At 42.5% G+C, this 144,179-nt stretch overlaps 2 protein-coding genes, 1 long non-coding RNA gene and 1 pseudogene across 3 annotated transcripts in view; 1 reads left to right on the top strand and 3 right to left on the bottom strand.

Moving 5' to 3' along the window:
• Positions 1–36,202: 36,202 nt before the first annotated feature.
• LOC115274920 lies at positions 36,203–99,425 on the bottom strand (annotated as a pseudogene).
• On the bottom strand, positions 50,484–57,208 carry TRIL (TLR4 interactor with leucine rich repeats). The gene has a single exon (XM_029925808.1). It carries the CDS (start codon positions 56,569–56,571, stop codon positions 54,133–54,135), a length of 2,439 nt encoding a protein of 812 aa, XP_029781668.1. The 5' UTR covers positions 56,572–57,208; the 3' UTR covers positions 50,484–54,132.
• On the top strand, positions 59,434–60,553 carry LOC115280743. The gene is made up of 3 exons (XR_003903909.1): positions 59,434–59,495; positions 59,951–60,103; positions 60,402–60,553. It is a non-coding gene; the product is annotated as an uncharacterized LOC115280743 (long non-coding RNA).
• Positions 99,426–105,709: 6,284 nt separating the features above from the next.
• Positions 105,710–144,179, bottom strand: part of CPVL (carboxypeptidase vitellogenic like) — a 109,484-nt gene continuing 71,014 nt past the window's right edge. The window contains exons 12-13 of the mRNA XM_029925789.1: positions 137,180–137,362; positions 105,710–105,838 (exon numbers count right to left, since the gene is read on the bottom strand). Of these exons, the coding sequence (XP_029781649.1) occupies positions 105,734–105,838; positions 137,180–137,362 (288 nt within the window). The 3' untranslated portion in view covers positions 105,710–105,733. The remainder of the gene's footprint in view (positions 105,839–137,179; positions 137,363–144,179) is intronic.

Genomic DNA, 144,179 nt, shown 5'->3' with positions numbered 1-144,179 from the left:
TTTTGAGGAGGCAATGGCACTTCAGCTGGGTTCTTAAAAATGAGAGGACTTCAAAAATTTGAAAAGAATGTAAGTTAAAATATAAAGGTGGATGTCTAGATCAGAGGTTCATGGAATAAGAAGAGAGGTTGTAGAAGAAAATATAATGTGAGATCAGATCGCGAATGCCACACTTTCAAATTAGCACTTTTGGGGAGGTTTCTGAGGAGAATTGCATACTCTGAGCTATATATTAGAATGACCACCTCTGACGGCAGCATGTGTTGTAGATTAGAAGGGGGATAGATGAGTGAAATAAGCACCTGGGAATCTAGATAGGTGACTTGCAACAGTCCAGGAGAGGAATGATAAGGTCTGGTCTGGGCATTATCATTGAGAATGGAAAGTGAAAAACAGAGAAAAGTCAGTGACGAGGTAAAACCAATTGATCTTTAAGGCATTTTTCTAAGATAAGGAGCAAAGCAAGGATGACCACTGTCTCTTCTACTCAACATTATACTAGAATTATTAGCCAATGCAATCAGACAAGAGAAATCAATTAGAGGTATAAGAATGGGTAAAGAAGTAAAATGAAATATAATGATCAATCTCTATTTGGAGATAATATGATAGTATACTAGTAAATCCCCCAGAGAAGCCGTGGTGAAACAAACTCAAACAATGAAACAATTCAGGAAGGTAGCAGTATATAAAATTAATATTAAAAATCAATAGTTTTACTATACACAAACAATGGAAAGTTAGAAGATATAAGTGGTAGAAAAGACTTCATTTACAGTATCATCAAAACACTACATAAAAATAAATTTAATAGTAAATCTGTAAAACCTAACCATGGAAGTAATAAACTCCTGAAAGACTAAAAAGTAGTTTTGAACAAAGGGAAAGACATCTTCTGTTCTTGCACAAGACAACTCAACATTAAAAGATGCGAGCTTCCCCCTAAGATAATTTACACATGTAATGTAGCCCCAGTAAAAATAGCAACAAGGTCTTTTATGGAGTTGATACCAAAGTTTATATGGAAAAACAAACATGCAGGCATAGCCAGGAAACACTGAAAAAGAATATTTATGAGGGGGACCAGCACACACTAAAAATACAATGAAGCCTCTATAATTAAAACAGTGTGGTACTGACACAGGGCCAATAGAATAGAGTAAAAAAATCCAGAAATGGGTTCAAATACATAAAAAAATGTAGTCTATGACAAGGATGGCATTTGAGACTACTGGAGTCAAGATGAATTTTTAAAATAAATTATGTTGGAAAATGGAATAGTTATTTGCAAAAAGAAAATTAAGTCCAATATCTCACACTACACATAAGAACAAACTTCAAATAATCTGGGGGTATAAAATAATAAGAAAATAAAGCCATAAAGTACTAGAAATGTATATGGGTGAATTCTTCTGTAGTCTCAATATAGGAAAGTCTTCCTAACCATGACTCAAAATCCAGAGCCAGTCTGAGAAGGCATGGAAAATAAATTTAATTAATAAAAACTAAAAGGTTTTGTACGACAAACACACACACAAAATACTATTTTTAAAAAGCCAAAAAACAACTGATGAACAGGTAGATAATATTTGCAACATATACCTTAGACAAAGGGCTAATATCCCTGATATATGAAGAATGCATAAAATTGTAAATAAAGGTATTGATATTTCACAGTACAATACAGATTGAATTCATTAATTCTCTTCATGCTCTTAAGGTGGTGGCCATATCATATATGATATTTCCATTAGGAGGAGAAGAGACATAAATACTAGAAGATCAGCCTAAGCCACACAGAAGACTAAAGTACTTTCTATCAGCAGCCCCCAACCTCCCCAGCTGAAACCTCTGAGTGTGCACATCCTTCTTACTGGCCATGTGCTCACACCCCACATCTTTGTTGGATCTTCCTTAGAGCAGGAACAGCCTCTCTCTTTAATGACTGCTGGCCACTCCCACCATGCCCCAGAAATCACAGTTCAAGTTTTGTCCCCTGTAGACAGCTCCACAATCATGACCTGCTTATCCACCATGACATAGTCTTTAAAGTGTTAGTTGCAAATTGACTTGTTTATCTGGTGAGAATTTTCATGTTGTTGACACTCATAGCTCTTCTTCCCACCCATACTCCTCTCTGTGGCAGTTTCTCTCTTTTTTTAATGTTTATTTATTTTTGAGAGACAGAGAGAGAGTGCCTGAGCAGGTGAAAAGCAGAAAGAGAGGGAGACACAGAATCTGAAGCAGGCTCCAGGCTCTGAGCTGTCAGCACAGAGCCCAGTGCAGGGCTTGAACCCACAGACCATGAGATCATGACCTGAGCTGAAGTTGGATGCTCAACTGACTGAGCCACTGAGGTGCCTCCCCTGCAGCAGTTTCTATGGGAAAGAAACTGGAATTAAAAAACTATAAATCTTAGCTGAGTACGTGGTGGCCTTAAAAGCCACACTCAATACAACAGCCAATCATTTATTTTTGCTCTTATTTAAACTCTGACATGTCTAATAATGGCTGAGTGTTATATTGGGATCTACGTTTTCTGAGGGCAATGGCACACATTCAGGTTGTTGGGCATAAAGATTATTGTTTTGCCAGGCTAAGGGCTTCCAGTTCACCAGGTTAATTTCCTGCTCAGCACCAGCACAGAGGTGCTGGACGAGGGGGCTTAATCCCCAGCCAATTCTGAGGCTTTAGCTCCAGGACAAGTTACTGCCCCAAACTCTTCATTGACAGCTTCTGGGATCCCAAGACCAAGGGAGGTAAAGGGCACCCAGAAAGGCAGCAGTTTCAGGACACCTGAGTGGCTCAGTCAGTTAAGCATCCAACTCTTGATTTCAGCTCAGGTCATGATCTCACTGTCGTGGGATCGAGTCTGCACTGAGCAGAGCCTACTTAGGACTCTCTCTCTCTCTCCCTTACCCTCTGCCCCTCCCTGCTCATGTGCGCTCTCTCTCTCTCTCTCTCTCTCTCTTTCTCAAAATAAGTAAAAATAAACTTCAAGAAAAAGACTGAAGTTCCCTTTCTCTCATCAGAGCCTAGCCTTGCCAGCACTACCTCTCTGCTACCATCTTCCACAGTGATACCTCTTTAGAGCAAACAGGAAAACACTTTCTCTAGCTCCTCCTTTGAATCTTACACTTTGACGTCACTCTGCCAGTTGATCAGAGCATCAGTTCACATTCCTCATGTAAGAAAACAGGGAAGAGAGACATTGAATTAGGGCTGCTCTGGATTCTGTTGGAGGCTGGAGTTGGGTGTTGAATAGTTACAAACTCTGTTTTGCTCAACTCCAAACTCCAAATTTCCTTTTCTGTATGAGCATGTGCCATTTTATTAAGTTATCCAATAATTTGGCAAGTAATTAAGTTATTTAAGTAATTTAGCAATTCATTCCCATTGTAAAGTATTCAAGATAATAGAAATATATATATGGAGAAAAACATAAAGTTCATCCTTTATCTGCTATGCTTCCCTTCACCCTAGCCACATTTTCACTTTCTTCCCCAGCAATGGCAGCCATTCCCAACACTTTAGTGTATTCCCTTTAAATTCTCTCTCAAAATAAACATTGATACATGCACTCATATCAATTTCTCTTTCTTCTTTTTATATTTGTAGAATTACACTATACACATACACTGTGACTCTCTTTTCATTTAAGATTTTGAAAATCTTTCATAAGTCTGCTTCATTTTTACGAGTGGTTATATACTACTCCACAGACTGAATGTACCATAACCACCTTCCTATTTTGCATTGAAGTGTTCTCAACTGTGATAGCTGAATTGTGTCCCCTCAAAAGTCATATGTTGAAGTCCTAGCCCCCAGTACCTCAGAATATGACTGTATTTGGAGATAGGGCCTTTAAAGAGGTCATTAGGTTAAATAAGGTCTTTGGGGAGAGTCCTAAACCAGTATGATTGGTGTCCATAAAAGAAGAGATTAGGATACAGACACACAGAAAAAAGACCGTATAAATGATACAGAGAGAAGATGGCCACCTGCAAGAAGAGAGGCCAGAAAACAACCCTACCAACACTTGGATCTTGGACCACAGCTTCAGGAACTGTGAAGAAACAAATCACCTAGTCTGTGGTACTTCATCAAAGCAGTGCCAACAAATTAGGTAAATAATATACCAGTGTCTTGGAGCTACATAGACCACTCTTGTGAGAAGCCTTGTACATACATACGTACTATATGTGTGTACATATGTGAGTATTTCTTTTGGCTAGATTACTAGAAGAGAAATCTCCGGTTAAAGCATGTGATGAATTTTTAATTTTGACAGATATTGTCATATTGTATCATTTTCTTCTATATTTGCCAATCTTTGACATATAAATCCTTTCATTTTTCACCAGTGATGAATAAAATTTGGTATTCCATTGTTTTACTTGATTACTAATGAGGCTCAGATTTCTTAAGTTTATTGACCACTTGTGGCACACCTGGTGTGAATTAACTATTTGTTTCCTGTGTCCTTGTTGGGATAGTTTCTTGATCATTTGCTGTTGACTCTTATTGACTAGTAGGCATGGTTTATAAATTTTTCTTATTGATCCTTTAACTGTTATATATTACAGAGCTATTTCTTCCAAGCTTGTTGCATAGTTTTTATTTCATTTATGATATATTTATACTGTCACACAAAAATTTTTGTTTTGTTCTGTTTTAATTAGGTATCTTAATTTTGTATCTTGTTTGCTAAGGCATTCCCTGCCTCAAATTACGGGTGAAAAGTATCTCCTATCTTTTCATCAGGTAGTTCTTTGGATTCGTTTTCATTTTAAGCTATCTGAAATCTAAGCTCCTGGTGTTGAGTGGGAGTCTAGCTGCATTGTTCTCTAGGGGCAAGTCATCTGGCCCAACACATTTATTAAATAGACACACTTTCATTATTCATTTGAAAGACTAGGGGCTCCTGGATAGCTCAGTTGGTTAAGCGTCCAACATTGGCTCAGGTCATGATCTCACAGTTCATGGGTTGGAACCCCATGTCTGATTCTGTGCTGACAGCTCAGAGCCTGGAGTCTGCTTCAGATTCTGTGTCTCCCTCTCTCTCTGCGCCCCCTACTTATGCTCTGTCTCTCAAAAATAAATAAACATTAAAAAATTAAAAAACAAAAAAAGAGACTATCATAAGCACATGAATACTTTCTATTCTCCTCCACTGATCAAGGCCTAAATAAATACCTTTCAATTTATTTGCTGTATCTTTAAGGTATGTTGATGGATAATAGGAAAATGATTTCCCCTGTTTTGTAATTTTTAAAAAATTGCTTATCAATTTTTAAAAGTTTCTGTTATAAAATTTTAGACTATTTCTACTAAGCCTTATAAAAACACCTTGACAGGAACTTCTCTGTAATTGCACTGGATTTTTAGATTAATTTGGGGACAGAATTGTCATTTTTACAATTAGTTATTCCTACTCAGGAATATGGTATATTTTTGTTTGCTTTAAGACTTTTTAATGTCTTTCAGTAAAATTTTATCATTTTTCAGTCTTGCATATTTTCAGATGCATTTATATTTCAGATGTTTATTTTATGTTGCAAGTGGGCATTTTGAATGAGATCTCTTTTTTCCCCAGTACAATAGTCTATAAAAGCACAATTGATTTTTATATGTTGATCATTTTCTGGCTCCTTTATTGAGTTAATTTGATTCCATTACACTTTTAGGTAGATATTTGTATCAGTTTGCCAGTTTGCCGTAGTAACAAACACCACCGATTGGGTAGTTTAACCCCTGGAGATTTATTTTCACAGTTTTGGAGGCTAGAAGTCCAAGATCAAGTGTTTGTCAGGCTTAGAATTTTTTTTTAACATGTATTTATTTTTGAGAGACAGAGAGAGACAGAGTGTGAGTGGGGGAAGAGCAGAGAGGGAGGGAGACACAGAATCTGGAGCAGGCTCCAGGCTCTGAGCTGTCAGTGCAGAGCCCAACATGGGGCTCTAACTCACGAACCATGAGATCATGACCTGAGCTGAAGTAGGACAGTTAACTTACTGAGACACCCAGGCGCCCGAGGCTTGGATTTTTCGAGGCCTGTCTCCCTGGCTTACAGATGGCCGCTTCTCATTTCTGTCCCCCAGTGGTCACACTTCTGACAGCACACGTATCTGGTGTCTCTGTGTGTCCAAGCTTTCTGTTCTTATAAGGATACCAGTCATATTGGATTAGACCCCACCCTAAAACCCTCATTTTAATGTACTCATCTCTTTAAAAACCTTATCTCCAAATATGACTACATTCTGAGGGTTAAAATTACAACATATACATTTTGGAAGATACAATTCAGCCCATAATAACAATATGCAACATTGTTACTATTTGTTAACATATTTGCAAATAGTGACAGTTTTCTTTCTTTCTCTTATTCTATTTCTACTTCTAATTTCTTCTTGTCTTATGACATTGGCAAACTCTAATACAGTGTTGAATTATACAGTGATTTTTTTCCCTTTTCTTTTTACTGTTTTTAATACTTTTAATATTTCATGATTCAGTATTATGTTTGCTCTTGTTTTCTGGTAGGTAATCCTTGTTAGGTCGAGGAACTTTTTTTCTCTTGTAAGTTACTAACTAAAGGTTTGGTATGTTTTTGTTTATTTGGTTGGTTGTTGTTTCATCCATTGTTTTTATTTTGTTTTCCAGAGCTGGTATTTGGTTCTAGTTGAGTTTGACTTTTCCCCCACTACCTCACTCTGATTTCAATTAAGCTTAAAAGAAATTGCCAACACCATTGGGGGGTATGTGGAAAACAGATTTAGGGTGCCATTAAGGTTCCTTTTCAATCCAAATTCTCTTTTCAGTGTTAGCCCCAACAAATAATTCTATACAAGAAATGGAATTTTTTCCAAAGTTGTATTGTATAAATGCAGTGTTTTGTACAACCTGGAAGGTAGAAAATAGTACTGTAAATAGCGAACATCAGACCTCAAATATTCTTGAAATAATTAAGTAGAAAACATTTCTTTATACTCTCCTTACCTCAATTTTCACCATACCTCTTATTCACCTTTTATCTGTTGGCTTCTCTAAAAGGCATATAGGAAATCTTGCATTTAATATACGATTACCTTTTCACATAGAAGTGGAAAAGTCTAGAGAGAACCTTATGCTCTTTAGTCCTCCAGCAGTGACCACTGAATACCTGGAGATAAAGCTAAAAGTTCCCACTCACTGGAGACCTCTCTGGTCGCGTGCGGTTCAGAGCACCAGGGAGCTCCCTATGAGTTAGACACAAATCTACTAATGCAAGTTGGTTATATTTCCCCCCCAGATTCTGTTTAATTTGTTGGCAATGCTTGGGTAAGGCCAGATAGCACTTAATTGCAAACAATTCTGCAGCTTCTTAGCAATGCAGAACTACTTAAAATGAGAGAAAAGCAGAGATACTATATGATGAATAATATTAGGACCCAGAGGGCATTTGGAAGATGGAAAAAAGGAGGGGATTCATTTTGAACCATTTTCAATTTCCATACCAGTCATTACCCACATTAGTGGATTTATTATGTTCTTTTTCTTCCCCTAATAAGAGCCTTGTAAAATTCAGCATATCATCAGGCAACCTAATAATTACTGTATTTAGGGGCAAATGTTAGATCCTAGACAGAGACCATTTATTATGTTCCATTCCCTAAAGTTTGACTGAATGGTCATTTTTCTGCTTCCTCATTAATAATTATAATAAGTAAACTGCAAGAAAGAGGAGGAAAGAACTCAGCAAATCAAAACTTAGCAAACTGGAAAGGTCAGAGCAATAAAGCATCCTGCCATTACTCACAGGCTGTGTGAGATATTAGAGTTATGATTCTTAATTTTCACGACCAAAATTCTAAAGGGAACAAAAATGGCACCAAATGAATCCATTCAATTAAATGTGGAAGCCCAGATGGAAAAAGAACAAAATAAATAATTCCTTGAATCTGCCTTTTATCAGCTTAAGTAAAAAATTGTAGGCTTCCCTGGAGCCTCAGAATCACAAAATAAAAGCTTAAAGTGCCGGGTAATTTAAGTGTTTGTTAACCTTTTGTCCTTCAAGTCTCGTAGAACAACCAGAAAAACATTACACAATGAAGCTGCCCTGACTGCGTACTGCATGGGGAATGGCATCAATCTTCAGTTATTCCTGATTTGGGATTTGAGATACAGAAAGGACCCCACGCCGAAGACACATTTAGAAAGTTCTTTTGTTTCTTTGGATCACCCTCAAAGATTTTTTTCTTGCTAATTTTCCAAAAGCACATTATTCGTTGACCAAGCTTGCTTCATCACAAAAAGATGTTATGGATACATCAACTGTAACGCAATACCATCGCATGTGAAGGAGTCCCTTGTGAGCTACCGGATGACTTGGGGGTTACCCATTGTTCGGCTGTGCATTTGAACATACCTTCTCCCCAAGCATGAATGTCTCCTCTGGAAGAGTTTGCATTTTATTTATTTCTTTATTGCCTTTCTGTTTTCTTCTCCAAACATGGAACCAATAGCTCTGTTCCCATTATGATCTTCTTTCCCCCCTCTGAAAATCTGGGCACTTCACGTGGATGTTTAAAGACACCTTCTTAAAGTATTCCCTGCGGCGAAAGCAGCCAGAACTCGCTCTCTGTTTTTGAAAAGCTAGAGCAGTTGGAAACTTTTGAACAACCACTTAGTGCCAATGCCGCCCTTGATCTTCTCTCTACAGTACATGGGGTTTATGTTTTGTGAGCCAGATTCAATCCCAGTGGACCTCTGCTGGAGAACACAGGAAGAAATCTCCCCCCATGTCTGCAGGGAGCATTTTCCGGCCAGAATGCATAAACCATTGAGAATATCTCCCACGGAGTCACTGAGAGGAAGATAATCCATTCCCCTCCAGGCATTTGGCTGTTGTAGGAAGGCCTGGGGAGCCCCACCTCTGGTGATAATCATGGGAGTTACATTTGAGAACTTCTCCAAAGCCAGATCCTGGAATACAGCTTTCTCCTCACAGGTTTTGCATTTCTCAGAAAGCAGCCCAAGGAGAATGGAGAACCAGAATATAAATCATGACCTTTAAGAAAACATATAAATCAAAAGAATGGATAAATACATTCTATTTGCATGCCTCTCTGAAGACTTGCATTAGTGAGATCAAGACAAACCCTGTGCCCCAGTTTCATGAAGCCTTCTCGAATGGGCCAGATAAAACCAGCCTTTCCAAGTGACCCTCAACTTTAACACTTCAAAGTGAAGCTCAGAATTACTTTGATTATTACCACAGTATTTGACCGCAATCCAGACCAGGACCAGATAAAGTTAATGCTTTCATAGAAATGAAATGCCGTCTGTGGATGCTGAGTGCCAGCACATCATTAAGGGAAAGATAGGCGCAAGGCCTTCTTAAGAGCTGACATTAAAAATTGAAATCCATTCTGTAAAAGACGGGCCTTGTGTATTTTTTAAAGCCCAAAGCCATAGCAGCCGAAGGGTAATAAAAATCATATATAGGAACATTATGGCGGTTAGATTGTTCCCTTGATTCAGGATTTGGTATATATCTATATAAATGTGGAATATATATATGTAAAAACTCCACCCATGCTAGCAGAACATTTTTACTTTCAGAGTGAGGAAAAACAACAATCTGACAGAAAAATGAGCAAGTAATCTGAAAGCATGCTTTTCACTGAAAATGGAATATAAATGAAATACAAATATTTGAGAAGATATTTGACCATAATCATAATTAAAGAAAATCAATATAGAAAATAAAGAATGTTTTCACCTGTGAGATAAGCGACAATGTTACTGAAGTAGGAAAACGCAACGTTCATTATCTGTGGATGGAAGTATGAGTTGGCTATATCTGGAAATATTTGGAGTATAACTATACTCAATTAGCTTGGCAATATTTATGAGAATTTTACAATGTATATTTCCTTTGCTCCCACAATTCTACTTCTAGGGGTTTAAGAACAGATATAATTGCACTCACACTCAAAGACAAGAATGTTCCCAGCAGCAAGTTTCAACTGTTAGTAGGACTGGCTACATTAAATATGGCACATCCATCAGTGGAATACTTGGGGGCATTGCTGGAGATAATGATGCAGATCCACAAATAAGGACTGACTTGGAAAGAACTTCAAAGTACAGTGTTAAATTGTTTTTCTTTTCAAATGTGATAACATCCTCCCCTTTGTGTAAAAAGAAAGAAAGAGAAGAACATATGTGCAAATGTTTATTTGTGTGCATATCATAGAAAAATTCTGGGAAGATATATAAGAAATCATTAATAATGGTGGCCCCAGGAAATGAGATGATAATGTGTGCTTGATTGTATGACTTTTTGTAAAGTTTGAAATATTTATCTTATCATGTCATACTATACACACACACACACACACACACACACAGGGAAAAGTGCAGAGATGGTCAGGTAGGTGTAAAGGTAGAATTATGATCATTATCAAGGTTCTCTTGTTTGAGTGGCTAGAAAACAATAAAAGACCCCTGATGGACAACTCAGACATGGAGGGGGTCCCTAAGAGGCCCCCATAGGACAAACTCAATCATACATACACTATACTTCTGGCAAGTCTTTCATAGGAGAAATTGTCTTAAACCTCACTTTTTTTCTTTTATACTATAGTCACTATGCTATACACCACATCCCCAGAACTTGTTTATGTTATAACTGGAAGCTTGTACTTTGACCATTTTGCTCCCTACCCATCCCCCATTCTGGCAGACACCAATCTATTCTCTGTCTATGAAAACACGTTTTTTAAGATTCCACAGATAAATAAGAGCATACAGTATTTGTCTTTCATTGTCTGACCTCACTTTTAGTTGATGCCCTGGGCATACACAAGTGATTTCCATGTTTAGGATTCTGTTTAAAATAGTGAGTATATAGATTCAAACAAAGTAAATGTTTTTACCAGGTTTTGTTTCTCAGTGAAAGTATTCAACAGATTTTTTTAAACCAAAGAATGGCTAGCTTTGCAGACCATATTTCCATGAGCTTCAATAAATATTTCAAATACTTGCTGCCTTTAAATAGTCAACTTAATCAAGTTCTAAAAATGTCTACTACGTGTTTAATTTGGAAGTATTGGCATGAGTGTTAAATGAGAAAGGAGGCCTGACAACTAATAGACAGTGATGCCTCAAACTTTCATTGTCAAACAAGCATTTAACGAAACACTAGACTATCATTTTTCATTGCAACCTGTTGTCAATACTGTATCAAGAAATAACCCAACCTGCATTTGGAAATATTAAAAATGATACAAAAGCTGAAGAACAACAGAACTATCACAAAACTGTGAAGGAGGCAAGGTGGATTTCATATTTGTTATTAAATTAACAGAAAAAGGAATGAGAAGTGACAACAAGGAGAGGAGAGACAATACGTGACCATTAAGAAACTTTTCTGGCTTCCAGGGGCATCTGGGTGGCTCATTAGGTTCACCGGCCAACTTGGGCTCAGGTCATGAACTCACAGTTTGTGGGTTCCAGCTCTTCATGGGGCTCTCTGCTGTCAGCACAGAGCCCACTTAGGATCCTCTCTGCTCCTTCTCTGCTCATGCTCTTTCTCTCTCTCAAAAAATAAATAAACATTTAAGAGAAGGGACACCTGGGTGGCTCAGTCGGCTAAGCAGCCAACTCGACTTCAGCTCACATCATGATATCAGGGTTCCTGAGTTTGAGCCCCACATCTGGCACTGCATTGACCTTATGAGGCCTGCTTATGATTCTGTCTGTCTGTCTCTCTTTCTCTCTCTCTCTCTCTTTCTCTGTCCCTCCACTGTTCATGCTAGTGCTCTCTCTCTTTCCCTCTCAAAATAAATAAATAAAATTTTAAAAAATTAAAAGAAAAAGAAGCCCCTTAGGCTTCTAACTACTCTTAATTTCATGAAAAACCTCTCAGAGAAGCCAAGTCAGATGCCGGACGGGAGGATTATCTGACTGCAGGTCTGCAGCCTGAAGGTCAGTGTTGATTCCATCTCTCTCCCCTTCCTCATCATTCAAGTTTGAGCTTCCATAACTGGATGAGGAGTTTTCTAGCATTTGCATATAAGGAGAGGGCTATCCCACCAGGTTTACCAGGGCTGTCTCTGATTTACTCTGTAAGTTTTAATGTCATACCATCCCCATTCACTCCCCAAAGAGCTCTCGTTTGGTTGATAAATTATATGTTCATCCTAATATAAGTGGATTGAAATGGAAAGTGAGGAGATAGGGCCTCTTGGATTATGACTGTCACTCTGAAAACATTTTAAAGTCACTTCCTTTAAATAATAAGTCATTGGTGGGATATTAAAAAAATAATTGACAAAAATCAACTGGATTTCTCTGCAATATGACTCTATAAGGCTCAGAAGAGAGGAATGAATTCTTCTTTGTTATTTACCTGAAGTATGGTGCCTGCAGCATGGAAAGCACATTTTAAGTCTTACCATTTACTCTGAGTAGGAGGTGAATGTCTAAGATAATCCCCACCTCCTGGTATGTATACTGCTATATGATCCCCTCCCCTTGAGCGCTCTCCTAAAATTCCCTCTCCTTGGCTGGACCAAGGACTGGCTTCTAACCAACAGAATATGAAAAAGGTGATGGCGGTCACTTTGTGATTAGGTTACAGAAGACAATGACTTCCATTTTGCCAGCAGACTTCCTGTCTTCCTGGTTTTAATTAAATAAAGTGCATCTCCAAGAGGCCCCAAGCAACGAGGGACTAGGGGAAGCCTCCAGCCAACAACTAATGAGAAACCAAAGTCCAAAGTCCAACAATTTTAAGATCTGAATTCTGCCAACAGCTACTTACATGAGCCTGGCAAGGGGGACTCTTCCTCAGGTGAACCTTCAAATGAGACTGCAGCCCTGGCTCACATCTTGGTTGCAGCCTTTGTGAGGAGACCTTGAAGCAGAGGACCCAGCTAAGCTGTGCTTGATTCCTGATGCACAGAAACTGTGAGCTATTAGGTTGTTTAGGTGGCTAAATTTGGGGGGTCACTTGGGACCTACCTAGATAACTATTAGATGTGGTGTGATGCTGGGTGAACCAGTGATCTCTACTCCTTAGTTCTATGCCTGGTACACAGTAGGGCTGAATAGACACTTGTGGCCTGAACAAACAGGGCCCTGAGGTTGGGCTGGATAATCCCTAAGATTCTTCCCAATGCAAACAATCCACCAGGTTTTGCTGAGAAAGTGATGAGTCTCATCAACAGATTTTAAATACTGGTTGTGCTACTTTCCCTTTGATGCGACATATTTTGGGTTATTTTTAAATTGCTTTGAAATTGAATTTGCTTCTAAAAGAACCTCAAAACAGAAGCCTCTTGTTTGCAAACTCTCCTCACCAACTTTTCTTGTTTTAAAAATATTCTGACCCGTGGGTGTCTGTGCAAACTGGCTAAGGATCACTGCACACCCGAGGCTGGCTTTGATGTCAATGGTTATGCGCCCTGCAGCTTTCAAGTAGATACGTGTGGATTTTATGACCACACTCTCACCCGGCACCGGAGTGACACCTGCCTCTCATTTAAGATGCAAGGCGACGACCAGCGGGCCAGAGTGTTGGACACGTTTCATTTTGCCTCCTCCGAATTCACTGGTGGAACTTTTTAAAAAATCTTACAGGTCATTACCAACAATGTCTGGTACTAAAATACCGCCGGCCAGTGCTAACCCTGCTTTCCTGAGGATTAAAGTTTGCTTCATTGTGGATGAAAGTGGTGTTTTACGTGCTGGAAACAATATCTTTGATGCTAAGCCCGTTCCCATGGTGGACTGTAAAAAGCTTTTTGGAGGCAACAACGTAGAACCTTTACCCAACACTCTTTGGACATGTAAAACAATTATTTCATTTCATAGACAGTCATTTAAACACTGAAAGAAAGGAGCTGCTGTCCCAGGGTGCCACCTTGTGCACAGACCCGTGACCACGTTCCACGTGCACAGCTCCTGTCAGAGAGAGCAACCCCGATTCTGAGCCATCCCAAAGGGCCCGGGTTCAGCAGTGCGGAGATAAAATATTCAGACTTGGAGCTTATTTTCCTTTGTTTATATCTCGGATATTTATGCGATGAGCCACTGACCCATCAGATTATTTTTATAGCGGCGGTCTACAACAGGAACTGATTTTGGTGTCAATAAGCAAACAAAAACACTACATAGAAATATCTCCCTTCTTGGGTAGAAGAGTAGGAAAAACTGTGAAGTTTATGAAAGAGGATATAAGTCATAACTTCATGTTTTCTAGTGATGTCTCATTATCTTTTTTCTCTCTTTTCAGAGGGTTTGAAGGAATTCCTTTAACCCCACTATAGGATCTTTTTTGTCATCAAAGTGTGGATTCGTATGTCAGCCACGCACTGCTGCCACAGAAGCCTTGTGAGGGGGCCACTTCAAAGCTCCTATAAACAAGTGTACTGGTGGGGACCCATTAACGCTACCATCCTATCCAACGAAAAGAGGCAGAGTGGGTATATTTTGGTTATGGACAGGCCCTTCACTGCCACAGGGCCAGAGGCTTCTGGGCGAAATTCAACTAAAAGAAGCTGTTAGGAAGAAGATGTTATTATTGCCAAGAACTATGATTTCTGCAAGCTGGTTTGGTTTGGTGATCATTATTACTGTAATTTAAAAAATTAGGAATGACCGTTTGTGGCATATCACAGAAGTGTGGGGTTTCAAACTATAAGAAACCAGAGAGTCTAATTCAGGCACCTCATTGTCTAGAGTAGGGAAGGCAAGATCATCAGCAGTTGAATGACTCAGGCAAGAGCATATATCTAGCAGAAGAAGCAAGACGCGGTCTCGTAAAAGAAGCCACTCCAGGGGAGAGTGAATGGCACTGACCATGAGTCAGGATTACTGAAGACCCAAGGCTGACAGATTGCTGCAATGTGAAACCTCTAAGTTGATAGTAGTGACTGTTCAAAACTGTATTTGTAAGAAGCTAGAAAGATGTAGTCTATATGATGCTGACTGACGGGAGAGGTTCCGGTGTCACTAGCTATTAGCAGTGGAGGAAATCTCAGTGTTCTACTACATCTATCCCATTTCACAGACAAGGTCAGTATCACAGTACGAAAAACTAAAACCAAGAGTCAAGTTATTGCCATTACCGGGGAAGACTTTCCATGAACCTACAGAGATTGTGGAGCTAGACTGAAAATAAAAGACCATTAAAGCCCAGAGTTGGTCAGGAACACAGAACCTAGCTGCCAAACCAAAAAAAAAAAAAAAAAAATGGTAGAAATGGGCTCTATGCCTTCCGTACTGACTGATCCCCGGCTCAGAGACTAAGAGATGGGCCCAAAACACTAAAAAATGAAAATTACAATACCAAAAATAAAATTTACAGTGAAATGGCCAAGAGTAAAAACGATGGTGCAGGACAACAAATCACTGAGGTGGAGAAATCTCTTAAAAGATCAGGAGCACGAGAAAAGGGGTGCCTGGGTGGCTCAGTCGCTTGAGCATCTGATTTCGGTTCAGGTCAAGATCTCATGGTTTGTGAGTTCAAAGCCCCACATTAGGCTCTGTGCTGACAGCTCAAAGCCTGGAGTCTGCTTCAGATTCTGTGTTTCTCTCTCTCTCTCTCTATCTGCCCCTCCCCCACTACCACTCTGTGTGTGCGTCTCTCTCTCAAAAATAAACATTAAAAAAATTAAAAGATCAGGAGAAAGGACAAAATGAGGAAACTAAGGAGAGATACAGTTATGGAGACAAACACAAGATTTGATCCATAAAGGACAGGGATTCCAACCTATAAAGTGCAGGAAACCGAAGGAAATTTGCAACAGAGCTGAGACCAAAGATGACCAAAAAGAAGCTAATACTGTACACTTACTGATTTTAATAGGTAAACTTATTTTGTTTGTAGGTGTTTTTAAAATACAATGAGGGGCGCTTGGGTGGCTTAGTCAGTTAAGCATCCAACTTCAGCTCAGGGCTCAGGTCATGATCTCATAGTCCATGAGTTCAAGCCCCACATTGGGCTCTGTGCTGACAGCTCAAAGCCTGGAGTCTGCTTCAGATTCTGTGTCTCCTTCTCTCTCTGCCACCTCCCCCCACCCACTTGCACTTTGTCTCTCTCAAAAATAAATGAACATTAAAAATTTTAAAATAAAATAAGATGAAATGTGAAATAATCGAAACAGAAAAGTAGGCCAAAGGTATCAACTGTAACAATAAAGATAAATGGTTTCATAGAACCCTTTTTGCAAAAGACATTATTTTCAAGGTGGGTTTAGGTAAGAAACTAAATCCAGTGATAAGCTGTTAATAAAACACAAACAAGTTAAAGACAAATTATAGGCGACTAAGAGAGTGTGGTCATAGCATGAGATAAACCAGGAGACCAGGGAACAGAATGGAGAATTCCAGAAACACCTTTCTGCAACACTTGATTCATGACAGACGTTATGCCGCAGAGCAGTGGGGAAGCACAGACTTTTCAGCAAATGGTGCCGAGCTGACTGCATAACCATATGGGGCTTGGGGGTGAGGAAGGGACCTCACCCATTACCTCACACCGTACAAGAAAGCAATTCAGATAAATGAAAATAGCAAGTACCAAAGATAAAACAATAAAGCACTATGGAAAAGAACTTAGGAGAATATCTTCGTGACCTTGGGGGTACGCAGATTTCCAAAACATGTTACAAAAAGCACTACCCATAAAGGGGAAGAAAAGAAGTGTATAGCACTGCAATTAAGAGCTTCTGTTCATTAGAAGATGCCATTGTGAGAGTGAAAAGGCAGATCACAAGGCAGGAGAAGAGACCTGCAATGGGCATCATCACAAAAGACTTATATGGAGAATATATAAAGACTTTCTACAAACTAAAAAGAAAAAAGACAGACAGCCCAATGGAAAAATGGGCCAAAGCCTCAAACAGACCCTTAATTTAGAGGATAGTCAACTGCAAATAAGCATATATAAAGGTGTTTCATATCACCAGACATCAGGGAAATTCAAGTGGAAACCATACTGAGGTACCACTGCACATGCACTGAAGTGACCAGAAGTGAAGACTGATGATGTCAAGTGTTCCGGGGCACCTTCAGCTCTAATCCACTGCTCCTGGAGTGAGCTTGGTATGGCCACTGTAGGAATCGATGTGGCAGGGTCTACTAAATCGAACGTTGGCATACCCCGTTACCCAGGGCGACAATCTGGTTTTATATCAAACTCTAACATCTATATATGTGTCCACCCAAGACAAGTCTAAGCATACACAATCGCTCCAAACTGGAAACAGCCCAGATTTACATTACCACAAAAGAGATACATGTTGATATAGTCATAGGATGGATTTTAGTCAGCAAAGAGAATGAATGTGCTATTTCTGCATGCAGGCACTTGAAGGAACATCACGAGTACAATGATGGATGAAAGAAGTCAAACACAAAACAGCTCGAGCTGTGTGATCTCACTTACAGAAGGCACAAAAAACACAGGCAAAATGAGTGTTTGGTGTTGGAAGTCAGGTTAATGTGGGTCCTGGTGGTCTTTGTGGGTAGAACAGGCAATTCTTGATCTCAGGGTTGTGAGTTTGAGCCCCACATTGGGTGTAGAGATTACTTTAAAAAAAATCTTGGGGGCACCAGGGTGCCTCAGTCAATTGAACATCCAATTCTTGATTTGGGTTCAGGTTATGATCTCATGGTCATGGGATTGAGCCCCATGTCTGGCTCAGTGCTTGATGTGGGGTCAACTTGGGATTCTCTCTCTCTCTCTCTCTCTCTCTCTCAATCAATCATTCAATAAAATCTTTTTAAAAAAAAGAAGCCAGGTTAATGTTTATCTTAGAGGTGGGGTGGTATCAGGGAGGGGTTTGCAGAAACTCCTGGGATGCTGGTGGTGTTCCATTTACTGACTCAGGATCTGGCTACACTGGAGTGTTCACTGTGGAAAACTCATTGAGTTACACATTCTCATTTTTGTATATAGGTTATACTTCCATATAGTTTTATTTTAAAAGCAAATTATAGGCATTTTCAAGCAAATATAAACTAAAAGCAAATAAGACTAAAATGCCATTTTTATACTGACATCAGGGGCTCCTGGGTGGCTCAACTGGTTAAGCGTCCAGCTTCGGCTCAGGTCATGATCTCACAGTTCATGGGTTTAAGCCCCGTGTCGGGCCTGGAGCCTATTTCGGGTTCTGTGTCTCCCTCTCTCTCCAACCCTCCTCTGCTCATGCTCTGTCTCTCTCTGTCTCTCAAAAATAAAATGAAAAACATTTAAAAAATTTATACTGACAGATCAATCCACTTGAGTTTATCCACCTCAAGGAATCAGTTGCAAACCACATTGATGCTTCAAATCAAGTAGCATTGAAATACATTAAGCAAAATATTTGAAAGATAAAACATTTGCCAAAAACATTGTTAGGGGATACATTGAGTCTCTATCATGCACATACCCGTTTATAAGCAAGTACATAAGAATGGATGAGGTAGGGACAGAGTCTACAACTTGAACTTCCTCTCACTTAGGTGAACTGCACCACTGCCGCCTCCTTGGTCAGAAAACCTGTAACCTACTCTGGCTCTGCTCCTCATGAGGACCAAACAGCACCTTAGTAGCAGGTCTCACACGTGGGCCTTCTCTAGAGAAGGCATGCCAGTTTGTCCTCACTGGATAGTACATTTAGGAGCGGGGGCGACCTGGCGAGACAGGAAAGCTGCACCGGACGGGCCAAGGTCGGATGAGAATGATTCTGGGCTCCCGGCAGCACCAGTGCCTCCCCAAGACCATCGGTGATCTTGCTCTGTGTGTGCCCAAGTTGTAAAGTTTGTTGCTCTTAGACCTTGATCATCTGCTCGTGACCAAAAATAACTAAGGGAACACTGGTCCACCCATTACCTAGTGTATGTAACTTGATGGACTCACCACCACCTTCCTGTCTTCCATAAAGGAAGACTGCAGAGGCGAAGAATGTCAGTGCCTACACTTCTGTGGGCATTTGGCCTAATTGCCTGGTGCTGTCTGGGAAAGGAAATCTGGAGGGTTCCACCTACACCAACTTACACCTTTGTTTATTTTCCTTTCAAGTCTGCTTCTTAGGCCAAGGCGTTAGGGAGATGAATAGTCCATTTATTGCCCTGGGTTGCGGCATCGCAGTCTGTCATCGTACTATGTGTTTTTTATGTGTGAACTTGGATGCTAAATGAACACTTCACGCGGGAGAGGGGGAGGGGATGACAAACAGCCAGTGGGACAGAGAAGACTCGTTACAAGGTTTCAAGACTGATTTAGAAGATGCTGGGGTCATAGTAGACCCTACCCTGATTATCAGCGGGCGATGGCTGTAAGAAAAACAAGCAATTCTAGAATAAAATACTTGGAAGATAGCACCGGGATGTATTAAATAAAGCTGATATAATTTAATTGGTTAGGGTTCACTTGGGATCTCCACAGCCAGAGGAGGGTTTGTAAATCCAGTAAAGGGTCAGAGGAGATGGTAACCCATGTGGCCGAGGGAAGTGGGACCATGGTTACGGAGAATGAAGAACGACCCCCACCTACCCAGCTGCCATTCTAAGAGAACAAAAAGTAAGTTCAAATGCCCGAAGGGGGACTGGGCACACATATATTCTTAATCACTTGTGCATGACTACGGAGTCTTCGAGAACCATTCCATGGAGCACAGTCTGACCGTGAAGAAATGGAGAAAGCACAGAGGTCCCCCAAGGACAGGGTGGGGTTGAGGGTAAGATTCAGCAGACGGTGCATGGAAACCCCTAAAAATGGGCAGTGAAACCCTCTGAGGGGTTGAAGTCTACCAGTCAGTCTTGCCTGGAGCCCGGGATAAAGGAATATTCTAGCACATGTATCCCATCGTCCTCTGTAATGGATGAGCAACACCGTATATTTCTAGAAGCCAGTGGAGCAGGGACTTTTCTTGTCTTATTAGCCCAGAAGCTGTTGTTTCTCCGTAACTACTGATCATTTGTGTCTTGTGGGCCTGTGGCTCCTGGAGCTTTTCATGTTCCTTCTTCGTTCCGATTGTTGGCAAACTCCAAACTGAACTTAGGATTCACCCTCACCAAAAGCTCTGCTGATCTTCATTTTCATTCTTTGCTTTACCTTGTTCCAAATATGGTTTTTTTATGTCCTTACCCTCTTCCCCTTTCTCCTAATCCCTCACGCCTATTTTTATTTTGTTATTTTGTATTCTATATAGATTTCAAAAAAAAACCACCTTAAATATTTTGGCAAATTAAATAGTTGCATCACAATGACTTTTAATGTGGTCTATAAAACATTACTTGCCTTTTGTGTCAGTTTTGTAAAGAAGAACATTTTTTAACAAGACAGACAAATACAGGAATAGCGAAATTGTGACTTAAAAGTGTTCCAGATTTCCTGTCCTAACTGCTGGTTCATACTCCGCAGCAGGTAATGAAAATATTTTAGATCTATGGTTAAGTAAACTTCATTTCATCTCAAAGAGCAAGAAAAATACTAGGGAATTCAGACAAATTCCACCAAAGCTAATACATACGGTTCTAAACATTTTAAGTTTCTAAATAGTAAAATTACTTATAACATCTCCCTAGCCCTGTTTCAGGGCATGTTATATTTCAGAGGGGCATAAGTTTGTGGTTTTTTAAATTTATTTATTTCATTCAAGAGTGCCTTATGATGAAAGAAATACAAGTTTGAGTTAATGAATGAATGATAAAGTAACAAGCAAGTTTTCATTCTCTTGTCCTCATCCTAATCCCGAGGTCACAATTATTAACGATTTGATGTGTGTCTTTTGCAATTTCCCATGTGCACACACACACCCACACATGCATATAAATGTGTTGTATTGTGCAAAAATCAACCTTCAGTCTTAAATGAATCCGATGAATACACCACAGTTTGTTTACCCTCTTGATGATTTACTTAGCGTTTTCAGAGCTTGCTCCTTCTTGATTTAACAGCTAAAATAGGAAGACAGACAGTGGCCATGTCAGCCCATTGTTAGCACCATCCTCTGGTAGGCTGTAACTCCATGTTCCATATTGAATCCTAACACGTCAGAGGATCTGAATGCACTTACTATCTATTTCATCGACAGTAGGGATTTAATGAGAATAAAGATGGTTGCACTTCACTGGTCACACACCGGTGGCTTCAGTTTCCTTGGACAGGACTCTGCAGTCACCAACAGGTATCTTGGTGTGTTCATTACTAGGTCTAATTTCAGGGTTAAATTTGTAAATTCCCTTAGTGGCCACCAGGGGGCACCAACCATCCAGAGCTTTAACTATACTGAATACCAAGAACTACAGTCAAATGCTTAGCTTCTAACTTGAAGATCGGTTTCTGCTTACTTACACGGGCTAGGATTCTTTTTTTCTTTTTAAATTGCATTAAATTTTTCTAAATGGCCATGATTGAACTTTCTCATAATTACTAAATTTAACCATGCCTTGCTAAGTACTTAGTGAGTTATTGTTATTGTCATTCATATGTCACTGAAAAAATTAGCCAATGCTCACTGTGATATTCTTCCTGACAATTATATCCTTACTCGGGTTTTTCCATTTACCATCAGTCCAATCCAGGGCTATCACATTATTTCCAAAAGTGCTTCAGCCTTAAGTTGCTTAATTCAAGTATAAGTGAATGCGTCTTAATTATAAGTACATTACAATTTTTTATTCTTAATTTTTGTTAAATATGTATTATTACCATATAGATGCCCCTAATAAAAAGTATTTTGTGAAATATACACATTATACATACTTTTAAATTAGAGAATTGAGGGAGATATCCTGGAAAAGGTATATTTCCATAGTTATCACCACCATAAAGGCAGAATTGTGTCTGGTATTAGGCTTGATATCACTCACAAACATTCAGGTATGTTCGTGCCAAGAACGAGTGGATAACTTTCTCTACCGAGTAGTTCACAAATACAGCTGGCGGAAGCTGCATTGAATTTCCTTAAATTTCCATGAGTTCTATGCATCTTACAGGTAAATACATAAAAAGTATTTTTATCTAAATAGGAAATAGACGGGGCGCCTGGGTGGCTCAGTCAGTTAAGCGTCTGGCTTCGGCTCAGGTCATGATCTCACGGTTCCTGGGTTCGAGCCCCGCGTCGGGCTCTGTGCTGACAGCTAGCTCAGCGCCTGGAGCCTGCTTCAATTCTGTGTCTCCCTCTCTCTCTGACCCTCCCCTGCTCACGCTGTCTCTCTCTGTCTCTCAAAAAACAAATAAATAACATTTTAAAAATTAAAAAAATATATACATATAGGAAATAGACTTTTTGATATTTATTTCCTAGGCCGTGTTTATAAATAAAAATTCAAAGACAAATGAATAGTGAAGGGCATTACATCCTTGGGCCACACGGTGGCGGTATTTCATTGATTTGAGAAATGCTTTAGCAACCTGTTCCAGACGCTGAAAACAAAACTGTGTTATGAATTGCCTTCCCTGTATAACTCCAATTTGAGAGACCCCAGTAGAGTTTAGCATTTAGAATTTGCTTCCATAACCTATCTATACAATCAAGCAGCACCAAAATGCAAATACAAGAAGTAGGAGGAAGCCATTGCTGAAATGTTGGTTGTGAAATTATACATGTAATATTAATGCTATTGACTTTCATAGTAACATTTTATAGCGCTCCCTGAATGTATGTGGCATTTTCACTTTCATTATTGCATTTGTCCTCCACATGATCCGGTGAAACAGGTAAGGGAGCTTTTACGCTCCCTCAGGAAGCTAAGACGTTAAGAAATGAAGTGGCTGTTCTTAGCACCCCAAAACTGCAAAACCTTCTGCAGCAATGAGGAGTTTGGGGGGCCCTAACACCTAAATGATGCTTATGAGAGAGTGTAAACCCCACAGGAACTTCACCTAAGCCATTTCCACACTCTGGAAGGCTCCCCACCCCACCCAGGAGGACACGGCTGTACCCTAAGGCTTCCATTCATTCCCCATTGGCCAGCGCAGACCGGCACCAAAGCGCCGATCAATAAGAGACCGCAGGTTCCACAGCCACAAGAATCCCCAAGGAGACCGTCTTCCACCCCAGAAGTAGAAATGATTTATTATCTGTACCCTCCCTGCAGCCACGGAGCTAAAACTCTCATCCTGTATCTAGTCTCTCATGATGGCGGACGGCAGCAAACAAAATACCGTCCCCTCATTTCTTATTCATAGAGAAGGCAACGTATAATATGATTACATGCGTGATGGATTGGATCTGACAGACAGTATAAAAGACAAGCCGGAGAACATTAACTAGGGAATGGATTTTCCGCTGATAGTCCATGTCCCCTGTAGTCAAAAGTGAAGGGAGGTGGGGGTGGGGCAAATTCAGAGAGACACAAATAACTTTCAAGATCAAACTCTAAAATAAATTCCTCCATCAGGCGAAGGCCACTGTGTTTCCTCTATGCCAGGCACTGGGCCCTGTGCACTATGAACTTCATCTTCTTTGATTACCCTTGTTTTACAGACATGAAAAAAGAGGTTCCAAAGGGGCGCCTGAGTGTCTCAGTCAGTTGAGCGTCTGACTTTGGCTCAGGTCATGATCTCACGGTTGGTGGGTTCGAGCCCCACGATGGGCTCTGCGCTGACAGCATGGAGCCTGCTGCCCCCTCTGTCTCCCTGCTTGCTCTCTGTCTCTCTCTCAAAATAAATAAACTAAAACAAATGAGTACATAAACAAAAGAAGCGACCTTCTAAACACTCATCTCTTCTCTCAGGAGAGTTCTCCCACACTTAGAGCGGCTTCAATAGGATAGAATAATAAGCCAAAAGGGTAACATTGCCACAGGCACCGAATGACTAGAGACAGGATCTAGAATTTACTCCTATAATTTTTTTTTGACATTTGGTTAACATGAATCATCTGATTATATTAACCGCCAATGATCAATCAGATATTTTGCCTCATCCAGCTCCTACGTTGCAGGGATTAAAAATTCCCAAACAGGGGCACCTGGGTGGCTCAGTGGGTTAAGCCTCCGACCTCAGCTCAGGTCAGATCTCACATTCATGGGTTCGAGCCCCACGTCAGGCTCTGTGCTGACAGCTAGCTCAGAGCCTGGAGCCTGCTTCCAGTTCTGTGTCTCCTTCTCTCTCTGCCCCTCCCCCTCTCATGCTCTGTCTCTCTCTGTATCAAAAATAAATAAAACATTAAAAAATTTTTTAAAAATTCCCAAACAGTTCAACTGCTGGTCATGGAAGTTTGCAGCAGCACCTGTCTTCCTTGCTCACAGTGGCCCCTCCAGTCACCCCAGGGGCCCTGTCTATAGAGCTGTAAGTGCGGATGAGATCCTTGGACCCGAGGACAGGTCACCCTCCTGCCACGCCGACCTCGCTGGCCCAGACTACCTGACCTCACCATTTGTATCGGTCCTATCGACCAACTCATTCTTGCTCACCTTGTCAAGTTTACGTCTACCTCCACAGAGATCATCTTTCCTCTTGGGTAGTATCTATCACCAGAGTATTGGGGCGCAGGCTCCTGTTACCTTAGGGTCCTGGGGGTCAAACTAAATAAAGTGACAAGAAGTAAAGGTGAAGTAAACTTCAGAAATATAAACAAATACATCGGAGGTTTCTTTCTTGTCCTTTTCTCTTCATAAAACATCTGTGCACGTTTTATTGTTTTACGACAGGGGCTGTTACTGAAACCATCCACCCTGAGAGGCAAGAAAAGGACCATTTATTTACAGGGAGGGCAGGGTAAAGGGAGTAGTGGGGTCTCTTCATCTGGAGAATGTTCTTATAAAGCAGAGATAACAAGTGCAAGTTTATTCTGTTAAGCCTATAAATCTTAAGGACACCCCGTCGATGCCCATCCACAAGGCTTCTGCAAGTTTCCTGTTCATAGTATCTGACTTTCCAGGCTTTTGGCTATTTTTTGTGTGTTGGTGATGTGGCCCCAAATCAGAACGATTTCAATAGTTCTAGTCTAAAATTAAATTTTTTGGTTATTTGTTTGGTTATTTGACCTAGTTGCAAAACAAAATAAAACAAAACAAAAAACCATTCTAGCTCCCAGGGCCTTAAATAAAATTTTACTTTCTGGAGATAGAAAACACCCTTTGTATAAAAGTAAATATCAGTCATGAATTCACCATCCAAGCTTGGGTGGGTTGATGTGTGTGGGGGCTATATTTTGGGACTGGTAAATATATGATTGAAGCCCATGTACAGATATTTATTTTATTGTCCTTTATTTTTATTTTTTAAATCATTTTTAAAGTTTATTTATTTTTAAGAGAGACAGCATGAGTAGGGGAGGGGGAGAGCGAGAGAATCCGAAGCAGACTCCACACTGTCAGCGCAGAGCCCAATGCAGGGCTCCAACTCAGGAAACCTTGAGATCAGGAAATCTCCCCATCAGAAAACCATGAGATCATCATCAGAGCCAAAACCCAAGGTCTGGTGCTTAACCAACTGAGCCACCCAGGTGCCCCAAAGATGTCCTTCTTTTCTGAATCTCCATTCTCTTGGTTGTCACCTTAAAAAAAAAAAAAAAAAAAAAAAAAAGCTTTACAGGAGGGGTGCCTGACTCTTGATTTCAGCTCAGGTCATGATCCCAAGGGGGTGAAGTCCAGCCCTGTGCTGGGCTCTGCGCTGAGCGTGGAGCCTGCTTAAGATTCTCTCTGTCTCCCTCTGCTCCTCCCTCCTGCTTGTTGTGCTCCTTCTCTCTAAAAAAAATAAATAAATAAAAATAAAATATTTTTCTTAAAAAGCTTTATAGGATTCCTAATAGCACAATGTCACCTATTGACCGAAAACCATTCGAGTAGTCTCTAGTTCTCTGAAATTCAGCTGGGCTTACCAAAGCTCTTGAGAGAAATACATGCACTGACAGGGCTGTGCCTGTCGCCTCTGGTTAACTAAGTGGGGTCCGGAGCTGGGTAAGGAGAACAGACCGGCACCTGCGAAGCAGCACACTTTCCATTGGGGGGGGGAGGGGGGGAGGACCTTCCTGGGAAGTTTTTGAGGTCAACTCGGAAACAGCAACAACGAATCATCCATATTTTTTCAGCTCAATCATTTCTATTTTTCATGCGGCAGCTCTCTTCTGGGCATTCATAAAGCGCTTCTTGTCGGATGTTTCTAGTGACAGGATGCTCTTTCGAACAGCTTTGAATTCTCTCCTCAAAGAAGCGGTCTAGTCTGCTGGCAGGAAGGGCCCAGGGGTCACTGGGTGCTGGAATGTGCCGGAGTGGGGATGCAGGAAGATGGCGGGGCTCGGGGAGGAGAGTGGCGCCGCTCTCGGTGGCGGCGGTGGGTGGCCTGGCGATGCCAGAGGGTCACAGTTCGGCTAAGCCACAAGCTGCAGTTGTTCTACGAACCCCACCCACCTCCCCTGCAAGTCCCCCGCTAGACTTCAGTCTTGAAAAGCCAGTTTATCAGCTCCTTTCTTCCGTGTGCTACAAAACCAAGTGCCCGCTAGAGGGCAGTATGGTGCAAGACATGAACTTGATCGCACGTTAGGAGACGGAATAATAAACAGTATTGTAAAGTGTGCCGAGTATGCTTTCCAAGCTCTCTTCACCATGGCCAAACACTCCCCGAAATATCAAAAATTAACTGAGTGAGGGGCGCGTGGGTGGCTCAGTGGGCTAAGCCACGGACTCTTGATTTGGCTCTAGTCACGATCCCAGGATCTTGGCATCCAGTCCCTTCCCCCGCCTCGCCCCCCAATCTACGGCTAGCTCTGCCAGGATAGCAAGGAGCCTGCTTCTCTCTTCTCTCTCTCTGCTGTGCTCCCCCCTCCCAAAATAAATAAATAAGCATTTAAAAATTAACTGGATGATAAAGTACTGTGTGTGCAAATCTACTCTTTTTTTTTTTTTGGTCCTGAGACTTGGAAGAAATTTTAGGGAAGCTGGAGGAACAATTCAGGTTAAGGAACCCTGGTCCAGAGTGACTGCAAGGTTGTAGATGATGCCCACAAAACAAGGGTATAATCTAGTCCTGCAGCACTTAAAACCAGACACTCTGCATGCATCCCTGTGCACAGGATGTCTGTGCCCTAAGCAGACCAGTCAGGCAGACTGGACTATGTTAAGGCAGCTACACCCCTCTTTCTTAGCCTATCAGCACAGCGTCCTGTTAAACGCAAGCCATTGACCCTAAGATGTTTGAACTCAGGACGCCCTCCACATCCCCAGCAAAGGTGCCACCAGCTGCCCCCTCACCACGCTCAGACCCGTGGGTCCTCTACTGACGGATGTGGATTCCCTGGTCCTGCTCTCGCTGGTGTCCAGGCAGTGGACTGAGACACCAACTCTGCCTTGTGGCACGTTGGTCTTTTTGGGAAACCTCACTTCCACCGCGTACCAGCTGTGTGACCTTAAACCAGTTACTTGGCTGGGGGATGGTAACGGCCCCGCCTCCTGAGGCCGCTGGGAGGAGCAAATGAGTAAATGTACCTGACGCCTGGTAGGTCCGCAACCATATCAGGCAGTTCCCCCTCTTTCACACCGTGTGATTCATGCTGTTTCTTGCCTAAAAGGACTTCACTCAAGTGCATGTGCAACGTCTGTTATTTTCTCAAGCTTTTTAATTTCAAAAAAAAATCCTTGTTTTGTAGGGGTCGTTATCACATTCCTCATCTTACTATTAGCACTTTCAACTACCTTGCCTAAAGCCACCACAAGGTAGTGACTGCAAGATCTAGACCCAGACTGTTTGTCTCTTTCTAGATATCTGATACTGAAGAGCTTATTCATACTCCCCGTGCCTCAGTTTTCCCATCTCTAACATGGGCATGAAAGCGGTGCTCATTTTACAAAGATTACATTAATAAATACTGCTAACGCCCCTGGCACAGAGTAAGTACTAAGTAAGATATAAATAAATGGAAACAGCAGTGATTCGGTTAATACTATTTTCCCCACACCTAAAAATAGAACCCAACAGTACTAGAATAACAAATGAGGGATAGCTAAGGCTAAACATAGAGCCCAAGAACTCCAAGGTCATCTGTCCCCTGTGGGCAGGCTTGATGGGAGAGCTCCCTTCCATTCAGAGTTCAGGAACTGCACATTTCGCCCAATTCTCTGAGTTTCCCAAGAAGAAAACTTGCTCACAAGGCACTCGGTGCTACATGCTATGAAGGACCAGGACCCTGGTGTGACCCCAGGCTGCCGCCTTTCCCCTCCATTGAGTGCATTCCATGGATAACTGCTGTGTTGATCTGACGTTGTTACGAACCTTCTCGCAACTTGCAGTCCGGCTGCCCCACATCCTGAACCTGCATTATGCTTCTTACCACGCGGCCCCCTGAGGGGGTCTTAACGCCTTGAGAGGCCCTAAATTCAAAGTACCTAGAAAACATTAGCTGAGTTTTTGCCTTCTCCCCGTGCCTTTTACCCTAAATGAAACACCATTAACATTACCAAAAGAGAAATTAAAAGGAAGCAGAATCAAATAGTGAACACAAATTTTTGTGAATTTTTGTGTAATAGTGAATTACAGAATTTTTATTGAAAAATCAGCTGTCTTTCAAGGGTTACTGCAAAAACACCTCATAGTTCCCAGATGCATTTTGTACCCTGTGTTGCAACTATTGGCTTATTTCTCTGTCTCTCCATTCTCTGAAATCTTCAGGGTGGGGATGGTCATGATCATCTTTGTGCTCTGGGCCCCAGGCACACCACAGATCTCATAAATATTTATTGCTGCCTTGGAGAGTGGTGTTGACTCTGTCACACGAGGGCAAGGTGTCCCGAGCGTGGCATGCGGACGCCTGCTGTCCGTCAGAAGTTTTTAGGTGGCAAGAGAGATGATTTTTAGATAGCGCAGGGCAAGGTATTGAGCAAATCGATGACTCATAGAATGAGAAAGTTATTCTTGTTTCAATTATCCTTCACTCGCTCTGATGCCTTCAGAGACAGGGGTGTCCATGTGGTGTGAATATGTCTTCAACACCTGTATCTCTCTCGATCTGTCTCCACCCTCCGCCCCCAACATCTCTTACACAAGGAAATAAATCTAAGAATCAAAATGTTTAGCAGATAAAAATACCTACCTAGAATTTAACACATTGTCCTCTTGCATCTATTTATGACCATCTCTTACAGCAAGTGATAACACCAGCCTTCCATTTCTGTCCCACTGGCGGGGCCAGAGAACTCAGCAAATACCTTACCCGCCCACTCCACTTCCACGCCCCTGTGCGGTAGGCGGGGCCCCGGGACTGCTCGTCACCAGCAAAACGCAAGTAGAGACAACTGACTTCCCTTCTGGGCTCAAACACTCCTAAGCCAGCGTGCGGCCCTCCCACCTCTCCTGCCTCAGTGACCCTGGATGCCACAGTCAGGGAGGAAAAACGTTCCCTGCACCCTCCTAGGTTCAATGGCTGGGTCTACAAAGTAAACTGACAATCAGCAGATTAACAGAAGTAAAGGTATACAGGAGCGCCTGGGTGGCTCAGTGGTTAAGCGGTGGACTTGGGCTCAGGCCATGATCTCATACTTTGTGAGTGTGAGCCCCATGTCAGGCTCTGTGCTGACAGCTCAGAGCCTGGAGCCTGCTCAGATTTTGTGTTTCCCTCTCTCTCTGTCCCTTCTCCGCTTTCCCTCTGTCTCTGTTTCTCTCGCTCTCAAAAAAAAAAATAAAGATTAAAAGAAAAAAATTTAAAAAAAGAAGTCAAGGTATACAAGTGTATTAATTTTAAATATTATGTGCATGGGGCATCAGGAAGAAGAACATGAATACCCCGCCTCAGTAAGAGGTCATGTACCATCTTACTGGGAAAGTGGGGGAAGGGTAACTCGGGGAGAGTAAATGAATTTTAGGAAAGATGAATGGGCCCTTAGAAATACAGATGGGAGACCTGATCGTTTGTGACCCAGCTTGTCTGGGTGTGGTATTCCCATCCAGTCTTGTCTCCTGGGATTAGAATCAACCTTCCCTGGCTCTTGGGAAGGAGGGTTAGTCCTTTTGGAACCTCGGTCATTAGGCAAAGAGAATTCAGAGTAAGCCTTCTCTCTCCCTGCATTTGCTGTTTTTTCAAATGCCTTCAACTCAAAATAATCAATATACTGAAGCGACACACTGTGGGGTAGCGGGACCTGAATTTCACCACCACACCTTGAGGGGTGCGGTTACAAAATGGAGGGGGCGTGGATGTCAGGCCACCGGCTGCGACTCGCCTCCAAGGAAAAGCTGCTCTGAACAGTCGTCGGACTCGCACTGGATTTCACATAAATAAAAAATAAACCTTTGCTGGGTTAAGCTGTTGAGATATCAGGGCTTATTATTTCAACACAGCCCATCCTCTCCTGACAAATACAAGGATTAAACATTTTTTTTAATCGTAAAAGGAAGGCATTCAACGATAATATTGATGAAGTAATGGTTGAGGATGTAACAAAAATTGCAAAAGTGGTACATATTAGTGTTGTGTAGTCTTAAAGCTGATCCTCCAGAAGAGGAGAAAGCCAAGGCTCGGGGTTCTCACTAGATTCCCCTGCCAGACCGGGACCAGCTGCGGTCAAGTGTAGCCTGGAGCTATGAAACAAAACCAAGGGAAGCTGAACTATCAGGCATCCCACCTGAGCCTCCGTGTCCTTGACTGGATTCACCACGTTTAACAAGTGGAAGGAGTGGGCACCTGGGTGGCTCATTCAGTTGAGCAACTGACTGACTTCGGCTCAGGTCGTGATCTCCCAGTTTCATGGGTTTGAGCCCCACGTTAGGCTCTGTGCTAACAGATCAGAGCCTGGAGCCTGCTTCAGATTCTGTGTCTCCTTCTCCTGCTGCCCCTCCCCTGCTCATGATATGTCTCTCTCCATCTCACAGTAAATAAAAATGTCTTAAAAATTAAAAAAAACAAGTGGAAGTCGCATAATTAGAATGATGGGCTGAGAGATAAGACTTAACACTATCTACTTTTTCAAGGGGAGCCTGATGTGCTCTTTCTTCCTTTTCTTTTATGAGACTTGGCCTCCCTAAGCCTTATTCCTAGTATGAATTACAGGCATGATTCAGTACCATGTACTTCAAGGCCACGTTTTCCCTTCCAGTCCTCATGCTCTGATGTGAAGTCCAAATTATCCATTCATTCGCATTATAACAGAGATAGAAATGAATGCACACCTACTTTCATCTTGGGGAGGATTCAATATATTGATCCAATACTGTACCTCAAATATGATACTGTTTCAAAGTGGGAAATAAGTCCCATGGGGTCGATTGCTTCCAAATAAAGTCTCTTCCCCAAAGAAAGGTCTGGGTGGGATTGATCGTAAGACTTAGATATGTCTGGGACCCAGTGACAAAGTAGGGAAACCACAAAACTAGTCTTCCTCCAACACGAATTTAGCTGTTTGTCTTTGAGCAAGCTGTGTTCCCCCTCTGTGCCCATGTTGTCCACGTCCACAAGGGGAAGTATTAACGGTTCCCTCCACCAGGTAACTAATAACAGTCATGAAAGCAGATGACAGATGTGGCACGTCTGTACAAATTGCATCAGTATCAATAAATATATTGTGAATTCTCACTACATAATAGGCACGATACGAAGCCCTCCACACGCTTTAAGAAATTTAGCTTTCGGAGCAGGCAAATGCAGCAACCATTGTGTTATTATTGCCTTGCACAGATGAGAAGACCAAGACCTAGGTGGAAAGAGTGAGGAACTTCCTAGAAGTTACTAAATCCTTCCATTCCTGAGTGGTAGGATCAGGACTCAAAGTCAGCTTTGTGTGGATGCAGAGCCTCAGCCATCACAGTTCCTTGGCCCCAGAAAGGACAAGGTGCCAAGGAATGCGCAGTGTAGATTGTTATTGGCTCCCCGGTGGGATTCGTTGGGTCATCACACAATCCCAGGGTTTTAATCTAAGTCCAGGCACAGAGGGTTAATCTGAATAATCGGACTAGGGTGGGAGCGGACAGCGATGGCGAGCACTGCCAGGCAGTGGACAGGCTGCTTAGCAACGAGAGAAAACAAGCTGTGCTCTAGAAGGAAGGGAAATGAGCTCCAGGGGTGGGTGGGAGGAAGGAGCGAAGGAGGGGGAGGAACTGGGTCCAGCCAAATCTGGGAGGGCGTGAGCGGGGACAGGCACCATGGGCGTTGGTCCTTGGAAGGGGCGAGAGAAAGAATCTTCTGAGGGGGACCTGCCCGTGGTCAAGTGCTTTCTTGTGATGCAAAAAAGGCTCAGCCAGGTGGTTCACATCCTGGGGTCTCTAGCTCTCCCTCCTCAGCCCTGTGGATACAGTAAGCGATATCGGGAGTTTTGAAAGTTTAAACTTAAATATTAATTCACTTAACTCATCCAAATACCTTCTCTTTATTGTTACCTGGTCACTATGCTTAAATGTCAGGGCCAAGAAAATCAAAAGGAAGACAGAAAATGAAAATATCTGGTCATCTAAGTTCAACCCTCATCATGGTAGTAGGTGGTGAGCAAAGAGGCCCACTTTCAAAGGGCCTGGACGGTGTAAGTATGGCCAGTGGATGGACCACAGAGAGAATGCAGCTCTTCAAAACCAGCATTTACTGAGACCCTAAGAGGAGAAAATTCCAGATTCTTAAGAAAGTTCCAATGAAGCTCTACTCATGCTGGAAAGGAAGTATTTAGAACTAAAACTTGTGGGGAGGTAACAGGAATATCCATAGCCTTGTTCAGTGGGGTTTATTTCTGTTCTGCTATACAATTAGAGAGAACAGAACTCGACCCCCACCCCCCAAACGCCTCCATGAAAATGTTATTGCATTTCTAAGGAATTATTATTGTTAACTTGTTAGGGGTGGTTATATTTTTTTTAAAAAGAGGCATTTTAAAGACGGATAAAATGATATGCTGTCTCTGGAATATGCTTGAAAATAACTCAACAAAGAATAATAAAGAAAAAGGAAATGTTGCAAATCATTGATAACTGTTAATCTGAGTGATGATATATGAGGCTTATGTTATTCCCACGAACGTACTGGTCCTGTTATTTTGTGTGTGTTTGAAATTTTTTATGAAAAAGAAAATGTATTCATGGAACAGACACCAAAAATCTTGCAAACATGCCCAGGATGTATTTGTTCAGTTTAAGTAACTTTAAAACATCTGTAAATTCCAACCATATCGTCATGCCCCAAATCTCTCTGTGCTTTAACACTTTGTGAAAATTAATCAGTCAGATGTCATTGTGATTTAATGGAAGGAATTAGGACAATGATAAATTAAGGAAAGGTTTGTTTGGGGAAGACAGAATACGGGCTCAGTACCAGGAAGCTGACGCTTGCAGACGTGTGAAACTACACGTGAATTTTGGGGAAGTTGGTGCAAAGGTCTTCACAAAGGCATTCTCTGATGGAAATAACAAATAAAGTACCATGTATGGAAGACCAGCAGATCTGGGCACTAGCCTGGTCCTTGGCACTAACCAGCTGTGTGTCTTTGGATATGTCGTTTGTATATACATTTATCAAACATCTAAAGTACTGGGGGGGGGGCGGGAGAAAGACACAAATGGCACTGTCTGCTTAGCGTTTCTGAGGGGAGAGTGTGGACGTGAGTGTGCACCTCAGGAAGGCATTACAAAGGTGTAGAGGCTCCTGGAAGATGCAGAGAGAGAGTAGAACTCAGCACAGTAGAAAGAGGGATGCTTATTTCAAGAGGGAGGGAACACACATGCATATTTGGGGAGGTGTGTTTCAGATCTCACAGATCTGATGTGGCTGGAGCACAGGGCTGGGGGTAAGGATGTGGCTGGCATGGAAAGAAGTAGGTTTGACAGTTGCATTTGACAATTCATTCAACAAATAATCACCCAGCCCCTCCCACATACTGAGCAACGTGTAAGGGACCAGGATACAGCTGCAAACAAGAGAAAGTCCCCACCTTGGCAGAAATCACACTGGTGCAGGGGAAGGCAGAAACAATAAAGAGGACAAATGAAGACGGAGTATGAGGACAAGAGGTGTAGAGAAGAGGCTGGGAGAGCCGAGTGAGAGGCTGGCTGGGGAGGGGAGGGGAGAGGAGCTCCCTCTCCTGATTTCCACAGAGGGAACATCTCTGGGAGGAGGATGCTTGGGTGGGCCTTCTACTAACTATGCTCGATGTTTGATCACAAGTCTTCCACTGAGGGACACAGGAAAAGAAGGACAAGCCCAGGCCCAGGGCCGCCAGAGGTCACCTTGACACATGAAGGGGTGCTCCTCATGCTTGTGGGTGGAGTCTATTTCCATGTGTCCCAGCAGCATGGCTTCACTCCATGGGAAAGGACAGACCTCACATCACCAGCTGGAGATCTTTCTTATTTTATTTTATTTAAAAAATTTTTTTCGGGACACCTGGGTGGCTCAGTCGGTTAAGCGTCTGGCTTCGGCTCAGGTCATGATCTCGCGCGGTTCGTGGGTTGGAGCCCTGCATCGGGCCCTGTGCTGACAGCTCAGAGCCTGGAGCCTGCTTCAGATTCTGTGCCTCCCTCTCTCTCTGCCCCTCCCCTGCTCATACTGTCCCTCTGTCTCTCAAAAATAAATAAAAAACAATAAAAATTTTTTTTTTAATTTTTTCAACGTTGATTCATTTTTGAGAGACAGAGCGTGAGCAAGCGAGGGGCAGAGGGCAAGCCAACACAGGATTTGAAGCAGGCTCCAGGCTCAGAGTTATCAGCACAGAGCCCAACGCAGGCTTCTAGCCCATGAATCCCAAGATCATAACCTGAGCCGAAGTCCAACGCTTAACCACCTACCCACTGAGCCATCCAGGCACCCCCTCTTCTTATTTTAAAAGAAACACCTTATCCTAAAAGTCACATTGCAAAAAAAAATTTCGGAGTGGGAGAGAGAGCCATCGTGTCCTTTAATTAGCCAAAGAGCCATGCTCTGTTTCCTGGTGCAGGTTGGCCAGACAGCATTTGTAGCTGTTCTGCTCCATTAGCCTAATTTGTTTTCAGATATAAATTAAGGCTGCTGTCCCAAACCCACTGTGCTGCCTCTTCACAGAAACACCCATTCTGTGTTTGATGAGTTAGCAGGTTTTGGAGATGCAGAGGATATTGCTTTGATTTAATACTCAAGTTAAAAAGGAAAAACTGCCCAGTGGAGCACAAAAATAATTAAGCAGTGCAATATAGAAGTGGTACATGCAAAAGCCACATGCCTGGGGGCAGGTCAAGTGTTTAACTGCTTTTTGATGTGGCATTTGCCATTACACTTTCTGCATCAAAAAGCACAAGGCCACTGGGAACGCCAACCAAATCCCACTGCTCCGGGCCATATCTAGGGGTGCTAAGATATCAGGAATCATCCTGAGGTGCCATAGCCCTCTGGGCTGGTTAATGCGGGAGAATAAACCCCCTCCATTGCTGTCATTGCCAAGGAAGGCGGAAGTCCCTTCTCCTGCCACATCTTTCTACTCATCTGTCTGGGTTCCGTTTTCTGATGGTGGGGACTGTGGAGTTAAGACAACGCCTCTTGACTAGAGATCAGCGGGACAGGCTACCTCATTTCTGAGACCCAGTACAAAGTGAAAATATGGAGCCCCTGATCCAAAAAGTAGGGGGGAAATGCAGTTATGGAACTAAAGTATAACATTTTTTCCATCTTCCCCAGTCTCTACCTCAACTAGTTATGATATTTCTTTTATTTGCTGTTTAATGCCTTGCTGAGTAAAGAAAACAAAATGTTTAATTATTGGTATGAATTTTGCAAGGCCAATTCTAAAGGCAAATAGAAGTGTATTTAACTTGGGGCAACTGGGTGGCTCAGTCGGCTAAGCCTCTGACTCTGGATTTCAGTTCAGGTCATGATCCCACGGTTCGTGGGTTTGAGCCCCATGTCAGCCTCTGTGCTGACAGCGCAGTCTGCTTGGGATTCTCTGTCTCCCTCTCTCTCTTTCCTCCTCCTGCCTCTCTCTCTCTCTCAGTCTCTCAAAAATAAATACATAAATACATAAATAAATAAACATTAGGGAAGAAGAAAAAGAACTCAGTGAAATGTAAAAAAACAAAAGAAAGAAAGAAAGAAGTATATTTGACTCATCTATGAAATCACCAAAATGACATAATTTGCATTTCGTATCCTGTACGTGCATATGTATTTTGTTCTTACCAGAGCAGTGTAAATCCTGTGGGAAATAAACGCCACTTGTTTCTTTTTTATTTTTATTGGTTTAAGAAAAAGCTCCAAATCAATGTGGCTTTTAAAATATCACAAATAAGTCTGAAAAATCATCTGGCTCTTGTTACTTCGGTAGCTGGACAACTTAGATCTTATTCATCTGTCTGCTGAACTGTTCCTTCTTCAGAAACATACATACCATCCCGAATTTTCCTTGTTTTTAACTGTTGTGGCTTGCTGAATCAAGGCAGCTGAGGTTGATACAATTTCAATGTCATTTCCTTCACGAATTAACTCATCTTTCTGGGCTTGAGGTACTTGAACAAGCAACACCTGGCCTCAACCAGGGCCTGTGGATGTATTTTTTTAGTGTGTATTTTTGAGAGAGAGAGAGAGAGCACACATGCAAGTATGAGCGGGGGAGGGGCAGAGAGAGAGCCGGGACAGAGGATCCCAAGCAGCTTTGTGCTGACAGCAGAGAGCCCCATGCGAGGCTCAAACTGACAAATCCTGAGATCATGACCTAAGCCAAAGTCTGATGTTTAATGAACTGAGCCACCGAGGCGCCCCTATTTTTTACCCAAGAAATTTTGGATTTCAACAAGAGAACGGTTCTCCTGAATAATGCCATTGATAGGGAAATGGGCACACACAGACCTCGGCCGGTAAAGGAAGCCCAGTGTTAGGTCCTTGACCGTGTCCTGTAGGCGACCACAGATAGTGTGAACAGTAGTCACTTCTTTTCCATTTCCCACCATTTATCCGCTCAGAACCTCTGCTTTTTCTTTCCAAGGAGACTGAGTTCTACACGGATGTGATTGAAGTCCCCCCACAGGGTTCCTCGGGGGCCCCCCCAGTAATAGTGGGTCCCTTCAGAGTGCTGCCGACATTTTCTGGAATGTTAACAGTCTGATTACTGAGAATGGTCTTCCTTCTCCCAAAAGATACAGCAAAAAGCCAAAAGCTAAACTCAACTTGCTTCTTGATTATATACCTTCTAGCAACTTTGTGTGCCTTCAGCTTACAGAGGAATAGGGAAAGAAAAAGGGCTCTGGGCTGGCCTGTCCTCCGCTGTCATTCCATGTCCAGGACAAGTGACTCCTAACACCATCAATAGTAATTTGTCAGCCTTAGTTTCTTCATGTTGACAAATGGACCATGGTTGTGTAAGATCTTCACACTGAGGGGGAAATTGGTGGGAGAAAGTATATGGCTCTCTCTGTATTATCTTTCCAACGTCTATGCATAACTAAAGTTATAGCAAAATAAAAAGCTTCTTAGAAAGAGAAGACATTTTGCATACACCTTGCCAATAATTACTAGGTTGAAAAGAAATTAAGGCATTCTAGCAGTATTCACCTAACCAACCAGGTAACAATGACCAGGGAGAAGTCCTGAACCCATTTCTAGGAGATTCTGGCTTATTAGACATGCAGCAGGATTGGACTCAGGACTGGAGTTTTGTTTTGTTTTTAATTGTTTTTTAATGTTCATTTTTGAAGGAGAGAGAGACAGAGTATGACTGGGGGAGGGGCAGAGAGAGAGGGAGACACAGAATCTGAAGCAGGCTCCAGACTCTGAGGTGTCAGCACAGAGCCGGTCGTGGGGCTCAAACCCATGAACCACGAGATCGTGACCTGAGCCAAAGTCTGCCGCTCAATTGATTGAGCCACCCACGCACACCTTTTCTAAAAAAACATTTTTTTGAATGTTTATGTTTTGAAAGAAAGAGGCAGAAGGTGAGTGCAGGAGAGGCAGAGAGAGAGGGAGTGAAGTTTTAACAAACACTTACGCTGAGGAGTCTTACCAGACAAGTTTGGGAAACATTGCGTTTGAGTACAATGGAATTAGGGTCGTTTTAAGAGTAAGGTAACTTCAAGAGCGCATTCCAGCTATGTGACCTTTTTTTATTTACCAGATTTTTCACTTACAGCTTTTCCACTTACCAGTTCTGTGGCCTTTGAGGCCCTCACTTAAACTTCTTAGACGATTCACGGTGATGTGGTCATACTATAGAACCGCGGTGACATTTAAGTGAGGCACCTACAAGACTCCCACTCAGAGCTTGGCATGCCTAGGTTTGTGTTATATTGGCCCAAACACCTTATATTCTGATTTATTTTTTTCTCCAAAGATGAACATAAGAGGTTAATAGACTGCAACTGTAGTTCTTAACCTAGTTACCAAGACCCAAGACCTTTTGCAGAATATTACTAACACCAAGGGAATAGGAAATAGGATCCCTGTTTAAGTCCCCCTTGATTTAGAGATTGTGCTTGCTCATTCATTTTCCAGTAGATAATGGAGAGATGTTTGCCCTTCATTGTGCCAAATGAGGAGAGTCAGACTGGACATTTCCACAGGCTTCTGCCTGAGGGAAGGTCGCTTGATTGCCCACACAGAGGCCCCAGACGCAGCTGGCATGAGAGCAAAACCTGTCTGTGTGTCCCCCCGCCCTCCTTCCAACCCAGCCACCCCAGTGCAGGCCCCAGAACAGCTGGGACATTGGATCAAGTCCCTCCTTTGGCAGAGGACAGGAAGCAGTGTGGGGGAAGTATGAACACTGCTTAGGGTTGTATTTCACGGGAAATAAAGGGACAGTAAAAGCCTTTGGCTGCTTTTTTGTCTCTCGATGTCCTGAAACTTCCGTCTCTTTGTGATGGAAAGAATCACCCTTAATTTTGACAAGTCCTAAGATAGTGTGCCACAGATTGCTAGTTTCCTTGTCTCGGATGAAATCATATATTAACATTTTATAATCTGTGGGCATTTTGGAAAAAAATTTCAAGGCCCTGAGAAGGTGGCAGGCATTGACCAAGAGGCTCATTACATTAAGAGGTAATGAAGGGTTGAGGCTTAAGAGGCAGCATTGGGTTCAAGGTCTTACAGAGAGAACACAGTCAGGAGTTGCGGGGAGGCCCCGGGGGAAATGGAAGGTCATCTTTTATCAAAGGACTGCAGGGCTCTGGTTTGCTCCTTTCAACATCTCTGATCCATGGCAAAGGTTACTCCATCCCCTCCCTTTCCTGCTGTCTGTACACACGACTGAAAATGGCGACCCCCAAACCCACACCTCTAACTTTTCCAGCCTCCAACACAACCAAACAACTGGCTGACCCTCCAGGTCCTAGAGCGAGATTCTATTGTGTCCAGCTTGCGTCATGAGTCAGCCAGCCTCATGGAGTCATGTAAAGTAAGCACGACCCCCATTTACAGTCCTTCAGTGGTGGTAGGAAGGGAGGAGTAATTTTCCAGGAAAGGGGCTTGGGCTCAGAGCTACCCCAAAAAAGTACTTATACAGGTGGAAAATGACCTGCTGCTAAGTCAGAGTATTTGTTAGCACCTTGGTTATCTTCTTCAGATCTCCTCTGCTCATCATTTCATGAACTCTGCATTACACATTTGAATGTTGGAATTCGGATGAGTAAGGAAACAAAGTGAGGGAAGACAGCAATTTTCACTTTCACGTTCTCTGCAGACTAGAGTCTACAGATCCATTCAGACTGCCGTAAATGCTTTCTCCATCCATGTGCTTGAAATCTACATGGAGAAGAAACACGCAAGTCCTATTTGTGGCACGGAGGAGGGCAAAGGCACCTCTTTCCCCCAAGAGTGGCCTTCTAGCGCACAGCTCACAGATGGAAGGCGCAAACAGGGGAGGCTATAAACTGTGCACAAAGGAAGAAAGGCAGGGTGGAAAGGTTAGAAATGAAAAAGGATCTGATAGCAGGAAAGCTGGTTCAAATTAATGAGACAATGCGAGCCTTGACATACTTGATGGATGTGAGTGGTTAAGTGCTAGCTGGACCTTCTGAGATTACACCCTCCATTCAAACCTCAGCCCTGGATGGCAACCTGAAACCCAAGGCCATGGGCGGCTGCGAGCATCTGTGGGCCCTGCATGGATTAGTGCCGTGGCCTTGGGGGACCCTAGCAGGCAGCTACTTCCTCCCCACACACCAGTTACCCTGAAGCCAGGTGTGCTCTGGGGGTGACAACAATACCAAGTAATTAAGAGAGGATGTCCTTGGCTGTGTCTAAGGCATATTCTTTTATGACAAGAACAAAGGGTTACTTGATGAACTAATCTTTGGTGGGGAAAACTGCAGCATCTATTATTAAATGAATGCTTGGGATTTTTGTTTGTTTGTTTTTCAATAGCCCCATTATAATTTCAGTTCAGATACTCCAAAGCTCATGTTCCCTAATTTATTATCACTTGCTGCGGTCCTCTGGGATGCAGTAATTGAATTTTACTGGCGTCATTACCATATCCACAAGCAAGCGAGTGTTCTGAGCTAAATCCGTCAAAGCCTGTTCTCGGGCCCACAGGAGATGTGCCCAGAGCGGAAGTCCATCTCAGTCTAAAGAGGCAGGCGTGTGTCCCTAGCCAGGGAGTCTGGCTACTGCTTGGTGCAAACCAGGCTTCATGCAGTCAGTTCCGAGGGAGCAGTAGAAGCACAGGGGTACTTGGAGAAGAGAAAACAAAAATGGGAGGCTCCAAAGAGATTGCCCCCCAAGTAACCCGACTGTAATCCCACTGCAGTCAAAAATAGACAAGCTTCTGAGAGCTGGGATCTGCATACTTGGTTGAGAACCAGGAAATTCCACAAGGAGATGTTAACATTCCATCTTTAAAAAAAACAAACAAACAAAAAACCCCCAGATGGACAGCCTACATCCTCTTCTTCTTCCATTCAAAACAGGAAAATATAATCGTAATTTTAGACGCACGTTAGGGCTACACGGATGCAGAGAGATTCTCTGAATCCAGTCTTCCCATTTTACACCAGAGGCTCAAAGGGGTAAAATGAATTCTTACCTCCCTGTGACATTTAACATCTTTAAAAACATTCACATTCTTCAAAGATTTACCCTCACATACTTAGGGAAGCAGCAAGACAGAACGTGATGAATACAGAGCGCAAACAAAAGGGCTCATGCATGACTCCTTTGAGCCCCCACGCAACTCGCTGAACCCTGAAGCCTTGATTTCAGCATCTGGAAAATGGGAATAATCGTATGGGCTTCTGCGAGGACCAAGATAGTGGATACCAGTATCCAACAAAGCACTTGGCACCCAGGCTTAACCAACTTTCATCCTACCTTGGCATCTGTCAAGAAAATAGATAACCTACTTTGACCTATTCCATGCAATTAGGCAGCTAAGTGCATGAAAAGGTGCGATGCTTCCACAGAAGTCGCTCCTTCTCAAATAGTTCCCACTGCATTTGAGGACACAGGAAAGGAGAAAGGCCCCTCCGGTAAGCCCACCCGTATTTCTGAAGCCATTAGGCCAAGGACTTTGGGTCATTTTTTTCTGGGCAGCTGAAATCCCCATACCACCAGGAGTTTGCAGAAGTTTGGGGGACTTCGGTCCTCTTTGACCCATAGATCAGATGTCAACTCAGATACTGCCAGTGTCCTCAAAAAGATGACTGTCCCGATACATGATGGAGCAATCCTACCACCATGCCCGACAGGCTTCACTTTCCCACGTCTCGATTCCTTGTTAGAAAAAAATGAGCTGTTCCACCATTTCTTCTCTTGACTTCCTGTTTCCCTGAATTGATAAGAAGATTCCCCACCTGAATCAGCTGGCTTCTGAATTCTGTTATGGGCTGAGCTGTGTTGTCCTCCCATTGCACAAACTCAGATGTCGAAGTCCTAAATCCCAGTACCTCAGAATGTGGCAGTATTTGGAAATAGGGTCATTGCAGATGTAATTACTGTTACATGGGTTCATCCCAGAGTAAAGTGGGTCCATACACCAGGATAACTGATATCCTTATAAAAGGGGGAAATCTCAGGGCGCCTGGGTGGCTCAGTCGGCTAAGCATCCGACTTCGACTCAGGTCACGATCTCACAGTTAATGGGTTTGAGCCCTGTGACAGGCTCTGTGCTGACAGCCTAGAGCCTGTTTCAGATTCTGTGTCTCCCTCTCTCTCTGCCTCTCCCTTGTTTGCACTCTGTCTCTCCCTGTCTCAAAAATAAACATTAAAAAAAATTTGTTTTAAGGTAGAAATCTGGACACACACAGGGAGTGCACTGCAGAAAGATGAAGGCAGAGTTGGGGCCTATGAGTCTATAAACCAACGAATGCCAAAGATTGCCAGAAACCACCAGAAGCTGGGAGAGAGGCATGGAACTGGTTCTCCCTCACAGCCCTCAGAAGGAACCCACCCTGCTGACACCTTGACCTTGGACTTCTAGCCTCCAGAACTGAGACCATACATTTCTGTTTGAGCCAATTCCCAATACTGTCACAGCAGCCCAAGCAAACTAAGTGGCAACTACTTCTTTCTGGGAATAAAGCCTCTCTCAGCTTCTTAACCTTGTCCCAGGACTGCTATGGACAGAGCCCTTGGCCCCTCCTTCTTGCACCTCCCCCTCCAACAGTTTCCATGGCTCTCTGCTTCACTACCATCTAAGCAGGCAAGATGCTCTCTGTGAACTCAGGTCCCAAAGTTTGCCTCGAAACTCCAGTCCAGAAAGCAGTTAGCACCATGCTGGTGTCGGGGGTGGGGCAGAAGCTAGGAGGAGCGTCATCCAAGGTCACATCCTTCACCTCTGGCCTCCCCTAATCAGATAGCAATCATAGCCTGAGAGATGATAAGACAGATTGTCTTTGTTTTTCAGCCTTATTCAGCTCCCTTATAAGGAAAAACTATGCCCCTTGAAGTCTTGCAGATCAGAGTGGCTGTTACAAATCTGAGCTTGCAGATGTCATCTTCCCTGTTCAGTATAAATAGAAAGAAGTTAAAAGTGGAGAGAAAATGTAAGAAATGAAACATTCTTGCTCCCTCTCTCTCTCTCTCTCTCTGTCTCTCACACACACACACATACACACATACCACCTATAAACACAAATTCTTTTCCACTGGATTGTGCCTCCTTTTATGGATGTATATTCACAAGAATAGATGTATTGGTTTCTGTCCCCTGGGGTAATGATGATAAATATGCCAAGGTCAGTAGCTTCATCAGCCATTGAGACTGCTCACTCTGGCAACGGCAGATAATCATTTACCTGGTAGGACGCGGTGCCTATGCTTCAATTCACGCCTCACAGTGTCGCTGAAATGTTTCTTATCTCCCCAAAACACTTGTCTTATTGCGTCTTTCTGGTACAGGAAGAAAGTCATAAATTATTGCTGTGCCTTGGATTAAAAAACAAAATCTTGGTCATGGTTCCGTGGGAGAAGAAGTTACTAAAGAATGGAGACTTGGTGGAAAATAAAGTTACCAGCGGGCACACAGCCATATTCTGTTCCATGTCCTAGAAAGTAAAAACTCAGGTTTTGGTAGACCCAAAAGATCTGTGATGACAAATTCTTCCTATCATAACTTTCTTCCTAATAGTACTAATGCTTAATTTAAAAAAAATCTGGGGCGCCTGGGCGGCTCAGTTGGTTGGGTGACCAACATCATTCATGTCATGATCTCACAGATCATGAGTTCCAGCCCTGCACTGGGCTCTGTGCTGACAGCTCAGAGCCTGGCCCCTGCTTCAGATTCTGTGTCTCCCTCTCCCTCTGCCCCTCCCCTGCTCACACTCTGTCTCTCTCTCTGTCTCAAAAATAAATAAACATTAAAAAAATTATTTTAAAATATACAGGGTGCCTGGGTGGCTCCGTCAGTTAAGTGTCCAACTTTGGCTCAGGTCATAATCTCATGATTCTTGGGTTTGAGCCCTGTGTCTGTCTCTGTGCTGACAGTTCAGAGCCTGGAGCCTGCTTTGGATTCTGTGTCTCCCTCCCTCTCTCTCTCTGTCCTTCCCTCCTGTCTCTCTCTCCCTAACTCTCTCTCTCTCAAAATAAACAAACATTTAAAAAAGTTAAAAAAAATCTACTAGCATTTATTGAGAACCCACTAAGTGATATGCCCTATGTTAGATGATAGGACTACCTTCATAAATGATACATAATTCTAGATTTATTCTCAGCAACATGAAATCTACAAAGAGTACTTGAGGGGAAAAATATGTTCAATTTCCCAAATGTTCACTTTTTGGGAAGTGTATTCCATTTTTAAAAAAATTTTTTTTCTTCCAACATTTATTTATTTTTGAGAGACAGAGTGTGAGCAGGGGAGTGGCAGAGAGAGAGAGGGAGACACAGAATCTGAAGCAGGCTCCAGGCTCTGAGCTGTCAGCACAGAGCCTGACTCAGGGCTCGAACTCACCAACCATGAGATCATGACCTAAGCCGAAGTCAGCTGATGACCTAACTGAGCCACCCACTTGCCCTGAGAAGTGTATTCCTATAATAAAGATAGAAAATTTAGAGTCATATCATACCTCCATCTCACATCAGTTTCCCACTGTTGTTCTAGGAATGGATATTTGAGTAGAATTATATTAAATGAACCGCCCCAATACACAAGGTCATATTGCCTACGTGAACGGTGTCCAGCACACGGGTCTCAGCGGGAAGAGGTTGGACAGCTCCCGTGCAGAACTCCCCAGTAAGCAGGTAGTCTGGGACCCAACCGGCAGCTAGCAGGGCCCTGTGGAAACACAAGGAGAAATACAAGAGGAGATGCTTGCCCTAAGGGAGTGGAAAGGACTGACCCAGGAGTGCACACAGTGACCCAAGATAGAGTGAAGCATTTGTGTCTCTAAGAGGCCCTGCCGGTCACTCATTAAATATTTAAAGATGAATGGAGGTGGCCCTCGATGTATTACACAGATAGAGAAAAATAGGCCAAAAATAAAGGCCAAACTACTTAGAGATGATTTTTAATGTGTTGCACTGGGGGGAAAAAAAGAAATATTCACAAGAATAGTCCCCTGATGTTTCACCAGTTGTCATGTATACACACGAGGCCATGGGGGTCAGGATGAACGTCAAGGGCTCCGGAGCTTATCCAGACTCTAACATCTCTCTGTTCAGGAACCTTGGTCAGAGAACATAACTTCTCTGTGCCTTAGTTTCCCTGGCTCTAATGGGGGGAAAGTAACAGGACCTAGCTCAGAGGATTATTATGAGGACTAAATTAAGTCGTGTGAGGAATGCTTTTGAAATAGTGTCCGACACAAAAAACACGCTTGTAAGAATCTGTTAAATTAAATAAATTAAATGCCCTGTGTCCTCAAATGCTCAGTACTTGTGTCTTACATACTCATTTCATGCCATGCCACGTGAAGTCTTTACATAAATGAAATAGTATATGCATATAAAAAAAGATTAAAGTCTCAGATACAGCATCTCCCTTCTAGAAGTTGTTCTATGCTGCCAGTTAATAATGCCTTTGAGATAGAGAATATGAAAATCGAGTATTTTTATTTTCTCTGTGGCAAGGAGCTGTTTTTTTGTCTGTAAAATTTTGAGATCTGGTGATCTCTCTGGGTTTGCACAATCCTTGCCAGGAATGAGGCATCATTCTACAAAACACAAATCATACTGTGCTCCTTGTGAGCATTCCTTGTGCTCCTCTTGTACCAATGTGGTTTCAGATTGAGCATTGTCTCCAGTTCAACATGTACAATACTAGAAGGTCATTGTCTTTTATAAGACAGGGGTCCTTCCTAAGCAAATGCAGTGTAGAGAAAGTTGTCTAATTGGGAATTCATGATACCACGGTTGGCAATGTTCTCAAGTTGACCCCAAGAGCCCCAAACACAGGGCTTTAAAAAGTATACCATTTCTGGGGAGCCTGGGTGGCTCTGTGGGTTAGGCGTCTTACTTTGGCTCAGGTCATCATCTTGTGGTTTGTGAGTTTGAGCCCTGTATTGGACTCTGCTAACAGCTCAGAGCTTGGAGCCTGCTTCGGATTCTGCCTCTCCCGTGTGTGTGTGTGTGTGTGTGTGTGTGTGTGTGCACTCTCTCCCTCTCTCTAAAAATAAGTGAACATTAAAAAAAAAAGTACACACAGTTCTGTACTCTCCTTCACTTGAACTCTTTCAGATGTCACCTAAATATATTCCAATTCACAGAGCTGTTCATTACAAAAGGAGTCTCTCATTAATTTTATTCAGATAGGGGTCCCTGTGTTTTATGCCATGTTGGAGAGAAAAGAGTTAAGTAAAAAGAAACATATCACTGAGTGCTCGTTTGTACATACATTAGCATAAACTATTATATAAATTTAACTTAAGAACATCTGTCTATGTGTGCAAATCTCCAAAAACAGTCTGTTGAATCAAGAGAATTTCTTATTTTCTATGCATAATAAATGCTTCTGAAAATAAGTAATTTAAAAAATTAAGATTAAACATACTGTTTGAGACATAAATATATGACTTGCAAGCTTTTTAAGACAAAAGGGCACACAAAAGAAACAACCTATTGTTAAAGATAAAGTAATCAATAAACTATACTCAGAGATGACAAAGATGTTGTAACTATTAGAAAGGGACTGTAATTCAATTAAGATGAAATATATTAAAAGATCTGGTGGAAAGCCACACATCATGCATGAACAGATGTAGAATATCAAAAGAGAGTTATACATGTTTTTAAAAAGAAACAAAAGAAATGTTAGGGAAATAAACATATATCAGAGATGAAGAATTCCTTAAAGGGCTAACTAGCAGATGAAACCAGTTGGGAAAGTACCAGTAAATATAAAGATAGGTCAATACAAGTCTTCCAAACTGAATTACAAAGATTTTTAAAGTGTTAAAGAAAAAGAACTACAGAATATCCAAGAGCTGTGTAGGACAATATCAAAAGGTCTGATATATATATATATATGTATAATTAGATTTTCATTATATCTCAATAACCCGAAAAAGAAGAAGAAGAAAATCAAACCAAAGGAAATGGAAAGAGAGAGAGAGAAAGAGAGAGAGCACATAATAACATGACAACAAAATGTAATGCATGACCCTACATTGAACAAGGGGGACAATAGCTTTGGGGACAGTTGATTTATTTTATTTTTAAAATTTTTAATGTTGATTTATTTTTTAGAGAGAAAGAGAGAGTAGGAGAAGGACAGAGAGAGAGAAGGAGACACAGAATCTGAAGCAGGCTCCAGCTCAGAGCCCAACGTGGGGCTCAAGCTAACCAACCACAAGATCATGACCTGAGCCAAAGTTGGACACTTGACTGACTGAGCCAACCAGGGGCACCATGAGACAGTTGATGTATTTTAAATATGGATTGTGGATTGTAAAACAGCATTTGGTTAGTGCTAAAGTTTTTTTCATGATAATTACACTATGATTATTTAAGAGAATGCCTTATTCTTTGGAAGTATGACTGAAATATTTAGGGGTAAAGGAGTATGATAGCTTCAGTGTACTCTCAAATAGATGAGAGAGACAATAATAAAGGGATGGGGCAAAATATTAACAATCAGTAAAGCTGGTTACAGGGAATGCAAAATTTTTTTTGAAATAGTCTTGCAACCTTTTTTGAGTATAGAGTTATAAGTTATTTTAAAAAATTTTAGTTATCTCACTTTGGGGTTCTTTTTTTCCTATCATGACAAATGTACTCTTTAATCTCCATCCCCTATTTCAGCCATCCCTTCCTACCCCTCTGGTAATCATGAGTTTGTTCTCTATAGTGTCTTAGTTTATCTGTCTCTCTCTCCTTTTCTTTCCCCTTTGCTCACTTGTTTCATTTCTTAAATTTCACATGTGAATCAAATCATATGGTATTTGTCTTTCTCTGACTTATTTCATTATAGGCTCTAGTTTCATCCATGTTGTTGCAAATGGCAAGATTTCATTCATTTTTATGGCTGAGTAATATTCCATTGAATGGATAAACCGCATCTTCTATTCATCTGTTGATGGACACTTTGGGGGGATTCCATGATTTAGCTATTGTAAATAATGCTGCAATAGACATGAGTGCGCACGAATCACTTTGAATTAGTGTTTTTGTATTTTGGGGGTGAATATCCAGTAGTGTGATTACTGGATTGTAGGGTAGTTCTATTTTTAACTTTTTGAGGAATCTGCATACCATTTTTCACACCACTTTGTGCACCACTTTGCACTCCTGCAAACAATGTAAGAGGCTTTCTTTTTCTCCACATGCTCACCGACAGTAGTTTCTTGTGTTTTTCATTTTAGCCATTCTGACAGTTGGGAGGTGATATCTCCTTGTAATTTTTATTTGCATACCACTCTGATGATGAGTGATGATGAGTGATGTTGAGTGAGGTTGAGCATCTTTTCAAGTCTGTTGGCCTTCTATAAAATTGTAAGTTTTGTTTAAAGAACCAAATAAGAGAGAAGATAATAATGAGCGACACAACATGATATAAGAATACCTAAATAGAATTGAGCACAAGTCAAAAACAAAAAAGCTATGTTTGTGTGTGTTGGGCAATCAAAGTAAAAATAGGAAAATTATATGACTCAACAAGATGTGTGAAGGCAGTAAGAGTATATAAATAAGAATATCCGGGAAGCAAACTATATTCTCAGAGCAAGCCATGTTCTTCTTTGGCACAGGAAAGAATGCCATTGAGTCTAAAAGTGTCAAAGAGTCTTTCACAGTAAAAGGGAAGAGAGGCTGACATCTTCTGAAGTGAGCCCAGAGCAGTTGGGGGTCAGGGGTTATACTTAGCCCAAAGATATAGTTTACAGACACACTTAGCCATTTCTTCTTTGTGGAGTCTTTCCTGAGAAACCAGGAGCAATAAGTTGGCAGAGCTAAGACAGCTGCATAGGTATATTTTTAATATATGGTAAGTTCTCCCAAAGAAGAAATAGAAACTGTACCTATGTAGTATGGTAGCAAAAACCATTTTGAATAGCTAGAAATTATCAAACTGAAATTGTTAAAAACAAAAAAGCTTCAGCACATCTTCGCCTTTAACATACACAGGCAAAGCTACCATCACAAATGGAATGTTAGGTGTGGTCATCAACTCAGAGGACCAAAGGTTGCCCTAGGAATAGAATGGGTCAGTGATGGCACTGAGAAAAGGGGTGGGGTCCCAGGAGGCGGAGCTGGGCAGATAGAGAGCACAGTCGATCTTCATTAGTTGCAGATTGTATATTTGTGGGAGCTCTTACTCACCAACATTTATTTGTGAGCCCAGAATCAATACTCTACAGTATGCTTGTGGCCATTCGGGGACACAGGCAGAGCCATGGAAAATGTGACTTATTCATGCATGCCCCTTGCTGAGACTGAATGACGCAATGTTTCACCTGCTTGTTTCAGCTCTCCCACCGTAAACAAGTGTGCTTTTCATAGTCTGTTTAGTGCCACATTTCTCACACTCTCTTACTTTTTGTGTGTGTGTGTGATTTTGCTGTTTAAAAAGGCCCCCCAAACATCGCCCCAAAGTGCTGTCTCGAGTTCCTCAGTGAAGGTCTGCAGTGGCGGCTTAGAAAGCATGTGTGTGAGGTAAACTTCGTTCAGGCATGACTTACAACAGGGCTGTTGGCTCAGAATTCAATGTCCATGAATCAACAATATATATTAAATAAGGTGTCTTTATTTGTTTTGTTTTTTTAAGTTTATTTATTTAAGAGAACACGTGAGAGCAGGAGCAGGGTAGGGGCAGAGAAAAGAGGGAGACAGAATCCCACCCAGGTTCTTCCATGCTGTCAGCACAGAGCCTAATGCGGGGCTGGAGCCCACAAACGGGGGGATCATGACCTAAGGCGAAACCAAGAGTTGGATGCCTAACCGACAGAGCCACCCAGGCGCCCCAGATAAGGTGTCTTTACACAGAGATGAGCATAAAGTAAGGTTCTGTATTGATAAGATGATGAAAATGTGACCAAATGCTTACAGGAACCTAAACCTGAATTTCCCCTCAGAGCAAGGGTTCAGTATTTGTTCCTTCCGGGTTTGCTGTGACCTTAGACAGCACAGCTGTGTGAATAAGAATTGACTGTTAGAAGGAAACACGTCCTCCTAACATAGGTAGTTGGTTTTGAGGACCGAGTAGGGGGAAGGAGCTGGCATTATGAAACTTTGGTCAGTTTGAAAAAAATGTTATGGATTTGGAGTCATGAGATGCTGTTGTTGGAAACGCTGGTGCGTGACAGTGTATTTCCATCTAGTGCCTGATGCCATTCTGCAGCCAAATTATAAAGCCATGTTTCTGTGCCAGTAAGGAATCACACCACCTGTAGCTTAAAAATCTCTCGAATAGATGTAATGAGCTATTTAGCTATTCTGCCCCAAGACAAAGCAACCAGGTGACAGGAAGCTGTATTTCTCCCAAACAGTTTCAATAACTAATGTAAGTATAATCTCCAAACATCTCAGTCTCCCACGTAAAATGAATAGTATTTGCCCCATAAGGATGAAGTGACCTGAAATCCCTAGGGGGGATAAAAAAGCATTTGTTCATGCAAGGTATTCTTTTATGTAAACTAAGTAAAAGGACACTTGGGCATGCTATCAGTTAATGGGAAGCAACACCATTTACACATCCTTATTTCCAGGCTAAAAGATGAATGGACTTATGCCAAGAGTTTAATAAATGTACAAAGTTTGCTCAAATACTAGTATATTCACTTTTTTAATAATGAGAAAGAAAAATAATAAAATAATTACAAGGATTTCAAGAGCTTCCAAATTCAATTCCATATTCAATTTCAGAGGAGCCTCTGTGAACCAGAACAAAGGGAGGGCTCACTGAATTTCATTACCTGAATTTTCTGATAAGTTAGGGCTTAAGCAGAAATGCCTTGTTCAGCAGAGACATTTCTAAAATGTATCTTCCAACACTTTGTTGCCCTGTGCACAAAACAATGCTACTAATAATACATCTAATATATTTGAACATCTGCCAATGGACCGGGACTGTCAAATGCTTTTTTACTGATTTATTCCTCAAAATGGCACTGTCCAGGCAGGACTCTGGATCTGCATTTTACCGGATGCAGAGACGGAGACACAAAGAGATTACAGTACTAGAACAGATGCAGTCCTAGATGACGGACAAGCTTTCCATGCTTCCTAGAATCATACTGAACTTTAAAGATCCTGTAATTCTCTGAGATGGCGAAGGTATCACAGCGAATTGAAATCTGTTTTAATCCTGGGTCACAGCCTCGATTTTTGACAAATTTCTGGCATTAGACTGCTTCATTGTCACTTATTTCTAAGTTTCAGAAGAAGATTGGGGAGTGGCCAAGTACCAATATCAAGTAATACCAGGGTCTATTTTAATGGTTTCTTAATATAGGGCTATCTGCCCATATTGTACTTCTGGTGAAAACCAGGCCTTTGCAGATTGGCAAAGGGGCTCTGATCACATGCCATTATTACCAGGCAGTGGACAGCCCAACGATCTGTCTTCTGAAAGTAATAATCTTACTACAGGTGGAGCAGAGGGTCCAACCACATTCCAGACTGCTTCAATGCGCCACTCCTACCTGACACAAAGTTTAGTCTTTTTTCTTAGGAATCTTATCTTTTCATAAACTTTGTAATGGCAAAAATGCCCTCCAGTTCAAGATAGCTCCTCCTTATTGACCAAGGGAGTCAAAGGGCTTCACTTTTAATTCAGATTCATTCCTTTAAACGGTTGATGCCTGCTGAGACCCAATCATCTTGCTATCACTGGGATATTAACAGCGTTTTTATGTCACAGCTCACCATCGCTTTTAGCGTCCCCGTATTGTTTCTCTGGGCACAAGGTCACATATCTATTTCTGAAAATTAAAGTTCGTACTCTACCATAGAAATGGCAATTAATAACCACTGAATGAGGATAGATGGAATTTAAGCTCACATTTCATTGTCATTGATGACAACTGCTGGTAGAAAACCACAGCAGATCATTATGAAAGTGTATAAAATATTTGGAAACTCCAACAATAAAACATCTCCGTTAGTAAGTGGGTTTATTGACATAATTGAACATAATAACGTATAACATTTATTCATTTCCCACTGAAAGACTTTCCAGTTGAACGGTTTTTACATAGATTTTACTGTTTTTCCGTGACGTGTTTTCAGTGGTCTTCTGCAAGTTGAAAGGGTAGGTGGTGGGACAATCCGGAGGTCTTTTCCAGACTTTCAGTGGGGCTCAATATTTCACTGCTGTGCAAAAGGAACAGCTAAAAGATGCCATCTCTGTACAAATAAACAAAACTAGAGGCACCAGGGGGTGCAAGATAGCCCAAAGGTTGCAAAATAGAGTGAACAATGACTCCTCTCCCGTGTCCTAATAGGCTCCGGATCTGACACGAGGCTCGGCAGCAGACTAAGAATGACAGCCTATTTCCGGTGGTGGGTTAAGTTCTGGTCCCACAGATAAAACTGTCAGAGAAGCAGCTGTACTTTAAGTGGTCTGGACATTTACTCATCTGAACATAAACACAAATCAGTTCATTTAGATGCCTGGGTCCCTGCTCAGCTGCTGGGCCAAGGGCAGGCTTGGCTCAACGGACCAAACATAAAAGGAGAGCGCTGGGGAAGGACCCCCGGACTAGGATAGATTCCCTGAGTCATCAAGACCATCAGGGGCGTAAGGCCCTAAACAGAAGATTCGCTGTTAGCCTGAGCACCATTGCAGTCGCCTCCACCCAAGGCACCCCACTGCCACGGAGAGTATAACCCAGATCTTCTCTGGGACCGCTTTTTTAGACCACACACAAAACTGTTAATGTAAACCAAAGCACTACACTTAGCGATAAACATGTACTTCATAAATATCAGGGAACCGAAGTGTCCCAAATAGTTGAAAACAATGGAGCTAATAAAGGAGCCTAATCCTAAGTTTAAAACAAACAAACAAAAAAACATTTTAAAAGAAATACTGCAATTAGTAACTAAAAGATAGGATTTAATAAAGTGGTAACACACTGGGTAGTGGAGGGATTAACTTGCAAAATATATAATTACTTCACAGTGAGGTTTAAGTACTCCTAACAACCTTCTGGTTTTAGTAGAAACAGACAACCGTTGATGTACGCTTTTTCACATTTTCTCCCAATAGTTTCTTCCCCTCTATTTTATACAGAGCACATTAGTGTGATTGAGTGTTGCACTATCAATTGACTAACACCTTTTGCTTCCCTGCTATTAGGAAATTACCTTTATCGCTTAACTATGCAACCCAGCAGAAGCAGGGCACAGTCAACTGCATGTCACTGATAAAAACATCAGAAGTACCGAATCATATTTATTCCAATCTGGACACACTGTCAGAGATGCGGTTAAGTGAACTAGAAGGTTGCTGCTCCCTGCCGGGTCACGGGTTATGCACGCATTAGTTACATTCTTTTTATCAAGTCTGGCACTGAAATTTCCTTTTCCATATATAGGTTTAGAAAAATAAAAGGAAAAAGCCTAGGAGCAACCCTGACAGAGAAGTCTTGTGCACAGCCTTCTCCTGAGAAAGTAGGTCATCTTAGTTAATCCCAAGGTCAGCAAATGTTCTTGCGGTGTTAATGTTAAAAAGAAAATGAGTTGAACCACTCAGCTCAACTAAAATAGTCCTTGAGTTTATTGTAAGTTTGTTAAATGGCAGAGATCTTCACATTGCTGAAAAAAAATAGTGTCTCTAATTATTTAAACATTAAATTATCCTGAATGTTCTATTAACCAACATAAAAGAGTTCCTTGGTGAGTGTGTTAAACTTTACCACCTGTTTACAACATCTACCTTCTTGGCAGAGACCATCAGACCAGTGCAGTCAAGTTGCCAAGCCTCCTGTGTAATACTAAATAACTTCCTTTTTTCCTTAAATAGAACAAAACTCTTCTGTTTCACATTGAACAAACTAAAAGCATGCACCCAAATCTCTTTCTGGCCGTACTGGGGGGCAAAAGCACCCTTTTCCACCCCAAAGGGGGACAGGCTCTTGCACTGCAGTGCTACAAACGCCATTTCCACAGCTGTGCCAAGGTCTCCACGTAGAAGAAGGCTTCCCACCTCTGAGCTCCACCATCCATTTGTCCCCTACTCTTGGCCTTGACCACCAAGGACCACCCATTCACTTCATGAGTGGGTACTGGGAATTGGGGATGAGGAGGGGTTGCCGAATCGCGTTCCCTTTGGCTTGTCTGGCAAATGCACAAAGGGGAGAAAGGAGAGGCTCTGATAAAATGAGATCTCCCCCTGAGGCGGGTTGAGGGGTTCCACTGAAAGTGGCTCCTCAAGGCCAAAGAGAAGGTTTCCACACCCCTGGAGGCTCTGGATCTAGTCAGCAAATCGCTGCAAGAGATGATCTTCCCGCCTCAAGCTGCCACCGGTGCCGCCGCCCCCGCTGTCCATGAAGCGGTCGCAGGGGAACTCGATGAGGTCCGCCTCGCTGAGAGCACACACGGTGGTGCGCGGACGGTGGGACTGGAATCCAGAGAAGTCGGCAGACACGCCGGTGCCCATGGAGCGCAGGGGACGTCGGGTGGAATACATGTGTCTAACATGCACAGGGGCCCCACCCTTCCGCCTGGCCCGCAGCTTCCTCCGCAGCCAGCGTGACGCCCAGGCAGCCAAGGCCAGGAGCACCAGCAGTGCGTTGACGGCCAGCAAGACCAAGGTCAGCAGCTGGTAATCTACGCTGCTCCGGCTCCCAGGCTCTGGCAAGGTGACCAGCCCAGCGCAATGGTCACGGGGGGCCACCGGGCAGACCCGGCCCCCGAGGACGCCCTCGACGCACACCAGGTAGGGGGTGTCCCCGCGCAGCTCCCGCAAGGTGGCCGAGTCGCTGCGCTCGGGCAGGTAGACGAAGCGGTGGAACTTAGGCTGCTGGCCGAAGCGGTCGAAGAGCAGGCGAAAGCGCGCGCCGCCCAGTGGCGGGGGGCTGCGGTGCTGGCGCACGGCCCAGCGCACCGAGGCGCTATCGGCGCCCACCGCCTCCACCGTCAGGTTGCACAGGATGAACTTGTTGAAGTCGCACGGGTCAGACACCAGCGGCGGCAGGCCAACCCCGCCGTCGGAGTGGGCGGCGCTCTCCTGCTGCTGCGCTGCCAGGCGCTGCTTTGCCGCGCGCTGCCAGGGGTCGCCAGCGGACGACGGCGCAGAGACGGGCGCGGTCGTCGGGGTGGGCTCCGCACGGGCAGCATCTGCAGGAGTCGGAGGTCCCCGTTCGGGCTTCTGAAGCAGGTCCAGAGGGTGTGGCGCCGGGCCCGCGGCAGCAGCGGCGGAGGGGTCCGGCTCCTGGAGGCCCGGGCCCCGTCGGCTCAGCCGCAGGGCGCTGCGGTTGCCTGAAAGCTCCCTGGCTGCCCCGTCCCAGACCACCCCGGGCAGAAATCGCCCGCGCTGCTGTGGCTGCGGCTGCGGCGGCAGCTCCTCCGCGAGGCCACCTGCAGGGGGCGCCACCTCCTCCCTGGTGGCTGTAGATAAGGGTCTCCGCAGGTCTTCGGCGGTCGGGGAAACTGAGGACGAGGGCTCCGCACAAGAGCCGTTCTGCAGCTGCTGGTCATCCAGGTAATCCAGGTACTTGCCCCGCAAGGCCGGGGGGTGGCGACACTGCACAAAGACTGTGAGAAGACGGCCTTGTGAGTGCCAGTCGCCCATCCAGCGCTTCAGGCCCCGCAGACGGCAGTCGCAGGTCCAGCCATTGCCGTCTAGATCCAGCCGGTAGAGGGCCGGGCTGGCAGCGAAGATGTCTCCGGAGAGGGCGCTGAGCGCGTTGTCGCGCAGGCTGAGCTCGCGCAGACGGCCCAGGTGGCCAAAGATAGTGGGGTGCAGAGCTGAGAGCGCGTTCCCGCTAAGGTCCAGCGCCTCCAGGCTGTGCAGAGGCTCCAGCAGCGCCACGGGCAGTTGGCTCAGCCGATTCCCCTCCAGGCGCAGCTCGCGTAGGGCCTCCAACCCCCAAAAGGCCTCCGGCGCGAGGTGTGTGAGCTGGTTCCCCCTGAGCGAGAGTAGGCCGAGACGAGGCAGGTGCTGGAAGACGCGCGGCCCGAGGTGCTGGAGGCTGTTGGCCGAGAGGATGAGGGTGGAGAGGGAGCGCAGCGGTGCGAAGGTGGCTGCGTGGCGTAGGGAGGGCTGCAGCTCGTTCGCAGAGAGGTTGAGGAAGCGCAGTTTGCCCAACTGGGCAAAGGCGTTCTTGCCCAGAAAGCGGATCCGGTTGGACTCCAGATGTAGGTAAAGCAAGTTGCCCAAGGGGGCGAAGACCGCGTCCGGTAGCGCCCCCAGGGCGTTCCCGTCCAGCCTCAGCTTGACCAGACTCTCCAGGCCCTCGAAGGAGCCGCGGCTTAGGCGGCCAATCTCGTTCCCGTTGGCGTAGAGGATGCGCAGCTTGCGCAGCGGGGCCAGCGTGCCCGGGACGAGCGCCTGCAGGAGGTTGTTCCCCAGGTAGAGCTCCTCCAGCCGCGAGAGCTTCTCAAAGGTCTTTGGGTGAAGAGAGCGGATCTGGTTGAACTGCAGGTCGAGCCGTCTGAGCTGCCCCAGGCGGTGGAAGTCGAAGGCCGTGATGTTGGTTATGAAGTTGCCGCCGAGGCTGTAGGTGAGCACGTCCTGGGGGCTCGGCAGCGAGCTGGTCTTGGGCACGGCGCGGAGACCCCTATTGGTGCACAGGAGGTGCTGGGGGTGCTGGCAGTCGCACCGCTCTGGGCACACGGGCTGGGCCCGCGGCGGGAGCGCGAGGCAGCCGCACACCACGAGTAGGAAGCGCACGGCGCGGGCAGCCTCCATCGCCGCCCGTCCTGCGTGCTGCGGCCGGATCGTCCTCTTGGCCCGCCTGCTCTGTGTCTCCTCTGCATTCCCCTTGGCCTGGCCAGAGTCGCTAAATGGCCTCTTTCGGACTTCGCAGCGCGGTCCGGCCCCTCCTCCGCCCTTTGTCCGGCGGCTGGCCGGGGTCTCTGAAGGCGGGTTCGCCCAGCCAAGTCAGGCGGCGCAGAGCGCTCCGGGAACTCCGGGTGCTACTTGTTGCATTTCTGCACAAAACTGTTTCTCCCGGTGTGCGTCGGGGGAAGGGAGTCAGACCTGAGCTTTTTGTTTGCAGCGGAGTCCGGAGAGCTGGATTCCCTGGCACGGATTCTCCCCGCCGAGCGGATTCCCCAGCTGCAGGCGGGAGCCCTTCCAAGAGCTCCTCGGGGCGCGGCTTGGCCGCTGCGCCCCGGCTGCTCGGCCCCCGCCGCCCGCGCCTCCGGGCTCTGGGTCCCGGACCAGGAGCGCTGCCTCGGTGGAACAGCCGGGGGAGGAGCCGGGGGTGTGCAAACTGCGTCCGGAAGGGACCCAAGTCGGCGAGTGGCGGGCAAACCGGGCGGAAATTCGTTCTTCCCACACTCTGCCCCCCGGGGATGCAGGCGGAGAAAGGAGACGGCGGAGGGAGGACAGACACCGACAGGGGGAGGAGGAACCGCTAAGTGGCTCCGGGTTTGGTCAGCCCAAGCCGGGGACGCCGAGTGAGAAAAGTAGGGATTAAAAACAGCTGTACGGGTCGGCCCTCTACGCAGAGCTGGGGGCGGGGGTGGATTACCGGGCCAGCAAACGGAATTTGCAGACAGAGACCTTTTTATTTTAGATGAGTACACCAGGCATTTCGGAGCACTAGGAGCGCGGATGCTCTTACTCGTTTCTAAGTCACTTGCTCTTCCAGGTGCCACCCTGCGGAGAAGTTCAGGCAGCACGGAGTTCGAAAACATTCTGTAAGAAGTTTAGGGCAGCACCCCGTTGACTACAAAAAGCTGTCGGTGAACTAGAAGAGGCCAGGCCAGTCCCTTCTGACTGTTGGCGTGTTTGGATGTTTGACGTGGCTGTCCAGGTAGCCCAGGAGAGGCATCGCCTCCTTTAGGGATCTGAACTGAGTATTCGCTTGGCCCTGCTGTAGGTAAGAGCCTGGAGACTCTCAGAACTGGTTCTACCGCCATGGATGTGTTTCTGTCAGATTTTGGTGATTTCGTCCCATTAATCCTCCTCCAGTCTTACAGGCCTTGGGGTAGGCTCTGCACATGTGCATATATATAAAATAACCTTCACAGACCCTCTGATAACTGCTGCCTGCGGCGTGGCGGTGGGAGGCGGTGGGGGGCAATCCCTTGATGCCAGGGCTTGCAGTGATCTTCAGAATCTTTAGACCTCAGGGGTGCCTGGGTGGCTCAGTGGGTTAAGCGGCATACTTACTTACGCTCAGGTCATGGTCTGGAGGTTCCTCAGTTTCAGCCCCGCGACTGGCTCTGTGCTGATGGCTCAGACCCTGGAGCCTGCTTCAGATTCTGTCTCCTCCTCTCTCTGCCCTTCCCCTGCTCATGCTCTGTCTTTCAAAAATAAACAAACATTACAAAAAAATTTTTAATGTTGAATTAAAAAAATCTTTAAACTCCAGAGGTTCTCAGGCCTGGCTTAGTGGCAAAGGGAATCTTAGCACTTATCAATATAGAATGGAGCATTTGTCACTGGCTCCTCTGAGGGCAGCCCCTGCTGAGAGGGAGGGCCCCCTGCGAGGAATAGCTGCTTTAGTATTTGTTCCTGCAAACTGTCTTGCTAAAAATAAAGGCCCCTTCTCTCCCCCTCCCTGACCCCAAATGTTCAGAAAATGTAATTTTAAGGCCCTACTATATGGAAAATTAAAGGAGACATATCCTCACCTCAAGAGGCTGCCTATCTACTAGGCACGGCATGAAAAGGTTAATGATATAAGATAGTAGTAAGAAAAAGCTGTTGAGGTGCGAGGTGATTTTTAGTAATTCCAGTGTTTGGCAGTGACTGAGTGCCTCATTTTGCCTCATGTAGGCAATTGATAGAGACAAGTTCTGAATTCAAGGAAAGATGAGACCACTGGCTGCATGGTCAGTGACGACTTCCAGGAAAGCAGGGACCTGGTCCAGGGAGATGGGCGGAGGAGAGCAGGCGGGTGGTCAGTATAAAATGCCTGTTCGGGGCACAGTGAACAGACCAGGTTTATGCCGTGCTTTGAGTTTTCAAATAAAGGATGAATATGGGAAACCAAGAATCTGTCTTAACAAGATTAACCATAATTTGGTTTTGAGTTCTCGTTGTGAGAAACTTCTGAAACCTTTTCAGTTCTTGCTCTAGTCCTCTTTAGGAAGGTGTATGGCTGCCCTAGTGGGTGAAACCAGGCTGGCACTGTGTAGTGTTAAGCTCTCCACAGAAGCTGTTAGGAGGACTTTCAGAAGTTCTTGCTGGCAGCAGAGGTTATCCCGATGTTTCAGAGGAAAGAATGGGTAAGAAGCTACTGGCTTTCAAACAGAACCACTGGATCTACCTGGGATGGAGCTGTGTCAGCATCTGCTTTTGAGTCCATGGTGTGAAGACTGCACACACAGCCATCAGATCAGAGAAGAGGTTGGAAGTTGAGAAAGGTATAACACGGAAGCCGGGGATGCAGAGATCAGACCCCATCCCGTTGCATAAGCTTCCTCTCCTCCTGTGTCTGCAGAAAACTTGCAGAGTGAGGAGAGAGGGCAGGCAGCATTCCATCAGAGGACCTCTGTAGTTGGACTAATCACTCACTCCACTTGGAGTGTCTTTCTTTACAGTTGCCTCTAAGGAAGATTTACAGAGTCATCAGATCCCTGCAGATGTTCGGTGTTTTTCAATGTCTTTGGTATTACGGCCTGGCGTTTAACATTTCTGCCAGCAGTGCTGGATTGCAGGTAGAAATAACATCGTGCGTGGTTTAGGTCAAAAGACAATTGCTTTTCCATAACATTCCATTTTCTTGAAGTAATCCACCTGCCGCATATAGTTAACTTTGCTTAAAATAGGTACAGTGTGCCATACTTCAAGTAAGTATACACAGCTTTCAGTAGGTGTTGTTTGTGCCCTCAGTTTCAGTAAGAGAAATAAGACTTTGAGGTCTACAGATGACGTGATAACACATATGTGTGCGTGCGTAGATTAATGCTTTCTGCAAAAGCATGGTTACTGTCTTTTTAACAAATGTTTCCCTTTCTAGAGGCATATAACTAAGGTCAACTTTACAAATGAATGACACTTAAACCCTTCAGAGTACATTTATGTGATGTTCCTATGCGTTCCCCCTTGGTCTCCATTCCTGGAATGCTACATGTTCAGGTGTTAGATTTATTTTTAAGTCTCTCTCTTCCAGGAGTTAAAACAGTGTTTCGCTTGATTTCGGCAGTACTTCGAGCCCCTGGTAGTGAAGAGCTATCATGGCAATATCCTAAACTGCATTTGCTTTGAACGCTGGTGATCAGGCAGGAAGTACTTAGTGAGAATCTACCAAGTGCCAAATTCCAGGGTGAGCAGCAGGCATGCAGTGGTTGATAGGATTCAGTGCCAGACCCCAGGTGTGACCATTCAGTGGGGAGGCTGCTGGGCAAGGAGCAAGTGCAGCACCAAGTGATAAGCGCTGATGGGTGGAGCTGGAGGAGCTCTTGAGAGGGCACCTGGCCTGGACTGAGAGCTTGAGGAAGGTTTCCAGAGGAGGGAAGTGCTGGGAGCCGGCAGACCATGCGGGAGTGTCCCTTAGGAACCTCCAGATCTTCTGTCATTGTTGATGAGATTTTTCTTGACATCTGTTTTTTTTTCTTTAACAGTATCACACAACCTAACTCATCCAATGACTTCCAAATAAATACTCCCTTATTCCTTTTTAAGGACTTCTGCATAAGACACTGACATCATCGTATTTGTACTGCAACATCAAGAGGCATTTCTGCTAAATAAAGCAGGTGCTCTGCAAAGACAATGTTATCTATTACCTTCTTGCCTTCTGGAACCTTGAAATCTGTGACAGTGGTTTGTGTGGAACGTGTGTTGATAGAACATCCAGACCCAGGTGTTCACTTATGTGAGATGTACGTAGGCATTGTATAGATACCATGTATAGATGGTCTTGGTAGTGCTGTAGGGTAGGGCCCCCTGGGCCCCCTGCTCCCTGGACCCTGCACTTTGGAGGGCTTTATTCCAATCCTCCTCTGGTTGTGTCCCTCTCCTGAGGAGTAGGATGCCAGGCTTCCAAAGGTATGTGCCCACCCACAGCCCATATCCTCACTCCTGCCCGGGGTTCCTGGGACCCCCAAATTCCTTACTCAACTGCCTAAGGCTATGAAGACCTTCTATCCATCTGTCCTCCTGGGGGCTGATGATGCCACAAGTGTGTATTTGCCATGGCCAAGTGAAGGCCAAAAGGCAGCTGTGCAAAAAAGAATCTGGAGGTGTGAGCTGGGATTTCCCGTGGCATGCCTGGGAGGCCACTGGGGGATTGTGGGTGATGCAGGAGCCAGGATTAGAGGAGGAGCAGGGGGCCACGATCTCCCCTCACACTCTAACCCTGGGCTTCTGAGTATTAGAGACGGGGCTCTGCATAGGTAGCATTTTGGGAGGAAAAGGTACATATACTTGGATTTAGAAAGAACAAGGAGAAAAGTAACAGGAGTTTGAAGGAAAGCATTTTTTAAAATATAAATTCTACTTTATTACAACATAGACTATACCTTATAAAAAACAATAATTTTTAGTAAAAGCAAGGACATTGTTATCTCCATTTAAATGCCTCTTAACTACGTAATGCCTTTGTTTATGGAGAGATCTGGGCTTGATCATGTTCTGGGAGATTCAAGTATTGATTATGCTTAAACATATAATTTGGATAATCACACGTGGAAATCCAGAAGGGATTGCTGTTCATGAGAGAAACAAGAGCTTTGTCATTTTGCTTCTGGAAAGCTTGCCCTTTAAATCTCAGGCGCACCCTGGCTGGTTGCAGAGGTCAGAAGCCTAAGCAAGTTTGGGCTGGTTCCATGACACATACGGATGGGGTGTGTTCTTGGGGGTACCTGCCTGGGCCTGGATCTTCTTGGGCTTGTCAGGGACGTACAGAGCTTTCTTCCCAAGCAATCTGTCGTTCCCCTTGAACTTCAGCTGTAGAGGCGAGAAGCATTCCAGGCCGTGTCTTCAGTAGCCCCTGGATCTGGTGCGAGTTGACCCAGGCTGTTCTGGGGTGGGAAAGGTTAAGGGGAGGAGAGCTCTGGCCAAGCTCCCTGCTGTGGGGAGAGACGGGACCTGCCAAGTTCTGCTGCAGCGGCCTCCCAGAGCTTACTCAGGACCGCCTGCAAGAGGAGACAGCTGTTTCCTCACCCCGGCCCAGCCAGCCCCAGACAGGCGTGTGGCCCCTGACATGGATGAAGTAGGAAACCAAGAGTCCCCAGTGGTTCTTTTTTTTTTTTTTAAGTTTATTTATTTATTGAGAGAGAGGCAGATAAAGGGAGCATGCATGCGCACACATGACAGAGGAGCAGAGAGAGAGAATCCCAAGCCGACCTGGTGCTGCCAGTGCAGAGCCCTACTAGGGGCTCTATCCCATGAACCGTGAGATCATGACCTGAGCCAAAACCGAGTCCCACACTTAACCCACTGGGCCCCCCAGGCGCCCCCTGCGGTGGCTCTTTAGCATTCTATCAAACAGCCCCCGAAACTCTCTTGCTCTGTTTGAGTGAGCCTTATCTTAGTTCCAGTCTGAGAGGCACGTTTCTCTGCCTTGGGAGTTAGGACTGTGAAGAAGAGAACCAATGGGTTACAGTGTACCTGCTGATTCTCCAGGCTCCCCAATCTTCAGCAAATAGGAATGCAGATTCCTGACTAGGTATCAGCTTTGCTAAATAAGAATCTCTGGGGGCAGAGCCCTCGCCTCTGATTTATAAGCCATCGGATGATTTGTATGCATATTTAGGTTCAAGAACACTAATGGACAGTATTTCCAAAATACCTGCTTAGGATTGGCTGGTTGTATTCTAATCACATCAGTGACAATAACTGGCGCTCACACAGTGCCAGGCGGTGGTGTAACGTAGCTCATTCATTTCTACAACTACCTCGTGAGGTAGGAACTATTGAGGAAACTGAGGAGCTTAGTCAGAATACAGGGTCCTAGGCCCACCCCCAGAGGCTGATTCAGAACTCCAGAATAGGGCCTAGGGATCTTTATTTAGCACATTCTCACGTATTTTCTTAAGTATTGTCACTGAAGGAGAATCCTAAGGGCTTATTCAGACACTTCCGTGTCTCCTCTGCCAGGAGCCCAGGGATAGAAAGATGCGTGAGACCTCTTTCTTTCCCTTCTGAGAGCTCAGCATGGCTGGAGAGTTAAATGTATATAGGTGATGATCCAGGAAGGTGGTGCCTTTGTAGATAAACATGATGAGCACCATTTACTGGAATGGCAACACGTTTTTTGAGGAGAATAATAAGGAACCAAAACCTTTGTAGAGAATATCAGCCCACATAATACTGGATGTGTGTAATAAGGCCATTTGCAAGTGACTGCTTCCAACACACTGGATATTATGTTCAAGGAAAATCCTTATCCATTAGTTCAAAGATGCCCGAGTATTTGAAACTGACATGTATAAACAGATTGCTTTGCTACAAGCACTACAGTCAACTCTAGGCATTTCTGGCAAGTTAAAAAAGGAAAGGCAGTTGCTGGCGGAGCGTAATAACTTAAGAAATAAGGCAAATCCACGTACCGTTTATGGCTGCAGGATAGAGTTTGTTTTTGTGTAACTGAAATTTTAGCCCAGTAATCCAGCGATGTCCTTCCTTGGATAGAATGAAGTCAGTAGCCTAAGGAAATGCTTTAGGTATTAAAGTGTTTCTGATTCCTAAATACTAAAATACTTGTCATCTTGAGGAACCAGACTTATAATTGTATCTTATGGTACAACTTTTCAATATTCTTTTATTTGGGTTTCTTTACACTACAATAATAACATTTATTTAGCCATTTGTGTCCCCAGCCGGCTGGAAGGCAGCAGCCTCATTTTACTTCCTTTTTGCAGTACTCAACAGCTGTTGTTGACTTATCAAAGAGTTTTCACAAAAAAATCTAGAAGAAAAAAATTTTTAGTATTAATAGCTGTTGTCTCTATGTGGTAAGAAAATGAATAATTGTTTACTTTTTCTTTTTGGCATTTCCTAAATGATGTACAATCCTCACGGGTTACTTTGAAGTTAGTAAAAAAAATATTTTAAAAACAAAATTAAAAAAAACCCTAATATCTGGTTTTAACCTCACCGTAAGTCTCATGAGGCAGTTCGGTTGGAGGAGAGCGTGCTCAGAACTAGAGAAGTTAGCTAGCTTCTGGAATGATCTAGCACTATAATAATAGAGCGTAGACCACAGTCTAAACCATTGGCTTCTGACCTCATGTTTTTTATAATTGGACTTCGCTAGCCTCCCTGTTGATACATGCCTGTAAGTACAACTAAGGAAGCCAGTTCAGGGTGATATTCAGAAACTTCGCAGCTGGTACAGTAAGAGCACCAGCCAGACAGGTTTGGCACAGCCCCAATCAGGACAGACAGATGCCGCGAGCAACCAGACCAGCATGCCAGTGCCCACCAGCTGACAGTGGACTTGCCTGTACTTGATTAAAGTTTTTGAATGGTGCTTTAGACATCCATCCCTCTCTCTCTTTTTTTTCTTAATAACTACATTATTAAAAATGATCTGCTTAAGGCTTAAGCACAATATAATCAGTAACCATGAGAAACCATACACAAAGCCTTCCTGGGTCCAAGCTCTTCCAAACAGAAAACTTTCCTGGGACCTGATTCTCTGGGCTCCCATCTTAATAGAACACTGGCGAGAGGGCAAAGTCATCAATTTTCACAAAACATGAGTTTTCTTTTCCATGTATAATTCAGAAATTGTCTCCCCTTCTCTTCAGGAAGTTGATGGACATATTTGAAGGGAATTCAACTCATAAAAAAGTACTATTTTTCTCACAACTTGATCTAAATTGTTATAATTAACAGCTTACAAATATTTGTAGGGGGGCACTTCTTTTGAAGAGTGTCAGCTTCAACGATTAGTAACTTATCCTGTCAATTATCAGTGATTTATTATCAAAGCCTGGATGCACACATGTCAAGCCCCACCCCCCATCTGTCTTGGAGCTGCAGGTGTCTCCTTATTCTAATGTAACTGTGTCAGGCCAAAATAAGGGAGGCAACTTCATAGCCATGCTGCTGAAAACCGTGGCTCTATCCTGGCAAGAATCAGTCTGTCAATCACAGCAATGGAAATAATTTTGGACAGTCAAATAATTGACTATATACAGTGTAAATACCCTCAAAGTGTTTGCAGATTTCATCAAAAGACCAAATGTTTTTTTACTTAAGACCCAGAACATGGAAGTAAAAGAAATTAGAGGAAGGGAGTACCCATCCCCTTTTCAGAGTCTTTGTAATTTTCTATAAAGATTTGCACTTTGATTATGCTTAGTAGCACCATATGCTGGAGTGAAATCCAAGATCAAAGGTTCCAGCCACAGCACTGGAGCCTTCTGTAGGCAGGATCAAATATTTCTGTTGGTAGAAAGCTAATGGATACATAGGACACTCCTCCAGCTCCCCGTGCCTCCCTATTTAATTTTCGAAATATAATTGATAACACTGCCAACGTGAATGTTTTGAGCATCTTTTTCATTGTCTGCTGTAATACACTGTAGGTTGGAAAAGTGGTTGTTACCACTTAAAGATATTTAGAACTACACAATTTTAAAAAGCTTAATGTACATTGTCAAGTTTTAGAGTATGTGTATGACCTTAAAAATTTGGGGAGTGAGGAGTTGCTGAACACCGCTTCTCTTTGGCTGGTAAGAGAACACATATTTTTCTCACTCTACTTTATGACCACAGTTTTCTACAATGAACCTTTGTTTTTGCAGTTAAAAATCTTTGCTAAAAATATACATGATGCCATATTCAGTCTTGATTTCCCCATTGTCCTGACATGTCCTTCCTTCCTTTGTGACAAATGTTTTTGCTTCTAAGCCTCTTTAAAAAAAGTCAATCTTGGTAATGGGGATAATCTTGGATAGTCAAATAGTTTACTGTATACAGTGTAATCCCTAAAGCGTTTGCAGAGTTCACCAAAAGCCAAACATTTGTCATAAACTACACATGTGATGTGTATGGGATGAGCAGAAGACGGAATCCTCTGCCTGGGTCTCTGACCTTGAGCCACATCAGTCTTTCTGATCAGCAGTCCATTTTCTCATCTGTAAAAAGGAACAAATCATACTTGCGCAATGTATGAGTTTTCGGGTATGTATGGCAAAGTGCTTAGTAAAATCAGAGTTATGAAAACAGGATTCTTGCTAACATTTCAACTTCATGCAAGCCTTCTCTGTGAGAATCTGTGGCCCTCCAGGGCAGGACCATGCCTTTTGCATGGCTTTTTGGTGTTCACTGCAACACTCAATGGGGCCTTTTCTTAAATTGTGAGTCTCTAACAAATATTAGGTTGAGCCAAAAAGTAAAGAGGAGGAGGGCACATTCCAAGTAACTGTTCTACCTCTTCTGGTAGGTTCTGCTTCTGTCTTTTCCTTATTTCCTTGCTCTACTGCAGGCTGCCTGGGCTCAGAGCACCCCGTCTTCAGCTCACAAGTTCTTCCCGGATAGCTGTATGGACAGGCCTAGATTCATCAGTTAGCTCACACGATGAATCACTTGACCCCTGTGGGTGTCATGCTTTATGAAGTGTGGTTATAATACATCAGCATTTGCCCAGAGGGTTGTTATCATCATTAGTAGCCCTTGTGAAGTTAAAGGGTTATGAGCGGGGGCAAAAAAAGGAGTTCTGTGGTCAGCATGGGCCATCTATCACATCTCAGTCTTGGAGAGTCACAGTGCAAGATAGCATGTTCAAGGCTTTGAGAAACGCTGCAGAAAACTAAAAAAAAATGGGGGATGGTGGCAGGTAGGAATGTTAACCTACAGTGAGACACAGTGGATTAAAATGATCACTGAAATCTCCTCCAGCTTGAAAGGAATCCATGGAACATTCTTAAATATTACTAAAATGTGTTAAAGGTCAAGTTTCTTAAATATGATGTTCTATGTATAGCTTAACTGATCTCAACAACTCATGGTATCTGATTGATTTGATAGGAATCCACAGTAGGCAGGATGACATATACTGAAGTTGTAAGCTGCCTCCCATCTCTCACAGTCCTGGAAAACTTGTTTGGTTTGCCCCCATGTTGTCAAACTAGGAAATTATTTAGACCTTTCTTTCCACCAGGATACAAGTGTTAGAAACCCATAGTTCTAAGTACCATTTGGCGTATTGACAGTACTGGGCTTAAAAAACTGTTGATACTTCAAAAATATTCGCTAGCCACTGTGCTGATGGGATGTCTCCTGGAAATCTAGCCATTTGGCAAAACTCCTGTGGCTATCCTTGAGTGTAAGAAACGCATTGATGATCAGTGCATGACCCTTGTGACTCCTCGAAGTGATGGAATGTAAGTACCAGCTTAACTAAAATTCCAGAGTGGTTTCCCCTCTGAAACAGGTGGCTGGCTGCAAACTCCGCCAGAATCATAACCATTACCGACTACCATTTACAGAGTGTTTTTCATGGGCCAGGCACAGTTCTAAACCTTGCACAAGTTAAATAATTTAATCCTGCAACAACCCCATGAGGAAAGTGGAAGCAGGGAGAGGTTGAATAACTGGCACAGGTCACAAAGCTAGTTAGTGACAGAGCTGGAACTTGAACTCATGTTTTATGAAAATTGTTGTTCATACTTTTCACATGTATTTTTGATCATGGTGTCCTCAGCATCCCTAGAGTCATTTTTTGGATACATAACATTTTCCAGAATATAGTGTCTGCTGTTTCACACACATTATTTGAACTACAGCATTTTTAAAAAGGATTCGGTCAGGACACCTGGGTGGCTCAGTCAGTTGAGTGTCTGTCCAACTTCAGCTCAGGTCATGATCTGTGGTTTTTGAGCTTGAGCCCTGCATCGGGCTCTGTGCTGACAGCTCAGAGCCTGGAGCCTGCTTTGGATTCTTGATCTCCCTCTCTCTCTGCCCCTCCCCCACTTGTGCTTTGTCTCTCTCTCTCACTCTCCCTTAAAAAAATAATACTTAAAAATAATAATAAATAAATAAAATGATTCTGTCAGTGGAAGTTCTCCAAGCCCCCAGGACCTATTAGGCCATACATTTTCTGCATTTTTACTGTAGATGTTTATTCATGATCTTGTAATGGTATCACGGTATTACTTCCTCCATTATCACTATACTTATTTTTAAATAAAATACAGCTTTTTGTTATTACATAACCAATATATGAGCATTGTAGAAAGCCAGAAAATACAGAGAAGCAACAAGAAGAAAATAAACTCCACGTTCCCACTGTGGTAGGCTGATAGTGGCCTCTCAAATATTGCCTATGTCTCACTCCCCAGAATTTACAAACCTGCTAAGTCTCAAAGCAAAGGGGGTTTAAGGTAGCAGACAGAACTAAGGTTGCTAGTCAGGTGACTCTGAGGTGGCAGAGTACCCTGGATTATTCTGGTGGGCCAGTGTACAGAGGTCCCAACAGATGGAAGAATGAGGCAGAAGAGCAAGCTCAGCGGGATGTAGTGTGCGAACAGCCCCGCCTGGTACTGATGGAGGAAGTGGAGGGAGCAGACGTGAGCCAAGCGATGCGGGCGGCCTCTAGGAGCCAGGAGAGGCGGGGAAGGGTATTCTCCCCCAGGGCCTCCAGGGAGGAACGCGGCCCTGTCAGAACCTTGACTTGAGCTCGGTGACAACCACGTTGGACTTCTGACTTCAAGAACTCGAGAACTGTGAGATAATCCGTTTTGATCGTCTTAATCCACCAAGTTTGTGGTAATGTGTGTGACAGGAGAACACTAATATACCCACCAAGCAGAGACTGTTTAGTGTTCATCTTTTATTACATATATTTCCATATTTTTATATACATATATGTAATTTCTTAATAAAACAATATCATAATATTGTAAACAGTTTGTTTTCTTTCAGTCATCTTTCTTCCCCTGCCAATAAGTGTCCGTAGCATCTAATACCTCGATCATACTGAAACTGCCCCAATTGTCCCTCAACTATTTCCCCAAAGCTGGTTTGTCCAAATCAGGGTTTAGGTCCAGAGCACACATTTTATCTAGTTTGTATGTGTCTTAGGTGTCTTAAATCCAAAACAGTCCTTTCTTCATCTGTTTGTTTTCCTGCTCAGTGTTTGTCTGATGGCTTCCTCATGCCCTCACATAGCTCGCTCCTCTGTCCCCTTGTATTTCCTGTAAATCAGAAGCTACACCTGAGGGCTTAGTTGGTTTATGTTAATTCATTTTGTCTAGAATACATTTTGGGGGCTGTTGTATGTTTCACATGGCGTTTCTTCAGACAGTACCTGCCATCTGGTTTTACTGTCACCAAAACTCAGACTGTCCTCTGGGTCATGTGATAGCCGCCTGAGCTGGTGGCTGGAGAATGAAGTCATTCCACCCATGACCAAAAAGTATTTGGTGTGGTTACTTTAACAGCATACAGATGGGCAGTCCCCTCACCCATTCACCACAGGGCCAATTCCATTTGATAGCCCTGCGTGCATTATTGTTAGAAATTGCAAAATTGTTCTAATGCTGTCATTTCTTCTACATTTATTAGCTGTTACTCCTTTGTGGAGAAGACCTCTCTCTAATTAAATTCAATCTATTTGGTTACCCTGACAAACACTGCAGACTGGGGAAGCAGAAGTGCTTCTCCCTTGGCCCGTTCTCAAAGCGAGACATTTGTTCATAACAATCTCAGTGATGACCACTGATTTCTGCCTGTCTCTGAGTAACATTATGAACTCCCAGATTGTCATGAAATCAGTGTGTTTCGGGGAGCCTGGGTGGCTAAGTCGGTTGAGCATCTGGCTTCAGGTCAGGTCATGATCTCACGGTTCGTGGGTTCAAGCCCTGCGTCAGGCTCTGTGCTAACAACTCAGAGCCTGGAGCCTGCTTCAGATTCTGTGTCTCCCTCTCTCTCTGACCCTCCCCTGCTTATGCTGTCTCTCTCTCAAAAATAAATAAAGCATTAAAAAAACAAAAAGAAATCTGTGTTTCTTCCCACAATTTTTCTGTGTGATTATATTACCACTTTGATATATGTTCAGGTTTGCTTTTTAGTTAGAGGATTTTTTTAGTTGTAAATTTTTTTAGAGTTTAAAAAAATACAGTAAATTTATTTCAATTGAGTACCATAGTTGTAATTGTTTAATGGTAATGCACTTATATAATTCAAAATCAAAACACTATGGAAAAATATTCACAAAAAAGTCCTATTTCAGGGCACCTGGGTGGCTCAGTGGGTTAAGGGTCCAGCTTTGGCTCAGGTCATGATCTCATAGTTGATAGGTTTGAGTCCTGCGTTGGGATCTGTGTTGACAGCTCAGAGTCTGGAGCCTGTTTCAAATTCTGTATCTCCCATTCTCTCTCTGCCCCTCCCCTACTTGTGCTCTGTCTCTCAAAAATAAATAAATAAACACTATTTAAAAAGTCTATTTCTACCCCTGCTCCCTCTACTTTGTTTTTCTGTCCTTCTACACATGACCACATTTTATTAGTTCCTTATTTATATGTCCATTCTAGTACAATATTTTGCATATAGAAGTATGCATGTGTGTGTGTGTGTTGATAAACGGCCTTAGTTTAACCCTTCCCTTCTTTGTACACATCCCCTTGCTTTTTAAAAGTTTTATTCACTTAATGATATATATTCTGGAGATCTCTTTATATCAGTACATACAATCCTTCCTCATTTTTTCTTTAGAACTTCTTAGAACTCCATCGTGTTGGTGTCCTGTAGTTTATTTCAACTAGTTCCTGTTACTGGATCCTTGCATTCTTTCTAACCTTTTATTATTGCAAATGGTGCTGCAAGGAATAAACTTGTGCCTTTATCTCTTATAGTTGAGCAGATAAAAGTGTAGGCAGATTCCTAGAAGTGGAATTGCTGTTCAGAGGGTTATTACATCTCTCTCTTTGTATTTCTAGGTTATTCTCTAAGTACTCAGTACTTTAAAAAAAAAAAAAAGCTTTTTTCTTTTTAGAAATGTTTACTTATTTTTGAGAGAGAGAGAGAGAGAGAGAGAGAGAGAATCATAAGCAGGCTCCACACTGTCAGCGCAGAGCTAGACATGGGTCTTGAACTCAAGAACCATGAGCTCATGACCTAAGCCCAAATGAAGTGTAGGACGCTTAAACGATGGAGCCACCCAGGCACCCCAAGGGATCAAAACTCTTAACTACTTTGCTAAATTGCTTCTGAAAAGTCTTGGGCTTGTCACACAGGTGAGTGGATTTTTAAAAATGCTGACAACACTAAGGTGAGCAAATGGAGCAACTAGAACTCATGTACATTGCTTGTGAAAGCATAAAATTATACATTTGTTTTGGAGAACTGTTTGGCAATTTATTTGTTTTTTAATTAAAAACAATTTTTTTTACATTTTATTTATTTTTGAGAGAAAGAGAGAGACAGAGCATGACAAAGGAGGGGCAGAGAAAGAAAGAGGCACAGAATCTGAAGCAGGCTCCAGGCTCCAAGTTAGTGGTCAGCACAGAGCCCGATGCGGGCTTGAACTTACAAACTGTGAGATTATGACCTGAGCTGCAGTAGGAGGCTCAAGTGACTGAGCCACCCAGGCGCCCCTATTTTAAAAATTTTTAATGCTTATTTATTTTTGAGAGAGAGAGAGAGAAAGAGAAAGAGCAAGTAGGGGAGGGACAGAGAGAGGAGACACAGAATCTGAAGTAGACTCCACGCTCTGAGCAGTCAGCACAGAGCTCAACATGGGGCTTGAACTCACGAGCCGTGAGATTATGACCTGAGCTGAAATCAGATGCTTAACCAACTGAGCCACCCAGGTTCCCCATGTTTGGCAATTTATTTATTTATTTATTTAAAAAAATTTTTTTACATGTATTTATTTTTGAGAGATAGAGACAGAGTGTGAACAGGTGAGGGGCAGAGACAGAAAGAGACACAGAATCCAAAGCAGGCTCCAGGCTCTGAGCTAGCAGTGAGCACAGAGCCCAATGCAGGGCTCGAACCCACAAACTGTGAGATCATGACCTGAGCTGAAGTCAGACACCCAACCCACTGAGCCACTCAGGCGCCCTGGCAATTTATTTATAAGGTTGAATGTACATTTATCCCATGGCCATCATCCCATGTACCTTTTATAATAAGGTTAAAGGTACATTTAAAATACCTCTAGGTATTTACCCCAGAGAAATGGAAATATGTGTTTTTAAAAAGACTTTAGGAAGAATTTTCATAGTAGTTTTATTTCTAATAGCCCTGAACTGGAAACAACTGAAATGTCCAGCAATAGACAAATTGCTATGTATCTATGCCATGGAATATCATTAAGCCATAATAAGAGATTGCACATATTGATACATGTAATAAGGTGGATAAATCTCAAAATAATTATACGGAGTTAAAGAAGCCAGATGCAAAAATGTATACACAGTGGGTTCCATTTATACAAAATTATGAAACAGACCATGCTAATTTATGGTGCTGGAAACTGGAATGGTATCTGCATCTGTGAATGCTGCGAATTGACTGGACAGGATTCCAATGAACTCTCTGGGGTGATGGCAGCATTCTATATTTTGATTGAGGTAGTGAGTTCACTGAGTGTATACAGTGATCAAAGTCATAACAGAATGCTTAATATCTGTGCAGCCCTTTTATTGTGTAATGTAAGTTATACCTTCAGTCTTAAAAATTTCGTCCTTGGCAGGACTCTAAGAAGTGATGGCCTTCTTCCCTCATCATCTCCATCTTGGCTGCACTCTTGTTCTGAACCTCTTAATCCTCAACCTCTCTGGCCCATGCTTATGCTTGAGTGCCAGTGACTTTTATGGGCTCAAGTCTTAGCTCCCCAGTAGGTTAAAAGCATCTTACAACAAAGTTATGATTATGTTACTTCACCGTTCTTTACAACAATAGTTATCAGCCTAGGCTGCATAATGGTAGACTCTCCCTGTGTCTTGGCTCAGGCCACCCTAACAAAATGCTATGGACTGGGTGGCTGAAACAACAGAGATTTATTTTCTCATAGTTCTAAGAGCTGGAAGTCTGGGATCAGGGTACCAGCATATCTGGTTCCTCTTGTTGGCTTGCAGATGGCCGCCCTCTCACTGTGTGTCACAGCTCTCTGGTGTCTGTTCTGATAAGGATACTAGTCCCATCATGAGGGCCCTACCCTCATGACATCATTTAAATATGATTACCTCCCAAAGGCCTTGCCTCCAAACACCATCACATTAGGGATGAGGGTTTTAACATATGAATTTGGGGGAACACGTTTAGTCCATACCACTTGGGAAACATGAAAAACTCGTCTCCTCTCCAGAGGTTCTCATACAGTTGATGTGAATTGGGACCTGAACATGTATATTTCTTGTAGGTTCCTCTGTAATGTGCAACCAGGATGGGTGACCGTTGCTTTGTGCCTTCCTGTTCAAGGTGAAGTCTAAGGAACTAGAGGCATCAGCATCACCTGGGACCTTCTTAAAAATGCAAGATCTCTGGTCCCATCCCAGACCAGTGAATCTCTCTCTGCATGGTAACAATATCCCCTGTTGATTCATATGCACTATAAAGTCTAAAAAATACTGGTCTACAGCACCTTGCATAGACTTGCATACAGGTATGAGAATGCTCCATCAATCAATTCCTGTTTGAATTCAAGATGAACATTTTGTCAGCGAACCAAGTTTCACCCTTTTTCATCTCGGAGGCCTGTCAAGTTGTGGATCTTGCCTGCAAATAATTGCACCGCAGTGTAAAGATTTTATGTATAGCCTATATATCATTGTCTATTAGCAAACAAAAAGTCAGCAAATAGACCCAACATTAAAAACAAAATCTTAATGTTTTTGAAAATATACAACCATCCCAGTGATTCCATCACAATGAATGATTACTTCCTTAGCTTCAGGTAAGCTTTAAATTGATAATGAAATTGAATATGTACTTGTGTTCCAGCGCAAAAGGGGAGAGAAGTGGCACTTAGCACAGAGCATGAAGACTGTGTAACTAATAAATAATTCAGTAAACCAGGGAAAGAAAAAAACACACAAGCTTAAGTAAAGAGCAGTGAATCCCTAATGCCTAAGGTTGAGAAACAAGAGGATTATTATATATGATGCTATTATATAGCACAGAGTGCTAGTTTTCAAAAGATTTGATTACGATAAGTATGCTTTCTACTAAAAATATAGGAAGGAATGCAGTCTTACTCGATATTTCAGAAGGCATTTCAAGGTCTTGTCATCCATCAAGAGCTTCGATGTGGTCTCCAATATGAATGTGGCTCATGAAAGTACTAAACAAGAGATTCCATGCTGACAGACACTAAAAATGATGAATTTCTATTTTCCCTGTTCAGAAGTACCTAATGGGCACAGTTCTTTATTTTTAAGAACTTTACATTTGAGTACCTTTAGGTTTAAAATACCCTTTTAATTCAGTATGCGTGCATTTTAAGACTCCAATGTCAGGAATGATTTCTGCTTCTGGAACTTGGTCTTCTCATTTTCTTTTCCATCCCTACTTGATAACTTCTTTTTGAAAAACAACTTTTTAATATTTATTTTTGAGAGAGAGAGAGAGAGTGCAAGTTGGGGAGAGGCAGAGACAGAGACACAGAATCCAAAGCAGCCTCTAGACTCTAAGCTGTCAGCGCAGAGCCCAACGTGGGGTTGAACTCACAGACTGTGAAACCGTGACCTGAGCCGAAGTCGGATGCTTAACCGACTGAGCCACCCAGGTGCCCTGCTACTTGATAACTTAATTTTTAATGATAAGATGAAATTGTTTGCTAAATTATATCAAGATGGCTTTTTGGTTTAGTTCATAGCCCCCTTATATTTTGTGCAGTAAACTGCACAGATGCTAATCTATAGTAAGTACACATAGAGACATACATACCTACAAACTTACAAAGAAGGGAACTTCAATAATGTTTTGTATTTCAATTCCATTTCCCACATGCTTAGGGTTGACGTTCATCTGATTACTGATCTGATTCAACCCAACAAGTTTTTATTGGAAGCCTATTATATGCCCCACAGAAATATACTTTGAAACTAAAAATCTTTTAAATCGTGTAATATAATGAAAATGTATGTTCCAGTGTTGCAAATTATTGAATAAAGACATTACTGGTTCAGTAAAAATCAGTTTAGAAGGGTTTTCCCTCTCTACTTTCCAGAACAGCCTAGAAGAAAATGGTATTTCTCCCTTAAATGTTATAGAAGAAAATATCCTTTAAGTTAATAAAATAACGCATAGCCAGAATTGTTAACTTTGCTTTTTTCTTTCTAGCAAAAGATATTTTTCTCTTTGTAGTAATCTTTTAAAAAGTTTTTTAAAAATTAACATTTATTCATTTTTGAGAGTGAGAGAGAGACAGCACATGAGCTGGGGAAGGGAGAGAGAGAGGGAAGCACAGAATCTGAAGCAGGCTCCTGGCTATGTGCTGTCAGCACAGAGCCGGAAGCGGGGCTTAACCAACTTAGCCACCCAGGCACCCCCTCTTTGTAGTAAGGTGCACTGTACTCTTCCGATCATATAAGCTGTTCCTTCTCACTCTGTTTTGCTGGTTTCTTTCCATCTCCATGATGTCTTGACGGTGGGATGCTCCAGCTCCCAGTCTTCAGATCTCATCACTGTCTGTGCCTCCTCCTTTAGTGATCTAATCTAATCATATGGTATTAGATAGTGCGTCTCTCTTAAAGACCGCAAATTGTCCCTGGCCTGGATCTCTCTTGTAACTGTACGATTCATGTATCAAACATCTCTCCTTAAATATTAGAGATCTTTAAAATTAAACATGTCTCTAATTTGGTCTTTTCCTAAAACATATTCCTCCCACACTCATTTTAGGCCATACTTATTCCATCCTTCCCGTTACTGAGACAAGAACCTGAGAATGATTCTTGACCTCACTCTTGTTCACACTTCACATCCAATCTATTAGGGACTTTGCTGGCTCGACCCTCAGAACACACCCAGATTCTTACCTTCTCATCACTTGCACCACCAGCCCCCTGGTCCAGGAAGCTGTCATCTCTCACCTGGATTATTTCAATAACTTCTCGCTTCCACTCACGCGCCCCCAAAGCCTATTCTCCACAGAACACAGCAGCCAGAATCATCCTGTTAACACCTACCAGATCACTTTGCCCCCTGCTCACAACCCTGCAGTGGCTTGCTCAGAGTTTAAAGGCTAACTGTGAATCTCCTCCCAACCCTGAGACTATTCTCTGAGCTTTCCTATTCTTTTTCCTTCTGATATTTCACTCCAGCCCCACTGGACCTTTCGCTATTCTGGTGCCAGTGCTAGCCTCAGCTAATGTGTCTAAGGAAGAGAACCAAATCCAGAAATAGACTTGTCTATATATTTGAATGCCTTACTTAAAATGCATATTTTATCATTTGCTAAAATGAGAGGAAATGAAATATTTCCCGAAGGATGATTTGGGGACATTCAGGAGTGAAGCTCAGGCATCTCTAAAGTCGGAGCCTCCTGCAGGACACTCCTGTGAGATGGTCTTTCATCTCACTCCGTCTCTGGTTAACACTCCATGAGTGCACATGCACGTTAGCAGAGTCTTGGGCCAATCGGGTGAGAGGGAGAGCCAGGAGGGTATAAAAGCCTGTGAGTGTGCTTCCAGGCGGAATCCTCATTGCTCGGGATGTCGTCATACACAGCCGCCTGTCTCTGAGGTCCTTTGGGAATCTGGGAGGCCTTGGCTGTGTTGGGAGCATGCTTTTTTTTTATCTCTGCCTTCTCTGTGGAGATATAACCATCCTTGTGTGTTTCCACATCATTTGCTGTTGTGGTAGGTACACTGAACAAACAGGTCTTAGAGGGCCCAATTACAAAGCAGCCTTACTTATCTTTCCCAGGGTCTTTTATAAGCCACTCCATGGATATTTCTTTACCATCACCTGGATGGACACACAGGCAGATGCCTGAGCTCTCTGGTCACTATTTTAGTAGTATACATGGATCTCCAGTCTCTTCAAGTCACGAAATATGCTCTTATTTTAGTAATTAAATTTCATGCAACAATCAAAAGCTTGCTTTGCAGATAAGCCTCCTTCTCATCCCTGAAGCAAGTGAGAAGCCTTTGGTAAGGATGGGGTTGTGATCAGTTTCTTCTCTCTTTGCCCATTCAGCGCTTCTATCCTATGACCCCACCATGTTAGCCGTGGTTTCTGGTCCTTCCAGGATGGGATTTGGGGAGACAACATGGTAACCATGAGGAAAGATCTTTCTTGATTGATATTATTGTGGTCAAGCTTCTCCAGACGTGGCAGAGGTTTTGAGTTCTTTCCTGCCCAGGGATTCTTAAGAGACTCACTAATGGGAGAAGACATCTTCATTAAAATAAACTTCTTGATTTCAATGGATGACAGGCTTTAGCAGGGGCAGAGCCAAGTGGCAGCCCATAACAGCTAGAAGCAAGGTAGGTGCTGTTGTAATGGGCATAGTGCCTGATGCAGCAAGCAGAGGATTTTAGCACCCGGGGGTCTTTAATGTTGGCTAATTGTTCTCAGTGGCTCTAGGACCAAAATAGATGGGTAGTCTGCTAAGAATGGCTTGATTTATGTAATTCGGAAATCTCTAGGTCTAATGAACAGAAACGTTAAGTTGTTTGATGGAGAGTCATTGGTTATCACCAAGTCCCAGACTTGAGTCAGTTCAGAGATTTAGAAATCCTTGGATCACTGATCCTCAAACTGTGGCCAAGCAGCAGCAACAGCAGCAGGAGCATGGCTTGGGAATTTGTGATATGTGCAAGGTTTTCAGGCTCTACTCAGTCCTACCGACACACACACCCTGAAGGTGGGTCCAGCAATCTGCGTTTTGGCGAGCACTTCAGCTGGTTTTGATGCATGCTCAGGTTGAAGAACTCTAACCAAAGTCGAAGAAAGATCTAGATAACATTGTGATAAGCTTCTAGCATAAATCTTCCTTTAAGTCTTTCCCAAAAGCACTGCAGCCGTTCACTGTGACTGTGCACCAAGGAGAGGAGAAGAGCCAGAACTTGAGGGGATTTCTGGACATTGGTTTTTGAGTCAGCGCTAACCTCCAGAGGCCCAAAATGCCTCTGGACCCCTGGGGGTGGATGTCACTTTGGTTATCTAGGGATAAATGAAATTTTGGCCTGTGGCTGCCTCACAGGATTCCAATGGGCCCATTGATCCACATATGGTTATTTTCCTGCTCCTGAATACAGTTGTAGTCGGTATCCATCAACTCGAAGGACCCCCATTTTGATTCCCTAACTTTTGAGTAGTGAGCCCTAGGATAGGAGGCATGACCTTGCAGAAGCTTCCTGGAATCCACCCTTCCTTAATCAGAGTAAACTGAAAGCAATCCCATATCCCTGGGGAGGAGGGGGGGGCGGAATTGCAGAGATCTCTATTTCCATCTAACCCTTGAACACACAGGGTTCATTCTGTCATACCCTCATTTAGCTCATGTGTGTGACATGTGCAGACGTGAGAAGGTTATTGGTGAGTGACTGTGGGTTCCTGTAAAATTATTCGGAGATTGGACCTGATGTTGTCTCTTTACTGGATGACACGTTAGCACTCCTGGCACTTTGTATGCACTTATTGATCTGGCAGATGTTTTTCTTCCTTGCTACCAAATTAGCAAAGATTACCAGCAGGAGTTTGCTTTCAAACTAGCAGGATCAGCAAAACACCCTCAGTGTCCTACCTCAGGCCTATGTTGAATCATCTGCTCTCTGATAAGAGCTGGTCCACAGAGACCTTGATAACCCTGATATTCTCCAGAAGATCTCACTGATATATTATGTTATTGGCATGGTGAGCAGGACATGGAACATACCCTAGATACCTTAATAACACAGATGTATGCCAGAGGGTGGGAGACAAACCCCCAGAAAAATCAGAGGCTTACTCCCTAGTGGGGTTTCTAGGGGTCCCTTAGATTGGGAAATTGAGCATTTCCTCTCTGAAGCAAAAGGCAAATTGCTATATTTTGTACCACCTACCATCGAGAAGAGCTACAACGTTTTGTCTCTCTTGATTTTTGAGAGAGCATATGCCTTTTGAGTGTATTGTTCATGGCAATGTTTTGTGTAACACGCAAGGCTGTCAACTGCGTTGGGACCAGAGAAAAAGAAGGCTCATTAGTGGAGTTTCTCGACCTCAGCACTCTTGATGTTTTGTGGACAGATCATTCTTTGATGGGGGAGGCTATCCTGAGAATTATAGAATGTTTAGCAGCATCTCTGGTCTCTACTCTCTAGAATACAGCAACACTACTACCCAGTTAGGACAACTGAAAATGTCTACAGGTTGCCTAATATGCTTGGGGGAGCAAAATTGCTCCCATTTGAAAACCACTGATCTACGGCATGTCTAGTTAAGCTTGAGGTGACTTTGGCACTGGCTGACAGCTTGACTTCAACCTCGCGAGAGACCCTGAGCTAGATCCTCCCAGATAAGCTGTTCCCAGATTCCTGATGCCCAGAAATCATGTGAGATAACAAATGAGTGTTGCTAAATTTTAGGGTAATTTCTCATGTAGCAATAGATAACTAATATACTGAGCCACCAGGCTGTAAGATTGGGCATATGCACCGCAACAATCCATCATCCATTGTCAATAGGGTATACCAGATTGAGGGTGAGCTACATCCTTTTGGAACTGACCATTGACAGAGGAAGAAAACATTTGGGCCAGGTCCACAGATGGTCCCTTACAATTTGGACTGTTGAAACATCATAGCTCACATCAGGAATGTGGTAAGGGAAGTTCTCTCAAGGCTACCACAGCAGCTATCTATTTTATCTGGATGGAGAGATGGCCAGAGGTAAGGATATACACAATTCATGGGTGACTAATGGTTTGATTGACATATTGGGAGTCTGAAGAAGAGGTTTGCTGATGGACCTCTCCATATGGGCACTGTCGTATGTGAATGCTTACCATGGGGCATTCACTGATAAGACTTAGTCATCAATTGGACAAGATGGTCCATTCTGTGGATGTCAGTCAGCCCTTTTCTTAGCCACCTGAGGCTTATTCAGTAGACTCTTGTAGAGCACAGCTATTGGGGAAGGGATGGAAGCTATATGTGAGCTCAATAATATGGGTTTACCCTCTCCAAGGAAGATATGGCTACTGTCACTGCTGAATCCCTAATCTGCTGACAACAGAGATCAGTATTGAGCCCTGATGTGGCATTCTTCCCCAGGGGGACCACCAAGTCACCTAGTAGCAAGTTTATTACATTGAAAGAAATCTTTCCATTATGGAAGGCATGATTTTATTCCTACTGGAATAGACACTGTTTCTAAATATGCTGTGTGTCCCCTGCCTGCAATGTTTTTATCAGTCCCACCATCTGTGAACTTTCATAATGCTTAAATCAATGACATGAATGTCCTATACAACATTGCTTATGACGAAAGAACTGATTTTACAGCAAAAGAAGTATAGAATCGTGCTCATGCCCTTGGGACTTATTAGTTTCCAAATATGCTCCATCACCCAAGGCAGTTATCATTATAAAGTATAGGAGTAGATCATTGAAGTTTAAAAAATGGCACCATTGGGAGACAACTCTCTGCAATTTGGATGACTTTCTTGCAGAATGTGGATTAGACTTTGAATCAGCAGAAAAAAAAAAAAAGTAGTGCTGCGTCTCTTATGATCAGGATATATGGACCTGGGAATCAAGGGGAGAAAATGGGAGGGGTTCCCCTGACTGTCACATGCAGTACATTACTCAGAATACTTGCCTGCCTTCTTTGCAGCATAGATCAGCTGCTTTAGAGGTCTTTATTCTAAGGAGAAAATGCTTCCTGTAGGGACATACAATTGTTCCACTGAACAGGAAGTAGATAGTGCCATCTGCCCATTTCAAGTTGCTCACACCACTGAATTGACAGACAAAGAAGAGGGTTCCTGTTCTGGCTGGGGTGATTGGTCAGAATTCCCAAGAGGAATTGGGTTGCTGTGACACAGTGGTGGCAGAAAAGACTATGTCTGGAGCCCAGGAAATTCTCCTGGGTGCTTCTTAGCCCATCAGTGTGCTAAGAGTTACTGGAATAATATTGCAAACTGCCAGACTACTAAAAACTCAGGGTGTTCAGAGTAGCTCAGTTGGCTGAGCATCCAACTTCAGCTCAGGTCATGATCTCACGGCTCATGAGTTCAAGCCCCACATCGGGCTCTGTGTTGGCAACTCAGAGCGTGGATCCTGCTTCAGATTCTGTGTCTCCCTCTTTCTCTGCCCCTCTCCCACTCATGCTCTGTCTCTGTCTCTCTCTCTCTTTCTCTCTCCAAAATAATCATTAAAAAAATTTCTTTTGAAAAAAACTCAGGCCTTTCAGAAATGAAAGTTGGTAAAAAAAACACCTCAGACAACTGAGGTTTGGGTTCAAGGTGAAGCGAACATGGAATGGACATTGGAAGAAGCCCATCATCAATTATTACTCAACTATTATCACTGTCAACCAACTAGTTTTGTTACCAGTTACCAAAACAAGAACTGGAGAAACTACACACATTTTCTTCTTTGCTTGTGATGTATAACATTGAATACTGGTGGTGGTTAACTTTACAATTTGGCCTTCAGGTTGCAGAATATCCAGGGTGCAATGGTGATGTAAGGAGAAGAGAAAGTGCCATCACCGAGAGCTGAGTACAGTGGGTAAGGCTGCCTTTTCACATGCTCCCACTCTGTGTTCCCCTCTTTTGGGGAAGAGAGTTGGCCTGCATTCCTTTGCTTGAGGAATAGGGTTGCATTCTTTTGAGTGGAAACACAATACAGTTGTTGAATGGGTGCAGTGGAATGTGTGGTCTGAGTAGCAAAAGGGTGAATGTACCAGAGTGTGTCTTATGGCAGTTGGGTCCAGGTCCAAGTACATCCTTCTAAGTGCCCACTATCCCCTTTTCCAGACTCATCTGGCCAATTTCCTGTTAGGTGCTTCCCATGGGAGGCACTGGTGGTAGGTTCCAGTGCAGGAGGAAGGAATCAGCCATTTCCCCTACTACAGGCAGCAGCAGGGACATAACTGGGCTTGACTGCGTGTGCTACAGGCCCCAGCAGCCTGGGGGTGGTTTCAGCAACATCAGCAGTGAGTGTCCATTCATAAGATCCAGCCAAGTGACTGTGGCAGCTTCTGTCTTTAGGCAAGAGCCCCCTCTTTCTTTGCTCCTCAGCCCTTCCAACAGTTTCTTAACCAGTTTCCTACATTGCATCCTTCTCTGCTTGAAATATAGAATATGGAATGGTTCCTCCTTTCCTGTTTGCTCACTGAGTTACAGGGATTTTTTCGTATCAGCACAAAGCAAGCTTCCTCATTCTCCAGTTCAAAACAAAAAAACGGCATGCATCCTATTTTTATAAGAAGACTCAGATAATGGATATTTGTGTTGCTCTCAATCTTCTCTTCTAATCAGTAAGAGCATTAAGGACATTTCCATTTTAGGAAAATATTGTCATGGCATATATTTGGCAATGTTCATGTCGTTTTCCATTTGGAATTACACCTGCCGACGCTCTTGTGCAGACTTCTAAATGGCTGAAATGGGATTAAACTAGACTCTGGAATCCAGCAGCTGGCTACTTATTGCTTAATAAGTATTCTAAAATACTGTCCCTGTGTGTCTTAGCCTTATCTTTTCCAAATGAATGGCAAGCACCTTGAAGCTTGATATTCTGTCACCTTTTGAATATGCAAACATGGTGTGTGTTGGGGGGCTGGTTAGTCATACCCCTCCCCTTTATGATTAATGCCATCCGAACGAGTCATCTGACTGCAGCCAGGAAAAAGCCCTATGTTCCTTCCTGTGCATGGGCTCAGGCTTTCTCTTGAGGAGGAAGCTGATGAAACAGCCAATGCTGCCACATAGGTTAGTGGCTCAAATCGAGGTCCTGGTAATTTTATTATTGGTCTTATTCCAAGTCCTTTCATGGAGACAGTGCTGCTTCGAAGCCTTTTTCCTTTCACCAAGAAGCATTTTAAATTATTTGTGGGCAGTTCTCTTCTTCAGCCTGTGCAGCCGGGTGCCTTGGTTCAGCTTGGGGCTGGAGGGCTGCCCAGACCAGCACAATGGCCTCAGCCCCAAGAGGCTGCCTCAGGCCACATCTTAGCCACCTGACACTTGGCTTCCGCTGGCCTAAAGAATGGAGGCCTCTTCGGCTCTTTGCTAACACCACTCCACAACTCTGTTTCCTGATTGTATCTTCTTTAATTAATCAACCAGCACTTTTGCTACCTTCTCATTGTTTAGGGGAATTCTGACCTTTCTACTTCCAGCTTTAAGATGCGTTCGAATTTTCTAACATGGGAAAGGTCCTATTTACACTTGCCACGCCAACTCTCATTCAGCCTTTTCTAGGAGGATTTTTCTTCAGCTGCTTCACACTTTCACAGCAACTTGGAGTGTGACAGGAATCCTCAAACCTTCAAGCATCTTGGCTAGTAGGGACACAGGGCTGCATTTCTAAAATGAATATCCAGTCTTGTTCCACAAGGCTTCCACTGCTATAATCTTCATAATCCCCTGAAAGCATGACTCCCTGGCAAATCCAAGCTGGAAATTCTCATTAAGGGCAAAAACCAAAGCTGCTTTTGGTGGTAATGCTGTTCTACTGTCAACCTCATTGTCAGCCAAATTAACGAAATACATTTCTAATAAGCTGGCTAATGCTGGTAAGGAGTCAATAACCAAATCCATTTTAACTCTCAGAAGCTTAAATGCTGTTAAATCCCATTTTCTGTTCACGGGGCCGAGTCCCAGAAGATGTGTATGGGTTACATTTCCAAATAGGTGAAAAAATGAGAATGTACGGAAAGGAGCATTTTTTACTTTTTATGTTTCAGTAGTAGTCACAACATGCAATGAAATGTCTATTACATGTACTATTCCATTACAAATAGACATGGCCGCTCTTTCATTCATTCCTGATACAGTTAGCAAAATAGTTGGTGTTGAACAAAGCAGCATTTATCCATGATGAGGGGTACATTGATTTGCTCGTTTACCAGATGGCCACATTCACAGGTTACGTCCACAACTGGATTGTACAAGGATTTCATGGTAATTGATTGTAAAACTATCAAAACAGAAAGAACATGGAAATCTCACCCCCAACTCCTCAACAGCACATAGGAGATCTCTTAACGCACATGCTGTTCTTTTCCCTGGTAATTCCACATGCGGGTTGGGAAGTAGACGGCGAACTTAGAAGCCGCACATCCGACATCATCACAAATTAGTTTTGCCTCTTGTTGGTACATACTCCCTATGCTCAGGTTCAAGGGACACCCAGGAAACTGGTAAGTCTCCATCTGAATTTCAGTCAAAGGATTCAGTTCAACTTCTTTTGTCCCCACCGGTTTCACAGTTGGCAGTACTGCCGGCTTTCTCTCTAGCTGTCAACGCATTTGGAATAGACATTTCTCTGTGGGAACAGACTCTATACAGCAGTCTGGGGTTTGGTATATAATTTCATTAGAAATAAGACAGACTTCTAAAAACTCACTTAAGAACCACACTGTACAGCTTCATCTGGGATGTGGCCAACAGTTGTTGGAGTTCTATTAAATCAGCTTTTTTTCTAACTGCAAAAAGCAGAGGTTGAAATTTCATATTTTCTCCAGTCCTCAACCACTAGCTCAAATAGCTAGGGATGATTAAGAATAACACAATATGGAGTATTTTCAGAATCATACATTCATTTTTGCTGTGTTTGCCCAAAGGTGAAGAGAACTGACAAAATTTCATCTTGGCATACTGAATGTGAAGTACAGGCCTTGTACCAGAGTCCAGAATCCTCTTCTGCATAACACAGGGGAACGATCTGCTATTGCTGCTGGGAGTTAGCTTGTAACTGACAAAGGAGTAGTGCTTGACATGAAATAGGATTTTTATTTGTAATAGAAGAAAGGGTTGGCTTTCTAAATACCTAGTGGTAGTTTTCAAATTTAAAGTAAGCTAGATAAACATCTGTTTTAAGAGTCTCCTTGCTTCCTAAGAGTGAAAGTAGGTCAGATTTTTCCTTCTTAACTCCAAGATAGATAAACACTTTTGTTTCGCACAAAACACAAAACATAAAAGGTGGGCAGACTTCCATTTCCCATTAGAAAATATCTCAGTTATTCAACAATAAATATTAATGAACACTTATGAAGTGCCAGGTACACTACTAGGAGCTGTGAATACAGGGTTGAACACAATAGAGCAAAATCCCTGTCTTTATAGAGCTCACGTAATACCTCGTAAGGGCTTCCTGTAACGAATTGAAACATTAACAAAGTGTTGATATGAACAAACTAATGTTCCTCACTAAATGTGTGAAGGAGCAAATGTGATAAAAATTATAAATAAAAAAATACTGCACCAAGGATTTCTGTGACATTATTTTCCTTTAATGGAGCACCAGGATCCTTGAGTTTCTGCACTATTGTGTTGATTGTAATCAACAGAAATTTTAGATTCATTTGTCCTATGGAAAGGGTTGTTTTCTGGAAACCATCTTGCTAAGGACAAAACATCTTTCCTGGGGAGATTCAGACACAGAGCTGTAAAAGATTCTGGCAGGATGCGCACTGAAGGGAGAGGATGTCAACAATTGGAAAATGGCTTAGTTGCCAGGGGCTACGTATGATGACATTAGGAGGCACAAGATGGAATTAGACTGAGGACATGTGCAGGTCTGGTTAGGCTCAAAGCATCTAACAACCCCCTGTGAACTGATTTCAGGACAGCCATAGAGGCAGCCAGATGCAACTTTTCCTATCTCTGGATGGAAGTCTGATTTTGAAATCCAGAGTCTGGGGAAAATAATGGGAACTCGTGACTCCCCTTCTTGGTGCTTTGCCCCGTTCCGTCCCACCCCACTCCTCAGTTTTGGTATGAGCCCCGTAACAAAGTACCTTCCCTTCCCGTTTGGAAGAGTTCCAACCCAGAACATCCTCATGGCTACAGGGAAAGAGGAAGGAAGAAGAGACGCAGGAGGGGGAAAAAGAGGAAGAAAGGAAATACTTCTCTGCTTTGCAAGTGATAGGAACTTTTGGATTGTGCTGGCTAACGCACAGCTGCTTCTGTCCTTAGACACGCCCCCCCAGCCCCCGCAGTCTGGGCACCTGGACTCTCTCCTCCATCTGGCACTAATTATCTCAGCCAAACAGGGTTGTTTGTTGGTGGTGGTGGGTTGTGTTTTTTTCCTAAGATTTCCCATTAATTTTGTCCTGCCTTAGATTTGTTTTCCTTTCAGTAATGCAAGACGAATAAATTCCTTTGTTGCTCACGGGCAAAGGGGCAAAGCGGCTTTAACAACCTAATAACCAGCCAAAAACATCATTAGGCTCTAACAATGGTGGCTCATTGGTAAAATCGGCATTACTCCGATAGCACTCAGTGGGACTTCCCTCTTGGTCTTGAACATGTCTGTCGCCTTTTCTGGGCTCTAAGAACACACCTCAGCACAGGCCCCGTGGTTCTTCCAGAAAGAGCCCTCCCAAAACATATGCAAGAATAGGAAGCCACATTGGAAAGTGTTTAGGCTTGCTGCCTGATTTCTAGTAAGTCCTCTCTGATTTTGTTTGTTTTTACCCAGACACATGTTTATGTTCATGACTGAAGAGCATATAATCCTGGACATTGAAAATAAATAGATGTTATGTTTTCCAATTTATGGTTGAGCTTGTCGGTGGTTTTGCTACTTTGATTTGGGCTACGTGTCATTGTGCTACAAAGTGGTCTGGCTCCTTTAAGAAGCCACACGTTGTAGACACAGAATCAAGCTGAGTCATTCACCAGGAGAGAGAATTAGGAACGGCTGGGAGAGAGCTACTGGAGGTAAAAGCAGAGACAGAAAGGGAGCAAACTGCCTCTCGAGGAAATGTTCCAATGCCTCAAGCCCAAATGTGGAGGGGAAAATTTCGCAGGCATCGTCTTGCTAATGATGACAAATTCTGTGCACTGTGAGGTAAGGACGTCCCCTGTGTTAGGGAGAAAACTGAGGCTTCCCTTAGCCAGAGGCCAGCGGGGGCCATGTGGGCCAGCATACTGTCACTCCATCTCAGTCTACAAGGTTTGGTGGTCTGAGCATCCCCTTCCTCATAAAAGTCAGTGACTGCTGTTGGTCCTTTGAAAGAGTCAGTTGCCTCATAACCACGTTGCCCAAGTGATGGGATCCGGTTAGAGATGCATACCACATTTCAGTGAATTAGAGGAGGATATTAAAACTGACAAACTAACTAAGTGAAGTAGGACATTGTATTGTCTCAAATGTGAAATAAAAGAATAAATAAAAGACCAGAAGGACTAGTATTAAAGTTTAAATTTTATATTTGGTTATATCTTGGGAGTGGGCTTATGGGTCATTGTTGGTATTCTATGTATTGCTTCACATTTCCGTGTTATCTTTTACTTCTTAGTGTGGCCCAGGGAGCCAGAGTTGGCCCATCCTTTATTCAATTAATACTTCCTGTCTTTGGCGCTCTGTGGGGGATGGAAAGCTGAGCAGGTCCCGAGTCTTTACCTTGATCTATCACCTCCCATGGGTCTGACATCACCAGCCCTTCTTCCTGGATCTGATCACTGGGTTTTGATCCCCTTCTCAGGGCCAGAGCCCCTTGCTGTCCCTGCTGCATTGGTAGTGTGCCTTCTCAAATACAAGCGAGACTCTGTCCTGCTCTTCCTTCAGACCCCACTTAGAGGTCAGCATGTCAGGAAGGCTTTTTCTAACCACCCAAGACAATCATGCTCTCACTGCTTTGATTTTCTTTATGACACTCATCAATATATATCTTTAGAGATATGTATACAGTTGAACATTCCCACCAAAATGTACTGTCTTTGAGGAAGGGTCTTCAGTCTTGTTCATTGCTAGATTTCTACCATCTGGACCAGTGCCTGGCACACAGTGGGCACTCAAAAAGTATTGTTCTCTTCCTCAATGCAAAAGTTGTGGGATGTGTTTTACATGTATCAAGAATGAGCATCAATACACAGATTCTGGCATCCAGACACAGTGTCCTTATTTTTTACAATATTCCTAAAATTCTTACCCCAACATTGTTGCACCAGTAGGAAATTTCATTTCAGTTAATAACTGAATTCTTCCCTCCCTACCCGTTCTCAGGGGGTGGGGGGGTCAAGATTCTAAGAGTCTAATGCAGTAACAAGGGCTTTGAAGAAGGGACACTGTTAATCACCCTACCATATTTTGTCCCCATGGTCCCTTCATGCCTGACGGCCCTCTGCCGTTTCTGAGCAAGGCTGAAAACGTCAGTGCCTCTAGCCTCAGCTCCCCAGATGCTTTACCCAAAATCTCCTCCTCTCTGGGGTCTTGCCCCAACATGGCCTCTGCCGGGAAGCAGAACCCACAGTCCGTGCTCCTCCCCACAACTGGAGGGATTTCTTTTTCATCTGTTGTTTCCCCACTGTGTTTTTAAGCCACTAAGCTTTTCTCAAACTCTGCCCTCCCCTTGGGCCTCTGGCTTTTAGAAAACAGAAGTGAGAATCCTTCTGCTTCTCCTCCTGCCACTTACCTCCCTGAAGCAAAGGATGTGGAGGCTGCTACCTGCTCAAATGGGGAACGGAAAGGGAGAACTTCAAACAACTCTAACACAAGACAGAAATGTAGGGTACAGGAGTGGGACAGATAATGCAGAGGGGGAAATGATTCCATTGAGGCAGGGGTGGAAAGAGTGAAATCCAGGCAAAAGGAAGACTTAAGGCATCTTACCCTTGTGAGTGAGCCTGGAAGGCTGGGCAGTATTTCATTTCATGAAGTGTGGGGGCCAGAGAGAGAAGCCTAAGTAAAAGGGAAACCGAGGTGGTGTATAGCTGATGGTAAATGATCTCATCTGACTGGATGTGTTTGAGCAGTGGGAAAAGAAGTGTCCCAAAAGGTAGATGGGAGTCATTTTATTTTGTGACAGGCCCTCAAAGTCAGGGTGTTTTGATGTTAACTTGAAAATAGTTGGCAGCCACCAGGACATAGAGCAAGAAGAGAAGTGTGTGTTAGAAAATGAAACAGCAACACTGTCGAGGATTGGTTGATGGTTGGGGCCGGTGACTGGGAAGGCCAGAAGCAGGGAGAGCATTCCTGTCGTCTATGAGGCAGAAGGAGAAGAGAGACGCAAAAGATATTGAGGACGTAGAGCGTGCAGGGTTGACCGCTGGTCCAATGTGAAGGATGGTGATGGCAGGAATGGAGGTGTTCTCTGTAGATGAGGGAAAACCAAGAGCAGCTGCTGGCTCATGGGGGAAGGTAACAAGCTGCTTATGTGGGATCTGAGTTTCCACCAGGAAGGTTGGAGCTGTGGGCGGGGAGCTCAGGAGAGCGGTCTTTCCCATGACTGGAAGGGGATGTGGGTAAGGAGGCTGCAGCCCTTTGCTGGGGTTGGGGAGGAAAACCAAGGGATCCAGTATCGGTATTGCTTTGATTGTCTCAGTAAAGAAGGAGGCAAGGCTGTTTGCTGAGAGCAAGGGGAGCCGTCCCTGGGTCACCCTGGAGCTTGAATGTGGACACAGTTTGAAACAGCTGCACTGGAAACAGCTCCACTCATTGGAGATTTCTTTTTTTTGATATCTATTAAGATGCTGAAACCCTCAACATAATAAACCTGAAAAGAGTCCATTCCCAAGGAACAAAATGGCAGACCCATGCCACATCAAGTTTTTTCTTCATAAATACAGAATCCTTTTATGGTAGATTTATGAAATCTGTCCAGGCAGAGACAAGAAGAAATGGGCTTTAAATCCCGTATCTCAGGTGGCTCAGTCAGTTAAGCATCTAGCTTTGGCTCAGGTCATGATCTTGCGGTTCGTGGGTTCTATCCCCAAGTCGGGTTCTGTGCTGACAGCTAGCTCAGAGCCTGGAGGCCGTTTGGATTCTGTGCCTCCCTCTCTCTGCCCCTTCCTCACTCACACTCTGTCTCAAAAATAAACATTAAAAAAAATCTCGTATCTAGTTTGAGGCATATTTTAATTATACCATTCTCTGTGTTTTCTGCTAGACATGCTCTCTTCATTTCATGTTGTATACCATTCATTGGAGATTTCTTTTTAGTAGTTCCTGCCAGGAACTACTGACCAGCATTCCCGACTCCCGCACTCTCTTGACCAGTGTTGAACTTCTGTTCCCATCGAAGTTCATCTTCACCCGCCCTCAGGCAGATGGCAGGGGTGGCATGGGGTGGGGAGAGCTCTTCACAGAGACCAATGACCCTTCAGGCTTCAAGGTCACTGCTGCATCTACAACTGGAGCAAGTGAGAAAAGGGAAGCTGAAACTCTGCCTCACTGTGGGGTAGGCACCCAGTGGTGCAGCAAGCCATCTCCCTGTTTACCCCATTTCATCTTTTCCAAGGTTTTCCATGCCTCCTTGTCTCTCCAGATCTGATCTTCATTTTTATTTGGTGGTACCTCTGTTGGGGATTCAGGAATTTGTATGAAGTGAGACGTAGGAAAGAACACAAACCTCTCTGCATTCTTAGCCTCACTGATGATGTCTTCACTTAAAGATGATCCCATGAGAATTGTTGGTACTAGTATTAAACTACCTGATTTCAACTTTCGTACCTGCACATACCCTAACAACACAGGATTGTTGGATTCTTTTTCTCATCTTTGTAATACTTCCAAGTTGGAAATGGGGCTATCAATTCATTTTACTCTGCTCCAGTCCAAGGGGGGAAAAACCCACCAAAGAGCTGGAAATCACAGAACATTTCTTTCTCTTCTCTCTCACCACCCAGCAAGGGAAGAAGATGATCTAGAAGCAATGTTAAGTGGAGCTTGGTTTACTTATGAGGCCAAAAGAGAATTGCATTTGTCATTACATAAGAAACTAGGACGTAAGGACCTTTTCTTATGTTCTAGCCTAACAAATGATATTTTCAGGGGCAAAAGGGGCATATTTGAGGGAGCTGTGCCTTATTAGAGCTCCCTTTTCCTCTGTCCTTCACAGCCCAGGAAAGTACATGCTGCTGAAATTTCACCCTGAACAAACTACCTCATTTGACTAAACAAGACCTTTCTCCACCATTCCCTCCAGCTTGTGCAAGACGAGCTGCAATTTTCTAGTGCAACATCGCTCCAAGTCTGCCTTTTTTTTTAAATAGAATTGGCATATTTTTTCACTTTTGTTTATTTTTTTCCCAAAGCCTTTGGCATTTCCCTTCAGTGAGTCACACTATGGGACCATTTCAAAACCATCTCCTTACAAGATATTTCTTTTCTCAGGGGAGATGGGAAGTTGGGTAAACGACAGCCTGTCCCAAGATGTTACTGTATAGTGTGTGGGGATTTTATTCTATTTTATTTTTATTTATTTTAAAGTTTGTTTATTTTGAGATAGAGAGAGGGAGAGAGTGAGAGAGAAAGAACTCAGGTAGTGAAGGGGTAGAGAGAGTGTGAGAGAAAATCCCAAACAGGCTCCGCACTGTCATTGCAGGGCCTGTCACAGGGCTCGAACTTGAAAATCATGAGATCATAACCTAAGCCCAAATCAAGAGTCAGATGCTTATCTCATTTGTTTGCTTGTTTATTTATTTACTTATTTATTTTAGCAGGCTCCATGGGCATGGAGCCTAACATGGGGATTAAACCCACAGCCCCCAGAGTAAGACATGAGCTGAGAACAAGAGTCAGCCATTTAACTGAGAGACCCAGGCTCCCCTGTGTGGGGGGATTTTAATAAAGTAATGTCATCTTTCTTGCCACCAAAGCCACTTGATGAATGGGCTTACAAGGAGACAGTCTTCTAGATCTTTCCCTGATTCCATCGAGACAAGATGGGAAAACTAAAGCATGGTTGTTAGGGCTTGATTCATACCAACTGGTGGTGGTAAGCAGCACTTTTACTTCCTCCATTAAAAAGTTCAGATATTTGAGAATTCAGATTTTGTAACAAAATAATGGAACTAACAGAGGTGGAAGAATACAGGTAAGGGGAGAGAAGGCAGAAGCAGGGAGTGCTTGGACCCTCACCATTCTCGGGGCACTGAGACTTGTTCTTGAGGCCCTGGTCAGAGTGGCCTGCTCCTCTCTGCCTCTGGAAAGCCTCCAGCCTTCCTCCTTCCTCCTCAGTTTGGATATCTCCTTCTTCCCAGAAGTAATTAGTCACGCTCTATCCTCTGCTCTCAAAGGGCTTTGTCCTTTCCTCCAGTAGAGTACTTGGCCCTCTGGGATTATGGTCATTTATGTAGCAGTCACCCACCTTCCCTTCACATGGCTCTTTTCGAGGGGCAGAGGCATGGGCCAAATTTGTCTCCATGTCTTCACCACCCAGAACAGGTCCCGATGTATAGGAAGTTTAATATGGCACATCCTAATATAAGATGGCAAGCATGCATGGGTCAGGGATTCACAGGGAATTTCTGTTCATAATGCGACGTGGGCGTCTGGGTTGTCCTAGTCACTTCAGAGAACACCCCTCTTCTCCTGTCCTCCGTTCTCTCGGCCGTGTAGTTTCCTTTTCTCCTTTGATTCATGTAAGAAAATATAAAGTATCAGCAGAAGTTAATAGATGTTATGTAAATGTTGATGATACATATGCACTGGGATAGTAGGAAAACTACCAGCATGTATTCCCACTACACGTCAGAATGTAGAAGCTGCCTTTAATCTTTCTACTGAGCTTTGACTTCTGAATGTGGTGGACATTTTTTGGCTCTTGGCTTCCCAGCCTCCAGGCCCCCTATCTTCCAGTAACAACACCCTGGGTTTTTTTTTTTGTTTGTTTGTTTTTTTTGCAACGAGGGGGGTTATTGTCTGACCCTGTTGGGCGCAACCTTGGTGGTACTGAGTTCAAGGTGGCCTGCTCTCCCTTGGTCTGGGAAGAGTTACCAGTAGTCATCACTGCGCATAGTGTGGGGTTGGGGAGAGGATGCTTCTACTTAATTTTTGCAATGGGCAATTTGAAAATTAAAGACTTAAGAGAAATAATTCTATTTGCCCCAAAGATCTGGCAAGTGACAATGAACGTCCCTGTTAAATCCATTTGAACAGCAACCACAGCCCTGGTTTCCCCCACTCAAATGCACAGGGCCCAGGGGAATGCAGACAGCACAGCGTCACACTCCTCAAGTTGCCAAAAATCCCTTTAAAATGATTGAGCAGATGTCTTTTCTTGGGGTTGAGCAGAAATACATCACAAACGGCCTGCTTTCAATTCCAGGCTTGTCGTCTTCGGGGCAACAAAATCAATCACTTTCAGGTTTGTTTTCTGGATGTTTTTTTTTTTTAATCTTTGGAATTATAATAGCAAGAACCAGTACAGGATGCAGGAAAACTAAACACATCTGTGCAGGTCTCTGTGTTCCACCCCACGGTACAAACTTCCTGTGTGACGGTGGTGGAGAGGCAAGCCTCCAATGGGCATCCGTGTAGCAGGGGCTCGGCACGGAGTAGCTTCTGAGCTTAGAGCCAGAAGATTAAATGGCATGAAGACCGACACGGCCATGGCTCCTATGTCATCAGCAGTAGGAGTGGGGGTCTTGTCAGTCAAGCAGTTTGTCACAGGATCTGTGCTTGGTTTCTGGCCTTACCTATCATGTGTTTGGTGGCAAGAGAAAAGACGACTTAAGAACTGCACATGAATTAATAATTATTTTTAATTTATTATTTATTAATGCTCTTAGTACTTTTCAGAGAATCGTAATTCAAGTTTACATGAGTTCCTCTTGGGTGGAGCAGATACCGTTCCCAAGGATCTGGCTTACACAACCTTCAAAATAAAGCAGATTTTTAATGAAGGTACACACCACTTGACCCCACATGGGTCACTGACACTTACCTGCCCATATCATCAGGTGAGAAAGAACTTAGGAATGAGGAGGCAGTGTGTCGCCTCCGTGGAGAGATGATGGGAGTTGAAGGAGAGACACCTGGGTTTGAATCTGGACTGGCCCTGCCAAGGTTGTAGAAACGCGCAAGTCTCTTTGTATCAATGAGGGGCCATGACCTCATCTGTGGAATGGGGAAACCATCTCCCTGGCGATATCTTGTGAACATCTGGTGCATTTTAAGGGCTTAGACAGGATAGCTGTTATTATTACCTCTGATTTCACAGAATTAGGAATGTACCGCTAGAACAAACCCCTCTTTTGCCATGTGGGAACAACTCCTCAGCGGTCAAGGCTGAACCTGGCAGACTAGCCCATGGGCCTCCCAAAAAGGCCATTGCAGCACAAGTGCTTTTCTGCCTCCTGACAATGGCAATCCAAGGTCAAATCAACTCCCTACTCCGCCCCTCAGCACAAGGCAGCAACAGCTCTCAGCAAGCCTCCCTCACCCACCCCCACCTCTGCTTTCTGCACGTTTGGGGAGAGGAGAGCAGTGCTGACTTGGTTCCTAATTCCAGATTCTGTAGAATTCCAGCTCTCTCTGATCTCAGCCAACACATGGCCAAGTCTCCCTCTCTGGCTTCCTCTAAGCCCTCCTTCTCACAAAGTTCGGGTGCCCTCATCACCCCACTGCCAGGCTGCCTAGGAGACCCTCCTGGGATTCTCCTGAGCAGATTTAATCCACCGGGGTCTATCCCGGGGCTCTGCCTCCACAGCAAGATGAACCAAAGGGCAGTTCTTTCTGAGATTCTGGGGCCAGTTACACACAAACACACACTATATAGGTATATAAAATCTATAATGTGTATATAAGACATATCATGTGTATATATGTACAACATAGGCAGAAAACTGCATAAAAATCCTGTCTTCTTCCCCCACAACCAACACCCAGTCCTGCCTTCACTACTGCCTTTGGTTTCTTATTTATCTTCCCAGAGGCACCAATCCTTTACAAAATCTGTTTCCTTCTCTCCCTTCCTCTTTCTCTTATTTGTTTATTTAATTTCCTTTCCTTCTTTTCTTATAAATGAAAGCATAGTGTATTGTTACATGCTTGCTTTTTTAACTTAACAAACTAGGTACGGGGCACCTGGGTGGCTCAGTATGTTAAGCAGCCGACTCTTGATTCTAGCTCAGGTCATGATCTCACGGTTAGATTCCTGGGTGTGAGCTCCACCTCGGGCTCTGAGCTGATAGCGGAGGCTGCTTGGGATTCTCTCATTTGCACGCATGCACTCTCTCTCAAAATAAATACACTGACTTTAAAAAATCAATACATAATTTAACACACTCTGTTAAATGTGGACTTTTTCTGTCCCCTCAAACAGTGCTTTTCAAATCTTTATGTATCTATCACCTCATCATCTAAAAGTTGCTGAAGGCATACCAAAAGAATAATTATTCATTCATTTATACAGTATAATCATGCACTACTGTGTGAATAACATTTACATTATAAAATAGTAATCAAAATATAAACTTTAAATGATAAAGAAATTTTACATACTTAATTTTTTAAAACTGTATTTGATTTTTAGTAGTATAAGTATTTTTACTCTCTAAAATATCACTGCTTTTTAATAGGATCAATGTGTTGGATATGGTTTGTCATGTCTGAAAAAATCTAGGGGCACCCTTTTGTGATACAGCAATTCAAAGTCTGGTTATACGTTCAGTTTACTTTGACACTTGGATTCAAAGTCCATCAGAGCTGAAGAAGACACTTCACAAATGGAAACACATAGATCCAAATGGAAGAAATATCTCAGTAGATGAGCTTTATTGACTCCCCAAACTCATTTTTCAATCCTATCTATCCTTTATTCAAAGATGTTTGTTGAAAATTTCCTTGATTTAAGTTTTTTTTTTCCTTTGTAATATGCCACAAAGTAAATGGAAACATTTCCAAACATCTGTTTTCAAAATGTTCTTGCCATATAGGTTGACTTTCTTTTGAAAAGAAATGATTTTCTCAGGGCTCCTGGGTGGCTCAGTCAGTTAAACCTCAGACTTTGGCTCAGGTCATGATCTCACAGTTCATGGGTTCGAGCCCTGTGTTGGGCTCAGTGCTGACAGCTCAGAGCCTGGAGCCTGCTTGGGATTCTGTGTCTCCCTCTCTCTCTGCCCCTTCCCTGCTCATGCTCGCTCTCTCTCTCGCTCTCTCTTTCTCTCTCTCTCTCTCCTCTCTCTCAAAAATAAATATTAAAAAAATTTAAAAACAAGAGATGACTTTGTCAATAATTGTGAAAGTGTCACTTCTACCTTGAAAGGACAGATTATGTGTTTACTATTTATTTGCATGTGTGTTTACTTTTAAATAATATCTGTTAGACAACATACTAACAGTAGCCACTTGCCACGACAGAAAAAGACAGCTCATCTGCAACACTTGCCTTTTCGTCAAAGAAAGAATGCACGACTCGTTCCCAGGCCCTACAGCTCTTTAAGTACACTGCCATGAAATGACCGATGTGGTACGAGAGGCACTACCTGGCCATTCCCCATCGCATGGCAACGCCCTATAAAGATCCTACTTTGTGAAGGCCTTGTTTTTATGAAATTAATCTGATTGATAGTATCCTATACGCATAGAACTTGCAATTGGCAATACACTGGACCCAGAATCACCAGAAGGTCCCTCACCTCTCCCCCCTATAGCTCCTCTCTGTGTGGAAGTTGGTCACAGTAATGGCAGCCAGGTGGGACATCAGACTGTCTCATGTTTGGACTAAGAGAGGGCATCTTAATGGATTGTCTTGAATTTCTCATGGAGAGTGTGTACCCCACACAAAGGGTCTCTTACACAAAGGACTCTCTCCAAGCGAATTCAAAATCTTGCTTTCCTTTAGTCTCTGAACTACTCTTCCCTCCCTTCTTTTAAAGTAAAATAACCTGCCAGATTTAGTCTCCATAAGACGGTACCCTCATGGGAGTCGGCGAGGGTTGTCTTGGGAAGACCTGGCAGATCATCCCCCAGTCCTCCCCACTGTCCCATGCCTGGTGCAGGGAGACGATAAAACTGACCATAGCTACAGCTTCTATTTATTGAGCTGTTATTTTGTGTTGGTCCTTCTGCTAAGTGTTCTATAAATGCTGTCAATTCTCTTAGTTCACTCTAGTTATCTTCTGTAACATCTTCCCAAATGCCGAATTAGTGAATTCTGAATCATTGATCCTGGGGGAAATACAGCATGTGGCTCCTACTAGCCTCTGGTCACATTTTTGTCAACCAATTAATAATTAACCTTGTTTTATATGTATATCTGTTTAAAGAAACCTTAAAAATATATATTCTTGCTTGATTAGTATCGAACTCATGGCCAACAGCACTATAACTCATGCTTGGATGGAGAATATCTAACAGATGCCTTTCTCCGCAAGGCACATCACAGCCTTCTTGCACGGAGGAACACTAGACAGTATTTCAGCACTGTGCATAGGAGCCCTTTTAAACAGCAAAAGGACCAACAAAAAGCAGAAAAGTGCAAAACAAAACAAAAAAATACACGGCACTACATAGACTACAAAAAGAACACCTGTTTGATCATAGTTGAGAACATGCACATTGGGCAACTCAAATTTTTCATCACTTGGTACATGTTCACAAATGAGTACAAAAGTGAGCAAGTCTTGGTTTTGGGGTTACAGGTACATTTTAGTGCCTAGGTCATACAAATATGGAATGAATAATGAAGACTGACTGTATCATCTCATGGTACCCTTGTGAAATAAGTACTAGTACAATGATGTGTGAACTGAAAAGAACATCAGCACAGCAATGTGTTGGGAGTCTGCTTTGGGATTTGGCGAAGCAAGGACAGTGAGATGACATACCCAGAAATGTCCAGTGCTGGTGTGGCACACACAACTATACTCTTGCTTCCCCGGCCACAGGTGGTACCCTTTCCACTGCATATTTTTGGGATCAAAAGCAACAATTAAAATGACGGTGGGGCTACATGCAAAACTCTAGTTTATTTTCTGCAATAATTAAAATCTGATGGTTTGTCATATATGGGCACAATGAAAAAAATGTAAAAACACACACACACAAAGGAAGTTCACAAACCTGAATGAAATCAGGCACAAAATGAGAAATTAAAAGAACTCAAAATATTTGCAGCAAGAACAAGTTTTGACTTTTTAAATTTAGTTCTCCAGTGAGCCAATTCATAAATGGGTAATATGAGAGGAAAATGATGTTGAAAAAGCCAAACATGCTGTAGAAAATTAGAGATGAGAGCACATGATGCACAAATAGGCAAGATGTGCCAAGATGTGATATTTTAGCTGGAAAATCACTAATGTATGCATATTTATAAATGTATATATTTTGAGGCCAGATTGTCTCAAATTTTTTGAGATTCCAACAATTATACAAAATTAGTTCATTCTCTATTTGGCTACAAGAAGCACAGAACTTAAAATCCAAATTGAAAACGCCTCATAACTAATGCGGCCCTGCAGGTTTGGTAAATGGCTATACTTGAAATGAACCAACAAACTAAAAACCCCAAAAAGCAAAAAACAAAGACAGAAAAGACAAAGATTCAGTGTGTTCTTTGAATATGATTCTCTGCGTATTGCCAATTGGTACATTATTACTTTTATATATAAAATTTCTATTTCAAAAATTCCAAACTACCTTTCTTGCTAAGACGCTCCACATTCCCAAGTCTTTGCCCACCACCATCATGATGACACCTATGCCTTTGGTGTGAAAATGAGATGCTCTTATCCAATACTTCCCAAATACTTCCAGGTACATACTATGGCAAACTCTACTGTTTCTTACAGAACAAAATCATGTTACAACTTTACGCATGCTCTGCACTTTGCAACAGACTCTTAGAAGGAATTCAAAATTCCTATTCAAGACCTCTGCCTTCCATTTATCTGCTTCCATCTGAAACAGTGTCTCCGAATCCATTCTTCCCCATTTTTTAGGTCAGAAGATACCATTCCGGCGGGGGGAGGGGGGGGTGTAGGAGCCAAGATGGCGGAACAGCATGGACGGTTTTTTCCCATCTCATGTACAGGAAACACAGCCAGGTCAACACTAAACCTCCTGCACACCTAGAAAACTGAACTGAGGATTAACAACAATCTGCACAACCTGAGCCACAGAACTCAGCAGGTACCCGGCACGGAGTGGTGAGCTAGGGGAGAGAGGAGCCGCGGAGGGCATGGAGCAGTTTTTGCTGCAGAGAGAGGACAGAGATGGGGGGGGCGGGGTGCGGGAAAAGTGCCCTCGCTCCAAAGCAGCTAGAGAGAAAGTGGAAAAGTGGAAACAGCTGCAGGGACTGAACTGACAAAGGAGAAAAGAGAGGGTTTAAATGCCATTAAGACTCTATGAACAGGGCAGGGAACAGAGTCTGAAACGCTGCAGTTCCATACCTGGTAGTGCTCTGGTGGGAAGGGCGAATCCCCAGGAGCAGAGTTGGGTCTGGGAGGTCCTTGGGCCATGCGTGATTTTCCATAACCCCGGAAATGCTGCTGCTACATGGTCCCGTGAACTCCTTCTGGGGCGGGCTGGCACCCAGCCGCAGTCTCTGAACATCGACAGCAGCACAGTCCTGCGAATGTTCCTGGGTGCGGCCAGCTCCCGGCCATTGCTCTGTGAGACCCTCCCCCAGAGGATCGGAGCGGGTCAAAGCCACAGTCCCTCAGAAGTGAGGGGTTGGGAAACAGCCGCAATTGAGATGAAACTCAGGAGGGAGGTCTGGCAACCTGCCGGCATGATCACAGACAGTGTAAAAGCGGGGAGTGGACAGAAGCTGGAGACAAAGGACTGATGCATGATTGCTGATGGGGAGAACAGAGTTCTGATACCAGAGGCTGGGAATCTGGGTGACGCCATTTTCACTCAGTCGGCGCATGCGTACACACACCTCCAAGCGCCACAACAATCCACCCCTGTATGCTAAGCAGCGCCATCTAGTGGAGAATTGAGCCATAACACTAAGCCCCGCCCAATTGGACCAACCTCGCTCTTTAGGAACAGCACAAATCTCTCAGCCTGCTGTTTAAAGTTTAAAGTGCTTCATAGTTTGACTAGGGGAAAATGATGTAATTTTAATCGTATTCCAGTCTGCTTGCTGGTCCATCTATTTAGTTTTCTTTTTTTTAAATTTCTTGTTCATTTGTTTACTTTTACTTGAATACAGAAGGGAAATTTTTATTTTTATTTTCAATTTTTATTAAAAATATTTTTCTTTATTTTTTCTACTAAATTTTTTACTTTTGTAAATTTTTCAAATTCTATTTTACTTCCATCATTTTAAGTTATTCTGTTTCACTGTATTCATTTTCTCATATTTTCAAGTGTTTTCTTTCTTTTTTCCCCTTTTTTCTCTAATCAATCAAGCTCCTTTCAATAACCAGACCATAACACGCATAGGATCTATCATCATTTATTTGATTTTGTGTGTGTGTGCATGAGATGTTTTTATTTTTTAATTTTAATTTTTTCCCCTTTTTCTCTTATCAGTCAAGCTCCTTTCAATAATAGCCAGAGCAAAACACACCTAGGATCTATCATCACTCATTTGATTGTGTGTGTGTTGTTTTCAATTTTTTAATTATTTTTTTACTTTATTAATTCCTTTTCTTCCTTCAAAATAATGAAATAAAGGAATTCACCCCAAAAGAAAGAGTAGGAAGGAATGACAGCCAGGGACATAACCAACACAGATATAAGCAAGATGTCTGAACCAGAATTTAGAATCACGATGATAAGAATAGTAGCTGGGGTCAAAAATAGATTAGAATCCCTCTCTGTAAAGATAAAAAAAAGTAAAAGCTAGTCAGGATGAAATAAAAAATGCTATAACTGAGCTGCAATATTGAATGGATGCCACGGTGGGAAGGAAGGAAGAGGCAGAGCAGTGAATGAGTGATATAGAGGACAAACTTATGGAGAATAATGAAGCAGACAAAAAGAGGGAGACTAAAGTGAAAGAGCACAATTTAAGAATAAGAGAAATCAGTGACTCATTAAAAAGAAACAACATCAGAATCACAGAGGTACCAGAAGATGAAGATAGAGTAAAAGTGTAGAAAGGTTATATGAGCAAGTAATAGTAGAAAACTTTCCTAACCTTGGGAAAGACACAGACATCAAAATCCAGGAAGCACAGAGGATTCCCATTAGAGTCAACAAAAACTGACCATCAACAAGGCATATCATAGTCAAATTCACAAAATACTCAGGCAAGGAAAGCATCATGAAAGCAGCAAAGGAAAAAAAGTCCTTAACCTACAAAGACAGGACAGGTTTGCAGCAGACCTATCCACAGAAACTGGGCAGGCCAGAAAGGAGTGGCAGGGTATATTCAATGTGCTGAATCAGAAAAATATACAGCCAAAAGAAATATGCAGCCAAGAATTCTTTATCCAGCAAGGCTGTCATTCAAAATAGAAGGAGAGATTAAAAATTTCCCATACAAACAAAAATTAAAGGAGTTTGTAACCACTAAACCAGGCCTGCAAGAAATTTTAAGGAGGACTTTCTGAGGGGAGAAAAGATGAAAAAAAAAAAAAAAAAGACCAAAAGCATCAAAGACTAGAAAGAACCAAAGAACACCACCAGACACTCCAACTCTACAAGAAACATAATGCCAATAAACTCATATCTTTCACTACTCACTTTAAACGTCAACAGACTAAATGCTCCAATCAAAAGACATAGGGTAATAGAATGGATGAAAAAAAACAAGATCCATCTATATGCTGTATAAGCATAAGGGTATAAGAGACTCTCTTTAGACCTAAAGACACCTTCAGATTGAAGGTAAGAGGATAGAGAACCATCTATCATGGTACTGGTCACTGAAAGAAAGCCGGAGTAGACATATCAGACAATCTAGACATTAAAATAGCAAGAGATGAAGAAAGGCATTATATCATAATTAAGGGTCTATCCACCAAGAAGAACTAACAATTATAAATATTTATGCTCCAAATGTGAGAGCACCCAAACACATAAATCAATTAATCACAAACATAAAGAAACTCATTGATAATAATACCATAATAGCAGGAGACTTCAATACCCCACTTACAGCAATGGACAGATCATCTAAACAGAAAATCAACAAGGAAACAGTGGCTCTTAATGACACACTGGACCAGATGGACTTCACATATATATTCAGAACATACCATCCTAAAGCAGCAGAATATACATTCTTCTTAGTGTACATGGAATGTTCTTCAGAATAGATCACATACTAGGACACAAATCAGCCCTCAACAAGTACAAAAACATCTAGATCACACTGTGAATATTTTAAGGCCACAATGCTATAAAACTTGAAATCAACAATTTGTAAGATAACAAACACTTGGAGATTAAAGAACATCCTACTAAAGATTGAATGGGCTAACCACGAAGTTAAAGAGGAAATTAAAAAGTACATGGAAGCCAATGAAAATGATAACACCACAGTCCAAAACCTCTGGGATGCAGCATAGCCAGTCGTAAGAGGCAAGTATATAGCAATCCAGACCTTCCTAAAGAAGGAAGAAAGGTCTCAGATACACAGCCTAACCTTACACCTTAAAGAGCTAGAGAAAGAACAGCAAACAAAACCCCAAACCAGCAGAAGACAGGAAATAATAAAGATTAGAGCAGAAATCAATGCTATTAACACCCCCTCCCCCCCAAAAAAAACAACAGTAGAACAGATCAAAGAAACCAGAAGCTGGTCTTTGAAAGAATTAACAAAATTGATAAACCACTAGCCAGTTTGATCAAAAAGAAAAAGGAAAGGACCCAAATAAATAAAATCAAGAATGAAAGAGGAGAGATCACAACCAACACAGCACAAATAAAAATAATAGAATATTATGAGTAGTTATATGCCAATAAAATGGGCAATCTGGAAGTAATGTACAGATTCCTAGAAACATAAACTACTAAAACTGAAATAGGAAGAAATATAAAATTTGAACAGACCAATAACCAGTAATGAAATTGACTTAGTAATAAAAAATCGCCCCCCCCCAAAAAAAAAACAAGAGTCCGGGGCCAGTTGGCTTTCCAGGGGAATTCTACCAAACATTTAAGGAAGAGTTAACACCTATTCTCTTGAAGCTGTTCCCAAAAATAGAAATGGAAGGAAAACTTCCAAACCCTTTCTATGAAGCTAGCATTACCTTGATTCCAAAACCAGACAAAGACCCCATAAAAAAGGAGAAATATAGACCAATTTCCCTGATGAACATGGATGCAAAAATCCTCAACAAGATATTAGCAAAAATGGATCCAACAACACATCAAAAAAAATTATTTACCATGACCAAGGTATAAATCCCTGGGATGCAGGACTGGTTCAATATCTGCAAAACAATCAATGTGATTCATCACATCAATAAAAGAAAGGACAAGAACCACATGATCCTCTCAATAGATGCAGAGAAAGCAGTTGACAAAATACATCATCTTTTCTTGATAAAAACCCTTAAGAAAGTAGAGATAGAAAAATTAAACCTTGAGATCATAAAAGCCATATATGAAAGACCCAACGCTAACATCATCCTCAATGGGGAAGAAACAGAGCTTTCCCCCTAAGGTCAAGAACAAGACAGGGACGTCCACTCTCACCACTGTTATTCAACATAATATTGGAAGTCTTAGCCTCAGCAATTAGACAACACAAAGAAGTAAAAGCATTCAAATTGGCCAGGAGGAGGCCAAACTTTCACTCTTCACAAACAAACAACATGATACTCTATATGGAAAACCCAAAAGATTCCACCAAAAAACTGCTAGAACCGATCCATGAATTCAGCAGAGTGGCAGGATATAAAATCAATGCATAGAAATCAGTTGCATTCCTATACACCAACAATGAAGCAACAGAAAGAGAAATCAAAGAATTGATCCCATTTAAAATTGCACCAAACACCATAAAATACTAGAAGTAAACCTAACCAAAGAGATGAAAAATCTATACACTGAAAACTATAAAAAGCTTATGAAGTAAATTGAAAAAGACACAAAAAATGGAAAAATATCCCATACTCCTGGATAGTAAGAACAAATATTGTTAAAATGTCAATACTATCCAAAGCAATCTACATATTCAATGCAATTCCTATCAAAATAACACCAGCATTCTTCACAGAACTAACAATCATAAAATTTGTATGGAACCAGAAAAGACCCTGAATAGCCAAAGCAATCTTGAAAAAGAAAACCAAAGCAGGAGGCATCAAAGTCCCAGACTTCAAGCTATATTACAAAGCTGTAATCATCAAGACAGTAGGCACAAAAACAGACACTCAGATCAATGGAGCAGAATAGAGAACCCAGAAATGGGCCCATAAACATATGGCCAATTAATCTTTGGCAAAGCAGGAAAGAATATTCAGTGGACTAAAGATAGTCTCTTTAGCAAGTGGTACTGGGAAAACTGGACAGCAACACACAGAAAAATGAACCTGGACCACTTTCTTACACTATACAGAAAAATAAACTCAAAATGGATGAAACCTAAATGTAAGACAGGAAGCCATCAAAATCCTTGAGGAGAAAGCAGGCAAGAACTTTTTTGGCCTTGGACACAGCAACTTCTTACTCAACATGTCTCCAGAGGGCAAAGGAAACAAAAGCAAAAATGAACTACTGGGACCTCATCAAAATAAAAAACATCTGCACAGCAAAGGAAACAATCAGCAAACCTAAAAGGCAACCAATGGAATGGGAGAAGATATTTGCAAATGACATATCAGATAAAGGGTTAGTATCCAAAACCTATAAAGATTATCAAACTCAACACCCAAGTGAAGAAATAGGCTAAAGACATGAATAGACACCTCTCCAAAAAAGACATCCAAATGGCCAATAGACACATGAAACCATGCTCAACATCACTCATCATCAGGGAAATACAAATCAAAACTACAATGAGATACCACCTCACAGCCGTCAGAATGGTAACATTAACAACTCAGGCCAAATGTTGGCAGATGCTGAGAAAGAGGATCTCTTTATACTGCTGGTGGGAATGCAAACTGGTGCAGCCACTCTGAAAAACAGTAAGGAGGTTCCTCAAAAAATTAAAAATAGAACTACCTTACGACCCAGCAATTGCACTACTACTAGGTATTTATCTGAGGGATACAGGTGTGCTGTTTCGAAGGGACACATGCACCTCAATGTTTTTAGCAACGCTATCAACAATAGCCAAAGTATGGAAAGAGCCCAAATGTCCATCGATAGATGAATGGATAAAGAAGATGTGGTGTATATACATATACACAATGGAGTATTACTCAGCACAATGGAGTATTACTCAGCAATCAAAACGAATGAATCTTGCCATTTGCAACTATGTGGATGGAACTAGAGGATATCATGCTAAGCGAAATTAGTCGGTCAGAGAAAGACAAATATCTATGACCACTCATGTGAAGACTTTACGATATAAAACAGATGAACAAAAGGGAAGGGAAGCAAAAATAATATAAAAACAGAGAGGGGACAAAAACATAAGAGACTCTTAAATGTGGAGAACAAACAGAGGATTGCTGGGGGAGTTGTGGGAGGGGGATGGGTCAAATGGGTGAGGGGCATTAAGGAATCTACTCTTGAAATCATTGTTACACTATATGCTAACTAAGTGGGATGTAAATTTTTAAAAAATAATTAAATAAAAATTTTAAAAATGATACCATACCTAATCATGCATAACATTTTCTTTAAAAAAAATTTTTTATGTTTATCTATTTTTGAGAGAGAGAGAAAGCATGAGTAGGAGAGAGGCAGAGAGAGAGAGACAGAGACAGAGAAAGAGAAACTGAAGCAGACCCCAGGCTCTGAGCTGTCAGCACAGAGCCCAAAGCAGGGCTCGAACTCATGAACCTCAAGATCCTGACCTGAGCAGAGGTTGGACGCTTAACCGACTGAACCACCCAGATGCCTCTGCATAGCATTTTCTTACGGTGAATTTTGTAATGAGCCTTCTCTCACCCAAAACAGAAACTTACTTGTTTCAAGGATAGTTTTTATTGATAAGAAACATTTTAAAGATATAAAAAGGTAGTTTTCTTATTTGTGTGACATTTTCAGTTTTGAAAGTTTTCTTCTCAAAGATTAAGTCCTGGGATCTTTTTTTTTTTTTTGGCGGGGGTGGGGGGGAGCAGCTTTTGATAGGAAAGCCATCAATAAGGTTCCCATCCTCTCTCAAAAACAAATCGATTGATCATGTCAAAAGATCTCAGAGGCTGGTCATAGGGTAAAATGTGTCCTCCACCTCGAACAATTACCTTAGAAAAGAAAAATAAAAGTTTAAAGTTAGAGCAATGGATATTCTACATGAAGGGAAAGTTTTAGTTTGGATTAAAGTATTTTTAAAGCTTACATGGAATGTGGAACATATGCTATCAATCTATGCCTTTGGGTATGCTGATTGTCTTACATTTGATAGTTTTACTAACAAGTACGTTAAGGGAGGATAAGGTTTACAAGTGTGTGGTTAGCTAATTTAACACAAAGTTGTGTTCATCTTTCACATGCACAAAACATGAAAATTGTCTTTTTCCTCTTGGGAGGGAGCCGTCTGCTGCTCCATGGTCTGTTATTCTTACCTGGTGAGGTCCCTGAGGTGGGGAGACCTACCCCGGGGCCAGCTCGGCCCACAACTGGGAGGGGGGACATACCCAGTCCCCCCTCCAGTCCGCTGACCCGTGTGGCCATCACACTGCATTCTACCTGGCGTCTCAGCATTTGGCATTAATACAGGGGCTACCGGGTTCTCCAAAAATTAAAACAACAACAAATGGAAGTCTCTGACACCTGAAATTTTAAAAGGCCATCTTTTTGAGTAGCACAGAGTGAGGATATTCTGTCCCCCAACATTGTATTATGAAAAGTCTTCCAACATACAGCAAATCTGAGAGAATTTCATAGACTTACCTCTAGATTCTCTCATTAACACCCACGGTACTCATTTTCTCACACTGTCCACCTTTTCATCCATCTTCTCTTTTTTGAAATGTTTCAAAGTAAAATACGGGTATCAGCACCCTTCCCCCAGACTTTATGTAAAATTAACACACCATGAAATGCACTTGGGTTTAGTGCGGACTCACTGAGTTTGGACAGCAGTGTATATGTACCGGATAGGGTACACCCAACGAGATGTATAATGCATTCTTAAACACCTACAGGTAAGGTGAACTCAGACTCTAGTTCTAGATGCCATACTAATTTTTAAAAGGGGGGGTAATGGTAGGGATACTGGTCTCTGTTCTCAGAAACCCTCTAAGCTCAGCAAATGTCCCAAATAGAGGTCTTCATGCTTCAATACCAAAAGGAAAGAACTGACGATGAATGTTGGCAGGCCTCCTGCAGGAGAAGTCAGTGTAGCCGGAGATATTCCTTGGCACATGTGGAAAATGGACGGCTGTTAGTAGTGGATGGAGTGGGCAAACATGTGCGGTAAAAGGATCACATTCAGTATGTTCTAGCCGCGAAGTCACAACCAGCAAGTAAGGACCCCGTTGACAAGGCTTGTTTTATCTGCCTCAATCAGAAGGGAACTGAAGCAAAAACCAAACAGAACAAAACAAAAACAAATATATTTACATAGTGCATTTATTATATTTAAAGTCCGCCCCAACCCCCAGCCTCTTACGACCTTGCCATGTGTCCAGTGGGATCAACATTATTAGATGAGTTTTGCTTTGCAGCTCACAGCTATGCCAGTTGTGCGTAGAGACCGTAGAGACCGCCATTCAGACCAGCCTCAGTGACTGAGTGATACGGAGCTCTTAGGAGGCTTGCCCAAGCCACCTAACAGAGAACAAGCTGGAACCTGGCTTCTGATGCAAACACCAGCGTTTTTATTCAAATCATAGTATTTGTACATTCATCCTTTACATTTGAGCCAAGCTTTATAGCTTAGTCACAGAACATTTCACCCCCCTCTCTTTTTTTCTTTTTATAATGTTTTTATTTATTTATTTATTTATTCTTGAGAGACAGAGAGAGACAGCACAAGCAGGGGAAGGTCAGAGAAGAGGGAGACACAGAATCCGAAGCAGGCTCCAGGCTCTGAGCTGGCTGTCAGCACACAGCTCGATGCTTGAATCCAACCCACGAACCGTGAGATCATGACCTGAGCCGAAGCCGGACGCTTAACCGACTGAGCCACAGGCGCCCCTTCACCCCCCCTCTCAACCGCCCTCTGAGGCAGGTAAGGGAAGCAGACCGCCATTATAGATGTGAGATGGGACTTAACCCTCACATGCAATTGGAAACACCTCCCCCATGCAACACCCCGTCAATGGCCGTGTGCCTGGCTACAATGACAGCGGAGCCCATCTACCATTTGCATTCAACCTCGCATCTGGAAACCCAACATGTCTCACTCTGTCACAGACTGAGAGTAAACATAGGTGTGACATGAGCCCCTGTATGTGACTCTGGAGGAAAACTTGCTGCCCCCACAATCCCATATTCTCTTCCTGTACATTCCCATCCAAATCTTCAGCCTTGGCAGGAATCTGACGAGTGATTCCTGTGCAACTTTAGCTCAGCTGAGGACACTTAACAAAGTCATGTTTGTGACAAAACCCAGCTGCTGCTTCAACTGGAAATGAATTTGGCAGCAATGGACCGGAACAGTGGTATGATGAATCCAAGAGCTAAAAGGTCAGTCTGCCTCCAGGACAAGAGCTGCAGCTAATGTGGGGGGAGAGGGGGCAGGGAGGGGAAGGGAACACAGTACTTTATGGCCTGGCTTGCAGTCAGAGCACAGGAGCAAGACTTGAGGCACAGCAAGCTGTGTGACACTGGGCAAGTAATTTACCCACTCTGAGCCTTAGTTTCCTTAACTGTACAAATAAGAAAAAAGTCTTACCTCTTGGGATAGTTGGGAATTATGTGAGCAATTAATGGAGTAATGTCCATGGAACACTTAACACGTGTCTGGACTGGGATGGAACTCAATAAATACTGGTCATTGTCATTATTCTTCCAAGGTCATCCCTATTCAAACTCCAGAATCAAAATGCTTGCATCAAACTACCCTAGAACATTGCATTCCTACATTAGCATCAAGAAATCTTGGTTTGAAGGGATTGTTTAAAACAGTGGTTCTCAAACTTGACTGTGCAACAAAATACTTGAGCTTGTTAGAACAGAGTGTTGAGCCCCAGCCCTAGACTGTACAGTTCTGAAGGTCCAGGGCAGGGCCTGATGTTTCTAACAATTCCAAGGCGATGCTGATGCCATTGGTCCAAAGACCACTCTTTGAAAACCGCTGTTTAGAAAAACGTCTTCCATTCTGTAACAAACCAGGAAATTCTCTATTTATACCAATGGAGAATACAAACAGGAATTAAGACCTAGTCATGATCTCACCTTAGTGTATTTCTTCATCATCTGCCATCTTGGTATTCACACACACACACACACACACACACACACACACACACACACTTCTATGCTCATGATAATCAAGTGGTAAAGAAGAGGTTGTGTTGAGCCTTATCATTCTTGTTCTCAGTAACCCGCATAATCCCGGCCTAGGACCAAATCACATCATAAACGGTGCCATGAAGATTGGAAAGGAAAACTCATTTAGGAACAAAGTCTTTTTCACATGTCACAAATTTTCAAAGTATGTTTCCTGGCAGATTAAAATAGAGCATTTTACTGATGTTAACTTCAAAAAATAAATTTATGAGTGCCAGAAAAAAAACCCCAAAAAATAAATTTACGAGTGCCAGAAAAAAAAAAATCACTCTGTTGTTTATAGCCAAGCTGCTCACCACTCACAAATCAAGGGCACAAACCGTGCCATGGTTTTTAGAGGTGTGTAACAAAATGTGACAGGGCCGTGATTCCATATTTAAATGTGACTAGATTAATCCCCAGGCCCCCTGGATAGAAATGGTCTCATCAAGAGAAACTGTGTATGTTGGGTGTTTCCGCAGGAGAGCGGAAACCTCTAAACTCATGTATTCCAGATGTTCCAGGGGGTCACAGATGTGTCATGAATTTTAAAAGGGTTATGCAAACACTTTAAAGCTTCATTCCACTTTATTTTTTAGAAAAGGATAGAATTTTCCCTGGAACCAGAAACATGGACCTGGCTGTAAAGGCTTCCCAGTTGTGCTGTTGTAGGTGACAAGATACAGAGGGAAACTCACACGGGGAGTGTTGACGTAGGCGTGTCACGCGAGACTTCATGGGAGTCTCGGAGGAGCGGATGTCTGGACAGACGGCGCCGGGTGGAGTGGGGGAGGGGCGCGCCGACCCAGAGGAAACTGCCCTCGCAGAAGCAGAGGAGTGTGAAAGTGCACGGGACGCGCAACGACCCACAAGCGGTTTCCACGTATGAAGAGTCAAAGGAGAAAGAGAAGGGAGAGTTGAACGGACAAATACTAGTGAGACCATGTGATGCCCCCGTACCACGATGTGCTGCTGGGCGGGGTAGGAGAGGCAATTTCTGTGGTAAAATACGCGTAATGTGAAATTACCATTCTGTTTTTATTTATTTTTTATTCTGTTTTTTATTTATTTTTGAGAGACAGAGAGAGGCAGCTCGAGCAGGGAAGGGTCAGAGAGAGAGGGAGACACAGAATCTGAAGCAGGCTCCAGGCTCTGAGCTAGCGGTCAGCACAGAGCCCGACGCGGGGCTCGAACCCATGAAGCGTGAGATCATGACCTGAGCCAAAGCCGGACGCTTAACCGACTGAGCCACCCAGGCGCCCCGGACCGTCTTTAAATGAACGGTGGCATTTAGTGCATTCACAATGTTGTGCATCCATCCCATCTCATTGCAGAATGTTTTCATCACCCCAAAGGGAACCCGATATCCATTAACTATCTCTTCTCTCCCTGCTGGCCCCTGGCAATCCCTAGACTGTTTTGTCTCATGGAGTTGCCTCTTCTGGCCTTATCTTAGAGGGGTTTAAGCTGGGCAGTGACATGCTCAGATTTGCATTATAGAAAGATGACTTCATGTGTAATGAGGGGGCTGGTTTGGAAGGAAACGATGCTGAGGCAGGGGAGCAAATTTGGAGGCAGGCTGCTCAGGTGAGAGAGGATGTGGGGGTACAGGGGAGAAATGGGGAGAAGGGGAAGAAGAGGGGTGTCAGGGTGGAACCAATAAAATCAGTGACTAATCAGACATAAAGGTAAAGTGAAAGCATTCGCCAGCACATACACACATCTCCCCCCCCCCACCCCGTTTCAGGCTTCCCCTCCCAGCTCTGCAAGGGGGTGGTGCTATTAACCAAGAAAGAGAAAAAAAGGCACTTTTGGGGGGTGGGCAACATGGGGTAGAATTATGGTTCTTGTTTTTTCACTATAGGATGATGCAGACACAGAAGAGAAGCTTGCTTGTTATGGTTCTGATTTACTGTATTATTTTTATCTTCTTTCATATTTACAAAATCTTAACCTTTTAGCTTTCAGACACTAACCATGAGTAGAAATGGAATAAATATAAATATGCCCTCTAATAAAAATATACTAAACACAAAAGGCACTCGGAAATGAGAATAAAAAACAAGCCAAAGTTTGTCAGCAAAACCAACAATAATAAGCCCTTCTACCCAAAGAAAAAAAAATGAGATGACAACATATTTAACTATGTTTAACTGGAGTCCTGGAATAAGAAGCAAAGGAAGGATCAGCACAAAAGAAATAGAAAAATTTAGAGATTGTGAGTAAAAAACTCTCCAAAATTGATAGAAGTCAGTAAGTCACAGCTTTGGGAAGCTCTTTGAAACTAGATGAGAAAATCCAAAGAAACTGACCACATCTGGGCACTAACTGGTAAACGGCTAACGCCAAGGACAGAAATCTTAAAAGTTCTCAGAAAAAGAAATCGCACTTTCAATAACTTCAAAGAAGCTAGAAAGCTGACTAGTTAATAGAAACAATGGAAGCCAGAAGACCGTGGAATCCTATCTTTCAAGTGAGAAAAGAACACAGCTACCACCTAGAATTCCCATGTAAATGACCACATACAGATATTTTCAAGGAAAGAAAAAACTGGAAAAAGATCTTGCTGGCAGAGATCTGTAAAGAAATGCTTGAAAATTGTTGTTCAGACAAAGAGTAAGTGTCCCTAATGGAAACATGCAAACACGGAGGAGAATGAAAAGCAACTAGGAATTTACATGTGTACATAAAAGGAAATGAATGTCGATAATAATAATGTCTTGTGGAGTATGAACCATGTAGAAGTAAAAAAAAAAAAGACAACAGTTGCACCAAGGGTGGCACAGAGTTAAGGTTTTGTCAGGTACTTGCACATCTGGCAAATAATAAATGCACTGATTCAAAGTCAACTTTCTTTTTTTTTCCTTGCTATTTATTATTTATTTTAATATTTTATTTACTTTTGAGAGAGAAAGACAGAGCATGAGCAGGGGAGGGGCAGAGAGAGAGGGGAGACACAGAATCTGAAGACAGGCTCTAGGCTCTGAGCTGTCAGCACAGAACTTGACACGGGGCTTGAACCCATGAACTGTGAGATCGTGACCTGAGCTGAAGTCAGACGCTTAACCAACTGAACCCCTTTTTATTATTTTTTAAAAATGTAAATCCAAGTTAGTTAACATACCGTGTAATAATGGTCTCAGGGACAGAATTTAGTGATCATCACTTACATGTAAAAACACAGGGCTCATCTCAACAAGTGGCCTCATTAATGCCCATCACCTTCTAGCCCATCCCCCTATCCAACTCCTCTCCAGCAACCCTCAGTTTGTTGTCTGTATTTAAGAGTCTCTTATGGTTTGCCTTCCTCTCTGCATTTATCTTATTTCTCCTTCCATTCCCTTATGTTCATCTGTTGTGTTTCTTAAAGTCCACATATGAGTGAAATCATGTGATATCAAAGTCAACTTTCTTAAATCCACTTGTCTGTTGTAATCTCTAAGGAGATGCTAAAAGGATAGATAATATCCCACATTTATTGTAGCATTATCTACAATAGCCTAATTATGGAAACAATTCAAGTGTCCATCAACAGACAAACGTATAAAAAAGAGGTGGCATACATATGCAGTGGAATATTACTCAGCCATAAAGAAAAATAAAACTTTGCCATTTACAATGACATGGATGGAACTAGAGACTATAACATTAAAGTAAAGTAAGTCAGAGAAAGACAAATACCATATGAACAAAGGGAAATACAAAAACAAATACAAATACAAATGAACAAAGGGAGAGAGAGAGAGAGAAATCAAGAAACAGACTCTTAACTATAGAGAACAAACTGATGGTTACCAGAGGGGATGTTGGGGGGTGGGTGCGTGAAATAGGTCAAAGGGATTAAGAGTACGTTTATCATGATGAGGTCTGAGTAGTGTATAGAATTATTGAATTATTATATTGTAAACATGAAGCAAATATAATATTGTTTGTTAACTATACTAGACTTAAAATTTAAAAATTAATTCAAAATAAAATTAAAGGAGAGATAATAAAACAATGTATTATTAATGAGGTAATAGTGGTTTTAAAAAAGACATTTTGTCTCCAAAAGAAAAGTCAAGATAGAAGGATGAGAATAAATGGCAAAGATATTTCTGTGTAACATGAAAAACGGACTCCTGACAATCAGGGAGCTTTTAAATTAGAAGAAATCTGGTGATCAATTCATACACGCCTTCTTTTTAGAGAGTTTCAAAATGAATGCCTCGGAGATGAAGGCCCTTCAATCAAATCTCTTAGCCTAATCTCACCAAGTCAGTTAGATGTTTCAATGTGCTATCAATGTCTCTGATTAAAAAAAAAAAAGTCATGGAAATTTTCTTTAAATCATCTCCAAAAATCTCTATGTTAACTTCAGCAATGTTGGTATGAAGGACTAAAGTTAGAACCTTCTCTCATTGGTCATTTTTGTCAGTGGAAGACTAAAAACATAGTACAGTATTGTAGGAAGCAATTTGTCACAGTGGTCAAATGCATGAACTCAGGATTCAGGAGATCTGGATTTGAGTCCAGCTCTTTGACTTTGGTACAGGGATTTAACTGCTTTACTATTCTCATCTGTAAAAATTAAGGTAAGAATTAGGTGGACCAGTTGTCCCAGTTTGCCCTGATCTGAGAGATTCCTGGGAATATGGGCTCTTCAAAGAGCTAAAGCTGGAAAAGGGCCAGGCAAACCAGGATGGTCTGTTACTCTAAGAATATTTCACTTTCTGTATGGATTCAAAGAAATGCATATTAAACATTGCACAGTACTCGGTTCGCAAATACATATTAAGCTTGTACCATGTGCCATATAGACATATACAACACTTGAGCCATGGTCATCATACTATTATCTCATTTTTTTCATTAAAGCAATATGTTTTCCCCTTAAGAGTGGAGAAAGACCAGAAGTTACAATATTAATAAATATAAAACGTAGTACTATATTTTTTCAGAAGAAAGAATTATATTGTTCAGGAGGGAGAACATTTCTCTTCCAGGCTTTTTTTTTTTTATTTCCATGCTATGAATCCTTCCTTCCCACGGGAAAGGTCCCAATTAAAGTAAGAAAGCAGACTGAATGTGAGCTCCAACTTCTGTCAAGATGCTTGACATAAGTGTCCAGAGTGAATTTTATCCCTTAAACCTGCCAACATCATGATCCATCCCATTCTTTCCCTCCACCCCCTTTTACCACTTGCAATGCCAAACACCCTCTTCTCCCCACATAGAAATGTCAAGCAAGCAAGACCTTACTTGTCTTAGAAGAATGGCAAGAAGCCATTCTGTCTTTTCTTTTTCCCTTTTAAGAACTCACTTTACAACATAGGATTTGATGCAGTTAAAAAACAGTAATCGAAACTTCACTTCCTCCACGTCCAGTTTTATATTTGAAATCCACAAGAGGATAAAAAGCAAACAATCCACTTCATTAAGTACTCTTACTTTATGATCTATGTTTGTAGTTTTCTTTGGGAAGACAGAATGGGAGCCGGGGAGGAGAAGGCAGACATTACAGCAGCAAATGCTCTCTGCTGGGGGTGTACTGAGTATGTAGAGCTCGACTCACTGTCTTCTGGGGAACAGGGAGACAAGAGCCAACCAGCCTGCTAAGGTTCGACCTCCTACACACATCAGTGCAGGGAGGCGCTAGCATCGTGCGCTGGAGCTCTGCCACAGGCTCAGGACAGCCGATTGTGTATATGGCTGCCCAACTCCACATTCAGTGGTGTCATGTTGGTACCTTGAAATCAGCCACAGTGGGACTATTTACAGCACAAAAATGGGCAAACACTACAGATAGATGTCTCCCCACCTTCCCAAGCCAGTTTACCTTCCAACCACTGGTTCTCTGACATTTTGGCTCTCCTGGAGAGAGATGAAACCTTAGAGCATTCTTTCTTTCTCCCAAAATAAATAAAAGAAACATCTATTCAAATCAATAAATTATAAGGTCTAAAACTTCTCTGAAATCTTGGCTCAGGAAATCAGATGGGCCAGGTTTCAAATATTTGCAGGAAGATGAGAAGGTCCTGTCACCTGCTTCCATTCCTGCCTACCCCCACGGAGTTCTACTGTAATTGGCAATAATAGTTTCAAGATTACATCACTGCATTCATGGATGCTTCTGTTTTTATCAGAGCCCCTGCAACACCCCAAAGCTCCCCTTTTTGGGACAACTACTGACCAGAGAGGGTATCTAGATTCCACTGTGTTCCTGACCCACAGCCTAAGGGGACCCCAGACCCAAAAACATCCCCAGGAATTGGGGATACAGGACATGCCAATGATCACAACATTTTCCATGATGTTATTGGTCAAAATAAAACAAGGCACATGGTTCTTACTAGCAAACCAAAGACTGTCCAAAGCAAAAATAGTGCCTTTGGTACAGTTGATGATGTGCAGTTTCTGGACACAACTTAATTTCGTTCTTGCCCCTTTCTTGGCCCCACTCCACCCTCCACCTTGTTTATTTTTGGCTCTGTTTAACATTTCCACAAGAAATTTTGTGAATCTGGTTACACTTCAGATTGAAACAACAAAATGTTGCCATTTAAAAAGCAAATCCCAATTCCCTTTGTTCCTCAAATATCATTAATTTTTAAAACCTATTCTCTGTGTGTGGATAATACTTTAAATGTTAGTCTTCTTAGTATTTATTCACTTCTCATAATGAAATGGTTCTCTGTTAAATTTCAATAGATTATTAAAAACCACTCAACAGCTAAGAGAAAATTATGCATCATTGCCTAGCTGTTATACCTCAGTAAATAGATTTGCTATCCAATTTATATTTTAAATAATACAATAAATTAGCTCCCTGAGTATTAACTAAGTGCATATTTGGGTAGCTTAATTTAGAAGCATTCTTTTTATGCTAATCAGCCCTCTCTAATGAAATAGAAGCACATGAACTAAGATAACTCTTGGCAAATAATCAGAGTAAAATTGGGAGTTGCTATTGTTTATTATTTCCTTTGTTTTCAGGAAGCAAGCTGTGTGTTTTTTTTTTTAAAGAAAAAAAAACCTCGAACACCAAAAATACATTTTTAAGGATAGGACATTCTAGTTGGCTATGAGATAATGAAACCTCTACAATTTTTTCTACAAATTTATTTCCCAGAATATTTCTCCTTTCTTCTCCGGTGTAACACAGAAAGAAATCGTCTTCAGCTGACATGAACAGTGCATCCTTTCATTTGAAGGAAATTGCTTTGAACGACTCATGATCTTACCACACCTAGTCTATTTCCTAGAAGACACTTTGGTACATACAATTGTTAAGCAATCATAGCACTTCTTGAGAATTGCATTTTTAAAACACACAACACACACACACACACACACACACACACGATAGGTGTGAATACAAGGGAGGGGCCAATTTGATTTTCATTCACTCGACATTAACTGGGTGCTGGGAACTGTGCTAAGGGGGTTGCTACAGAGATAAGTGATATTGTAGTCTTATCTTCAAGGACCTCAGTGTCAAGTAGGGGAGGAAGGCAATTAAAGAATTAAATTAAAGAGGAACCCCAGAGTGATACCTGCACTAGAAGATGTACATTGAGATGTAGAGAAGGAGGTATCCTGCAGAAGAAGGGCTTTCTAGAGGTAATTTTATTTATTTATTTATTTATTTATTTATTTATTTATTTATTTATAAGTAATGTCTATGTTCAAATGGGGCCCAAACTCATGACAAGAGCAAGAGTGGCATACTGTACTGACTGAGTCCCTAGAGGTAGTTCTAATCCCTGAAAGACAAGTGGGGGTTTTCCTGGCAGCCAGAGGAGCAGAAAGGGCCTTCCCATGGGAACTGCTGGCTAATAAAACAGCAAAGTGAGTTTGCAGAATTATTAGCTGTTTTGTTTTGTTCTTTAGGATTCAAATGGAGAAGGAGGGGAGAATTCAGGTGGGGGATAAAGCAGAGGCCAGACCTAACCGCTTTACTACTTTATGGAGAGAGTTCAGGCTTTATTCTACAGGTAGCCAGGAGCCGGTGAGGAGGTTTGACTAAGGGAAAATATGATCAGACCTGCATTTTGGAAAAAGCACCGAGAGGCGAGTAGAGTGGAGAGGAGGGCAACTAGTTAAAACCAGCTATTGTCAAAGGAAAAAAAGTTTAAACCACAACGTAAAACACAGAGGGTTCTTGAATAGCATCTTTTAAGACGTGTGCCTTTTCTTAAGACAGCACAAAGCAAACAGTTTCATTTTAGAATGTATAAAATTTTTTTTATGTTTTTTATTTCTTTTTGAGAGACAGAGAGAGACAGTGCGAGCCGGGGAGGGTCAGAGAGAGAGGGGGAGATACAGAATCCGAAGCAGGCTCCAGGCTCTGAGCTAGATGTCAGCACAGAGCCCGTTGCAGGGCTCGAACCACGAACCACGAGATCATGACCCGAGCTGAAGCCCGACGCTTAACCGACTGAGCCACCCAGGTGCCCCTCATTTTAGAATGTATAAAGTAGAGGAGCCATCTTTTTAAAAATGTGCCCAAAATGCTATATGTTTTTTTAATTGGGTTATATAAAATCAGTGTCTTTCTCATTAAGTAGTTCTTTGTGGTTTCTGTGTCAAGCACTAGGATATGAATCAAATCAGGCCACTGAGAGGGATCTATAAAGCAGATGTGGCAAATTCTAGCTAAGGAACTGGGTGAGTAATACTTACCAATTACCATTATTCTTAAATTTCTGGCAAGTTACACAGCAAAGCAACTGGCCAAGTCACTTTACCTCCTTCTTGTCTCAGTGGGAAAGTAATGGAAGTGGGAGTACTTTTGTTGCGCTGGGAAAAGATTCAGATTCTCCTCCCAATGGTCTAGGTCTTGCCTGCAAATCCATGGCGTACATTGAAATCTATTTTTTTATTTTTATTTATTATACTTTTTTTAATGCTTATTTTTGAATGAGACAGAGACAAAGCATGACTGGAGGAGGGACAGAGAGAGAAGGAGAGACAGAATCCGAAGCAGGCTCCAGGCTCTGAGCCACAGCACAGAGCCTCATGCAGGGCTCGAATCCACAAACTGTGAGATTGTGACCTGAGCTAAAGTCAGACACTCAACCGAGTCACCCAGGTGGCCCCATCTACATTTTTAGTTGCTTCTTATATTGAGTCACTGTTTGTGACTTGAAGTAAGGAGGCTGAGAAAAATAAATTTCTTATTTTTATTTTAGCTGGATATTTTGGTAGCCAACATTAGCACCAGACATCCAGAAAGAAAAATGCATCTGCCTACCTAGAGCAGTGCCGAGACGTGGGCATGATGTGTCCACTCCCCACTTTCACTGTGTGTGGAGGCTACAGTCTTTCCATCTGATAGTAGCCAGAGAAGACAGGAAAGATGGCAAGAGAGAAAGAAGACACACTGTGAATGGCAGACAGGAGAAAGCCCTCCTTCAATCAAACAGTCCCACAGGAGAGAAGACTAGGAACAAGTCCAAGAGTTGGTAAGAAAGTGAAATAATCGTCTCTTATATATTACTGGCAATAATATAATCAGTTTGGAAAACAATTTTGCATTATCTGAGGAAGTTGAAGATGCTCAAACCCTGTGAACTCATCGGTCCCACTTCTAGGCATGATTCTTAGAGAGAAATTCTGGAACACAGGCACAAGGACATATGTTCAAGAAGGTTCACAGCATCAATATTTGTAGTAGCAAAAAAAACTTGCAACAACGCAGTTGTCCAGTAGCCGTGGAATGGATGTGTCGTATAATCATGTCATGGAATACTATGCAGCAATGAAAAAGGAACAAAGCACAAATGAACCTATCGACATGGATGAATCTCACAAAGCACTGAAAGCATGTTATTGTAAAATACAGAATAATCCTTTTTTTTAAATAAAATGAAACATTAAAAGAAAAATGTTTATGGAGATGCATATCTGTAGTAAAACTTAATGTTTTTAAAAAAGGAAAAGGACATGGGCGGGGGTGGGGGTGCCTGGGTGGCTCAGTCAGTTGAGCGCCTGACTCTTGATTTCAGCTCAGGTTATGATCTCATAGTTCGAGGGTTTGAGCCCTGCGTCAGGCTCTACGCTGTGTTAGCACGGAGCCTGCTTGGAATTCTCTCTTCCTCTCTCTGTGCCCCTACCCTGCTAGTGCTCACACACACTCTCTCAAAAACAAATGAATAAACTTAAAAAAGAAACATAAAACAAAAAATAAAACAAGGAAAAGGATGAGAAAAACACGATCCAGGACAGTGGTTTAACTCCGGGGCAATGAAGTAAGGGCGTGGGATTGGGGTGGTCAAGCTCTTGGTAATGCTGCATTTCTTAAACTGGCTGATAAGTACAAAGGTGTCCATTTAAAATCATCTGTTTCTTCTCACACAAGCATTATACATACTCTTTGGTGACTATTCAATATTTAATTAAAAAACAAGTAAAGCAAAACCACCTACAGATGCTGCCAGACTCACAAAAATAAATTTTCAAAAAATTCAACATGTTCTCTGTTATGCTCTTTTCATCTGTCCAACACAGGGCTGATGAGATGGGTCATGTGTCTAAAACAGCAAGTGGGGAGGATATAGAGAAGCAATTAAACAGAAACCAAAGCAAAAATGGGAAGTCCCCCTCTGGCAAGCAGCTCTAAGAAGACCGAGCTGGTGCCAGAATCTAAACCTTGGGACTCTGGTTGCCGCAGAAGAAAATAAATATTAGGAACAAAAATAAACACCCACATCTCCATGCTGGACAGCAGAAGAGCAGAAAGTAGGCCAAATAATTGGGGGGTTTGTTTTGCTAGACAGTTTTTTCCTTTTTAAATCTAAATTCTTATAGTCCCTTACCTCCCTGGTTTTATATGTTAGAGGCTCAGTACAATTTGCAAAGAAAAAAAGGCTAGATGCTTCGTTTATTGTCAACAGGGGTGCTTCAGATTATTGTTGAACTAGAAGGGACTCAATCTTTTGAAACATCTCATTACTCAGTGTAGCCACTTTTATTTACTATTATTAGATTGTGGCAAAATGTGGACTGTGTCCCCAGCCCCTCTATTTCTTCTACCTCTCACTGGAATTGTTACAGTGAAGTTACAACAGGGTACAACTGCCATAGTTCCGAGCCTTTCTAATAAATAACATTTAGTTGAGCCTTTAAAACATAGTATCTATTTAGGACCCTATTAGACCGGAAGAGAGCTTCTTGCCTGAGAAAACAGATTAAACGAGGAATAAATATTTATTCCATGTTTACTAGGTACCAGATGGGGTGTCAAGTAATATATATGTACACACACACATACACACACACACAAAATATATATACATATATATATATATATATATATATAGACACATCATCTCATTGAATCCTAGTAACTAATCCTTTCATGAAAGAGATAGATATTAATGTTATCCCTACTTCACTGATGATGAACCTCTTGGAGAGGTTAAGTAACTTGCTGAAGGTCACACAGATAGTAAGTGGTGGAACAGGGTCTAGCATTGTATCCAATCTTTTAATCTCTGGACTATGTCTCTTGAGTATGGTGATAGTAGCAGTAGTTAGAATTGCCAAGGTCATAAACTCAAAATACAGTTTCAGCCTACCTGAGAGCTAAACTCATAACTTTTCAACCTGCGGTCCCCAGAGGTGGTCTACGGTTTGGGTTGGGGAGGATCTAGAAATTATTCAATAATTCAAATAGTCTAATGCATGAGTTCTTGGTCATTTTGTGTCATGGATCTTCATGGTGTCTACTGTGGGGCTATGGACACTTTTCTGAATAATGCTTTTAAATACATTTTATATATATTTACATATATAGTATAGATTACAAATGAACCCATTATATTGAAATTAACAAAGTAGTAAAAAATAAGTTGGCGATATAACAATATGTGTACTTCTACATAAACACATTCAATGAGAGCAACCAGTGGGTCTGATAACTACTGTAATTTTTAAAAATTTTTTAACATATTCATTTTTTGAGAGAGAGACAGAGCATGAGTGGGCCAGAGAAAGAGAGATACAGATTCAGAATCAGGCTCTAGGCTCTGAGTTGTCAGCACAGAGCCCAATGTGGGGCTTAAACTCATGAACCATGAGATCCTGACCTGAGCTAAAAGTCAGACACTATATCAACTGAGCCACCCAGGCGCCCCTGATAACTACTGCAATATTAAAGTGGTAATGATGGTGATAAATGTTGTTGCCAGGTATTTGAGACAGTGTTTGTACTTGATATGAATGTATTTCTGCTTTCTATTGGTGACAGAGTCAAAGGTACTGCTAAGACTGTTGTGGTTTGTTGCCTACCTTCATAATGGGAGGAAATGCTAAATTTCATAATTCATAATAGAAGGAAATGCTATTTAAGTCTGAAGTTAGTGAAAATAAAATGCATTTTTTCCCTTCTAAGTTCACTGACTCCTTGAATACTAACCACAGATATTTGCCCTAGGTTAAGAACCCTTATTAAATAATTTAACAATCACATAGTGAAAATGCTAAGTTTACTCCTGATAAAGCGTCAGCTGAAATCATTGCATTTTTATTTCTGCTTTAACATGACATTAATTGAATCTAATTATCATAGTATTTTACCAATAATTAATATCCAGAAACAAATTCAAGATGCCTGGTGGACACTATCTTTGCTGAGACCGGATTTGGATGATGTTTACAGCAGTTGATCTGGTTGTATCATTTTTGAAAAGTAGCAAAGACACACTACTATCTAAAGACTTTGCAGAGGAGAACCACATCATTTCACTACAGCGCAAAATCTGCTGGGAAAAGGAAGCTAATCTTTTGAGTAAATAACAGAGTTTTTCTACGAGTCTAAATTACCAATGGTCTATCAGTATTTTGAGAGAACAAAGACCACTTGTAAACCTACAATGCACAGCAGGGATCGAGGTCTAAAATTTAGCTTAAAGTTTGGTCTGAGGATTCCAGAGAATCTGAGCCCCACCAGTGGACACTGTTGACTCTAGGACACTTTTCTAAAAGTGTCTGAAACCAGATCAATGACTGGTTTGTTAAGAGTGAAAGTATGTTCTCGGGTTTCTGGTTGACCTGTGTAAGGAAGTAAAATAGGTCAGGATTTAGAGCAGCCATTAGGCATCAGAATTGAAATTTATCCAAACATAAGCCACATGGGGTTCCTGCAAGCTGAGGCCATTTGGGCATCAGCAGAGGGACAAAAGACATCACAGTTTAGTGCTCCCCCAAACAGGATGCATTAGAATTCCCTAACAAGCTTATGTACTAATACTCAGGTCTTACCCCAGATGAAGTCAGAATATTTTGAGATAGGGTCTGGGAATCTATATTTGCAAGCGCTGACAAAATGTAGTGGATTAACGATGGTCTTAAATTCTTTGTCATTCTTCCCATTAAGAGGAATCTAGGCTTCTTCTGTGATTTGCTTTGATCAAGAGAATGCAATGGAAATAATATTCTAGAACTTTTGAACCCTGGTATTAAAAAGACCGACATCTTTTGCTTCTAAATTTGGGAGGCCACCTGCCATGTTGTAAAGCTAGGCCAGGACTCTGCGCGGTTGGGGGCCATATGGGAAGAGCCCTGGAGAAGAAGTGGCCACATTGGATGTCTCAGCTCTTGCCAAACTCCCAGCCGAATGCAGCTGCCTGGGTTGTCTCAGGCTACCCACTGTGAGTCAGAAGAGCCACCCAGCTGAGCCCACTCTGCCCACATAATGAGAAATAATACATTGTTTTTGTGTTAAGTCACTGAGTTTTGGAGTAATCTATTATTCTGTTGATAAATAACTAAAAGAGGGAAATATTTGCCAACAATTCTTTATTGTTTTCCCTGAAAAATGTGCTGTTTTTGCTTGGCGTCTTGATAAGAATTGAAAAGCAAGGCTGGATCCCTCTTTCTAATGCAGATAGAAGACTAATTACACTGAGCTTAGAAGAAGTCTCATATTATGCAAGGACCCATATCTCATGTGGCCGTCCCCACTCCCTCTGCCAACTCTGAGAGCTCACAGCTACATTATCTAGGTGGCTTTTGTGGCACTGTCAGATCCCCTTCAAAGATGGACTTGCTGCCCAGCCTCCAGCTGTCAGCAGCTTTAGGGTCTGCCTCAGCTGCAGAGAGCAGCCTTTTCTAAGATGATGGCCTTCCTAGGGCAGCCTGCATCTGGTGACTGAGTGAGGTGGGGGTAAAGGCTTGGCCATTTTGGCCCCATGTGGGATGATGATGGAAGAAGGCTCTCTCTCAAGCTCCCTGCTGGCTTGGCCAAGGTCTCTCAGGAATGCATCACAGTTTGATTTCCTCTTCTGTCAATTCTGCTTCCTCCCCCTTCCTTTCATGGGCGTTGATCCCTAATAAGCATCTTATTCCCCAAAACGTGGCTCAAATGCCTGATTCTGGAGAACTTATCCTGTGACTACCGTGGAACTCTCTGATGATAGCAAGCCATCAACATTATCATTAATATTATGGTTTGACTGCTACGTTCTGGTTTTCTGCTCACAGTCCAATTCCCATACGCGAACAAAACAACTTTCCCCAGATCTAGTGATGGAGACAAAGAACCTATGAATCAGGACATTACCCTTTGTAGAAAGCAAGAGCTGGGAGAGACATGAAGACTCTGGGTAACAATTTCTATAACAAAGTCAAAACATTTTCCCAGGGAGTTAGCTTCATTTGGTAATCATCATCTCAAATCTGTTTAACAGTTACTTTCCTCCATTAAATACTGTTTTAACTTCATCTCCTCCCTTCTCAACTAGCTGAACACACACAAAAAATCACATTTGTTGTTCTTCGCTTACTCTGAAGACCTTTCTGGAACAGTTAGTTCCTTTGGAAATAGTTCATAATGCTCCCTAGGCTGTTTAAAATTCAAGAAAGAAAGAGAAGGAAAGGAAGGAAGGAAGGAAGAGAGAGAGAGAGAGAGAGAGAGAGAGAGAGGGGAAGAAAGAAAGAAAGAAAGAAAGAAAGAAAGAAAGAAAGAAAGAAAGAAAGAAAGAAAGAAAGGTCAAGAGGAATTCCAAGAGAGGCAGGTGGCCAGCTCTCTGTCACTCCCTCTGTGGACTATCTGTGGAAATGTCCAAATCCCAGCCTGGCCTTCCTTTGTACTCAAAGGACTGTGGTTATTGTTTTCTCCATTGGATAGTTGTGTGTAGTCAAAGAAACAAAACAAAGTGAATGTTAGTTTGAGAAACCACAACTGGGAAGCTGGGGTTCTTTCTGCTTTCTGTCTGCATACCACACTTTCTCTGTCCTCCCCCTCTTGTAAGAACTCCGCTTTCTTTTAGGAAGTGGACTTTTCTATGAGGACTGGATATACTGCCAAATACACTCGCCGTCAACACCACTCCACCCCACCTCTGTCACCACCACCACCTACACACCCCAAGGCCAGACATGTAGACTAGTCCGGCCAACAGGAGCATTCCATCCTTCCCCCCCCCCCGCCCCATTTCTCCCACAGGTACATACCGGCATGGTGGTGCAAGGGAAAGGTTGAGATTTGGGTTGTCAAATCTCAGATATTACTGCTTTCTGATGCTGTCAAATAAATACTACTACGATTTGATACTGTCAAATTTCAAATACTGCTACTATTAGGCAAGTTGCTCAGGTGAAATTCTTGTTCCCTCATTTATACATTAGTAAGTATAATCATATCATTGACAGAGAAGCTATTAGCATTCCATAAAATTGTGGATAAAAAGTGTGTGGCAGAACACAGGCCTGCGAGCTGACAAATGCTGAAGAACGGGTGGCTATCATTTGCATTCCTGTGGGCTTTCCCGACACCCTTCTCACTGAGCGTTTATAGAACCGAAAGAACCCACAGTCAGTGAGTGGCAAAACTGAAATTCACAGGCTTGTCTAACTCCAAAGTCTACCTTCCTCTCCTGACACCAGACTGTCTTCCATTGGTCATGACTCTCCAAAACAGTGAGGGTGGCAGGCTCCTTGCCTTTGGTTCCTCTCTATACCACCTCTAGCAGAAGGTCTTATTCCTGTTGGAAACTAAGGGAGAAGCCTTGAGGAAAGTGGGGCAGACTACCAGCCTGAGGGCCTCACAGACCAAACTCAGGTCAGGGTCAAGGTGTAATCATGGCTCAGGGCTTATGCTTTACGAGGCTGGTGGCACTTACTGTGACTGTCCAAGGAGAGCAGTAGTTTGACACCGGCCTTCAGTCTTTCCCTTTGGACACTTAGCTTTCAAGCTGGTGTGACTACCCAGTAAACACCACTTCTCAAACAGCAACCGCTCCTCACAGCTTGGGCATTCCAAAGCTCATTCCCCCAAACTACTTCAGGAGCTCAGAATCAAGCATTGGACTCAGAAAATAGATGAAGAAGCTTTTTCCAATAAAGCTCCTTATAAGACTTTTTATTTCCCAGGATCCTCTTCCTGACCTCTCTCCACCCTGAATTCATCCTATTGCTGCCATTTTAAACTTCCCAAAGAACAGCTTTGAAAATGTGCTTAAACACCTTCCATGGTGACAAACACTGTCTGCTTCCCTTTATTAGAGATACTTAAGTCATCGAGTTCATAGAGACAGAAAGTAGAATGGGTAGAACAGCGGTTTGCCAGGGGCTGGGGTTGGGGAGTGGAGGGGTAGTGTTCAGTGGCTTCAGTTTCAGTTGAGGAGATGAAAAGAGACATGGAGATGGACGGATGCACAATATTATGAATGCATTTAATACCACTGAATAACGTACTTAAAAGTGGGTAAGATTAGGGGGGACTAACTGGCTCAGTTGGTAGTGCATTCGACCCTCGATCTCAGGAGCTGAAGCCCCATGTTGGTTGTGGAGCCTGCTTAAAAAGAAATAAATAATTAAATTAAATTAAAACGTGGTTAAGATGATCAATTTTATGGTATTAGTATTTTACAATTAAAATAATTGGAGGGGCACCTGGGTAGCTACGTCGGTTAAGTGTCCAACTCTTGGTTTCAGCTGAGGCCATGATCTCATGGTTCATGAGTTCAAGCCCCACGATGGGCTCCATGCTGATGGTGCGGAGCCTGCTTGGGATTCTCTCTCTCTCTCTCTCTCTCTCTCTCTTTCTCTCTCTCTCAATAAATAAATAAACTTTAAACAAATTGAAAATTTTGGGGAAAAAAATTACCCTCAATGACTTACTCCTACCACTCAAACAATGGAGCACTCACCCTTTTCCTACCATCGAGGGCCCATGACCTTTCCTGGTCTCTTTCCAGGTTTTCATTCTCCAGGCTCCAGACTGGAAACCAGTAAGTGGTGTGCTCTGTTTTATAGGCTCCCACTATGAGGCTCCGCCTACCACATTTCCTCTGCTCATTTTAGCTAATTTCAGTATCTGTTCTTTTATTAATATCAGAAGTTCCCAAATGAAGCCATAGGTCTTCTTAGCATTGGGTGAACGTGACCTCACCTCTTATGAAGCTCCAGTACCTGTTAAAAGCCTTGATATTCTATCTATGGGAAGTAGGCACACACATGTGACTTCACAGCTAACATTAGATGTGAAATACATGATTCCCCAGGCCTGCTTGAGTTATGGCAGACATGTATGCAGGTACCGTTTTCGCCATGCTAGCATGCAGCTGCTAAAGCATCATTCCAGAGATGTGTGCCTTTGTGAAATAGAAAACCACCTGACTGGAAGCAAGGAGGCCTGGAATCTAATCTCAGATCAGTCCTGAAATGAGGAGATCTTGGACAGTCACTTAACCCCTCGGCTTCAGGTTTCCCCACCTGGAAAATGAGATCTAAAATTTGCTTCAGCTGTAAAATGCAACCTAGCTGAGACAATCCATCCTGTACTTACTAAAAAACCTGAATTGATATTGATAATGACTCAAACTGCAACTGGGAAAAATAGACTTGTTTGAAATTCTGCAAAACTCATGTTAGCAGAAACTATGCCCAGTGAGATTTGGTAAGAATGAGAATGAACCAGTGACTCAAACCTTTCTTTCAATGCATACATGGAAAATAATTAGTGTCAATAAAATATTTTCAGTGAAAGAAAGACAGAAACATTTGAAATGGTTGCCATGCTTTCTTCAGAAAATTTAGCTTCATGAAGTTTATTTTTTTTAATCTTTATTTATTTTGTGGGGGGAGGGGCAAAGAGAGAAGGAGACACAGAATCCAAAGTAGGCTTCCAGGTTCTGAGCTATCAGCACAGAGCCCAATGCAAGGCTTGAACTCATGAACAGTGAGAAGATCATGACCTGAGTCAAAGTTGGATGCTTAACCCACAGAGCCACCCAGGTGCCCATTTGAAGTTTATTTTAGAAATATATTCTTAAAGAAATTCATCAGTGTTCTTCTACTTAAAATTTTATATTTCTAAATGTGGAGTCAAAACTTCCTTGGGGTTGGGGCGCCTGGGTGGCTCAGTTGGTTAAGCCTCCGACTTCGGCTCAGGTCAGATCTCACGTTCGTGGGTTCGAGCCCTGCGTCAGGCTCTGTGCTGACAGCTAGCTCAGAGCCTGGAGCCTGCTTCTGGTTCTGTGTCTCCTTCTCTCTGCCCCTCCCCCTCTCATGCTCTTTCTCTGTATCAAAAATAAATAAAACATTAAAAAAAAAACTTCTTTGGGGTCAAAATGACAATTCAATGGTATAAAAAAAAAAGGATCCTGTGATTCAAAAGCCGTGGCAGCCTCAAAACAGACCATGAACAGTAACTGACTTTTAAAGAAGGGCAGAGAAAGACCCCAAAAGGAGCAACAGGGTGGCCCTGACACTGTTGGCAATAGGTTGCCACCAGCCAAGGAGAAAGAGGATTAGACCTTTGATCTACATTATAACACTATTAAGTCAATACACACACACACACACACACACACACACACACACACACACTCACACTGAAGGTCATGATACTATTCTATATTGCTTGCTAAGTAGCCCTTCTGGGCATTAATGAAATATGGATACTTCAGATCTTTCTTAGATATCTTACAAATGACTCACTCCAAACCTTGCATTTTACAGATGGACAAACTGAGAGAAGGCCATTGCCTCAGATGATGTAATAAGGTTGTCTCCAATAATCAGAATCCCACGGATATCAAAGGCACGCTGCCTTCTAGGCCAGCAACAACCAGCCCTCCTTCTTGACCCGCTCTCCACAGGCTGGCTGCACTGTTTGGCTTTCCCAGGCCTCACCTGACGGGAACACATGGGGAGAAAGGCTCTCTCTCCACCCTGTTGCTCCCCAGGGACAGCTGTCATTCTCTTAAGCAGACACTGTAGGTAACCATCTGGAGACAAGCCTACTTCGGTTTTGATTTTTAAATTAAGAGCTGTGGAGTCTGGCAAAGTGTGAGGTTTCTTTTTTTGGCAGACACACTTACATGCTTCTGTCGCTGAAAAGCAAGTCTGTGGCTCAGGTCCGTTTTTTTCATTATCAGATGCTTGACATTTGGGCGGTGTTCTCATCCGAAGGCTCACAGAGAATGCCTTTGTTAACACCGGAGCTTGTTTCCCTCCTTCATCCCTCCTCATCTCTGCACACCACCCCCGATCCTATCCTGAAGCATAAGGGGGCGGGAGTTCTGCCAACATTTAAAAATCACCTACATAAAATGCAGATCCCTGGCCGTGTCGTAAAGCACTCCCTATCACAAACACATGTGGGCCTTGCTTCTTTTGTTACCGTTTTTTGGCAGCCCGAGGACTGTCATTTCATCTCTCAATGTGCTTTGCATTCGCAAGAAGAGTCAGCAGGCTTAGTGTGATATTTGTCACAAGTTCCTGAGTGGCGGCCAATCCCTTTTCCCACCTCTGCAGCACACGCTGCCCTATAGCCACAGCCTCGCCTCCTAAGCTCAGTACGCCCTGCTCTGAGCCAAGCAGGTCACATGTGCGATGCCAAGTGCTGGAGTGTTCACAAGGCTCGTCTGGGGAACATAAAAAAACCGGTGGGCAGGAGCAGCCATCAAGGATTTGGAGGACATGCTGAGTGTGCCTGGGGAGATTGTCAGTGTAAAGCTGTGCCACGGTGACACAAGTGACATGTCCATCACTCCCTAGAAGCTCAATATTCATGTTTGCCCTGAATAGCCCAAATATTAATATTTAAATTTTCCCTTGACAGTTGATTTTCAATCAAACATTTTCCCTGATCTTGACTTACTATTTATAATTTACCTTTTGTTATGTACATTCTTTTATGTGATTCAGGGTAGTAATAACACGCATTTACTATGAAGAGGTACTGCTCTATGCTAATTACTTGTTGAATCCCCTTAATAATTCTATAAGGATAACATAGACTGTTCTTTTTTTAAACATATTTTTTAAGTTTACTTATTTATTTTGAGAGAGACAAAGAGAGAGCACAAACAGAGGAGGAGCAGACAGAGATGGGGACACAGGATCCAAAGCAGGCCTTTGTGCTGACAGCAGACAGCCCAATGTGGGGCTTGAACTCACGAACCATGAGATCATGACCTGAGCCAAAGTAAGATGATTAACCGGCTGAACCCCATAGACTGTTGTTCTTAGACAATAGAAATTTCTTTCTTTTTTTCTCAAAATTTTTAATGCTTATTTACCTTTGAGCAGGAGAGAGAGAGAGAGGAGGGGAAGAGAGAGAGGGAGACACAGAATCCAAAGCAGGCTTCAGGCTCCACGCTGTTAGCACAGAGTCATGAACTGCAAGATCATGACCTGAGCTGAAGTCAGACACTTAACTGACTGAACCACCCAGGTGCCCCAACAGAAATTTATTTCTAGTTCTGGAGCTGAGACAAAGTGCTGGCTGTTTTGGTTTCTGGTGTGAGCTCCATCTCTGGCTTATAGATGGCTGCCTTCTTGCTCTGTCTTTACATGGCAGAGAGAGAGAGAGAGAGAGAGAGAGAGAGCGAGCAAGTGAGCTCTCTGATGTCTTTTCTTAAAAGGACACTAACCCCATAGAATGACAGCTCTGTTCTTACGATCTCATTTAACTGCTTCCTTATAGGGTCTTATCTCCAGATATCACCACATCGTAGGTTAGGTCTTCAACATATGCATTAGGAAAGACCCAATTTAGTCCATAGCAGGTAACTATTGTTATTATCCCTGTATTTTGGAGCACTGTGCACAAATATTGCTGGAGGTAACTTTAGAATCTCACGAGTATCAGTAAGTATCTCTTTTATATTGCACTTAAAAAAAGCTTAACAAATACCATTCAAACACATGAAAAAATTACATAAAGGAGTTTTTTCCTAAGAGTTTCCCTTCTCTTGAGCTAGTGTTCCCCACATTACTGGCAATTATATATCAGAGACGATATGACAGCCATTGGCAAACATGATACGGGAACACATGAGTAAAGTTTGATTCCCACCCTATCATTGGATGATACAGAATCTGTTTCCTGTGATTTGCAAGGATGTTCTCATAATATCCATGAAGTGCCTATCACAATTTCTTGCACATTTGCTTAAGAAGCAAAGCTATTTTATCATTACCAAACATAAATGATGAGCCCATCCTTAGAACGCCTGCCTTTGATTGGTGTATCTTCTGTTCCTTCCTATCTTTTGTTATTTTGCACACAAAAAGATCATAGTGTCTTTTTTGACTGATCAGAACTACTGAAACACCTATTTGTTAGAAAATAATAATGACAAGTTGCTCTCAATCCCCTTCTAACAAACCAAAAACAACGATAAAAACTAGAAAATCTGGACAAAATACAGGACACGCCCATAAAAACGTCGTGGTGACCTGCCAAGGCAGCCAGGACGTAAGGAGCGCATTCGTTTCTCATTGTTGCTGTAACAAATTACCGCAGCGCCTTTATAACAACATCCACTTCTTGGAATCCTGACGGTTAGAAGTTTGAAATGATCTTAATGGACTAAAATCAAGATGTTGGCAGAGTTCTATTTCTTCTGGAGACTCTAGAGGTGAATCTGTGGCTTTGCCTTTTTTTTTTTTTTTTTAGCTTCTATCGGCTACTTGAACTCCTTGGCTCATGGTCACTTTTGCTATTTTAATTTTTTTAAGTTATTTTGCTATTTTCAGGGTCAGCAGTATAGCATCCTCACATCTCTGACTCTGACTCATTAGCCTCCCACTTGCGCTTATTTTTAAAAAAATTTTTTAATGTTTATTTACTTTTGAGAGACAGAGAGCAGGCGAGGGACAGAGAGGGAGAGCAGGCTGCAGGCTCTGGGCTGTGAGCATAGAGGCCAACATGGGGCTTGAACTCATGAACTGTGAGATTATGACCTGAACCGAGGTCAAATGCTTAACTGACTGAGCCACTTAGGCTCAGTTTTGTAAGTAAACTATATCCCCCACGTGAGGCCCAAACTCATGACCCTAAGATTAAGAGTCCCATGCTCTACTGACTAAGCCAGCCAGGTGCCTCCTCCCTCATTCACTTACAGGATCTCTGTAACTACATTGGGTCCATCTGGATAATCCAGATTAACTTTCCGATCTCTGGTTCAGAAGATTAGCAACCTTATTTCCATATGTAGCTTTAATTCTTTCTTCCATATGCTATAACATATTGACAGGTTCAAGAGTTTAGGAGAAGGGCCACTTTGGGGAACATTAGTCTGTCTGCCATAAGGGGCCAGGCTCACAAACTGAAGGGCAGGGCAACAAGCTAGTCGGACATCCTGTGGTCCTTTCCCCATCAAAGCAGTGATTGATTTAGGGCCAAGAGGCTACAAAACCTTTATTAAAGGAATAGTTAAAAGGCTGGAAACCTGTTTGGAGCTTTGGGGAGACAAAAATAGGTGATTATGGCCTTCCAAAAAGTAGCGGCCCTGGTTAAGACTACAACTGTCAGTTTAGGGCCATGGAAGTAGACCAGCTAAAATACGGCCTTAAATACAATCAGCTCTGGACTTGATCGACTTGCTTGGCCCCTATTCTAAACGTCTGACAGAAGCAAAGTAAAATCTCTTTGATGGAAAGTATCATCAGCCCCAGACTCAAACTATCTCTATAATTCTACCTGCATAATGTCTGACATTCAGTTGAAAACTTGTAGACATACCAGAGAAATGGATCTGGTTACCATGAAAAAATCGAATCAGGCTAATGGGTGATACAAACCTAAGAGTTATCAGTGATGAGCATCAAAATAAATGAATTAATGTGTTCCCAAATACAGATAGCAAGGTGAGAAATAGGTAATAACGTGAGAGTTGAGGTCTATAAAAATGAATAAAACTGAAATTCCAGAACTATAAAAAAATAATTACCATGATTAAAAAATAAATGGGCTAAACAACGTATTCAGAATAGCAGCCGAGAAGAATAGAAAACCAGAAGAGAACAGAGAAAACATCAAAACTGAAGAATGGAAAGAAGAAAGAATAGAAATAAAGCTATATGGGAATAATGAAAAGATCTAACATTTGCATAATTAGATCTTCACAGGAGAGGAAAGAGAACAGAGCACAAGCATTATTTGAAGAGATAATGACAAAAATGACAAAAGGCATAAAGTCGTAGTTTCAAAAAGCTTAAGAAACCCATCTCTCTCCGTCTCTCTCTCTCTCTCTCTCTCTCTCTCTCTCTCTCTCTCTCTCTCTCTCACACACACACACACACACACACACACACACACACACACACGCACACATTTAAAATCATAGCTACAGGGGTGCCTGGGTGGCTCAATCTGTTAAGCATTGAACTTTGGCTCAGGTCATGATCTCGCGGTCCGTGGGTTCGAGCCCCGCATTGTGCTCTGTGCTGACAGCTCAGAGCCTTGAGTCTGTTTCGAATTCTGTGTCTCACTCTCTGCTCCACCCCCACTCACTCTCTGTCTCTCTCTCTCTCTCAAAATAAAAAAAAAAGATATACAAAATTAGTCTATAAAAATTAAAATAAAATCACAGCCTCATACACGTAGTCAAATCTTTTGAAAACCAAAAACTGAGAAGATCCTAAAAGTAGTCAGGTAGGGAAAGAAACCACTTCCAAAGGAGCGGTAGTAAAATGGACAGCTTCTGATCAGAAGTGATGCAGGTCAGAGGACAACAGAATAATATCTTCTATGTGCGGAAAAACAATAACTACATAGCTAAAATTCAATTTCATGAAAAATGTACTTCTCAATTAAAGATGACACAAAGACATTTTCAGACAACCAAAACCAGAAATGATTGCCAACACCACTTTACTAAAATAAATAATAAAGGGATTTTTTTAAGCAAGGAAAAATAATTCCAGTCTGAAGCATGGAAATGCAAGGAAGGCTAAGGGGTAATTAAATGAGTAAATTTATGGGTAAGTCAGTGACACTGGCTGTGTAACATGATGCAAAACACAGTTTGTGGTGTTTGAATTATATGTAGAATTTTTTGGTTTTTGTTTTTAATTTTTTAATGTTTTATTTACTTATTTTTAATTTTTTTAATGTTTATTTTATTTTTGAGAGAAAAAGAGCATGAGCAGGTTAGGGTCAGAGAGAGAGAGAGACACAGAGACACAGAATCTGCAGCAGGCTTCAGGCTCTGAGCTGTCAGCACAGAGCCTGATGCAGGGCTCAAACCTACAAAGCACAAGATCATGACCTGAGCCAAAGTTAGAAGCTTAACTTACTGAGCCACCGAGCCACATTTTATTTATTTTTGAGAGAGACAGACAGACAGACTATGAGTGGGGGAGGGGGCAGAGGAAGGGAGACAGAATCCTAAGCAGGCTCCAGGCTCTAAGCTGTCAGCACAAAGCTGGACACAGGGTTCAAACTCACAAACTGTGAGATCATGACCTGAGCCAAAGTCAGACACTCAACCAACTGAGCCATGCAAGTGCCCCCCCCCTTTTTGTATTGTTTTTAATGATAACACAAAATGAAGGAGAGTTGGCAAGGAAGAACTAAGGTTCTTGCATTTATCTGGAAAATAGTAAACTTTTAATTTATAATAGGATGGAATAAGTCTCAGACTGATATTGTACCCTGGAGTATAATCATTAAATGAGATTAATAGAATATATAGCCTGACAAGCTTATAGGATAGGGTAAAGAACAAAAATAATACAAAACATTTGAGTAATATAAAAGGATAAAATAAGGAAAAAACATTGAAATACAAATAAGACAAATAGGAAATAAACAAAGAATTAGATTTAAACACAAATATATCAGTAATTACACTAAATGTAAATGGACTATTCCATTTAAAAATATTGTCAGAAAAACAAAACCCAATTATATACTACTTTAAAAAAACTATCTCTTAAATATAAACATTCAGAAAGATTAAAAGCAAAGAATTGAAAAAGATATCCCATGCAAATATTAATCAAAAGAAAACTTACATTGCTATGATACTATCACCAAATTAGATTTTAGGGCAAGAAGCATCACTAGACATAAACAGGGACATTCCTTAAGAATAAAAGAGTTAATTTGCCAGGAAGGTATAAGAGTTCTAAAGTTATATGCACTTAATAACAAAATAAAGTAAAAATGGATGTAAAAGGAGAATAGAAAAGTCTTATATTAAATATATATTACTTACATATATAAGATAACCATCTTATATCATATCATATTACATATTATAGTAATATATAAATATATATTAGAATATTGTACCATAATGAAAATAAAGTGGCCACAGAATAAGTAAATGCCATGAGTATAAAGTCAAGTAAAAATGTCACACAGAAAAGAGCATATATGGAATATGTCCATTTGTGAAAATTCAAAATCTAGTAAAAGTAATCTCAGATATTAGAACTCAAGAGAGTGGATACTTTGGGAAGAAGGGGGAACAATGACCACAGAGGGGACAATTGCTCTATTCTATTTCTTTATCTAGGTGATGATTACAATGGGTATCTTTGCTCTGTGAAAATTCATTTACCTGTACATTTATGATTTGTAAATTTTTCTATGTTATGTTATAACTCAATAAATATGTTTATTTTAAGAAAGAAATAAAGCAGAATCAATCTTATATAACATTGTTAAGTTATGTAAAATTTATGTAAAATTGTGTACATCAGCATCAATAAAAATGCAATTTTAGATGCTGAAACATTGACTTTTTCTTTTCCCTTTAAAAAAAAGTATTCAAATTTTACTTGTATAACTTGTTATTTAGAAACAGACAAATAAATACCAAACATGAAGTCTAGATTACTTTTTGCAAATGGAGAGCCTCCACTTGTCCAGGAATTCTAATATTTTGGAATCAGTCTTCAGAGTTCACCTGTTACTGGGGTTCCCAAGTCAATACCCAATCCAAGACCCAATACCCAATCCAGTTCACAGAGCACACAGGGCCGACACAGTCTTCCCTCCAGATCCCTTTGCAGGTCAACAGACCCTCCACTCTTCGCCCTTCCCCGACCCCATTTTCAGACCTCACATGCATTCTGCCAGAACTGTTTCTGCTCTGACTCATTTTATTTGCTATGGCGCTGGTGTTTAATTATTTGGTATAATTTATCTTCATTTAGGAACTATAATGTTATAAATTTTCCAACCTAGTTTCTCTTGACCTGAGCCCAGAAATATGTCTCTTGACTGTTCCTTTGTCCCAGGTAGTTCATGTTGCATGATATTTACATTTCTTACATTATTAAATGACTAGAATGACTGGAACAGGAAAAGGAAGAGCAGCTTTATATATTAGGCTACTGGTTATTTCTGCTTGACCTATCATTCCTTCCAGCACAAATGAGCAATGCATATCATAACCCAGTGACCCTTATAAAATTCTTTGTAAACTCATTTACTATCCCAAAGCAAAGTACTTTTAGGGTAGTATGGCTCTGAGATTAATTTCCTTTTTTAAAAATGTTTATTATTTTTGAGAGAGAGACAGACAGAGCATGAGCAGGGGAGAGGCAAAGAGAGAGGAAGACACAGAATCCAAAGCAAGCTGCAGACAATGAGCTGTCAGTATGGAGCTGGATGTGGGGCTGGAACTCCCCAACCATGAGACTATAACCTGAGCCGAAGTTGGACGCTTAACTCACTAAGCCACCCAGGCACTCCTCTGAGATTAATTTTTATTTGGAGCATGGATTTGCCTAATGGAAAGCTCGAGCACTTGGAAAGCTATAATTCCAAATATTCAAAACTACAGAATTGAGGTCCCAGTGTTGCCTCAAATAAGTAATTGAAGAAAGGGGCACCTGGGTGGCTCAGTCGATTAAGCATCTGGCTCTTGGTCTCAGCTCAGGTCATGATCTCGCAGCTTGTAAGATAGGGCCTTGGGTTGGGCTCTGTGCTGACAGCATGGAACTGCCTTTGGAGTCTCTCTCTCGTCCCCTACCCCACTCGCACATGCTCTCTCTCTCTCTCTTGCTCTCTCTAGCTCTTGCTCTCTCTCTCAAAATAAATAAATAAACTTTAAAAGAAAATTGTGAAGGGGTGCCTGGGTGGCTTAATCCATTAAGCGTCTGACTCTTGATTTCGGCTCAGGTCATGGATCTCACAGTTTCATGAGTGAGTTCAAGCCCCGCATAGGGCTCCACGTGCTCAGCGTGTAGAGCCTACTTGGGATTCTCAGTCTCCCTCGGTAGCTGTCTCTCCTCCATTCATGATGTCTCTCTTTCTCTTTCTCTCTCTCTCTCTCTCTCAAAAAAAAATCAAGTCCAGAAGATTTAAATTTCTTCTCTTGACTAAGCAGAAGCTTACCAGGGGACATTCTTAATTTCTCCAAAATCTTTCTGGAGGTAAATAGTGTAATCATCATGTAGTCACCAAAGAAGCCCTGCTGATCCTTGAGAAGCTGAAACCTGCAACCTGGAGGCACAGGGATGGGCGTGGCCAGCCACGACATCTGACCTCTAAAGTGGAGGTCACACTAGGGGCATCAGATATCAGTTGTCCTGGGGCTCCATGTGTGAGGCACAAATGTGAGCACAGAATTGCTAGAAGGGATTACACTGAATTTAACTGATAGTCCTTGGTTCAAGCTCTCCTTTGTTCCCAAATAGACTCATTCTCTCATTAAGCGATTTGCTTTTTGGGGCGGAGTTTTGAGTGTCACCTTGTCTCTTGAACAGTATCTAACTTGCTTTACATTAAGCACTATGACTTCAGTGAACTCACACCACCCTGCTCTGGAGAAAGTAGGGCTGCGCAAGGCACGCTTTGGCTGCTGTGTAGCTCTGGGTAGGGTCAGCCCTGCCTTACTCGTTCTCAGGCCTTAAAGCCAAGCCCCCCATCCCATTCCTCACAGCTTACAAGTCCCAAAGGGTTTCCATACCTGATAGAAGTCACCCACTTGGCGCACATAGCCAGCCACTTCGTTGTCAGATTTAAAGCTCTTCCAAACTTTTCTTTCTGCCTGCTTGTATTTCTGGGATCCTTTCCACCTCATGGCCATCAGAGAGCGCTCTGTCAGGGAGACTGCCACAATAATGTCCAGTTGGCCATTGTAGATCAGAACCTGAAATGAAATGGAGCCGGGGGCAGATGTGGGATTCGGCAGGTAAAGCCAGGGAGTCTATCTAGGTATAGATAGTGTGTGCACTGCAGGGAAGGAGATGTGAGCTTTTCTGATTCCGTGCTCAGAGAGGCCAGTCCAGCAGGGGAGTGGGGTCATTTTCCTCCAGTTGGCCACACACCCCAACAACCTGAAATAAACTCAAGCTTGGTCTCAGCCCCTGCAATTCTTCCAGATGCTCGAACCTTCCTAGGAATCTGCATAAAGGCTTCTCTCAATTACAAACGCATTTATGCTGTATTATCCAGTGATAGTACTTAGATGTACAACTATGTTAGAGAAGAGAGTGTAGGCACATTTTAGTGGAACAGAGGAACTTTACATCATTGGATTTTCATGAAGCCCACATTTTATTCACTCAGCTTTCAGGTACTGCTGGGAAGCTGGGCATTCTCTCAGGAGCTGTGAATCCATATTGTTCTCTCCTCTGACATTGACTTTATCGTGGCAACTATAATTTTTTGAGGTGGACAGACAGATGCAGGTGTCTCAGATTTGTTACGTGTTGGAGGCAAATGCTTGCCATGCCACTTCTGAAACTTCTTTTTTTTTTTTAATGTTTTATTTATTTTTGATACAGAGAGAGACAGAGCATGAGAGGGGGAGGGGCAGAGAGAGAGGGAGACACAGAACTGGAAGCAGGCTCCAGGTTCTGAGCTGGCTGTCAGCACAGAGCCTGACGCGGGGCTCGAACCCACGAGCGTGAGATCTGACCTCAGCCGAAGCCGGAGGCTTAACCCACTGAGCCACCCAGGCGCCCCTGAAACTTCTTTTTCTGAACCATGATAGCCACTTGTCAACAATGAGGAATGTCTTTTTCTCAAAATACATCTTTTTGTGTGTGTGCTAAGTTGGTGGATATTCTAGGAGAAACAACATTGAAGCAAGGTCTTGTCTCTTCTCCAAAACCAATATTCAATTGGCTTCAAAAAGAATTCAGAGAGTTTGTGGAATGAATTCTATGAAAATAAGCCCCCCAAAATATCTATTTATATATAGCACCATATTTATCAAGTCTTATAATGAAAAACTTGAACACAGTCTAAAATTTTGATAATTAGTGACTGGTTACATAAACTATGGCACAGAAATTCTAAAGAATAGAGCAAAGTCATTTAAAATGTTTCACTGAACCACGTGGCAACTTGTAAGCAATACTTGTCACACTACTGTTAAGTACGAGAGCTGAAAGCCAAATATATTTCATAATTATAAATGTATAAAATAGGCATATGTATTTACATGTATGAAATGCAACTTTAAAGAAAACGAATACCGTTGGTTAATTTAGGCGGTACAAATCGGGGTAATTTTCTCCTTTGTTTTCCATGCTTCTTAGGTTATTTTTAGGCAACTCACATGATCTTAATTCTCCTAAGCCATTCTCACTCAACCCCCAACAAAGAGGTTTTCCTCAACTCCAAGCTACCTTTGATCTACTGGGAAGTTCTGGTTTTGCTCAAGCGAAGACCTTTGGTTGAATCCTCAAATTGGATATAAAATGTTTCAGTGCATTTGTTTCCATCTCTGCCTTCCTGGTGTAGGCTTCTTAAAAGGCTTGCACATAATTAAACAGCCCAGGACTTTTACACACTCCAAATCCTCAAGCAGCAGTGGGCCAGGGTTCAGCCTAAGATGAAAGAGCCCCGGGCCTCTGCGGCCGGAGCATGGGGTCTTTCATGTTACTTCGTCACCATCACCACCTCCGCGCTCCTAAGCAGAAACCCAAGGGGAAAACTCCTGATCGATTTAAAGCCTCTTTTAAAAACTCAACTATCGCCATAAAAATTTGCATTGTTTATACAAAGAAATTGCCTCAAAGACCTTGGGTACTTATGGTGCATGCAAAACTCCTACAGCTGTTTTGCCAACAGTATGGAAACAATTAACACGATCTGTACCCGCCAGCGAACAAGGCTTAAATACTCCGCCATCCTAGGAAGGCTGATTAACAAAGATAATTATCTATAAAGTAATCCCTCTTCCAGAATTCAAGGAAAAGATGCTGCTTAACTAGCAAACACACAAGTGCGTCTGGCTGTTTTCCACTCCGTGGCTACCAAATGAAGCTTGCATCTTTCTGAGGGTCTCTTGTAGCTACCTTACTATCATCGGTCTGTTTTGAAATTCATTTGAATGTTTTATCTTTCAGGCATGCAAATCCACAGGCGACAGCAAAATCAGGCTTATTGGTACAGCATTAGAGCACAGGTTTGTTGGACTGAATTGAAATGAAGCCCATGCCTGAGTTGTACCCCTTTTTATTCAAGACTCCTCATAGACACGAGCAATAACTCTCTGGAACGAGGCAGTGAAGAGCTGAAATGCCTAATTTTGTGCATGTGATGGGTAGAAGGCCTGCTTTGGGAGGGGAGGCAATGGAAATCTTCTTTTTAAAGCAAGGAAAACTTTTTTAACTTCCAAAGGGTACATAAGTCAAATGCAAAAAAAAAAAAAAAAAAAAAGAAAATCAGATTAATGATCAAGCAGAGTGATTTCAAAGCTGGCATTTAAGGCTGCCCGCATTAAATATAAGAATTCCAGAGCTTTTATTTTTATCTAAATGTCACATTTACTCTCATCAGCCCTGACAGGAATATCTCAGTTGCCTTTAGGGCTGGGTGAGGGGGAGAGATATCCCAGAATCCAGTGACAGTAAGCCAAGAAGCCAGGGGAGTGGGGGGCCGGGCGTACCAGTGGGTGGTCCTGTAGCCCAGTGCAAGGGCACACGTTGGCCACCTTTGTCCTGGTAGTCAGATAAGTTCCAGAACAAGGCCAGATATGAGGGGTGGCACACATTTGTTCCACCTCTTCCTCTGGGGTGACCAACAGCCCCGGGTTTGCCCTGGCCTGCGGCACTTCCCAGGATGCTCGGCTTTCAGGCTAACCCTGGGACAGTCGGGGGCAAGCTTCTCCCCAGGCGTGTTGGTATTTTAAGCAACAAGATCTAAAGACAGAGAGGAGACAGAAATGAAGGCAGCTTTCAGCGACCCTTGTCTCCCCAGTAGTGACTGTGACAAAACCAGGCACAAGAAAGAGCGCTGGCTGGAAATGGCTCCAGGGACACCCGAGGCAGCAGCCTTAACCACCCGGGTCCCTCACTTTCCTTCCTGGACGAGCTGTGAAGCCTCCATTCAATGGCAAAGGCACTGCCTTTAGAAAATTTTCTTTCACTAGAGGTCTGACCAGTTAGCTGGGTGGAATGGATGGTTTGGCAAAGACATGGAAAAATGCTTCTTATTAAAAAATAAACGAAGACTATGATTCCACTGTTTGTACTCTAGGATTGTAACATCTTCACAGAGAGGTTTCAAGTTTGGGGAAAGAATACATCAAAACACCAACTGTTAAGATAGCTGAAATGGGGTGACTTGTTTTAACTTGACTGTTTTCTAGGTGGGTTTTGTAGCTGTTGTTCTTTTGGTTTGTTTTTGTAAATGTGATTAGGATGTTTTCATAATGACAAAATAGTAAACAATAACACTAAGAGGGTGGGAACCTTTGGTGGCAAAAATGGGCTTTTATTGAGGAATAATTTGTATTAACTCAAATATTACCAGCTCTCAATTTTTCACAACTAGGTAAACAGCATAACTAGTTTGTTTGTAGATAATCTTAAAAATCCACTCCAGAATCAAGCATTTATAAGAAATGGTAGAAGCCAGTTTGGATTACGAGCATCTTTTTCATTCATTTGTTTGGTCAAAGGCAGGGATGAGAAAAGCATTTTTATTATGTTCTTTACCTTCCAAAGTGCTTTCATGTACATATGGCTTCATTTTCACACTGCTTCTTGGTCAGGATGAGAGGAATTACAACGTCTGCCTCTATCTTACTGTTAAGGAAATTGTGACCCAGCGAGGGGTCAGAACGTGTCTGAGAGCCCAGACTCCCAAACTTCTACCTAGAACTCCTAGAGAAAGGAGCTAAATTCCTTCAGACCAACAGGCATCTACTGACTCCCTGCAGCTAAGTGTTTCGTGCTACCAAAAGCCTCTGGGAAGAGAGAGTTGGTTGAGTGTGAGACACAGTCCACGTCTCCAGTTCAGAAACAACGTTGGTTTGTTTGCCCAAGTCTGGTGACCTCTCTCAGTCATTTCTCACTTTGGCTCTATGGACAAGGATGTGTGCAAGGCCATTATCCAGCTGGCGACAGATGCCTCACTTCTATTGAAGGGGGTCCAGTGATTAAGCAGCTGTGGCATAGCTTGGTCTCCTTGAGAACCAGGCTCTCCTGGCGCTTGCTCTGCCCATAGCCCTCGCTCAGTGCCAGGCATCCAGAAAAAGTATTGACAGTTACTGGGAAGGGTCAATTGCATTCTCTAAAGGTTTTCTATAATGCTACATGTTGATTGTCCATTGCTTTGGCCTGCCTAGGTCCATTCTCCCTTCCCCTGATTACTGGACTCCCATACCCTCAATGGATCCAGTCCTGGTGGAGGCTGTCAATCACAATATCCTGCCTCCTCTGTGCAAGGGATGAACATGTGACCTAAGCTAGGGCACTCAAATGCTCTTCTCATAAAATGTGAATTGTGGGCAGACCCTGATGAGTCTGCCCGTTAGCAATCCTTCCTGGATCATCAGAATTTTCCTTAGTCTCAATCCAGTTCTTCAATCAATGTTTTCCAGGAATTCTGTGACCTATTGTGTCATCTGATAAATTTCTCTTATGCTTTAAGGAAGCACAGTTGTTTCTATGACTGAAAGTGTGAAATCCAAACTCATACACCAAAGGACCAGTGTGCCCCATGCCCCAGCTTGCAGTAATTGGGAACCCCTGGATGTGCAGCTTAACCTCCATGGGCTTCATTCCCTTTTTGGACATGAATATGGTAGGACCTACATCCCATGGTAGTCAGAGTAAAGGAGATAATGTGCACAGAGCGGTTAGTCCAGTGCCTGACACAAATTAGTTCAGTGAGTGTGAGGGCCTTCTCCTTTTCAGGTGGGTTTATGCTTGGATAATGACTTGAAAGACTCAGTAAAGCACTTCTTCTAAAATAAGCCTTCAGAATATGTGGATAGTCGTGGCTGCCAATCTCACCCTTCCAGAAAAGGCGAAGTTAGGAGCAAGTCCAGCCGGGCTAAATCTGAACTGCATCTATTCCAACACCCGAAATAACATGCCTTTCACTATTAATTTTACACACATTGGCCACGGTACCTCAGCAGTCCTTTTCTTGGTAGTCGGAGCCATGAATTTATAAATTACTCCTTTAAAAGAACTTTCAGTTTTGAAGCATGAGGTTGAAGGCAGCCAGGAATGTGCCCATATTTCACTGCTAGAAAAGTATGGTAAAGAACATAGCTTTTAGATGGACATTTTTGAATACGAGTAGAACTTTCTCATTCCTCTTGTGTTGGAGAAACTGTGCTGAGCATTTTGCATATGATTTCCCAGCACCGCCAAAAGGCCAATATCATTTATCCCATATTAGGGACAAGGAGACAGAGGTGCAAAGAGAGGAGGCAAACTGGCGACAAAGACTCAAGTTAGATCTGCTTGAGTCCCAAGTGTGCTTCTTAGGCGTCTTCTGTACTGCCTCACTGTCTAAATCACTGGCGCCCAAAGGAGCACATTGAACAGGCAGATTATTCTATATTTGTAATTCAACAGGCAGGAAGCAAACCTAAAGATAAGCATGGAATGAAGGATGCATGTTTATGGTTAAGAGCATAGGCTCTGTGGCTGGTTTGAATCCTAACTCTGCTTCTTGCTAGCATGATCATCTTAGGTGACTCAATCTGTCTAGAGCTCCATTTCCTCGTCTGTAGAATGGTGGAAGAGAAACATATATGACAGCGGGTCACTGGGAGAATTACATAAGGTAATGCATGTAAAGCTCCCTGCATTCTGGGAACATAGTAAATATTCAATCAACGCTCATAGCCATTTTTATTATCACCACATTTGAACAGCTCCACATAGCTATTCAAATAGCTCCACAATTTGCAAGTAAGATGTTACCTGTGAATTACAAACAGGATTTAGGATGTAAGAGTTAAAATTCTAATACAACTGCTGTAAAGAAGGGGGTGCTGCTGGGTGGCCCAGTTGGTGGAGCATCTGACTTCTGCTTGGGTCGTGATCTCATGGTTTGTGGGTTTGGGTCCCATGTCAGGCTCTGTGCTGACAGCTTAAGCCACTTCAGATTTCTGTGTCTACCTCTCTCTGCTCCTCTCCCGCTCATGCTCTGTCTCTTTCTCAAAAATAAATAATAAAAACATTAAAAAAATTCTAATACAACTGCACTAAGTCATCAGTTTAACAACAACAACAACAACAACAACAACAACAAAACCCAGCAAGGCCTTATAAAAAGTAATATGATGCTTGCAGACAGAAGGCTTGAGCTCCAAACCCAGCACAGTCTCCTGGGCAAACTGTGTGACCTTGGGTATGTCATTGACTCACTCTGAGCCTTAATTTTTTTCTCTGTGAACTGGAATACTTATATTCTAGGATTGCTGGGAGGGCCAGATGGGATGTGAGATGCAAAAGTATATAGCCTGAAGAGCAGGGTTTTATCAATGTTGTTGTTATTCTTGATCAAGAATAATCTGAAAAGTTAGGTTCCTATAGAGGAGTGCAGGTTTAAGTCGGCTGCTTGAAGTCAACATTCAGCTTGAAGGTATATACTCATGTGGTCCACACAGGGTTGCAATCAGATGCTGGCATCGAATTACTGGGAGACCTGACCATGCTGTGCGGGTCTTTCCACTCACCCACAGTGAGCTAACACCATCCCCACCCCTT

Source organism: Suricata suricatta, chromosome 2, assembly GCF_006229205.1.
Source record: "Suricata suricatta isolate VVHF042 chromosome 2, meerkat_22Aug2017_6uvM2_HiC, whole genome shotgun sequence".
Lineage (NCBI taxonomy): Eukaryota > Metazoa > Chordata > Mammalia > Carnivora > Herpestidae > Suricata > Suricata suricatta.
Note: the sequence above shows the minus strand (reverse complement) of the source record. Positions and strands in the feature narration are given on the sequence as shown.

Bases quoted from the DNA above. Each gene is read 5' to 3' on its own strand.
- TRIL (XM_029925808.1), bottom strand. From the start codon at position 56,571: ATGGAGGCTGCCCGCGCCGTGCGCTTCCTACTCGTGGTGTGCGGCTGC.